This window comes from Phaethon aethereus, assembly GCF_964289735.1.
Source record: "Phaethon aethereus genome assembly, chromosome: 9".
Lineage (NCBI taxonomy): Eukaryota > Metazoa > Chordata > Aves > Phaethontiformes > Phaethontidae > Phaethon > Phaethon aethereus.
Window position 1 is genome coordinate 27,327,211 of NC_138585.1, and position 142,906 is coordinate 27,470,116.

The 142,906-nt window shown below is 47.6% G+C and overlaps 3 protein-coding genes across 4 annotated transcripts; 2 read left to right on the forward strand and 1 right to left on the reverse strand.

Annotated features, from left to right (window-relative positions):
• Positions 1-1,331: 1,331 nt before the first annotated feature.
• Positions 1,332-82,461, forward strand: VEPH1 (ventricular zone expressed PH domain containing 1; the record flags this gene model as incomplete). Of its 2 annotated transcripts, XM_082003794.1 has the most annotated exons (13): positions 1,332-1,908; positions 4,412-4,627; positions 7,883-8,057; positions 21,700-21,866; positions 23,410-23,619; positions 32,051-32,271; positions 39,368-39,577; positions 40,477-40,871; positions 56,123-56,262; positions 60,224-60,358; positions 66,391-66,508; positions 77,337-77,473; positions 82,225-82,461. In XM_082003794.1, exons 1-13 carry the CDS (start codon positions 1,771-1,773, stop codon positions 82,459-82,461), a joined length of 2,499 nt encoding a protein of 832 aa, XP_081859920.1. In that variant the 5' UTR covers positions 1,332-1,770. The 2 variants fall into 2 exon arrangements, with proteins under 2 accessions (XP_081859920.1, XP_081859921.1); XM_082003795.1 differs by lacking the exon at positions 60,224-60,358.
• PTX3 (pentraxin 3) lies at positions 12,499-17,195 on the reverse strand (the record flags this gene model as incomplete). The annotated part of the gene is made up of 3 exons (XM_082003393.1): positions 12,499-13,112; positions 16,112-16,642; positions 17,048-17,195. The coding sequence occupies 3 exons, from the start codon at positions 17,193-17,195 to the stop codon at positions 12,499-12,501; spliced, it is 1,293 nt and encodes a 430-aa protein (XP_081859519.1).
• Positions 82,462-110,824: 28,363 nt separating the features above from the next.
• Positions 110,825-123,873, forward strand: CCNL1 (cyclin L1; the record flags this gene model as incomplete). The annotated part of the gene is made up of 11 exons (XM_082003487.1): positions 110,825-111,100; positions 111,324-111,398; positions 111,607-111,716; positions 117,923-118,043; positions 118,442-118,506; positions 119,839-119,938; positions 120,077-120,181; positions 120,452-120,593; positions 122,134-122,245; positions 122,394-122,492; positions 123,525-123,873. 11 exons carry the CDS (start codon positions 110,825-110,827, stop codon positions 123,871-123,873), a joined length of 1,554 nt encoding a protein of 517 aa, XP_081859613.1.
• Between the last annotated feature and the right edge of the window lie 19,033 nt (positions 123,874-142,906).

Sequence of the window (142,906 nt, forward strand, 5' to 3'; positions counted from 1 at the left end):
TCCTTTACATTTACATATGTTCACTTCAGAAAGCAATTTTTATTCACAAAACAGCAACTAACAGCAGCCTACTTATCAGTTTCTCTGGATGGTGCTGTGTTTATCTCCACACGCTTCATTATGGAGAAAATCTTGATGCTGTGAAAGATGTTGGTGTTGAAGGATTCAGAACATTCACTTTTGTACTAAATGATGGCCAGCAGAGGTTAAAGCTAAAGGGAGTTTGAGGTGACTGCTGTGCAGCAGCTTCCCGGGGCACAGAGGCATTCCCATTTGTAACCTCTCCTTTCATGTGCATCTGAGCTTATTCGGGCCTATGTGCTATGCGTCTTTGTGTCCCCGTTGGCTGGCAGAAGCCCAGTGTGCTTCTGGCCAGCGCGGTTGCTATGAGTGTCAGTGAATGTCCTCTGCGTGGCTCACCCCTTTCTCAGTAGGGTCTCGAACAGCAGGCTCTTCCACTGCCCAGCTTCCCTCATAGCTCTGCCTGAAGTGCTAGCAGCCTATGGAGGGCCCTGCAGTTAGAGGTGCTCTTTGGGCCTGAAAAATTATGGCTTGCTGGGTTTCTTTGTCATCATGAATAGTGTTCGGTGGGAAAGGATGGAAGAAATGCAATGCAGTCAGGAGCTGAGGGAGGAGGGCCTGCCCTTGTCCTGTTCATACTGGTAGGGCCATCATGGAAACCACTGGAAGACTCAGGGACGGACATTTTCTACTTGCACGGATTTGTACCTGCCTTGGTGAAGTCCAAGGAAGGTGTCCAAGCCCCACGGGATATTGTGGGCCTGAAGGATCCTGTGCTATTTGTCCATTCTTCATGTGCACTGAGGTTGGCCATGAAGACCCTTGCTTCAAAGGTGTATGAGCAGAGGGACCCATAGCATGAGGCAAGTCCTGGCAGTCCTGGAATAACAAATAACACTTCTGAAATGCGGAAAAAATAAATTTCTCCTATAATTAAGGCAAATGTCTCCTCTGTGGATGCTTTAAACACCAGAGTTTTGGAGCACAAGTGCAGGACTGTTTTCTTTCACGAGTGTGTGCGTGGTGCTGAGCCCGGCCCCCCTTGGCTCGGCTTCTGTTAAATGCCCCAGCCAAGAAGTGCATAGTTTCAGCTCAGCCAAGTGTTTGTTTTATGTGAGTTGAAAAGACTGCAGGGATCATTTTGGCAACAAAACTGACTGTTTTTCTAAACAAAAATCATTATCTTCTCAATCTTGCTAATAGTGTACTTCTAGACTCAAGACACCACAACCCAGATAACAAACGAAGTGGCTTCACCCGCCTCCTCTAGCTCCATTCTGCTACTGACCACAGAAAGACGGTTTGTAATCTCCATCAGTTAGTCCAGTCACCATCCTGCTCAGGTGATACACGTTGAAAGGACAAAAACTTGTTCTTATTTATTAGAAGTTATGTATTGTTTAGCTAGTTTTAAGCTATTTAGTGTTTGAGGGCAAAAGGTCCTTCAACATGCAGTTTGTGGTACGTCCTTAAAGATGTCCCTGGATCAGGGGATCCTGTATGCTGCTTACATATACCATTTAAAATTCTTTGCTAAATTGGAATATGACAGTCAATGAATTTGCTAATTCCCCCCTTCTTTTTTTTTTTTTTAGATTGGGGCCAAGGAAGTCTTGAAATATGCCCCAGATTTAGTCATTACATTAAATTGATCACTAGTCCACAGGATTGTTTCCATTCTGTCCTCATCTGAGTCATTCATGCACATGGTGCAGGCAGAGGTCTGGCTGAGTGGCAGTGAATGCAGCCATGCATCATCTGTTTGGGCTGGTTTTGACACAAAAGGACCTTTCACGTGCAGGGGATCTCTTCTCCTTAGAGGATGCTGAAATCGAAGGATGCCTCTCAGAAGCTCTTGAACAAATAAGAATAATTAGTTCATCTGTGGTAAGTGAAACACTGTTCCTCAATAATTTTTCATGAGATTGTGTGTTGTATAAATCAAATATTAAAGACAGGGACATACACAGTTTAAGATTCTAAAAAAGCCCTCAAGAATGCTGAGCAACATATAGGATTTGAAAATATGGTAATGAAATCCAGTTCCCACTAGCTTGATTTCCTTTAAAGAGATTTCAAGTTAATCTTTATTGTATTTTTTATCAAATGGTTATTTAAGGCATATTAAAGACTAACGGGAGGTTACAGGTACACTGTACATAGTGTGTATTCTGTTTGCAGCAGGACGTGTTCTGAATGGTGGTAGGCTCACTGATTCTGGTAGACGCTTTAATACTGTTGTCCAAAAAAACCCCACAAAACCCAACTCTTTATCCTTCCTGCTTCCAGTTTGCTGAAGGGAAGGGAAAATCTTTTTTGAGCCTTAGGTTATTCAATTAGCAACATGTACATGTTCTCACAACTGCACTTTTCTGGCACTTCATAATAGCATGTGATTTTTAGAAATCAATTTTGGCAATGTGCAAACCTCCGACTCTCAGAGCATTGATCATGGTGTTGCCAGGTGCGAAAAGAACTGACTCATCCATCAGGACAGCCACTGTACACTGGCTCTTCTTTTGCCATTTCTTTGACAGCAATTACATATGGACAGTCTTTCAGAACATTAATCAAGTTATCTTGGCCATTGCCTCTGCTGTTTGTGACGTACTTCGACTCACCTAACTGTAGGTTATCAGGAATTTTACACAAATTCCCCCTAATATACACTTTTGAGAGAAAATGCCTGAGTTAGCTACAAAATGTTTTCACGAACGCACCAGTCTGCATGAAGCAGCTAGAGCATCCTGCAGAGCCATCCTCTACCTCCCAGCTGCTGAGCGGCCGCTCCCACCAGAGGGCTCCGGAGATCAGGGAATCGCAGGAGGGTTTGGGCTGGCAGGGACCTGCCAAGGCCACCTAGTGCAACCCCGGCCGTGAGCAGGGACATCCCCAACCCGAGCAGGGTGCTCTGAGCCCCGTCCAGCCTGACCTGGGGTGTTCCCAGGGATGGGGCATCCACCATCTCTCTGGGCAACCTGGGCCAGGGGTTCACCAGCCTCGGTTGTCAAAAATTTCTGCCCTCTTTTAGTTTAGAACCGATACCCCTCGTCCTGTCGCTACAGCCCCTGTTACAAAGCCCATCCCCACCTTTCTCCTCAGCCCCGGCAGCTGCAGGAAGGTCTCCCCGGAGCCTTCTCTGCTCCAGGCTGAGTCCCCCCAGCTCTCCCAGCCTGTCCTCCCAGCAGAGCTGTTCCAGCCCTGGAGCATCGCTGGGGCCTCCTCTGATAAGGGAGCTGCTCCAGAGTTGTCCCAGGCCCCTTGCCTGAGCAGTCTGGATTTGACATGTGTTTTTCCCTAAACGTGAGGAGTTTCACAGCAGTGCCGAGAGGACTGCTCTGCTCTCCATGTCCACGCACAGCCACTGACTGCGACTCGCCAGGGGTTTGCTCTTGTGCCGTCCCAGCCGGCGGCTAACTTGTTCACCTCTTTATCAACAGGTAACCTTAAACGTAAGAAAAAGCGTGTTTTCTTTTTTTTAATAAGTGCATGGATTTTTTTCTGTCGTGCCAAGCAAAGCTTGTAGAGGGCTCACTGTGAAGAAAGGCAGAGAATTGTTCTGCGGCAGACCCAACCGTCGTGGTTCTGCCTGTGATATGCTGCCATGCCACACTGAAGCGCGGAGCCCCCGGGGCTAACTCTGGAGCTGCGCTTCTGCAAGCTAGTGCTGACCTTGGCTCCAGCCCTTTAAAAGTGACTATGCTTTATCTAGTAAAAACAATGCCTTTTGATGAATACTTCAGTCTATCTTTTTTCTTTGTTACTTTTTAGGGTGGAAGAGCATAGGTTAGACCAAGGGATGATGGTTGTGTATTCTGAGTCTTTTAAGTTATGGTGAAGTGCTGCTGTTTCACATCCAGATGGCATCTATGTCAGTGACTACAGGGGAATACAGGATTTTGTGATAAAGCCTATTTAATTAACTTTTATTCGTGTTACATTGATACTAATTGAAACTAACTGTGTTTACATCAGGGACATCACATGATGTGAAATACTTGGGACCCTGCATTTGCTGTATATATATTGTGGGTGTAACAATTCCAGTTTCAGTTTTAGGACAGTTATGGGAGGCCTGTGTGAGTGGTTCTAAGCTGTGGTCCTAAGCTGCAATCCCTGGTCAAGAAGGCCATGCTTCAAGACAGACCACTAAAAATAATTTGATAACATAATCCATACCTTTACAATAATGAGGATTAAGACTTAAACCGCTGAATTGTGTATGGGATAACTAATTTCTGTGTTTAATCACGCTAAATGTTCGTTGTAAAGGTGAAAGTGGGAAGATGGACATGGGACAGTTACAAAAACTTCACGTCATCAGGCTAATTTTGTGGGGTCCTTCAAAAGGATGGGCATTCATTGGTAGATGTCTTTGCGTTTGAACCAGGACTACCAGACCAATGACAATGACCAGGCTGTGGTGGAAATCTGCATCACTCGCATCACCACTGCCATCAGAGAGACAGCGTCCATAGAAAAGCACGGGAAAGCCCTCGTGGCTCTCTGGGAGTCATGTCTAGAACACAACCTGAAGCCTTCTGGAAAAGATGAGGACACACCACATGCAAAAATTGCATCCGATATCATGAGCTGTATCTTGCAGGTGAGACTGAGCTGAAAGCAAGGGAGCGTAATGCTCTGGGTTGGAGCATTGGAATAACTTCTTAGAGTATTTTACTAAATGTTAGAGGCAGCAACAACAAGACTGAAAAAGTATTTAGGTCCCCAAAAAATTTGCTAGAACAGCAGCTCAAGTTGGGTCCTATCTGAGCTCAGCAGTCTATGAACTATCGCTCCCTGTGAGTGCAAGACTAGTAAGAAGACATCTTAGTATATGGACATCTTTTGGGGATAGGAATGAGCTATTGCAAGGCTTTCTAAGAAAGTAAGCTGAGGATGAAAAGCCATTTAAAAGGCTGGGGAGGGGAAATCTGGTATTAAATCAGGGTGGTTTGGGGTTTTTTTGGTTTTGTTTGTGGGTTTTTTGGGGTTTTGGTTTGGTTTTGGGTGGTTTTTTAGCCAGGGCTGCAGGCAATACCACTCCCTGTTAGGAAAGCTAAATAATACAATGGAGAGGCCCACAGAGAAACGTATGTGCCCAGTTATCTAACTGGAAGCAGAAATCAGGGTTGCTTCCAGAGTTTCAGCTGTGGGTACAGTTCATGGGGACCAGCTCCATGTCAGGTGGAGAAACACTTGCTATGAAGTGCCTTTCTCTACAGACTACTCTGGGGTGATGTTTGCAGTATGTCTGCTGTTTCATAGGGTTTTTTCTTTGCCTCTGCCTCTTATATCAGATGTGGGGGTGGGTTTTTTGTTCTTTCATTATAAAAATTCAAGCAATAGTAGCACAAGTATGTCACTGACCCATGAAAGGTACTGCTTAGCCCTTTGCAGGGTGTATTTTTCCAAAGACTTACTAGGATTCCTAGATTCCTCATCTAGTTTGGCTGCCAGTGTTTAAAGGCCAAAAGAAACAAAGTTTCAGAAAAAAGAACATCAATGCTGAATTTGCTTCCAGGAAATTTTACTTCACATGGTCCATTCTATTTACCCCCCCGTCTGTCACACTGAAGATGTTCGAAAAAAGTGTATTATAGCAAAATATTAAAAGAAGGAAAAAACCTCCTTTTCTGAAGCCCACCTCGTTCCCAGAGGCGTTGCCTAATCTCCCTTTCTGTCTTGTGTCACTGGAGGTGAGACAGTAACTGGATTTGGATACCAGCAGCAGCACAGCTTACACTTTCCAGATGAGAGACTGTACATTGTAAAATCATATTTTGTCTTTGCAGTACTTTCATGAGGATACTGAAGTATGCAATGGCTAGTCTAAGCTTTCAGTTTGTGCTGTTGGCAACTCTGTGCCTAAATCAAGCTAGCTCATATTCGAATGTTTTAGGGATTGCACTGTGGTAGAGATTATTTCAAGAAAGGAGTTCATTGAAACGAAATGAGAAAGTTATGAAAATACATTTACTGCTCCCTGAAACAGAGCTATTATCAGCAAGTTCCTTTGCATAAAAAAAGAAGGCAGGCATAAAATGAGTTTTTATACAATATGTGAGGGATAGTTGAAGTAGTAATGAATATCTGACAGCTGGGTTGAATCTCACAGCATGTTTCTGTTGATATTAGCAGCAGGGAGGTCCCTTATGTTTGCAAACATCACTGTATCGTATTATTGAAATCTGTTTTCCATTGTCACCTTCACATTTTCATAAGTGTGCATTCATGCCCTGATATTTATAATGGAACAAATGAAACCTTTCTCCTTCCATCTGAATTCAAACCTTTTCTTAATGAAGTATTTTATCTTTATTGTAGGGAAAAAATTAAAATTGTTATTTGTAATTTTCTTAGATCTTTTAAATCCTAATCAGAGGGCCAAACCTTATCTTACCATTTTTTTCTTCATGGAGTCCTAGAGTATAACTTGGAGGCAGAATTTGGCTTCTACTCAGCAGTGCCTCTCAGCCAAATATAATGAGGCATTATGTTGATTTAAACATTTATGAATTTATTTTTTTCAGTGCTGCTCCAGAATGAGCATGTGTTAAGTTTGGACTGCCTTTCTTTGCATTATTTTGTTGCTTTCTGAAACATCTGGGTGCCAGTGGTTGCCTGTGATTTCAGATGCTAATTAAATATAATCATATTGCAGGATTATTTTCAAAAACAATGATGTACTCCTGTTTCAGAGAGATGTTCAAAACCGAGTGAAGATGAGAGAAAAGCCCTGATTAACAAGGCTCCAGAGAGAGAATGTAGGTCCTCAGTTACACACAAACATATCCTGCTAGTTTCAAGGGCAGTTATGCATGGGAACTTAATGGGCAATAGATGTGTATAGTCTGTGCGCACAGTTTCATGTACTCAGATAGTTGCAGGAAAACCTTTTCTGACCCTAATGTCAAAACCAAAGTTTATGTGCAGATACCCCTGAGACCACTGAAGCTTGGTGCCATTTTGAGGACAGAAGTTATCAGTCTTGAAAAAATTCAGTTGACCCCGATGTTCAGAGAAATTGGCTGGACTTTAAGAAAGGAAATCTGAGTTATTATTAGAGGAAAATTGATGATTGATACTAAAGCTATTACCCTGTGAGCAGGTCTCCCTTACTCATGCATACTCATTTCATCATTTCACCAGTTTGCCTTTGATTTAGACCCAGTGGCTTAGCATGAGATCTGTTCTGGGAACAGGAGTCTTTTCTTCACGTGGTCTCTGCCAGCACAAAGAAAGGCCAAAACTCAGCACTTGGGTTTGGATGAAGGAAGCTGTGACATGTGCTGGAGAAGATTTGCCCGTGCTTGAAATTAAGCTTCCCTGAGCCTTAATTCTGTAGCTGCACACTGGGCTGGACTGCTTGGGGCTGGACATGGGAGGGGAGCCGGTCGCTGCGATGCAGGAGCGACAGGCAGCAATGCTTCTCGCTGCAGGGAGCAATATTTACTTGTCGACAGCAGGAGTGACTGCTCTGAGGTGTTTCCTGCGCTTTGGGGTGAAAATGACCTGCTCTGTGTGGGTGATGATACAGCTTCTCCTGTCTTCTCCGAGAGAACCCAACACAAAATGTCGTGTTAGAATTGTTACAGCAGTTAACATTTAACTAGTGCGCTTAATACCCTGCTTTCTTCTCTGGCAGAAGACAAAAATAGGTGTGGTGTTAGCATCTCCTGGTGCCGTGCTTTTAAATTTCCTTACTCGCTCTTTCTTTGAAGCCTGCCTTCAGTGGTGTTACCAAAATACAGCCTTTCTTGACATGTTTTTTGCTTTTTTCCCCATTGTTTCTGATTGCTGTTTTTCTACTCTGATCAGCATGAGACTTTATTTTCAGTGGTTTTTCATGTTTTTACAGAATTACAATCGACCTCCAGTAATGGCCTTAGCTGTCCCAGTGGCAGTGAAATTTCTTCAGAGGGGCAATAAAGAACTGTGCAGAAACATGTCGAGTTATCTATCCTTGGCTGCAATCGCTAAAGCAGATCTGCTGGCTGATCACACAGACACCATTGTCAAAAGCGTCCTTCAAGGTAGGAGCTCGCTGAGATTTTGGATTTGGTCCTGCAGCGTGCCTACTGTTAGATTAGTTAGGCTGTATTAGGCATATATACAAACGCATTATATGTAAAAATGTGTATGAGGCATGTATGTATAAAGCATACATATCTATAAACATGTGATAAAACACGTTAGAAAATCTAATAACAGACTATATCAAGGTAGACCTTTCAAGAATATGTGAATTTACTGAACGTTGTTGACTGTAGAAGTTTCATTGTAGATTGAATGACCGACAGGGCAGGAAATACATCTGTACTTGTTAGTATACTGTACTAATGGATTTAAAATTATAAGCCATGATATGAGACACTAGCTACTGGGCTCTATTCCTTTCTATTAGTGTCATTGACAATACTCCAAAATATAAATGGGGATGAAATGAATCCCATTCTGTGTCAAAATAGTCAGTTGTAAGATATAGAAGCTCTGTAGTGGTTCTTTAATTTTGCCTACTTTATTAGCTTTGCTTGGAATATTGTTGTTAAACTCTGTACATTTTACTTTTGTGGTTTAAAAAGCCAAAAATATTTATACCTCTACAAAAGGAAGTCCAGTTTGGTTGAAGTAGTAAAGTTCACAGTATTTGTTGCAGTACAGTGCTACTGCAGTAATAAAAATCACTGTTTGTTTTTCTTCGAGTATGGGTAATAGCAATATGTAGCAATAGCTGTCTAATTATTCCAAGATCATAGTTATGAAAATGTTAAGTCCTCAAATTAAATGTGTGCATTCTGTCTTTATTAAAAAAAATATAAATGGAGTGTAGTTATTTTTAGGTGTCTTATGGAAGGATAGGGAAGCTAGAAAGTAATTTTGTCGTTAAGATATTATGGTAAGAGTTTGCATATTTGTCTGCTTTGCTTAAGGACAAAAGTGTAATAAGTACGATAAATGCTAAATATGTGTAAGCTATGTGATAATACTAATTGAGTAGAGTCCAAGAACAGAATATTGCTAACAACTTACAAAGCCACATGAATAATTTGTTTAAGACTCGTGACATTAGTATTTATGAGTTAACGTTGTGCATTACTTGTAACGCAGTGCTATTAACAGAAAGAAATAAAGTGAAACAGGTTTTATGGTATAGTCGTAAGTTTAGGAAAAGTGATTAGCAGTCACAACTGAAGGTTTCATTGCGACTGCTTGTTTTTGTGTACATATGTTATTCTACCAGCAGATGTTGCTGTGGACATCGAGATTGGAAATTCCAGACTGGAAGAGGGCACTCTGAATAGGCAAAGTGCTCTGTTTTGCATACTGGCTTAATTGCATTGTACCTAATTTGTATTTCGGGCATGAAAAGGTTGGTTTGCAGCAGGCTAAGAACCGCGCTTAAAGACTGAGTGTTTGCTGAAGGGAGAGGGGAAGCAAGAGGATAAGCTGCTAAGGATGGATTTACAAAGCAGTGGGGAGACAAAGGGCCTTGTTCTGGGGCTGCACAGACGGGGCTCAGCCTAATGGCACCAGTGAGACTGATAGTAGACTTTGGCCCGTTGCCTGTGAGCGTTTGAGAGCTAACTGGATTTTTTGATTACTTGGGGCAACTGTTTGGCTGCATAATCAGTTTCTTATCTTATTAGCTAAAAAAGAGCTCTTTAGAAAGAGTGTTTAAGTACTCTGTTCCAGTTAGTGTGAACTCAGCTTCTAAACATGCAAATGTCTGTACGGTGCCCGCGATGCTGACGGGCCCTGTGCTGACACCTTCCATCAGCGCAAGGGATCAGGCAGATTTATTCCTCTTTCCAGGGGACAGCAGGAACACTACCCTGCAACCGCTGCTGTAACCCGTCCCACGGCTGGCGTACCTTCCAGGGAAGGTCAGGCAAGGGTTGTTGCATTCAGCAGAGGCTCGTTGGGGAGCACAACTGGGCTCAGCAACGTACTCCAGGCACGCGTGTCTTGTGCTTGCTCCTTCATTTCTACGTTAGCAGTGCGGGAGCAGGGTCGCGGTGGCCTTTCCGTATTTGGAGCCCAAACTCCCACAAAATACTATTTACTTGGTGTTTTTCCAAACAGGCAAAGTAACTGATGACAAAGAAAAATACAGTTAAGCTAGGAAAGAAAGGGAGAAGCATGATGATGGAGGCCACTTGTGGTGCTGGGCAGGAAGGGACTAGTCTGTGGGAAAGCTTTGCTAGTCCACAGAGGTGATAAAGGAAGAGCAAAGCAATTGGAAAGAGGAGTTTTCCAGCTGAGTCAGTGAGAATGAAAGAACTGGCTTTGCGTTTGGTCATCTGCCAAACCAGAACAGAGATAGGAAAACGCTACTTCCAAGAGAAAGCATTTCAGGTATGAGGTACAGTAAGAAAAGTAGCCAGGAAGGACTTCTGCTAATCTTTTTGAGGATTTTACTTTTTCTGCTGTGTTTCATGGACATTTGTTTTCATTTAATGGAGGGCACTGTATGGAAAGAGGATTTGAGAGCATTTTTGCCCTTCACAGTGTTGGGACCTCAGGTGTTTTTCTTTGCTCAGAATATCTGTTTTCTGGCTGACGGCAGATGGATGGAGGTAATATTTCATTGTTCTGTAGTTCAGGTTATTTGCAGATATTATTTAGTAGGGGATTTTTATTGTGCTTTTACTTCTAAGCATTTATAATTTAGATACATTTTTATTATAGGGTAATAGGAGAAATTCCAGCAATTGGAGTAGTTATTTTTACCTTAAACAAACAATGTTGCCAAAACTTTGGATCATATAACTTTAGCTATGAAGCACAACCCCCTTGAATGGCATAGTAAAGTGGAAATTACCTTGTCACAGCTTTTTCTTACTACTTTTGTATCGTGGAAGGAAGGATCTGGTCGCTGTGTCATATTCGGGAATAAACATAGCAGCAATATGTCGAGAAACTTTTCAAAGTGCGTTCTTAGGACATCTGTGGAGAATGAGAAAGAGAAACATGTGAATAGAGCAGAAGGGTGGGCTGCTTCCAGCGGAAATAAGAATTGCTCCGAGGATAACATTTTCCACAATAACTTGTTCAGATGCTTCAAGGGATAGCGAAAAATCGTTCTTGTCTTTTGCTGGTTACATATCCAGCAAGTGACTATTCATCAGTGTCTGCTTCTGTTCTGTTTTTCTACACGCAAATCTCCACCAGTGTCTTGGCTCTCTGTATCTGCTGCTTAGGCCCTGTATCCAGCCCTATGTTTTTATTGGATTTTGGATAAGCTTGCAAATGTGAGAGACGAAAGCCGCTGCCATCAGTTCTGCCTCGTACAAACCTCCTGTTAGCATCAAGCGAGTTGGTCACTTTGGATATCTAAGTGTGCCTTAAAACCGAGTATGTCATTCTCGGACGGACAGCATTACGCATGGGGTATGGATTGACTTTTATTTGGGGATATCTCAATTCTTCCTTCAGCCTCCAAGCGCCGTGCCCAGCGCAGCCTCAGGTCAATGCACGTGCATCAGTATGTCAAAGCATCTCTTCTGTACAAGCGACCGTGTCCATGTGGGAGAACTCCTAGAGTGGCAGATCCTTTCACATGGCAGTGTTCGCAAGAGGGATTATCATGACAGGCCTTTAAAGCCATCTCTGGCTAATGCTTGGATTTTGGGTCTCTAAACGTATGAGATGTTGATATTTATGTTCTTTTTCTACTAGCAGTTGAAACTGTGTTGTTCAAAACATGGAAAAAATCCCAACTGGTACTTACTTTCAGAGTTTCAGTTCATGAGAAGCATGGAAAATGTTTAGTTTAGTAAAGTATCTTTATTTACAGAAAACAACTTTACAAAAATAATTTCAATAAAATTAATACAAAGTCCATTTACAATATAATACAGCTGCATTTTCTTGAAATGTAACATCAGATTATGATGGGGAATATTACTTTTATATGTTAGGTCAAATCTGTGGCATAAATAATGATTTAAACAAGGAGCTAGTTTTGTTATAGCCTACAAATTACTAACAATGATTAATAAACAACACATTTCTTGGCTTATGTGGTTCCTCTGTACAATTCACCTTAGCACTAAAAACCAATGACCGGAGGAGCCAGGAAGATGCTCAGCCTTATGTCTGTTATGCAGAGACTGGTCAGCCGGATACCCGATGTGTTTTGTTCAGCAGGGATGCCAGGAGCACCGTTCAGCTCCAAAATGTTCAAGTGGCACTTTTAAACATCAGAAAACACTATGCTAGAGAGACAGCGGTCAGACCTCAAGAATGGTTTTTCTAATGTCACACCTTGATTTGGGTTTTTCAGTGTTTTGCCGAAACAGCAGGCAGAGATCAAGTCCCGTCTCCACAGTACCTCATTTTGTAAAAATGCAATGCTAATCTTCCTTGGGAATTCAAAAGATGGGGGCTCCTACGGCTCTGTTCACTTGTACATATTGGCGTTCGGCTCTTTATGAAATATGTTCTCTGCTTTAGAAACTGCCTTGCCAGAATTTAAGAAATGTACTGGGCTCCCCCGTACGGCAAAACTTCTGTGACTCCCCACCCGATGATGTTGCCCCTGATACTGCATGCATCTTCTCCGCTCTGCACTGCTATCTCTTTGGCACTGAGCACTCTGTCCCACATGTTAAAGCCGGTTAATTTTCCAGAGAAGGCTAAAGCTTCATCAAATCCACCTCCAATGCAGCAGCCGTTCTTTTCTTGACCGATCTGCAAAATCCCTCCATCTGGAATGGTGTGAGCATCGGCCACGTCCGAGGCGGTGGCTGCGAGTTCTCCCTTCACCCACAGAGACGCAGATCCGTTCTCTGAGCTCCAGGCACCGCAGAGATGGATCCACTTCCCAGGAACAACTACATTTTTGACAGTTAACTTGTGTTGGTCACCGCCAACAAGCAGCACTGCAGAGTCCCGGCTGAGATAAAGCTGGATTTCATATGGATTGAACTTGGTTCCATAGGAGAAGACAATAGTTTTGTCTAAAGCCTCGGTCACCTTGATCCAGATGCAAGCAGTAAAGGAGCGAAGGGTCATTCCAGCAGTTGGGTGAACACTCCCAAATATCTTTTTCGAACGCATGGGGAACAGAATTGCTGTTTCACACCCTGAAAAAGTTAGAAAGATTGTTAGGCAGATAAAAACTGGTCTATTTGTACATGCACAGTTAGGACCCTTGACATACGCTTACTCCTGGGCTTCTCAAAGGGAGCCGAGAGCTCAGCTCAGACAGTGGGATGTAGGATGCTTGAAGAAGCTGTCAGATCCAATGGATGAATTTGCCAAACACTGTAGCAATGGGTCTAGGGGATAGTCAGGCTGTAGGAGCAAGGCTTGGCTCTTCCCTCGCCGCAAAAGTAGCGTATTGCATAGTCCTGAGCCCTGCAACGTGACATCTGGGTTTAATGCTGCCTGTCTGCCCTGCTGCTTGCCTTGGGAAGTTGGGCTTCCCTGAGGGTCTGTGCAGGGCAGGTGCCTTCTGCTCTGATGTGCCTCCGAGGAGAGCTTCTCTTTTGCTGGGTTGCCTGGAGAAATTAGCACTTTACGTTAGGTAATTATGTTGGGGAGTCCTCTCTCTGTTTCGTTTAGTCTTGTTTTAGCCTCTGTGTCCTTTTTCAGAATGGAGTGATGAAAACAGCAGCCTTATGGTGAGGGCACGGGTTCAGGGATCTATCGAACGGCCTGTTTAGATACCGTGCCGTTCCTGGGATGATAGCGCGGGCCTGCTGCTGGCTGGGGAAACGGAGCTGCGGGGTAGCTGTGTCACGAGCAGTTATGCGGTGTCCTGCGGCTGTCCCGTGAATAACTGGGCAGCGGAGGAGCAGGGGACGGGGGCTACTGAAAAGCAGGCGCGGGGAGTGTTGGCACAAGCATGCTGAGATGTGTGTGTGTTTATTATAATGACTCCCTTTTCTGACTCTGCCTTTAGGGCTATTGCTCAGTAACTTTTATGTGCTCTGGTTGAGCATGGGAAATGTATAAGATGACCGATATTTTAAAAACAGGTCATCCCTCATCTCCAATTAATCAACATGTTGATAATAGAAATTAGATTAGTTAAAACCACTAACAGAAATTAATGAAACTTGGAAAAGTAACTGATGGTCACTAAATCCAAGCCACTTTTGGTATTCTATGTACTGTTCCCTAGTTGTATATAACTTAATATTCTAGGCGGTGTGGGGGGGAGGCAGCCCCCTTCTACAATTAAGCTGGTTCATTTCCTGTTTAAACAAGCTAGCGGGTCTAAAATGTCTAAACCGTGTGTGGAAATTTCTGCTTCAGTGAATGAAGGACTCTTTGTGTCCTCCAGGATTGCGCTGCTGTGTTATTTCATAGACTGCTTCCTTTCAACTTTGAGCAGATTTTACACTGGCCCTTTTGAGGAGGGGCAGGGTCAGCGAGCAACTGTTGGGGATACTCCTTAAAATGCTACTTGGGAACACTATTGTGAAAAAGCTTTTAATTAGCAAGCTTTCAGGCTTTATTATCAAGGCCTAAACAAAATTAAAAACAGCTTCACTGAAGAACAAAAAGTGTGATTAGAAAATCCCTCAAGAGTATGGCTGGCAGTGATTCAAGATGTGAGAAATTAAAGTCAGTTGCTAAAAATTCCCGTGAAAAAAAATTTCGAGAGAGACTCTGGAAGTACTTAAAATGTATCCTTTAAATTAAAAAATAAGAACATGTAAAATAAAACCATGTAGGAACCAGTGGAAATATCTGGATTCCCACTGATGAGGCTGAGATCCTTAATGCCGATCAGGTTTTTTACTCTCACCTAGCGCAGAGTAACTGACTGTGAGGCTGGCCATGTTACAGGAGAGAGATAAAGAATGAGATCATGCTTTCTGGAAGACAAGATTCATGTGTTCCGGGGGGAAAAAAAGAACATGCTGTAAGATCTACTCCCAATACACAAAGATTACTGAAAGGTTATGATAAATAAAGAAGTAAAAGCAATTTACTTACAAAGCTGAATCCATGCCCTACATGAAAAGATAGATTCATGTTAGGTTGTAAAACACTTCGATGTAAACTATTGTTATGTTGTGTGTGTATTGCAATAGGTTTGTGGAATTTGTTGCCTTTCCTTCAGGAGTTAGACGCAGCGCTCCTTCCTGCTCACCTGTGTAAGAGCTCATGCCGCTAAGGGTCGTGGGCAAGGCTGGTGTAACTGCTTTTAAGCTGCAATAACTTACGTTTGTAGAAAATACGGTCATTAAAGACCTGTCAACATTTAGAAGGCAAGCTGTCTGGTAGGCAGAGTTATATTCAGTGTAGTTATATTTTGCGTGCAGCAATTTTGCATCCACACTTCACATGGATGGGGGTCTGCTCTGCCGTACCCAAGTTGCTGTAGCTGCTTTTTGGGTGTCACAGAACAACTGACATGAAATTTGAGATATGAGCTCATCTTTCTATGGCCACCTCGCTTGCTGACCAAGGCAAACATTTTGGAAGGGAAAAATAAACCAACAAGCCAACAATACCACAGTGTTACTGATTTTTCCATGCTTGAGGAAATACTCTGTCCTGACAGTTGCATGCGGTGAATGTGCCCTCCCTGCTGCGGGAAGCGTGCTTAGCTGGTTGACATCAGCAGCGCGTCCTCGGATCTCGCTCCGCTCTTGGGCAGTTGGAGTTGGTGAGGAGACAACATTTAGTTTAGGAAGAGGAAGGAGTGGGTACATGCATGAAGAGGACAGGAGAGCTCAGTGACTAGTGTGTGTGCATAGGAGTTACCAGCTGGGAAGGCAAAAGGTGAGAGAACATAGTTTGTATGTTGAAAATATGTTTGCTGTGCTCTGGCAACCGTTCTGATCTGGGAGAGCCTGCAGGAGGTGGGATCCTTTGGGCTTCGCCCTCTGTAAGGACTTTGATTAAACCCTTCTTTGATCCCACGTTTGAAAAGCTCAGTGCCTCTTTTTCAAGAACAGTTAATGGGTTTACTCCCTGTATGTATAGGCTGCTGAAAGCTGCTGTGCTGTTCGTAGGATTGCTTTGGAGTCATGTGCAGAGGAACAGAGGGGTGTTTCTAGGATGTCCGTTCGGACAGGCCCACCAAAGGGAGCTCTCTGGTAAAGCATAGCACACATGGACTTACCTGCTGGCAGTAAGCGCTGAGCTGCCCACTTCTGCGATGCCTTCAGTTCAGCTCTGGTTTGCTGTAGCTCTTTCCACAGAGAATTCAAAATGAGGTTGTCTCCTCTGGTGGGACTGAATTTATCCTGCTGAAAAGCGGTCTCCTGAGCCTCTGCCTCAGACCTCCTCAGCCAAGCGCTCTCCAGCTGGCTGAGCCTGCTGGACACGTTGTTCAGCAGCAGAACGTGCTCGAGAACCTTTCCTTGCTCAGACTCGTGGAGCCTCTTGGCTTCTTCAGCTCGGTCACTGTTCCTCGCAAGCGCCTGCTCTACCTGTGACGCGATGTGGGAGGTGACTTTCTCGATTGCGGCGGTGAAGGTGCCTGCGAGGTTGGTGGTGAGCTGGCTCAGCTCTGCTTTCAGGGTCTGCAGGTCCACCTTCAGGATCTCCTCCATTGCCTGCAGCATCATGCTCTCTTTCATCTGAGAGTTCTCCAGCATGATGAAGAGCTTGTCCCACTCGGTGTGCTCTCGCTGGCAGTCGCACGAAACAGCTGGAATGGAAGATACAGATGTTGCTATTCCTTTGTATTTACTTTTTTAAACAGAAGGAGTATTTGACAAAATCTGGCTCCGTGCACGTCTTACATGCTCCAGACTGTCAGTGTGTTTCCCTCTATATCAAAATGGAAAAGTGAAGTAGTGTATTTATAGCAATTCTAAAACTAAGTGTCATTGGCAGTCTTTTGCAGGAAAACTGAATAAAGAGTATAAAGCACATCCCAAGCCATGCCATCCAAGTGCTTTAGCATTTGCCGTCCATAATAATCTGCTGGTACAAGCACATGCTTCTTCCTCTGAAAAAAAAATACTAGATTTGTAATAGTAACTGTTAAAACAGCTAGGCAACAAAGAATGCAATTCTGCTCTTAACATAAATTTAGTTTAAATCTACTTACTTTCCTCAGTACCAAGGACCGGACCTTCAATTTCATTATCCAGATTCACATACATGAGATCGTAGTCATCGTCTTCATCCAGAACGGAAACAGAAGCCCTGAAAACACAGAACAGTGTAAGCAGAGAAAGTATTTCTTGGGGCAGCATTCTCTAGCTGCTTCCTGAAAATAGCTGGGCTGTCTGGAGCTGAAGTCTCCGTCAGAATTCAGCAGAGACAAGACTGCGAGCGAGACGCAGCGAGCCCCTAATAAATGCTCCGCGCGCCTCAGCTTGAATGAATGAGCAATGCTAGTGCCAGTGTTGTAATAAGAGCACTTCTGGCTGTTGGTTTTGGCCGAGAGGAGAAGGGGGCGTGCAGCTTGCTCAATCCCAGCCTTCCAGCTTCGCGCTGGGGGGAGATGTCCTGACTCACGCAGGGGAAGAAACGGGGAGAGCTGCTCTTGCGAGCTGCTGCGTCCCCTCCGAGAGCAGATTGCTGTAATGTGCAGCGATGCGAGGGTGAGCGCGGCGGATGAAATCCCTTGGGAGTTTGCTGCCTACAAGCGCTGGCTGCATCGGTTGTGTTATTTTGTGTTATTTGTGGAAAGGAAAGTGTTCTCTGCAAGCTGATCTTGTAGTTGGTATGTGCCAGGGCTCTGGAGGGGATTGGTAGAAAAATAAACATACCTGGAGTTGGTTTGGATACAAGTCTATGGCTTAACCTAAATATTGTAGCTTTTTTTTTTCCCATAGTTATTTATAAAAACTTCTATTATATACTAACAGTTTACTGCTTTAAGCAATGAAGGGGAACGTATAAAGCAGCTTGTTGGAGTTTTGCTTTTCTAGACCTAATTACCAATAACAACATCGTAACTGTGTGGAGAATACATTCCTGCTAGTATCCTCCATCGGGAGCATGTAGATTAGCAGCTTGCATGATTAGAGTTTTTTCTGTTAACTTTGGGGAAAAAACCAAAACAAGGCACTCTTGGGTTAGAGATTAATCTAGTGCTAAGTAGTATTGTATTGGTGGTAATCTGTTTTAAGTTCTGGAGATCTTATCAGTTCAATGGGCCGTTAATTATTTCTGAGATGCATTGCTTAGGTGAGATATGGGGTAATATGGTATGAATATATATAGTCTATGAAATATTCAGAGAATAGCAAAAACCCTCCTACATAATTGCATCTAACTTACAATCTGTGTTCCCCTTCCATTTGAGTCTCTGGTTTAACCCCTTGTTGCTGTATACGGGAGTGTGTAAAGCTGCAGAAGGCTCGGGAGAGCCCGGTGCTGCTGCACCAGATGCCTCCCAGTACCCAGCCTTGCTTGTGCAAACCTGGGCTACCTGTGTGTTGGGCTGCTGGCCACGGCACTGTGCTATTCCTACGTACCAAAGTGTCTCACTGTTTCACCTTATGCTTATATGGGGTTCCTGCCACTCTGGGACCTCCAGCTGCTCTGCTTGCAAATACAAATAATAAATATTAACATCGAGACAACACATCAGAAACCTCAGAAGTAGAGGTGAGCATTTTTCAGGGAGGTATGTGCCTGACTTCAGTCGTCTTCCCCGGGAAAAAAAATTGGTCTTGGTGCATGGGCTTTTGTCTTTGAATACTCAATTTGGAGGAAGTGTCAAAACACTGCTGTATAGCTTTGAGAGCTCCTTCTGTCCGTGTTACATTTGCAGTGTGCTACCAGGCTCGTTATTTTTTTAACAAGCTCCCTGTGCTGCAGGGTTGGGCAGAGCAGAGACTGAGCGCAAGGCAACCTTTGCTGCTCGTTGTGTGTGCGGGGAGAACAGCCGAAGCGCGCCCGGGGCAGCCGGCGCGGGCTGGCACCATCACAGCACGCGGTTGTGGTTGCTCCGGCTGTACGTGCCTCCTCCCTGCCTGACTCGCAGCCAGGGGTCAAAGCCATCGAGCGTCCCCAACTGTACGTTGGTTTCTGCTTCAATTGCATAATCCCCAGTGTGTGGTCTGCTTGGAAAGTCTGAGAAAATCTCATCTGGAAAAAGTATTAGGGGTAAGGGTGGTAGGGGAAGGAAGAGGGGAAAAAAGGTAATTAAGAAGTTGAGTATAATGTTTTTCCGTTCCCAGACAACAAACATACTTTTCAGGCTCTTAGTTTAGACTGAGACAGATGAAGCGAGATGGAAAAAGGTAAGTTGCTTGGGAATGGGCACAATATCACCTGTGACGGCCCAAGCTCTGAGAATCCAAAGGTTGGTGAGCTGCATGTGCGGAAATCCCTTAGAAACTGAAAAGGTGTGACAAACAAATGGCAGGTTGTACTCGGAGCTAATTCGAAACATGAAAGCACAAGCAAATAGTGAATTGGGTTGTGCTTCATGACCTTTCTTAAGTTATATGAAGAACAGATGCAAACTGTGATGTCTGCTTGGGTTGTTTACAATCTTGTATACACAGGTTACTCAGTTAAAAGCAATTCCATGTCAGTGAGATAATTTAAATATCACTCCAAAGTGATGGGGTTGCTTCTAATTTGCCTTTGATTTTGATTTCTCTCGGTTAGTGCATATAGACCCGGTATGTTTGCTGTATGATAACTGGAGGAAACTGCCCAAATTTGTGTTTGTACAAAGCATTTTTCTCCAGAGAAGTTTCATGGCTGCGATCCATCATGTTGCATCATGTCAAATTGCATCGCTCCTCTAATACATCCAATACTTTAAATACTTCTTTTCTCAGATTGAATAATTAGTCTTACTTTCCAGATATCTTCCTATCCTGTGACATCCCAGTTTAGGCAATAGCATGTCTCAGGTTATTGGCTGTCTTTCTGTGTTTAAAGCTGCTACTTTTGGTTATCTCTCTACACTTTTACAGCTGAGATTAATTTTGCCTGTCCAGGAACATGGGAATTTCATCTTTTGCAATTGTTACCATTGCTGAAATTTGACTGGAGCTTAAGGGCTCTGTTCCATATGGGCATAAAACTTCCAGTGGAAATTAAACCGGTGCAAGTGCAAAGAAAGGACTTATTCCAGTAAGCACTAAATTATCTGGAGAAGAAATAATTTTTAGTGTATTCAGTTAAAAAATTGTTCAAACTCAGGTGTGAGTCTAGTAAAGCTCAGGTAAAAATATCCTCCTCACCGTTTTAGTTCTATCTTTGGGTGATTTGGTACTTTGCATGAGTCCTACGGTACGTTAGTGATGCTCGTAAAAAAAAGTGACGCTTTTTTACAGACTCTCTTCTAACATCAGGAAGCGATTTGCCCAAAGAACGTGGCTAGAAAATGGCCAGAACTGAACAGCCTGGTAATCTGTTTAGGGTAATTCATCAGCAGTTATCTTTCCTTTGCAACTGGCTTTTGTGGTTTACATATAGAACAGAAGAAGACAGAAATTCGCCGTGTCCATGGGAGTAGAGGTGGGGTTTGAACCTTGCCTTTAGCACTGCAGTGGTTGTACAGAGGGCTCAGAGCTGCCTTCGAGGAGAAGCCAACGGTTCTTCAAGCAGAGTAAATGCTTCGGGGTAGGATGCAGAAGCGCGGCTGGCTGAATAGCGTGGAGGCACTCCTCCCAAGTATAAGGACCCCTTAGGGATCCTTACAAGCTGTTCAGCTAAAAGTTGTCTGAACCTGTAATGAATTATACGTTAGCTACTTGGCTCAGAGGTGATGTTGCAAGACCTAACAGTGTCTTGGGGTGCGTTTTCTGTGTCTGGCAAGAGCGCGTGGTCCAGTCTGACCCATATTTCCTTTTTCTACCATCCACGAAGTGACCTGCTTCTCTTCCAAAATTATAAGGCTCAGATTTAAATGGGAGAAAAAGCAGCAGGCCAGAGAGCTAGTTCCTGTTGGAAACCGAATCCAAAGAGACCTTAAGGACTTCCAAGGGTTTACAAAAAGGAGCTACATTGCAATAGGCAGATGTTTTCCATATGTTGTTCAAGTGAAACTTAAATATATTTGAGTCAGGCATGTACAGCAATATGAAGTTATATATTTTGGTATGAGCCTGGGCTTCAAATTGAATTATGCACAGACATCTTAAGAAAATGTGTGAGAGAGGGTTTTGCATATCTTTGTCTGTCTGCAGTTGACTCTCTCTGGCTCCTTTCTATTCCTGGAAATGGCATCCTTAACTATTTATGTTCAAATTTGCTGTCATGCATATTTAGTTCTCTTAACCAACTATTCTTTCCATATGCTGCTTATTTAATTTGAAAGCTTGAATCTCAACACAGGGGAAATATAGCTTTTATGTGCTTTCTAGCCTTCTTTTTTGGTTTTGTTTGGTTTTTTTTTTTGGTGGTTGTTTTGTTTTTTTTGTAAATTTAAATCACGCTTAGTTTGCTCTAGGACTCAACAGAGGATCATCCAAACCTGAAAGCTCATTAAGCAGCCTTCTCATGATATTGTACTTGAGAATGAAAATTATAATTAATAGGATTTTCTTTTTTTTTTTACGCTTATGTTGTTATACCTGTAATAATTCATTCTATTTAAGTTATTTATTTGTCTTCTTGGCCCAGTATGTATTTTTCCATGGTGTGTTTTATGCTTCCCTGGTTTTGTACTCATGATTCTTAAAAACTGGTGTCTCCAGGTTTGTGCTGATTTTCTATGTGTCTCTCTCGTGCTATAGGATGTGGGCATACAGTAAGTCACTGGCCTCTCGCTTTCTCTGTTCTCAGGGAACTCGATGCTGCTGCGTGTCCTGCCTGCTCTGTACGAGAAGCAACCGCAGCTGATAAACCTCCATCTGAGGGAGCTGGTGGCACTGATGGCTCAGCTGGATCAAGCCGAACAACACCACCTCCTCAGGCTCCTCCAGATCGTGGCGAGGAAAAAAGAACTTGGGGTAAAACTGTGTTCGGGAGATCTTACTGCTAAATGCTGCACCTCCGTTTGGAGGGGTTTATTTGTTTCAGATGACTTGGCAAGGTCTGTCTGCTAGCTGATCTCTGAACAGTAACGAGTCCCGTAACATGCATGACAGTGCTTTCCTATGCTAATTCCCTGCAAATTCTTTAATTCTATTCCAAATTCTCTGTCTAATCATAAAAAGAACATAACACTGACTCTGCTGGACCAAAAAGTTTGTTTTAAACCAGAACTGTTTTCATTTTTTTTTGGCTTTTCCTCCATCAGCTGAGTATGAATTCCCATAACTATGTTTCTGCCCATTAGAATATATGAAATATTTAAAATTACTTATCAATGAAAATTAAAATTAATTAGGAATTGATTAGAAGTGAGCTGGGGATTAATTATCTAAGATAAAATAGATCATGCTTTGGAAATTGCATGTCATAGACAGCACTAAGCGCATTAGAACAAGGCACAAAACTACCTGCTTCGTGAATTTATGAAATTCGTAAAACCTTTGGAAAAGAAGAATCAACAACAGACAGTATCTTCCCCCAGGTAGCCAAGGAAATTTGATCATAGTACACAGTCCCAGGTGAAATAGAGCTCCTTTTGGAAGCAAGGGAATTGGCAGCCGGAAGGGACTGGGGTGCACCGCTGGTTATTGCGGGGCTCCACGCTGGAGCCAACGCATCTGAAGTTGCTTTATATTATTATTATAATTTATTACTACTAACAATTTATTCAGCCACCCACTTGTGGTATTTTGCTAGAGCGATAGGTATCGACTTGCTAAAACTGATAATCCTCAAAAAAATAATAGAAGAATGGGTCGCTTCATGCTCCATTTGTGTGTTGAAACATATTTTACACAGATGCAACAGTTTCACTGAATCGGGGTGTATTAGTGTACTTGTGTGTTTATATGAAAAATAGTAATTCAGTAGTTAGTTCTATACACTTCATCCTGTTTGTAAGAAGATTTTAAGGACTGCACGCTCAGGCTCTTGAAAATTGTGTTGTTACAAGAAATGACAACTTGCCTACAGCATTTTTTTGTGCAGTGAGGATCTTGCCTCCTACTTTTTCCTCTGTTCCAGCTATTAACCATGTCATGTTATTTAGTTTCCCGTGGAAACTAAAAATTTCTACTAGTACTTCAATTTACTGTATCATTGGGGAAGGCTAAATCCTATGTTGTTTTAATCAAAAAGGTATAGGACTGGCCCAGAGCAAGGGAAATATTTGGTGAGGAGGGGTTTTTTTGTCTTTTTTAACAGCTGGGCATTTCCTTACTTATATATGCATAACTGCAATATTTCAAGGCTACAGCTTACCCTTATTCCATATGTTGAGCTGAACTTTGATTGACCTCAGCAATAGCTCTGTGCAAAGGTCAGCAAGGGTGGAAAACTCTTTTACTAAATCAAAGTCTAGTGTTTTGTTTTTATCACTCCAATGTACAGTACCTCTTTTGGTTATACGTATTCACAATTAAAAAATATATCCACAATTTGTTTCTGATTTTTTAATAGGCCCTGAAAGAGTGTATTCCATTTCTGTTTGGACTGTTGAGAGACCCTAACCATAGTGACATTATCCTAAACATACTTATAGAAGTATCTGGCTATGAACCAACAGCCTTAGCCACTTTTCTTCCGATGCTGAAAGAAATTGGTGAGAGTTTTCCAAGTTTGATTGGGCAAACAGCAAAGATCTTTGGAGCTGTTGGACATATCGATGAGGTAAGTTTAAAAACAAAAGTAGTTGGTTGGTTGGCTTTAGGGTTGGGTTGTTTGGGGGTCAGTTCTCTAAATCTTGTGTAAATTAATACATCTAAGTATTCTTTTCTTCAGGAGTAACCAGACTGCCCTACCAGAACATATTCCTGGTCATAAGACCACCATAGGTGTGGACTGTAACACCAGTATGGCTAGGAGGGCAAGTACGACAAAAATCAGATGTGGTATATTAGTGATTGAGACTGTCCTATCTAACCAAGGAACAGTCACACAGCAAAGGGTGTCTGCAGAAATGGGGTTTAGGTTAGTGGGAAAGAAAGAAACTTTCTTGAAGAGATTACTGAGTATGAAAAAGATAAATATTTAAATTCTTATAACTATAAATATATAAACTTAGTATTATTGTTGTTGTTATTTACTGTGCATCTGCTCTGTGCACATATACGTTCTGTTTATACAAAATGTCTTTTTATGGAATGGCTAAAACTCGTATTTGATGAAAGCCCATCATTGTCGTGATTCCGGGGGCTTAGCTAAATTATGTTGCAGCGTACCTATATGTGAAATGAAAGGCAGAGAAAAGGAAAAACATATTTTGCACTCCTTTTGTATGATATCATATTTATATACATACAGCCTTCAGGAATGTTGTAATCCTGCAGTGAAATATGAACTTCCTCATATAGTGTAATCCAGATATTTTGGTTTTGTAGCCGTAGTTAATTGGATACTTCTGACAAATGTCTTTGTGATGAAAATGCTCAGTGGTGATGCTGGGCTCAAGCCTCATCACAGCAACATGTTCACAGTTAACTTGGTTTGGGATCTGACCTAATGGGAACATTCTGCCTAAAAGGACAAACTCCTAAAAAATCACGGGAGTTTCATGGCAGTGTAATGAATTTGCACTGAAGTTTTTGCTTTAGTCATAAAAGTGCAATCTGGCTGTGGGAGCCATGCTCACCTAATCCAGGTGCCATGAACAGACTCAAACACAGTGTGTACGTAACCCGTTGGGCAGCTCTCAGTCCCAGAGCTCGCTCCCCTCCCCAGAATGCCAGCTCCAACGAGCAGCTCAAAGATCCCCACGTCCCCAGCAGCGAGGGGTGCTGCTTGTGAAGATCCGATGTTAGCCCTGTCCTGCTGGGACTAGGAAATGCCTTACACCCCGACGAGACGTAGCTTACCCTGCTGCTATCCCCTGCTCCTAAAAATACAGCCTGGAGGAGATCACCACCACGAGCTTGTAAACCACCTGAGTGCTCAAGACCTTGGTTGACCTAAGGACATTGAACTGGTTAGACTTATTTATGACACATCATGATTTTTAATGAGACTTTATTTTCATTCCCAGGTATGAGCTTACGTGTCTTTCACCACTGTTAACAGACAATTTCCTTCCACCTCAAATCATAGTCCTCTAAAGGCAAAAATAATGTTCTGCTGAATTCAAAGAATTTCTGGTGAATAATCCAAATCTTTATGGCTGTGACAAAACTCGATTATATAGCAGAAAATGAATGGTATGTAATAAATCTAACCATTTGCTGAAGTGTGGCATTCATGCCTGCCATACAGCAACCTGAATAATTTATTGCAGTGAAGAGATGAATCCTGCAGTTTCCATGTCTTTTCAGCGATCCTTGAGGCAAAAATGGAGTTTGTCTGCATAAAGGCTAGAGATTTCACTGTAGGTTTTGCCTTTCTGAATCAGGCCTTGTGGTTGTCCTTCCTTTGACTCCACCGGAGGCCGGTGTGGAGGGAGCAGAGGAGAAAAGTGGCATCGTTTTGCTGTGCAGGGGAAAATCCTCCATATATTAGTCTTCTGCCTTTAAGATGACCGTTCTATTTACTTGTTTAGATACAGGTAACGATGTGCTTTCATCAATGATAGTGGTCATTGGAGAATCTCCAGAGAGGCTTTTGCCTCCAGGGAAAATATTTTCTTTTGGCTCTGAATCAAAGTTAGTCTCTTAAATGCGGGGCGTGGGCGTTGTTTGGGGGGTTTGGCTCTGCGCCCCTGTACCGCAGCTCGCCGGCAGCTCTTGGTGCGTTTGGGCAACAGCTCTGCTCGATGACGAAGGACTGGCGGTGCAGCTTGAAGCATATCACTTACCCCGGTGTAGGCACGTGCGGCAACCCCATCGTAGGGCATCAGGGTGTGTTATGCCCTGTTACGTGTCGCTGAAGGTAAAACAAGAAACATGAGAAGTGCGGGGAAGTTAAAGGGGTAATTTTCCTTTGCGCACCCATTTTAATGATTCAGAATTGTCTCAGTCATATTCTTAGATGAGACAGTTGCACTAATTTCAATGGATATTGTGGAGTGGGGAAGCCTGGTGGGAGGCAGGGAGAAGCTGTGTGGGGCAGGAGCGGAGGGTTGGGGTGCAGCCCCTCTGCGTCCCCGTTCGCTGGCACGGGTGGATGTCGTGCAAGTCTTACTTCACTTGTTGCAATAAGTCCGATCCTTTCTCCTTTGGCACTTAGTTTTGAGTTTGTATTGGCTGGGCGACGGGCACCTGATCGCTGTGGGTGCAGCACAGGAAGACACTACACTTGCTGTTTCTGCTGATCTTGAGCTTTATATTCATTTAAAATACAATTTATCTTGTAAGAATCAAAAACAGATTTGGTTTGGCTTTGTAAATCTTATTTCTGGGGGGGAGAGAAGCCAAAATCACATTGAAGACTGTGAGCCAAATGGAGTTTGTTGTTCTCTCCTTGTTTACTTACATCACCCCAGCAAAATTTACCTTAAGAACTGCAGCTGACCCCATTTAGTTCTGTGTTTAGTACTGAAGAGTCAACATCTCATAGAAGCTTTACAGCTTATAACTAGCTAATCCTCAAATGAGCACAGCTGGGATCAAAATTTAAGGATTTAATTCAGATTCTGTATTTCAGCATGTTGGACCAGCTCTTCCCATGCGAGTGTCTGAGGCCCCTTTTCTGCTGTGTTCTGCTGCTTAAAAGGGACTGAATTTATTTTGCCTGTTGTGGTTTTTATTGTTTTATAGCAATACTAAGAATAAGCAAGGAACCAGATATTTCATATGTTGTTGGAAATTATAAACTACAGTCAAGTTTACAAAGAAATGATTTGCAGAGCATTTTCTCCTTAGATTTTTTTAGTCTGTTGATTTGTGCAGATACACGTAGGTACCAGGTGTTACACATGCAGCCTGGGCAAGCCTGCATCAAATAATCTCCAATCTCTCTCTTGTAAGTGTCGAGTAACTGGCGTTATGTCCCGTGTCATAGGTCTTATTTTTCTAAGAAGCTGCGAGCTGCTGACTTAGCAGCAGCCTGCATTCCAGCCCGCTCCGCTGCCACGAGCGCGGCATGTTTGCAGAGATGGCACGCTTTCCGTCTGTTCGTAGTGGGCTCTGGTTTAGTCACACCTGGGAGACCTTTCGCTAGACACTCATGAACATTGATAAAAGCAACACGCAAAGGATGGCAAAGTGAACTTTCCAACGTGAGACAAATGGCTCCTCTCTTGTTTTGCTTTCTAAAAAGATAGAAAGCATGAATAATTCTGAATTATGGAAGATCCGCCCTGGCCGAAATGTCTAAGTAGTTACCAGTGCTCCAGTGGCTTGATTTTGTTTCTGCAACCACCTTTGAGCCATATCAGTCCATATGAGGCTCCTGATGTCCGTGCCAGGCGTGCACAACGCTGTCACCTGGACGCAGGTTACACACCCTGTGAAACCTCACCACTGGATCTTCTCCAGAGGTTGGCCCCACTCCGTCCTGTCTCCTTTGTCCTGGGTAAAGGAGCCGGGGTGGCAGAAAGAGGCTGTCAGCGCTGTGCCTCAAGCCAGGGAGAAGGCCTTGGTGGGAAAATGAAGGCAAGCTTTCCAGGTGAGGAGAGGTCCATGCACAATATAGGGGAGCTTTGGGGCAGCCGGAGGAGCAAGGAGGTCTCAGGTGCTGTCTGCAGTGCCCTGGTGCCCCAGCCCTGCCCGTGAGCAGTCTGGCAGCTGCCTCTGCCTGCGCCGCTGCTGTCTGCTGGAAGACCTGGTGCCTCCTGCCTTTCCTTGGTGGGGCCCACCGTCTGTGCCACTGGTGCTCTCGGAGGGTTTGGATGTGCTTCTGGCAGTGCCACGCTGCCAGTTCAGCTATTCCCTCTGGTATAAATGGTGCAGAAAGAGCCTTAAAATGTGCTTGGGTGATGGCTGGGCGTTGCGTGCTGGAGCCAAGACAAGTCATCTTGGTGACTTTTTTTGCACCTTTGGGTGCAAAACTTCTGCTAGAGTTGCTGGGGGGGGCTTAGTTTCCCATTTTCTCCTCATGGAATACTTCTGTTTCATGGGGCTTTTGCCTATTCTGCGATGTGGGTTGCGGTCTGCTGCCCCACGTCACCTGGGCGTTTTCACATAGCAAGTTTCCTCCTCCTTCACAGGCATTATAACTGAGGGTCTTTCTCTTACCTTCTGCTTGTGAGTTCTGCCTCTTTACCCTAAGGATTTTTCAATTTTATTTCAGGGAACTTGAGTGCTTTGTGGCCCACAGTTTTGCGGGGGTATGAGGAGCTACTTTGGCAGGACGTTTGTTGGTCCACAAATGCCTGGGGTTGCATCAGACCAGACGTGGTGACCAAAGGGTCCTTGTGGCTCTTGTGTGTTTATTAGCAGAGTGGATCTCTCGTAGTCCTCCTTCTCCCTTGTAAAGGTTTTGTTTGCTTTGCTGCGGCAGTTCCTTGTGCAGATGTTGCCCCCACTGTATTGTGAGCCAAGAGGTGGGTTGTGTCTCTGCATCCTCCCATGCAGATCAGGCTTTTTGAAAGAAAAAAAATGCCATGGATTTCTCTGATGTATGGGCATCACTCACTGCAGTACAGACAATCAGCCTGCGATAAAAGAAGCAGAAACACATCTGGCATCATAAAAGCTGGACAGATCTTAAAGGCTCAGCATACAACAATGCACCCACAAGAAAGAATTAAAACAATACTCTGATCTATAAGCGTAAGTGCTAAGTTGCGAGCATGACTGCAGCCGGTCAATTTATTTAAGTCAGGTCCAAGTAGAAACGTGCAAGCAGCGAAACGGTCCCTGCAGACACATGCACTGCTGATGGTCTCGTCTCGCAGCCCACCGTGGCAACGCCTTCCTGAAAGCCTCTCACTTCTCCTCCTCTTCCTTTTCTGTAACGCGGAGCCGTGTTACAGATATGCTGCTGGTTCTTCTAGACGTGAATCGGCATCGGCATCCCCTTCCCGGCCAAGCAAAACAAGCGGGAAATGAAACAGCGGTTGTAGTGTTGGAATTTTATTTATTGATGTTTTATTTTACTGGGAGGCTTACTTGGGGAAAAGAGGTGGCAGGGATTGGGGCTTGGCCCTTTGTGGTGCAGATTGCAGATATGAGCAGCAAATCCCTTGTGCTGGCTTCTAGAAGCAATCTCTTGTGCCTTCGCTGAACTGCTCTCTCCACCTTGGCAGTTCAGACAGACCCCTGGGGAGATGAGAGGTTTGGCTGAAGAGAGATCCCTTTATTTTAGAGGTTGCCCCGTTGTTTATACAGGCCGCTTCTGCTGATGTCAGTGACAGTCTCATGGGTGAAGTTGAAATCGGAACTTGTCCCTTAACCATAAATTTGTGCAAGGCAAAACACTATCCTGGCGCATAGGTCAATGGAATATTTTAATATGTTTTTTCCCAATAACTGTAAGTTTTGAACCAACTAGAAATCGGAGTTACTTCTGAGAGCCTTGTGATCTCCTTTTGTAGTCTTCTGATTTTAAGATAAAGTAAAATACTTTGCCACACCTCATTGCTTGTATTTTAGATCTTCACCTACTGGCAGATGTAATGCCATAAAATGTAAGGGATGATTGTGGAAAAAAAAAAAACATTAATACATAAAATAAGCATCGCTAAAATAGCAGTGGCTTATGTACATCCAAATAGGCTTTCTGAAAAAAAAAAAAAAAAAAAAATTGCGGCAGGGGTAATGACTGCTTTCATGTTGAGCTATTTTGCTGTAATTTTATTTTGTATAACAGTTACATATTCTATTACTCAGTAGAGTTTATTGTTCTTTTACTTCACTCCAGGCGAGTAGCAGCATTTCAGCATGGCTGGAGACACTCCAGCTGGATCAAAGTGACACGAAAATGGTCAAAACTTCTCTTCCAGTTATGTCTGCTGCACAGTTTGTTTAGGAAACAAAAATGCGTTTTAAATGTTAATTGAGCCTGTGTTTATCTCTTGGAGGGAGGATCGACTTCCAAATAAACTAGTGAATATGTACCAAAAAGTCATCCTCCTTCAAGCCATTGAGAAAAAAGCTCATTCCGTCACCCCATCCCAGCCCATCTGAGGATGTAGCTGTAGTTTTTCCCCATATGGCTGAAGGGAAGCAATTTGTCTGATACGCTTTTCTCATTTATCTCTGTCAGGGCATGGTGTAGCAGATCCCCTTTTGTTTGAAATAAGTTGACTTTTTCTTCAAAAAATGTCTTGCTTGTGATGCTCAGGCCATGTTCTGCCAAAGTCCCCCATGTATTTTTATGGCCCAGCTGTATTTGTAATCAAACTTTTAGCAGTTTTTTGCTCGAGTTATGAGGTCCCAGAAGAGAAGAGGTAATAATGCTGTTGCCCCGCAGCGTTTGGAGTATGTGTATGGCACACGACTTCCCCTCCTTTTCTGCTAACCTTGGGAAGAAGAGAATTTTTTATTTTTGCCTTTGCTTGCGTTTCAGCACAGGGTCTAAAAGCAAAATATCTGCAAATTTCTGTAACAATCTGCTGAGTGCCAAGGGGGTTTCACTGGGTACAGCCATACCCGGCTACCCCAGTGGAGGACCTGATATGAGCTCCTGAGTTAATTGCTGCTTTCTCTGCTGCTTTTCCCACTTAAATATTTTTAGGAATGTGGAACCTAATATGCTTAGGACAAAACAGAGGAACCCTAATGCATTTCTTCACCTTTGGGGTTTCTGTTTTAGTATGTGAATTTGTACATGTACATACAGAAATAGTTGGAACTGGAATCGTGTGCCCTTGCCAAGCAGAGATGATAAAGTATCTTTGCTAGAAAATATTTGCATGTTTAATATTATGATCTGAAACATCCCCTTTAATCCTAATTTGTGGGGGATGTGATCTTGCTGATAAATTGGCGAGATCACATCCCTCTGAAAAATTGGCTAGCAAAACTTTGGCTACAGAGGGCATATCAGACTTCAGTGCGTTGGCAGTGATTGATACAGCTGCCAGACGGCGCCTTATCGCGTGTGATGGGATCTTACAACGAAATCTCATTTTAAACTTCTCTTTGTTGCAGCGTTAGTTACGGCTTTAATCTGAGTGTCGCTCCTAAATGAATTGCTATGAAAGGAGAGAACCCCTGTGATTTACGAGATACTTTAACCTCTCGCCATTAGTGAGAAGAGATGCTGGTAGTCCCCCCGCTCCTGCCCGCTGCACCTTGCTCCTCTGCCGATACTGTGCCGGAGGAGTCCCGCTCGGTCTGGGTAGCACTGGTGACGACAGGCTCTTAGGTGACGCTGCTAAATACAGCAATTCAGTGACACCCAGCAGGTCCAGAAGGGGAGTTGTGATTGGGAAGCGTTTTATGTTCTGAAAAATAGATCTTCACTCCTGGCAAAGCGTACGTAACAGCTAATGGCATACGCAGAATTCACGGCAATTGCCTGGCGACCCTTGATTATTTGCAGTTATGAGTGGAGAGTAACATGGACAAAGCACAGTTCTGGACGTTAGCCCATTAATACAAAGAGGCAATAACGAAGACACAAAACTGCAGTCGGTCATGGGTCGTGCAGTGCAGACCTGAGCCGTGGGGTCTGCTCCAGGCTGAGCCGAAGTCTCCCAGCAGGTTGTAACACGTTTGTGTCCGTGCTAATATCTGCGTGAGCTCCATGTGCAACCGGCCAGGTACGGACACGAGGAAAAAGACCCTGGGGGAGAAGACCCTGTGAACTGGAGCAGCATGCGTGAGTGCTTGGCCCCTTGCAAGAGAGTTTGCCTGCCACAAACAGCACAGAATAAAGCAAAAAATGGTATGGAAACTGGGTATAGGGTGGTGGAATAGCTTGGCAAGACTCATCAAAGATGAAAGGGGAGCTAGGTCTGCTGGTGGTGCTCTGATCACTGAACCAGCCTGATCTACCACCCTAGAGCAATGCAGGGCCTTCCAAAGAGTCTCTATGGACTCTAAGTTTGAGGAGGAGACAAGGTGTACTGAAGTTAGGCAACACCAAGAAGAATAAATGTAACATCAATAGTACACAAAAATAAACTCTGTGTTTGAAGCAGTTGCCTTTTTGTTAGTTATTGTGAGGTAGCCACTATTCCCCAATGACGATGTTTTAATAGGCGGCATGCACACAAACTTCCCTTGCACAAGCAAATAATGAAATAATTTGTTTAAAATTGTTTTTATCTCCTTGTGTTCTCCAGGAGCGAGCCAGAATATGCCTGATATATTTGGTGAACCAGCTGGCCAACATGGAGCACTCATTTCACCATATTCTTTTGCTGGAAATTAAGAGTCTCACTGACACCTTCTCGAGCATCTTGGGCACCCAGAGCAGAGATATCTACCGCATGAGCAACAGTTTCACCGCTATAGCCAAGCTCCTTGTCCGACAGCTGGAGAATGACAACGTGTCCGGAGCCAGGTAAAGCTAGTTTTTGTATGACAAAGCCACAGCCATCTCTGTAGCTGTGTGAGGCAGTATAAGTTTATATTAGATGTGTTCAAGTTGTGATGGATGAACAATCACCTGAAAGCAAGATGTACTGCAGTTCCTATAAGTTGCTACATTACAATTTTCAAATCGATCTGGGTATCCCTCTTGTATTGTTCTAGTATATACTCACTCAGACGTTGGATTGTGTAATTTATAGGGTCAGGTAAGTGTAGAAAATAGTTTACAGATTTGTAGAAGTAACTTGAGGTATGCGTTGCAGGTGCAAACGTAAGGGCGATTAACACTACAGCAGAAATCTGTAATTAAAGGGTGGCAGTAAGAGCTGTAGGGGCACTGCAGACACCAGCTTCATGCTAACAGGCAGAATGACCTCTGAACATCATACAACAGAAATTTCGTCATTCGGCACTGAAGAATAAAGAAGCTGTTCAAGTTTTAGCACTTAAAGAATAGGAAGAAAGCCATGTCTCAGATAAGCAGACTAAGGCAATCAAAAAAGCTTCAGTTAAAAATAAATCAGTGAAGTCAGGCTATACAATTATCATTGAGTTTATTCTAGAAGATAACCACTGAAGCTGATGAGAACAACGACTGGCGTAGCTCCCTGATAAAGGTTTGCTAAAAAAGACTGAAAAAAATTTCTCAAGCCTTGTATAAAAAGATGTTCCGCTCAGCTTCTTTTAAATGTGTATCCTAAAGTTAAAGCATTGGGAGCGTTGCTGCATTCGTCACAGTAAGAATATAAGTGTTATTTAAATATATGGTGGTAGTCACTTTTAATTAGGGAGAGACTTATAATTAGCATTGTGTATACTGAATTAGGTCAAGAGGGCACAAATGAAGAGTAATTCTGTGATAAAATTTAACACAGATGTCAGAAAACTCATAACCATGAAGGATAGCCTTGGAGACAGACTTGTCGAGTTGGAGCCAAAACATTGAGGTCATTCGAGAAACAACTAATTGGTATCCTGGAGAGAGTTAAAAATGAAAAAGGAGAGGAATCCTGATGTAGTCCCTCATTTTACAACAAGGCTGTAAGAAGCATCTGAACTTCACCTGGTGGCAGAAACCTCTGCTGAAATTGAGCCCTCGGCACTCGTTTTATGAAAAGTTTCATCGAAGACAGTGAAAAAGCCTAAGTGGAGATAGCAAAGTGAGCACGAAATGATACATGTGTTTTCCAAATTAGTCAAGTTCAATTGTGAAGAAGAGCATGCCAGATGTCACTTAGTGAAGAGGACCAGAAGGATATCATGTATTCTGGGAACTTATAATTAATAACTATAATTCCCCCAGCCCATCATGGTCCCTTGATTTATGGTAGAAAAATTACTTTATTTGCTAAAATGCTTTGATATTCCTATTCCTTATTGTCTTCTGTGCTTAACGTTTATCTCTAGAGTTGATTAAAAAAACAGTAAAAAACAAGAAAAGGTTTTCATTCCAATGTTGTTGCCATGTTTCCCTATTTCTCTCTAAAATTCCCCTTTATTAAGGACTTGCTTTGCTGAGGATTTGAAGATTCTTCATCTGTGTGAGTGTGCTTACAGATGCAAAATACTGTTTGGGTGGAGAGTCTGGGGGAGGAGAAGGGAGGAAACAATGATATTTTTCAGAAAACATCCTTATTTTTCTTCAGGAAAAAACCTCTACTGATTATACTGAGCATGAAAGCAAAGACTTCGGTGGTTTGCTCGTTGAAGTTGCATTTGCTTCTGAGTGGCAAGTTTGAAGGCAGCCGTGCACACGAGCAAATGAAAGTGTACCCGCTGTCTGTGGAATATGAAGGCTGCCGTAGGGTCAGAGGGCCAGCCTCTGAAGGGGAATACATAGGGACAGGCGATGGAAAATGAACCCACCTTATCCCAGGGCTGCAGTGTAGAGGCTCAGAGATTCTGGTTTAAGGAAGGGCACAGTTTGGCTTTATGTCTGCAGTGTGAGGAACTTAAAACAGACATTCCTCCACGCTGGGTTTTTGTTGTTGTTGTTGTTATCAATTTTTAACATTTCTGTGTATAAATTGCTGCTCTTATGAGACAGGACAGTCCCTGTGATACAGCCGCGCTCGCCACAAGGTGGGTGTGAGCGTAGCCAGAAGCGATGGGAATGAAAACCTGTTCCTGGTGTCCCACCGGGTAAGGAACAGTGTCCTGGGACATGTCTGGCTGCCGTGGGGTCTGCCCCGCGCACAGCAGTGGCGAGACCTGGACCCTTTCAAACAAACCTTTCTGAAATTATTCCTTATTCTCCATCTGCTGCTTGATTTTTTTTTTTTTTTTAATTATTATTTTATTTTTTTCCTGCTTCATCTGCCAGCAGTTAAGTTAGCAGCGGTTAAGGCTAAAATGAGAGTTCTCCACTGATTTTAAGTGGATTTTATTCTGACTTGTACTAGTCTAAGCGGGACTAGTCCAGACTTTGACATGGAAATACCCTCCTCGCTCCAGAGCTGCTGCAGTTACTGAACTGCAGTGTTTTTTAAAAAGCGGCAATCCAGAGTATTTATGCTGTGAAAGAAAAACAGAATTTTAAAATGTGTGGCTGGATTATAACCATTCCTTCCAGAATCATGTGTTTATATAAGAAGAAACTGATTTCTTCAGAGCAATAGCTGGCTTGGAGTTGTTTGACACAGGGAATTTTACATGCAGTTAGTGGAGGGTATAATTAAAACCATGCGATGCTCTGTTGCCCCATACTGTCACAAAATTGCAAGTTAGTCAGTCTCAGAGGTGCTTTATAAGAACACATAAAGAGTTTTAATGGACTGATCCAACATAGAAGTATAGCATGGTCAATCAAAAGAAGGCAAGAAAGGAAAGAAGGAAAGCAAATTTAATGGGCAAGGACTGAGCATAACAGGCTATACAGTGCTAGTCATGTCAGTGTAGTGGCTGGATGAAATTCTCTTTTCTCCTCAAAGGAGAGGATAGGTCTACCACATGGCATCATTGAGCATTCATTTACTTTTCATTTTCTACACTATTTGTCCTTCTTTAAATCAGCACTTGTAGTGGTGAAGAGGGCATCTAAGACTTTCCTACATTGGTAAGGGCCTATGGTGCGATTTATTTCAGTGCAGGAGAAGCCTGTCCGCATGAAGCGTGCACTCCCCTTGCCGCTCCATGTCCTGCCTGGCCTCCGGGAGCAGCAGCCCCGCAGGCAGGCCAGGCAGCACGACCCGCTGCCTGCTGCCTGCATCCACCAGCATCAGCTATCAAAACGTCCTGGCCTCGCCCATCAGTACCTGCGAGCGTGGAGGCTGGGAGCGGCACCGCGTGTGAAGTGCCGGAGGATGCAGCCACAGGGAGCTGGAGGCACCTCTGCCTTGAACGTTATCTGGCTGATGAAGTTTCTGTAGTCGGTTACTAGCGATATTTGGAAGCTCTTGATGAGCTTCCCAACCGTGAGCTGGAGGTTTTGAGATCCCCATCGCTCTCTACCGCTTGCCTTCTTCAAACCTGCCCGTCCATCATATTTGAGGAGGTGATTACATCTGTACATTGATGAACCACAAGGACCCGCACTTGATCCATTTGTGTTGCCTCCATCCACACAGAGTTGAAGCCCTGGAAGCAATCCCATCTTGAGAGTATTTTTAGCAATTTCTATTTGTGTATGCTCTTTTTCCCAATTTAAGCACCTGACTGGTGATGTTGATAATGGTGCTGGTGGTCTGGAGAAATGCTCTTCAAATTCATGTATCACTCTTGACTTGCTGACTTGTATATTTAGATCTCTTTCTACAGAGAATTGAAAAGCAGTGAACTGGTGAGTAGCATAGCACTGTCTTTGCAAGCAAGGTCCTTACGATTTCTCGATAGTGCATCCTTTTCCTCTCAAAAACAGCCTGAGCTTTGGTGTAAGCTGATCCTGCTCCAGCAACCTCAGCAATGTACCGAATGTCTCTTGCCAAGATTTCAAACAATAGCTTATTTTACTGTTGCTGGAAGGGGAGGCCAGCGGGAAGGCCTGCCAGGCGTCCCGTTGGGCGTGGGGTGGAGGCTTCATTGAACATTTCATTTGGGGTATGTGCTTTTGGCTTCCTGGGAATTGATGCGAGCGCAAAGCAGGTACATGTGAGAGCAAGTGGTCCGTGGGGGCATGCCCAGGGCCGAGCGCCATGCCTCCCTCCCGTGGCACGTGCAGTCACTCCGAAATCCCGGGCACCCGCAGGGTCAGAACCGAGGTGGTGGTCTCAGGAGCACCGGGCAGCGATGAGCCCTGTATGCACTAACTTACTGCTGCTTCACGTATGCCAAATAGGATTCGTTAATGTATTTCTTTAGCAGAAGCATTTGCTTTTATTTCCTTCACAAAGCCATCAGAGCTCAAGAGGAGAATGCTGGACAAAAAGGTGCTGTTATAAAAGGACGTTTTTATTTCCAAACATGATTGAGGCTTTCTGATTTAGGTCTGTCATTCATAAACCCCATCGGTCCATCAATCCCCGCTCTGTAGCCAGAGGGCTTTATAGCTATATACGTATGGAACAGACGTTTTTCTTGGTGCTTAGCTCCCACAATGGGAGCAGTGTTGATAGTTATGCTGGAGTGACAGCTTTCTAATAAATTAAATCTTGTCCCACATCTCCAGAAAGATTTGTTAGTAAAGGTCATGCCAAGGTTCTTTATTACAGAAGAATATTCTTTTTCCTAAGTGTTCTGCAGTGTTAATATATTATGAGATCTTGCTTAAATTTAAAACAAAACAAGACAAAACTTGCCAACTCCCCTGAGAAATATCCAGAACTGCCTTTATCAAAACACATGAAAAAGTGCATTTTTGTGATGCAGTATTTGTGGGGACTTTTTTAAACATGCTTTGTTTCCACAATTGGTAATTTGCAGTATTTGGGAGTTTTTAATAGGCTTCCCGACTGTGAGCATGACTTGTTGAGAGTCTGCTGCTTTGAAAGTACTGTGTTAAAACTCTTGTTTGTGGCTTTCCATATCCATATTTTACAGATTTAGATATTCAGATATTTGCTCATCAGGGGAAAAAAAAAAAACAACAGCAAAAAAATGCTCAGAAGCAAAATGATCTTGTTTTAGAGCTGTGGGTAGAGTTTAAAAAGAAAATTTTGTCAAATACCGCTTAATTCTCCAAGAGATTTCTGATTGGGTTTGTACTGCCTTCATGATTTTTTGGGTCCAGTTACTCCATAGTTGCAGGATTAAGATGAGAACGTATAAATCCCCAGCAGAAGGCACGTCCCTGAAGAAGAGGGGAAGGAGCAACAGTGCTTTTGCCACAGCACGCTGTTGATCCCCGGGGAAATTCAGTCCTGCTGCTGCATAAGGGCCAAGCAGCATCTCCAAGGGAGCGTGCGGATATCCAAGGTTTAGGCTTCTGGTGAATCACAGAATCATTACGGTTGGAAATGACCTTTAAGGTCATCAAGTCCAACCAGCAACCCAACACCACCAAGCCCACTAAACCATGTCCTGAAGTGCCACGTCCACACGTTTTTTGAACACCTCCAGTGATGGTGACTCCACCACCTCCCTGGGCAGCCTGTGCCAATGCCTGACCACCCTCTCGGTGAAGAAATTTTTCCTAATATCCAATCTAAACCTCCTCTGGCGCAACTTCAGGCCATTTCCTCTCGTCCTATCGCTGGTTACTTGGGAGAAGAGGCCAACCCCCACCTCGCCACAACCCCCTTTCAGGTAGTTGTAGAGAGCGATGAGGGCTCCCCTCAGCCTCCTCTTCTCCAGACTGAACAACCCCAGTTCCCTCAGCCGCTCCTCATCAGACTTGTGCTCCAAACCCCTCCCCAGCTCCGTTGCCCTTCTCTGGACACACTCCAGCACCTCAACGTCCTTCTTGTAGTGAGGGGCCCAAAACTGAACACAGGATTGGAGGTGCCAGTGCCACCAGGGCCGAGCACAGGGCACGATCCCTGCCCTGCTCCTGCTGGCCACACTAGTGCTGATACAGGCCAGAAATGGCCCAATATTCAGAGGAGCCAAGTCTCACTGCGGGCTGAGCGCTGTGTAGGAACCCAGTGAACTCTGTTGTCAGGAGCCCTGTTTTGGGGAATCCAGCAGTTGGACTAAAAACCTTAATCTAGGAAACCTGGTGTTGGGTAGGAAAAGGGCTGCGCTGGAGTAGGGTGTGACACCGGTGTGCCGGACCTTGCCCGGGGCTGGGGTGGTGGATCTTTCATCCTGGGACCCTTCCGCAGAGGGTTCCGCTGTGCCGTAGAGCTTTGGCTGGTAGCGACTGCTGCCCCCGCGGCAGCACTGCCGGGCCTCTGTGAAGACAAGGTTTTTCGCTGGTCAGAGGATAGAAAGCTTACTAGAAAGCAAATTTTTACTAGTGGTATATCTGACAGCAGATTTCTCTTTGTCCTTTAAGATTAACAGCTTCCCTCCAATTTCGTTTAAAGTTATCTTTCAATTTTGCGTGAAAAGATTACATATGCTAAGGGTAATGTGACAATCACATTTAAAATAAAACAGGTTACCCTGAAGTCCTACAAGTTTATTTTAACTCTTAATTTTCTATTTCTTTTTTTGCTGAACTTTAGTCATGTTGCTTAGAACTTTTTCTGAGCCTGTTTCTGTCCATGTACTGACATTTAAAAGATATTTTTCTTACCCAGAGTACAATAATTTGGAAGGAACTGCATATACTTTTGTCAAACTTTTAAAACCACAAATTTCTATAAACTCTGCAATTAGCTCTACTTTTGGTTTATGAAAATAATGTAATAAGTCACTGTTTAGCAAGCTTGAGAGAATGGTTTAAGTTCAGTTGAAAAAATTTTTGCTATGGGACTATTGGGGAAAGAGTTGGGTTTTGCTTATGCAGATAGAGCACATGCAGTTTCTAATCCCATGTTGTCAGAGATGTTCAATGTTTTTTGAATGTCTGACAGAGATGTTGATCTAGAAGATGTTTCTGAAAACGATTAACCCACCTCTAAGAGAATCTCAGCTGAAACGTAATTATTTTACCAGATACATAACACAGGTCACAGGCAAAAAGGCAGCGTCAGCATGGCTATGAACACAGTGTGCCAGAGTTAAATCTCTGCTTTCTACTTCCTTAGGATGGAAAATGATACTGAAACAGAATCTCCTGTACCACTGGATGATTTAAAATCTGTCATGAATGGAAATGAAGAAGATGAAAAACTTCAAGTTAAAATACAGGCTTTTGAAGAGAAAATAAATGTCGACAACAGTACTCCTGGCTCAGTGCGGAGATACAGTTTAGGCCAGGTTTCTAAAGAAGAAAGGAAGGATATGAGATTTAACAGGTATGGCTCTGTAAAATGTGTGAGTGGTTTTCATGAATATCAGTTTTGTAGTAAAACTTTATCCAAACACTGAGAAATTGGTCCGCTTGCCTGATACCTACTATGGGCATCATAAGTCTAATTTTAACCAACTCTCATATCTGTGAATTTAAAGGCTGGATAAAATCTTTCAAAATTATTTCTTTAATCTCTCTGTGCCCTAAAACAGCACAAAGGATAGGAAAACATTTGCATACAGATATTACTAGAAAGGAAGATACAGAGACCTCTCCTGGGTATTACTGCTAACAATAGATACCAAATGTTTGAATCAAATTTTGCCCATCGGCTGTGTGAGGGGAGCACGACTCTCCCGGGACCCTGGGTGAGATAAGGGCTGAGACAGCCACGGTGTCCTTAGGCTGCCTGTGCACAGCAGAGCTTTTCTCTTCCTACTCCAGTATTTGCCCTTTCAGTCGCTTCGTTTCTACCCTCCTTACTCTTACGGAGGCTTAACTCCATCCTCAGCATGTAGGTATGGGGTGGTGAAGGACCGGAGGCTGAATCTTGGTTCAGTCACATGGCTGCTGGGTGGCATTTTTACGATGTGATCAATAAACATATACTCCAGTGCTGGGGTTATAAGTTTCTTGTGGATAGGTTGACCAGCACCATCCGTGGCATGCAGATGTTGTGATACATGGATATTATTTAGTTTCGTTTGCTTATTAAAGCCATGGTTTGAGTTTTGCTTTTGAAATGCATATTTATCAAAAGATATTTGCCTCTGCCGAAATGAACCCCGTGCGCAGCTCTCTGAACCAGCTGCACAGGGGTAGCTTGGGAGAGCACATGTTCAGAAGATTTTTGTGTCTTGCCTCTATTCCGAAACACTTTTCCTTTCCTTAATCACCTTCCAGGTCTAAAAGCCTCGCTTTGCATGCAGTCCGCATGAAGGGGGTAAACTCAGAGAGTGGACAGGATGAGGAGAACGGGGAGATAACTGCTGGTATCTCCTTGACTGAAATCTACGTTAGCCAAGAAAATGACAAATTGCCTTTTAGCGTTGAGACTGAAGCAACACAACTGGGAAATTCTTTGGTTTCACACCAAAGCATCGATTACATGGAATCAGCAAATTTGCCAGGGTCTGCTAAAGAAAAGGCCAACAAAGGAAGCACAGAGGCTGTGACGAGCCGTGTGGAATACCAGGACAAGCTCTACTTGCACTTGAAGGAAAACCTGGGTAAAGTGAAAGCATATGTCATGGAGATGGGGAGGAAAATTCCCATTCCCGATCAGTGTGTAATTGAAGGTAAGAGGTCTGAGCCTTTCCGATTACGAGAACTTTAATACTATACTGAAAGTCATCATGGGGTTCAGGCAGACGGGCAGCAAAGATCATCTAGCACAGAGCTCATGGATGGGGAGGAACATTTTATAAGCTGATGTCATTCACAACTTGCAGTGATTTGAAACCTTCCAGGACTGTTGTTGTTCTCCTTCAGGGATATAGCGCAACCCTCACCCACCCCAGACTTCCGTGAAGATTAACGTGAGGATTGCCTTTCGGCTGCGGTAAGGAGCAAACCCAGAGCTCTCTGGAAAAGGGCATGACCTGTCATACTGAGCTGAAGAGCTGTGGCTGTTGGCTAGGGCTGGCAATACCTCTGGGCACATCTGCAGGGTAGGCATGCAAGGGGAATGTGCCTCTGCCTTTCTCCTCCTGACTGTCACCCAGCTCCAGGCGGTAGGTTATGGAGCTCTGTTATGGAGCATGGAGAGTTGAGTGCGACGGAATGCACGTGCCATGGGTCAGACTTGGCAGGCTTGGCAGACTTGGCCTCCTGGGTTGGTCTAGAGCAAATCTGGGTATCCTTCCTCATTAATATCAAATCAGTTGCCTTACAAGATACATCAGAAATGAAGCAGGTCAGGACCCTCAGGTTAGCACATTCTAGCCCAGACACAAAGCTCCTTGAAGGCACAACAGGATGAGTTCCCCTGTGCTTCGGGTTGGGTTGGATCCTATCTCACCACTTCCCTGGGGTTGTTTAACGTTTCTTGCTTTCATCAAGGGTGGGTATTTGTTTTCAAGTGCGAGAAAGCTGGTTTTGTGAGACTGCGGGGGAGATGGGCGAAACGCTGCAAGATGGGTCTTTGATACTCCTCTTTGAAGTAAATTCTTTAGGTTGGGTTGTGAGACTCTTGCTTATGCTAAGCAGCAGTCGCTCCTTTAATGTGAATTTCTGTGCATCTAACCGCTTGCTGGTGGTCATGAGCAATTTACAGCTCAACCCTTCAATGGGCTGTTTTGATTCCAAAGAGTAGCTGACTCAATAAATTAAAATTAATTTGCAGTCACTTAAAATGTCATCTTCTAATATTACGTAACTTCAGATCCATCAAATATCAACTCTGGTTGATAAAATATTTATTTGTTTACTTTTTCAGTGGTCGGGAAGTTGAAAAGCAGTTTCTATTCCTCAAAGGGATATAACTATATAAATTTAAAAACTTATGTTTCTGAAAAATTTCCTAAATATCTTAAATTCCAGGCTTAATGTTTGAAACGGTTATTTGGTAGAATTAATGATAAAACTTTTGTTTCATAAAATTGCAGTGGAAACATCAGAGTGAACAATCTGGCTTGAAGTGCTGAATGCTATGACCTTGCATTAATCAAATACAAAAGTTGAATATTTTTAAAGGTATTGCTCAGTTTCCTTTCTGAAGTACCTATTATGATATGTTTCAAGTATGTGACTACTTCTAAATTCACTCAAACTATTGTAATTTCCTGAAAATCCTCAACTAACATTCTTAGGGAAATTCTTTGAGTAAGGACACATGTGCAGAACAGGAGATTTATGTGACTCATTCTAAATACGTTGAAGAAATGCAGTCTGGCTCATTACGCAGGGGACAGCTTCATTAATATTTCAGATATTACATAAACCGCTCCATCAAAACTCTTGCAGTTACTGGACTTCTGTGATTCCCGCACACTATAAAGGCCCATTCAAATGTATCTGTTTTACTTTTTAAATGAGATGTTTAGAAAAGAGTAAGAAAACGTTAGAAAATATTAATATACGTAGCTGGCTAATTTTATATTGGTTATGTAGGAGTTTGTTGAGCTGGAAATTTAATATGTACACCAGGGAAAATGTGAAAAGATAGGCACTTCGGGGCATCTCCCATGAAACAGAATACTTGAAGGAAATAGTGGCAAAATGTGTTGCAAAATAGCACTGCAGTTTGCTAATAATGGAGAGTGCATATTTCCCCACACGCCTCTTCGTTAGTCATGCCTTTCCTGGGCTTTCAAGTGGCAGCTCACACACAGGTCAGCAGAGCGTGAATTGCAGTTGTAAGAATTTCTAAGTAACGATGGGCCAAACTCCGTTCACTTGAACAGAGTTCAAACCCCGCTTGCACTTCTGACGGTGGTGATGATGTCTCACCTTTGGGCAGGCTGCCTGTGAACATGCCGAATTCCTTATTGCTTAAAACGGAGACGGGGTGGCATCCCCAAAAGGATGCCGCGAGGACAGAAGCAGCTCGCGTGCCTTTGGATGCATCCAGATCCCGGGGCACGAGTACCGAGAGCGGCAGGAATGAAAGCAGGAGGCTGCTGAGGGCTTCCCAGTGCGGAGCCACTGCTCGCAGAACGGCAGAGGACACTCAGGTCAGTGCTCAGCAGCTGACAAAAAGCAAACGGGCAAGAGAAGAATTATTAAGGAAAATAGATACATCAAATGACATCGTTATGTCGTTGTGTTAATTGGAGCCTGAATCTTGAAGGACAAAGGAGACCGGTAGCAGGAGTATGAGGATAATCAGAGACTGGGAGTCCACGGTCCAGAAAAGAGAGAGCTGATAGAGATTTGCGATATCGTGAGCGACTGAGATAAGCGGGAGTGGTGGCTCGCTCTCTGTCCTAATACCGGTACTAGAGAACACGGAACGAAGTTGTCAGGAAGCAAATTCGAAATACGCAACGTAAGCGCCTCTTAGCACGTCATTAGACACATGTAATTAAATGGCAGAACTGATTGCTGCAGTAGCTTAAGTATGCTGAAAGGGTACCTGGTTTCAAAAGTGATTAGGTGAATTCACAGCTTAGAGCCATTCAGGATTATCAAAATGTCACCTCTGAGTCTGGAAATGCCTGAGCCACAGAGGGAGGTACCAGGAGAGTAGGAGGGAAATTACTGCTGTGTGCTTGTCCTCTTCTTACAAGCAAGTCCTTTGCGAGCCAATACCAGTATAAGGTACTGGTGGGACTTTCTGCCTCGAATCAGAATTGTGACTCCAACATTCCTTGAAAGGACAAAAATTGAGAAAATTTGATTTCTTAACCAAAATAGGAGCAAACTGAAGTAGGACTTGATAACAATTTTCAGCTATGTGCAAATCAGTTAAGGGAACAGCCAAGGCAAGAAATAATGAGATTAAATACCAATAAAAAAGATTCAGCTTAAACAGTAGAAAAAGCTCTCTGCTTGCACAGGCAGAGGAGGTTAAGAGGAGGTTAAAGAAACCTGCAAAGCTGGCCTAGGCAAGGCTGCGAGGTTTGACAGAGCTGAAGACGGGCTGGCGCTCCCTAAAACGTTTCGGTTTTTTCCATATCCATCAGTTGATTGAACAGAAGTTGTTATTTTTTCTGAAGCGTGCCTTACATCATCCGCCAGCTGTACTGCTACTACAGCTCCAATGCCATAGGCACTCTGGACTCTGACTGGGGGCAAGGAGGCAGATCCGATGGCCACTCCAGGTCCCCTGCGTGTCTTTGATCGCATCCTCTGCTCTGTAACTTTGTGATATGCAAACTTTCTTTTTTGCTATTGATTCAGACGTTTGCTGTGTAGGTCTTAGCCCTCACAAAGTATTTTTGCTTTTACAGGGTGTGGGTTTTTTCAGTCTCCTCATTGACTTATAAGCTCATTTGAATTATACTATATATCAAAATATATGTAATATTGACTTAAGTGTCAGATTTTACAGCTGTGAAGGGATACCGGTTAAGAACTGTAAGGGCGGATCCATGCTCTGTTGGTGACAGTTTGAAGATGCCTCCTGTACACATTGAAAAATTGATGTGTCCTCAGCTCTGTTATCTCATTTACTATTTTTGGCTGCACAAGCAGAGGAGAGTTGTGAATTGGGTGATGATCCTACAGCAGAAGCAGGGTTAAGACTGGGCTGTTGGCCAGAATGTCTTAGAAAATGGTCAAGTTGAGGGTGTTTTGGAGAACAGACAAGCTACAACAGCTTACCAGACGCATGTGTGTATAAGTGAATCTTTTGGAACTAACACTGCAGTCTGAGAGGGGATTTAAACTAGGGCAGAAAGAAGGCATCTGAAACCACAAAACCACATTTATTTTAGCTCGTTTCAGTTTGGGGCTGGCAGTGTGGTTCAGTTCCTGCTTAGTTTGAACCACTTTACCTAGATTCACATCTCTGCCACACCTTAAGCAATTTGAGGCATTCTTTTATGTCATGTTCATCACTTTAATCCTCCTAATCCTTTTCCTAACAAAAACTGATCTTTTTCTAACAAAAAATAAATAAAATGACACCATATTTTTCAGGCACTTTAGCTTTCATGGAGCTAAGCAAAGTAGTTTTCATCAGCCCATATTTTTCCAGGTGGTTTGTGATCTTATCGCAACCTCCAGGATCTTGCAGATGGCAGTGGCCCAGACTTGTGCATCTACAATTTCCTGAATGTTTTCAGTGTGTGCTGGGCAGAATTTCTGCTGCCTCGGTGTGGCTGGGGTCCCAGTGATGAAGAACAAGAGCCCGTGTTCAAGATCCCTGTGTTGCATTTGCAGTTTCTCCACTGGCTGCAGTAGGTGCTCTCTGAAGCCTTTCTGCTTTTCTATGTCTCATGTGCCCACCTGGGGAGACAGGGCAATGGTTTGAGTAGGTTGCTTTGAAAGGCTTAGGTGAAAGACGACATTCCTGTTTTACCTGGTTTAGCCCCGATTACCCCCGCACGTAAGCACAGGGTTCTTGAGCAGCTGGCAGGTTCCACCTGCTCTAGTCTTGTGGGCTCGCACCTTGAACTCTGCGTGTTGGGTGATTTGTGACTTACTCTTCTTGTCTCCCAGTTGCGTAGAGATGGTGGGCCAAATGCATGGCCATGTGTATCCCGCCTCTGGGAGTGGCTGGTGTCAGATGGTTCCCAGACACAAGCCTCTACGGCTGCTGGATTTGGTTATAACTTGAGGGCAGGTCCTTGCTTTCCACTCCAGTTCTACCTGCTCTTTTGATAATCAGGATAAAAATGCCACTATTAATGCCTATAGCTCAGAGCACTGAGTGTCAAGTGAGCTGTTGGAAAGAAAGCATTTGATAATGTATGTGTGCAGAGGGTACTGAAGCATTGGCACATCTGCAGCCTGCCTAGCCTCCTTTTTAAAAGGATAGAGCCCAGGGAGATCTAGTGCATCATTCAGTCCCTGGTCACTGAAGCCACATTCAAAATGCAATACCATCCACTGAAAAATATTATACCCATTTTATAAGTAAGTCACTTCTGGCTCCTTGGTGCCCTACAGGAGGAAATACAAACAAACATTTTTGGGGATTAATGACAGGATGCTGAAAAGGGAGGAGGCGGCAGGGAAACAGGTTGCAGTACACTGGCCCTAAATCTGGTTGTTATTATGTTTTTATGCTGTACTGAGAGATAATTGGTACCATATGATGCTGTAGATGGAAAAGCTCGCTGCTCCCCTGCAGTGCTCGCCCCTGCACCAGTCTGATAAATTCCAGCATTCCATAAGCCAAACGTTGATTTGGAACAGATGGACCTCTGCTCCTTCAGTGGGACCACAAAGTTGCATAGGCTCAGGCCAGCGTTTCCAGAGATCAACTGTGCCGTTGCTAGGCCAAAAAAAGAAATATTAGTTGGCATTTTACTCTACAGGACTGGTATTTCAGATACATCCCAAATGTGAGGGCTGGAGGTGAGAATGGAAGTGCTAACTCGCAGGACGGCCATCGCGGTGATCTGCGTCGTCAGGCTGCGGAGAAACTCCCAGCGCAACAGGGAGCGTAATAGGAACATGAACACGCTCAAAACTTGCTGCCCTCACACACGTGATAACAGCAAATCATGTGCACTTACCCCTAGTCTGGAAGCGTCAGTTTAAACAGGCTGGTCTCCAGATGCACTTTACCTGGTAGCCGGGAGACTCCCGGTGGGCTGGCGTTATCGCCCTCCTGGGGGAAAAGCCAAAGCAGAGGACTTGGACTTCTGAGCATCTGGGTTGGACAGGGGTGGACCTAAGGGTTCCTCCAGGAGCTGCCTGTGCCCGCTGCGCGGGCAGGGTGAGGCAGCAGCCCTCTGCCAGGCTGGGGCTCCGGGCAGAGGCGGCCGAGGGATGCGGCTGGCGCACAGAGCGCCGGGCAGCGCGGGAGCGGGGCGTTTGCCCGGGACCCCGCTCTCCTGCGCACGCCTTGTGGGCTCGTGGCGCTTCAGTCATCGGTACAGGCAGCGGAAACCAGAATGCGCTTTTGCTTCGAAGATGGGACAACGTGGCAGAGATGTTTTGCTGTTGTACCTTCCCAAATGACCTAGGCTGTTCATTACCCTGACGGCAAAGGGGTTTATAAAGTTAAGCTGATCTCTACGTTCTCAAATGTGGCTTCTGCCACTCAGGTTTGGAGGCGGTTGTACTGAGTGCATCGCAGTGGCCGTCCAGACCCCGTTATAGTCGTGCCGCCTTCATGAATTCTTGTGTAACTTGCTGGAGGTGAGATCTATTGGGCTGTGTTATGGCACGGATGCAAAGCTAGTGCTGTTTAAAGAGATAGATAAATCGGCATTTCTTGAAGCTGATTGCTTTAAAAAGTGCCCTTTTCTCCTGTAAATATATTTATTGTTTGCATCCTTATTTGTAATCCAAGCTCAAGAGATCAGGAAGAATAAACTGAGGAAGATGAAAAAGGATTAAAAGTGAAATTTTTTAAGTTCTATACTTTTCTTATTCTTTGGTTTCATGTTTATGGGTGGGTTCTATCCTATTTGTGAAATTTATGAGTATACTTTTACTCCTATTAACAGATTTTATTTAATAGTAAAGGATTACCAATGTAAATCAAATAATGCATTAATTGTTCCCAGAACCAGTGACTCTGTACCTACTTGCCTATGTCCCTCCTGGTTTAACACAGCATGTTAAGCTGGAATAAACAACAATTACCAACTGTACTGACATTCTTCTGTTTATATTTTGTTCTTTTTCCCCAGGCACACCCACTTGGTAGTGAACTTTAAAATTGCAACATATATTTTCTTGTTTCCTGCAGGAAAAACATGTTGTTGCTTATTTTCTTGCTAGAAGTTTGAGACTGGCCAACAGATGTGATGAGAAATGTTTCTTGACTTGGAGGAGCATTTCCTTGGGATCTTGATCAGTCTCTGCCATCTGGGGCATTTGGTGATGCCGTGGGGTCATTTTGTGCCTCGCATTGCATTTTGCACATTCTTCACGTTTTAAAATCCTTTCCTTGTGCTACTCGGACTCTCCTTCTAAGCCAAGCCACAGCCAAGCTGAGGAAGGAGGAGAACTCAGGCTTGGGGAGGAGCGGCTGGAGAGCTGCCTGGCAGAAAGGGACCTGGGGGTGCTGGCTGACAGCCGGCTGGACATGAGCCGGCAGTGTGCCCAGGTGGCCAAGAAGGCCAACAGCGTCCTGGCCTGTATCAGGAATAGTGTGGCCAGCAGGAGCGGGGCAGGGATCGTGCCCCTGTACTCGGCACTGGTGAGGCTGCACCTCGAATCCTGTGTTCAGTTTTGGGCCCCTCACTACAAGAAAGACGTTGAGGTGCTGGAGCGTGCCCAGAGAAAGGGAACAAAGCTGGTGAGGGGTCTGGAGCACAAGTCTGATGAGGAGCGGCTGAGGGAACTGGGGTTGTTCAGTCTGGAGAAGAGGAGGCTGAGGGGAGACCTCATCGCTCTCTACCTGAAAGGGGGTTGTGGTGAGGTGGGTGCTGGTCTTTTCTCCCAAGTAAGCAGCGATAGGACGAGAGGAAATGGCCTCAAGTTGCACCAGGGGAGGTTTAGATCGGATATTAGGAAAAATTTCTTCACTGAGAGGGTGGTCAGGCATTGGCACAGGCTGCCCAGGGAGGTGGTGGAGTCACCATGTCTGGAAGTGTTCAAAAAACGTGTGGATGTGGCGCTTCAGGCATGGTTTAGGGGACACGGTGGCGCTGGATTAATGGTTGGACTTGATGATCTTGAAGGTCCTTTCCAACCTAGTGATTCTGTGATTCTCTATGCAGAAGATGTGCCCAAGCGTCACCAGCTGCTGCTGCCAGCGATGCAGGAGAGCAGGACATGGGCGCAGCCGGGTACGATGCCCAGGGGAGGCTGCGATGAGGAGCTTCTTGAGTGGAGGGATGCACAGAGCTCTAAAATGTCTTGGCTTAGGTTTGCTCTTAGGTGCTCATCAGCAGGGATAATTCATAGGAACTGGATAAAACAAGCAATTGTTCCGTCTGTTCGGTGTGTTACCCCAGATACTCAGCAGCAGTAGGTATTGCTTTGCTGCTAATGAGATGAAGCAGAGCTATGAACTTTTCTCCTTTTCTGAGTTAACTGAGCCAGTGCTTAGCCTAAACAAAACTCTCATCAACATACACAGGCTTCTCACCTAATAAACCTGCGTTGCACCAGAGCTCGCTGGCCTCTCCCTGAGTGTGGGGTAGATCCACGCTGCCCATCTTTCTACCTGGGTGTCGGGGCACAGCCTGAGGTCCCAAGTGCTGAGAAATTGGTTTCTCTGCCGTTACCAAAGGGAGTGCTGACAAGATGTACAAAATGTGCTGTAATTCTCTCTGAGAAATTCAGAGTGTGGCTCCGCCGACAGCAGCTCACGGGTGCATGAGAAGTTCGTTGTTCACGCAAGCCCTACAGCAGCAGCGCGGATGTGGGGTGACTGGCGTTCAGACCAAGGCTGCCTGTCGCTGCCTGTACTAAGTCACTACCACAATGAAGACGTACCTGGAGTTGTATCGTCTTGTCCCTGAAATGTCCCTTTCCTCCTCGTGCAGTATCTTTTGACGTGTTGACGTGTACAAGGGTTTTTCCTGGTCCAGGCGAAACCATCGTACCCATCCTCCATCTCCAAGAACTGGCACTCTTAAATAGGCGTAAGACAAGTCTCTCTCTGGGTTTTTTTCTTTTCTTTTTCCACAGTCAAAGCCTCTATGAGCCCATTCAGTATAGAAGTGCTATTGGAGTCACAGGTCTAGTGGTTGAAATGGTGTTTCCATAAATCCTAATTTAGATCAGATGGGACAGGTTACTCAGTGAAATAGAAGTTGGCATAAACACCCTGCTTCAAATTTGCTTTCCACATTTAGAAGTGACAGTGGTTTTTAAAGTACAAAACTAGTTCTAGAGTCTGTAAATATGTAGCTTAAATGTGACCAATATAATAGGCTTAATGTCCTCAGGGAAATCAGTTAATTTTTGCCTTCCTCTCTCCTTTACATACTTTTGACCAATTATTTTAAAGAGTTGCAGATCTATCTTAGCCATAATTTGGACTTCATTGCTTTAAATCACATCAAAAGGACCTTTAGTCAACGTTGGATTGCCAGCATCTGCCAAGGTGTGCCATGTGCTGGGGGAGCTGTTGCAGAGCCGGTTGACAGGCATCTCCTGTGTGTTGTATCTTACTGATATCTGGAAAGTTTCTTCGGAGCTAAATTCATCTTTCCTTACCAGGCAAAGTCAGGGTGAGTGGTTACATATTTCCACACAGCGAATTACACAGATTCAGGGAACTGAGTTGTCTCCACCTTTGTAGATTGAGACTGGTTTCTTTTCACCTTCAAAGCTTTTTTGCTAACTCAAGCCTGCAAGTGATTTATTTTTGTTCTTCCCAGCAAAAATTTTTGTATGCTCCCCTTTCCTAGCTAAACCTACAGACCTGATCGCTGCTCAGTCATCAGATTTCCCTTTGTCAGCTGCTGTGCATTGCCAAGTGCAAATGCAAAGAGTTGTTTTCCCTAGAAGTGACTGCCTTCAAGTCTTGCTGTGTTGTATTATCTCTGCTTTAACTCCTCTGAAATCAGGTGGGATTACCCAAGGTTGATATTTGGTTCATAGTATTTTATATAGCATTGCAATGATGGGCTGGGAAAAGTCTGCAACAGAGCTTACCTAAAGCTCAGCCAATTCATATGCATGTGTTTTAGGAAAGCCTAAAATGTATCTTCTTAAGCTGCATGTCATACCAAGTACATAAGTACCTGCAATTTGTAAATACTACAAAAATTTTAAAAGCACCTTTTTAATTCTTGGTTAGAGTGTGTCTGAGCACAAGTATGAACATGGATGTGTTAACACGCTTCGCTCCTGAATGATCCTGCCACACTTAAACTTATCCACAAGGTACAGAAAAAATGACGTACTATGATGGACATTTTGAGGTTTAAATCATAGTTCTTTTGGATCCTTGAGTAAGATACTATAAAAGTGCAGTATGATACTTGAAATATCAAAACCCATAGTGAATGTTATTACTCTGCTGCAGTGGAATATGGTGCATAGACTGAATTGAAATTGCTACACAAGCGGGGAAAAACTTGTAAAGAGCAATATTTTCACTTCTAGAAACATTCAATGCTTTCAATTGGCAGCTTAAAAATGAAAATGTAGCATGCAAAGTTAGCGTCTAACAACAAGTGGGTGTTAGGATAACACTTGCCTTGTACAATACAGACAAACTTTTTGCTCAGGCAGCATGGACTCCAGTGCTTGAGCTGACAGTTATTTTGGTATGTATGATCAGCCTCAGTATTCTTCTCGGTGTCGTCCACAAGGTCTTGCTAAGCAATTTGTTAGGTTTTTGTGTCTCTCCATATAACCTTTGCAGGTTTTTTCTGCAGCATTTAAGAGACTCCTTCACAGTCCCATCAAACACAATCCCACCTAGCACTGGGCACCCTTTCTTCATTGCTGGTGTTCTGGAGCTCTGCCTCCTTCTGCTCGCAGCTGCAGTGATTTCTGTGGGAGGCTGCCCAGGTGGGGTTTAATCAGCTTGATGTGGGCTTCCCAGGGGTGACAAGAAATCTAGCTCTGGACTTTATTGCCTTGCATGGTTGTTTAATGCACCCCAGTGTTTGCCTGCAGCTGTTAAATGCCTCCCGGGTTTCTTGTCAATTCGTACATTTGTCACTGAAAAAATAACCGCCGTGCTCACTGGAGAGGAAGGCATTGACTGACGCTCCCTTTTTGCAGTGGCATTACATGGTTTATGGTCACTTTTAGCTAAGAGTGATTTCCCCTAATGAAGCATTAAACTTTTCACGCATATGGACCAAGGCCAACCCTCTACTTCTTGTTGAGTGTATTGAAGTTAAGGTTTTGTTAGCATCTGTGCTGCATAAACCAGGGGTCTTTAGTTTAGACCGTGCTGTTGGCAGAGCATTCTGTCAACAGCCTCCTTGGAGACGTCATTTAGTTTTGTGCTTTAATACGTCTCAGGACTTAGGATCGCGCTAATTAACTCCTTTTTCTTTTTAAAGAAGGAGTTTCTCAAACTCCTCCTTTATATTGCACATGAACACCAGCAGGTTACTGGTTTGGGTAGTTAGATTAAACGCAAATTTTCCCCATAGCTACTAACCCAAGAGTAGTGGACTTTATGCCCTATCTTTTTCCTGCGAACATGGGCTTGTTGCTTACAGGCGTGATGTATCTGTGATCTGCAGCTACATTAGGGTTTTTTTCTGAATTGTTATCTCAATCGGGCAGCGTTTGCATCTTTGTTAGTGTAACTTTAAGCCCTGGCTTTCTACTGCTGAAAGCTTACAGTCGTGTGCTTCTAATGTTGTCCCACTGTAGATCTTAGAGTATGTTTGTGTTCAGGTGATTGACGTGACCCAAACAGCACTTCCACATGCCACAGGATTTAGTCAATGTGCACAAATCAATATTGTCATCTTCAAGGAGCAGCCTACAAATGCCCAGTGCTTGGCATCAAGCCACCACCTCATGCAGATTCTTTCCTTCCTCAAGGCAACTTTCTCCCGTAATAAATCCATTTTTTCAGGCCTACACAAGAGGAAAGAGTGCAGTATTCCTAACACCAATGAGCATGCCTCTTTTTTTGGTACGTTCAGCGAAGCCGTGAACAGTGGCCCACTTCAGCTCCTCTTTCCATTGCTGTCTCGGAGCAAAGGAGATAGCTTCAAAGTTGTCTTCTACTAAATGTACTCTCCAGCGACAAATAGAGACAGGTTTTCTGGTTGCCTCGCCCATGGTTTAGGGGAGCCAGGGCTGGTCTGGGTCCTTCCCCCTGTGTCTTTGGAGGGGTGTGATCCAGATGATGTTTGTAGTCCTGTCCAGCTCTATATCATTTTGACACGGTTCATGTACTCCCTCCCCGGGAGGAAAGCTCACCGCCTGGTCTGACCCTCCGACCTCCTCGTGCCTGTGGCTTTTCTTCTGCTTTCACTATCGCTCCTGCTGGCCCCATATTGGCTTATGCACCTGCCTATGATTAAAGATTAATGAACACCCCGTTGGTTTCCAGCTAAGCCAAGCTTCATCTGCTGTAATGTTGCTGATTACACCACGTGTTCCTCGGAGGAAGGGGTGCTGTTATCATACCTTTCTCTACATACAATCTGGTTTGGTTCTTGTGCTCACTTCCAAATATTATGCGTTGCCTTGGCTTGTGTGTGCTTCCCCACAGTGTGCGCAGTGACTCCACTGCTTTTTGTGGAGTCTAACTTTAATCGTCCCGTGCCTTTACATCTCAGGTCTCTTCCTCTGTGCTACAGCAGAGTCTCAATAAGCTCTGCAGTCCCAGTTTGCAACTGGTAGCTTCCTTTTCTTGGCAAATTCAAACAGCTTTGTCAAAGGATAATAAAGTGGTTTCCACTTGCCAGCCTCTGAATTTTTTTCTCCCAGCCTAACAGCCATCTGGCCTCTTTGTAGCATCTTCAGCAGGTTCCAACATCCCAGCTTTGAATTTTCTGCATTTTTAGTAACAGCCTGATCCATTGATACTTTTGCTCAAGGGACCCATCCTTTTGTACCTCTGGCAAACTCATTCCTCATACGTAGTGTTTTTATGTGAAATGCAGAATTTATTTAATTTCTCTCCTATGCTTTCACATCTTGATTGAATGAAAAATGTTAAAACCAACAAGTATTTCAAGGCTGCCTTCTGACATCATGTTTCCTTGTTGCTGGCACTCATAGTCAGTAATCTATAAGGCTGTGCTACTTAAACTGTCTTCCGTTAGCCACATTTTCTAAAAAGTTAGAACTCATTTTTCCAGTTAGGGTATTTTCTTACAGCTTTCTATTCCTACACCTTCGCCGCACGGTGACTCACCAGGATAGCATGAGGCTCTGAGTAATGCTCCCGGCAGAGCTGGCCCCGTCAGCCTTCTCGGCTGCGTGATTCATGTTGTGGACGCTGCGCGGCGAGACCTGGCTGGCCGCCTCCGCAGGAGCCCACGCTGCGCGCGGTTCTCCTTGACCCTGCTTTGGCTCTGACCCTGCAGGTGCCGGCAGGCCAGGGCCTCGGGAGAGGTGAGCGACGGCGGCTTTGTGCGCGGTCAGGCTAGCGGGCTCATCAGCCGCGGCACGGCAGCTCGTCTGTCTGTCCGTCCTTTCTGCCTTCAGCTAGGAAACAAGTGCGGCGGCAGCAGCTGGTGGGACCGGGCGATCCCCTCCCCTTCTAAGTTCAACTCTCCAGCTGGGTGAAGAGAGTGCAGCTCTCCCCTGTGTTTGCATCAGGGTCATTGTCTAAGGATCTCCATCTTTTGTTTTCCACGCCTTTTTGACTTGGATAGCCGCTTGTTCCTGTTCAAAGGGGCTATAAAATGATACCACTATTTTAAGTCGATAGAGAAGCCTGATTAGGTTATGCCTAACATGCTGTTATCATTATGAGGAGTCATCCAAAGACAGAAAAGGAGCGTCCAAGGTCAATATTTTGCAAAAGCAGGATCGTACATCTCAAGGACTTCATTTCCAGTTAAAGCCAGCATGGGAAGTTCAGAGTCAGGTAACATTACGTAGCATACAGCTTTTGCACTGAGCAGTTGATCCCAAAGGACGATTCCAGATTGCAGGTAACCACTGGGGGATATTTATCGACAGATGACATGATCACAGGTGGCATAAATGGTTGGGATTTGGCAGAGCAGTGAGAACTGGAGACGCTTTCTCTGTAGTGCCCCAGAGCTGGGACTGTGAGTCAAAGTGCACTTTTGGAGAAAACCTACGTGTTGAGTGGGTGACACTGAGTCACGACTGTGAACGTACATATCCCACCTTTCCCGGTGCGTAACTGTGAATGCGTTGGCAGTCTTGTCCAGTTGGCCCTGGAGCTCCATGCCTTTTCCATGTGTTTTTTCACCACGAAGTCTGGGGCTGTGCTGGCAGTCGTGGCCCGTGAGCTCCGCCAGCAGCTGCCCTGGCGCTGGCTTGCCAATTTGAACAGGTCGCCGTGTCACGTTGTCCCTTGCAGCATGGCGGGAGCAATGATTCCTGTCCCTTGTGTGTCGTGCCTCTTGGAGAACAGCTGCAAAACTGCGGCTCCCTGGCTTAGTGGGTAAAAATCAGGTGTGACCAGCAGACTTAGGTAGGCTTGGTAAGAAGCAGATTCTGTAGAAGCTGGAGCCCCCGGCAGCCAGGCGGTAGCCAGAGCATCTCAGAAGCAGAGCAGGTTCAGGCAGACCTGAGCCCGGGCTGGGGTTCCTGGGTGGACGGGGAGAGGGGCTGTGGCCGGGAGCCCTCACGGAGCGGGGCAAGAGCTGGCACATCGGCTCCCTGCCGTGGCGCAGGGCTCAGGGAATACTCCCTAACGCTCTGAAACGGTGGTATTTCTGGTGGCGAATTAATAAGATGGCCCGTACAGCAAACACGCTACGTGCGCAGCGGTGTTGTAAATCGATTTATGCATCTTTTGGCTCCTGGAGGATCCATTGCAAAGAGGGGAAGTGCTGTGGCTTCTGCCAGCGGCTGAATGAGCCCGTTCCCGGCTGGGAGCCGCGCGCTGCACTCCTCCATCCCTACAGACACCGGCTTTCAGCTGCACAAAGTCTTGGCAAGGAGCCCACAGGTGTCAGGCCCCCATATGCCCGTTTCCCAAGATGGGACGTTTTCTCCGACAAACTCTTTAAATAAGAGTAAGCGATGCACAGTTTTGGCAGATCTGTCTGCTCTGCAAGCTCAACGACGGGACCGAATGCATAAGGAGGCGTGCAGAGGATCAACAGCCTGACTGTGCGCCGTCTTGCACCTTCTGCATTTGGGAGTAAATGATTGCTACATTAGATTTAAAGCGCTGGGGACAACATTTCTCCAGTACTGGCAGATGGCTTGTGTTTAAATTAAGGGCACAGACACAGTAATATCCTTCTGAACGCTGCAGGAGCTGACCCAGACGGAGATGCCCCCGAAGCGGACACGTATGCCCAGGCACTGCATGACTGGATGTACACTGGTAATGGACAGTTAGGTTTCTGTCTTTTATGTAGTTGATTTTAATATTCTGTGTATTTATTTCTAGATACTCTTAGAAGTTGTGTAGCAAAGCTGTTCTTCAGCTGTTCCCTGAAGGGCCATTACTGCTTGTACAGTAAATCCAGTTTTACCCTCATCAGCCGGCAGCCTCCGCTGTGGATCCATATCATGTTCCTCTTTCAGCAGGTGTGTGCAAGACAAATTAGTGGCACCTCTATATTGTTAATGTTGTACTTGGAAAAAAATGTTTAATCTTCAAATACGCTTCTAATCTACAGTGCTGTGTGACACTTGTGTTCTCTCAGAAAGTCATTATAGTAGGTTGAAGTTTGTAAGTTTTTATATTTCTATTAAATACAACAAATTCAAACTGTCTGGAGATAAAAAAGTGGGACTAAACCTTATTGTCCTCATTCAGGCAAAACTCCCAGTAAGTCCCAGGTGCTTTGCAAACGAGCAGGAGCATTGCAGTGGATTTGCAGGGGAGCAGAATCAACCCCGAGGATGCAGGTGGAGGTTAGAGGTGCAGCACCACTGGGATTTTTTACTGCAGAAGTTTTGACTGAGCAGGATTTGCAAATCTGATCAGTGCTGTTCTCCTACCAACCCTAAGCTATTTTCTCATGTTTAATACCATTTCCAAATACAGCCCGCTATTTGGACATACGTGGACTTTCCTAATAGGTTACAAATAGTATGAAATTGAAAGAGAAAACCCTACATTCACACTTCAAGATGAAACAGATGGGTCTTGTGTTAAAATAGTAAAGTTCAGTTTCTTAACCTATGCAGAGTCGTTCACCACACCTCATCCCACCCTAATGCAACCGTAGAAATACAAAGGATTTATCGGAAATTTAAAAGACGCATGGCGAGTTATGCTGTGAATTTAACAGCTCAAATCACTCTTCCCTCTGTCTGCTCCTAGAAATAGATACCAAAAAATGCTTTTCGAATATGCGGTCAGTAGGAGTATTGGGGTGCTTCAGTACAAGAGGTGGGTTCTCTGGATCCAGAGGTGCCCGTGTGAGCTGTTTGTGGGGACGGGGCTTTGCTGTAGATGAGGAAGGAGGATGGTCAGGAGGTGGTCAAGCTGAGAGGTGGTCAGGGAAGGAGAGGACAGTGCCAGAGCAGAGCAAAGGAAGCAAAGAAGAGCAGAGGCAGAAACAGGGGTGAGAAGACAATATGAAACGCTGAAAATAGAGGAGGTGAATTACTATGTCAATGAAAACCTGAAGAAAGAGGTTGAATGTTAAACAGGACCTAGAGAGCATAAATGCATTATGTTATGAATGTACCATTTCATTCCTGATGAGAGGAAAACAGATGTTGGAAAATACAGACAGAAGACCTAAAACGCACAGAAACGAGAACGGGTGCGCAGAAGCGGAGGATTCGGGCGGCAGAGCTGGCGCGCCTCGCCCCCGCGCCGCAGCCCCCGCGCCGCAGCCCCCGCGCCGCAGCCCCCGCGCCGCAGCCCCCGCGCCGCAGCCCCCGCGCCGCAGCCCCCGCGCCTCGCCCCCGCCGCCCCCTCTGCTCGCTCTGGGGTTCAGGCTTTGAAGCGGTCGCGCTGACAATTTAGCCCCTGATCCACCTTTAGCCCCTGGTGCCCCGCCTCTTCCCGATACGTTTTTCACTGGAAAACCTCTCCCTTTAGCCCCTTCCCAGATTACCTGGGATTTGGCCCTGCCAGCTCCGCCTTGCAGCAGGAGCACCGAGCCTGGCGCAGCTCCCAGCTCGCGGGGGCGATACTGCTTCCCTGCCCCGTTCCTCTGCGCTCGGGTGCCCGTCGCCCCCCCTTCCCCTTCCCCATCCCCACGCTGGGCCCTGCGCTGCCCCCAAACGCCGGTCCCCCCGTTTCCCGGGGCTCCCCCCGCGCCGGGCTGGGTAACCGCCCGCGTCCCGCCGCGGCTCCTTTTCCCCAAGCTCTGCTCTTTTTCCCCGCAGCCTTCCCAGCTTGCTCCGGCTGTGCCGGTGCCGCCCCCGGCCCCCAGCGGAACCCCCCGCGCTGCCGGGGCCGCGCGCGAAGCGGCGCGAGTGGGTTCCGTGGGGTTGCGCACACGTGACGGGCTTTTTTTAATGGCAAATAGTGGCTCCCCTTGAGTTGCGCAGAGCAGCCGAGCCTGCTGTGTATCGGGAGGGGGTTTAACGTCGGATAATTTGTTTTTCCTGTGTTCGAAATCCTAAAGCTTTTAAGTACTGGATATATCGCTATTATTAAATTAAATACAGGGCGCTAACTTCAGCCCTGGGATAATGTTATTTAAGCTGCGAAATTGTACGAGGGAAAATGTGACGTAAAATGTATTTATAGTGTGTTAATAACGAGTTAAATGAAACGCTGGTGATAAAAACATAGTTTTCAGCAGATCTGTCATAGATTCACAGACAGACGACTAATATATGGTTTCTGAAGATTTCAATACCAGTTACCGTATTTTTATTCCTTTTTTGTCAGTCGCTCCATATTCTGTTTGACGTTGTATTCTGCAAAAGAAAAAGCAAGAAGAGAACTTTTTCTCTCAGGTCTCCAGAATAGATCCTTAGTTGCGTGACCCTGCTTTCTATTAAATTTTTAAAATATTAGGGAATATCTATGTCATGTTTTGAAACCCTTGGATGGAAGCTGTGAAACAGCAAATTATTAGTACGGGGCAGTAGGAAGAGAAGCGTATGTCAGCGGAGATCTGAGAAATTGTCTTACAGTTAAATGATGATCAACAAAAGGAACAAAATTAGAATAAGGGGTGATGTCAGAGAGGTTAGTCGATAGACGGGGTGCTTAGTTTCACAGATTCATTAAAATCATCCTTTAGTGCCACATGATTCATGGTTTAATTTCCCCCATCAGGCAGGACAGTGCCAGGCCACCGCGGCAGCACCAGCGAGCGAGGGGCTGCCTGGCGTGTCCCTTTCTAACACCTTCCCCACAGTCGCTCTGAAATTTGCCGAACGCAAAGTAGCTGGGCTGCCATTTTCTCGAGCCAGGTGGCTGCCTGGAGGCGACCGCTTCTGCCTTTTAATTTGGACAAAATGATCCGGCTGTTTCTGAGAGCTTAGCTGGAAAAAATGCATGGCCTCAGCCACGATAAAATTCCTGGTTTAAGTCTTACTGGAGTGTGTCTGTGTCAGTTGGATGCCAGACAGTGTGATTAGGATTGTTGGGTTTCTGTTTAGAAACAGAAGAAGGAATGTCCATCCAGGAAACCTACATTAAAAGGACATGGTTCATATTGCGAAATCAAATACTTGAAATATGGAAAATCAGATTTGCTTGTGCACTCTTAACTTGGCTCCTAGACGCAAATGCATTTTTTAATTACAAGATCATGTAGAAGATAGAGTGGAGGCAGAAGTGCTAAGCTCTCTCAGCTGCAGTGGTGTTCTTGTAACATTGACTTTCTGTGCAGTTTATACAATGAAGAACTTAATGCTGTTGAAAGAATAATTCAAGGCAGTATAAGGTTGTCTCCTTGCTGTCCTTTGAAACAGGGAGCTTTGGAGGTGAGAGCACCCAACCCAACACAGGTTTCATCTTGTTTTGTGAATGTTCAGGGGCTGAAAATTCCTGTACTCTGCCAGCAAAATCTGGGTTGGACGCGTTCTGTGGAGTTTTTTTCTCTTGCGTTTCACCCGGCTGCCTGTTCAGTGCCGGCGCAAACGTTGCACTGTTACTCTTCCCAGCACAAGGTCCAAGAGCTGCAGTCAGGTCCAAATAAACATATACAAGCCTGCAGCGCTGCTAAGCATCTCTTCGCGTTAACGGGTAAATGACCTGTCTTTTCCAAAAAACGCGCGTCGCTGCGATCTGCGCCTGGCTCGCAGAGGCCAGCGCTGCCAACAGCTTGATAAACGCTTTCAATACAAAAACAACACGCGAGTTGCTATGCGTAGTGGTAGTTGATAGATAATCTTTGGTGAGCCACAGACCTTAAAGACATGTAATGTACAATAAAAAAATCCCCAAAGGAAATGAAATATTTGAGGATTTATCTAATCGTGTGCATATTGATCCATCGTAACTCCTTACAGAGAAGTGAACTAATCCCTAGCTATTCGCATGGCTGTCCCACTGTAAGAACAAGATGCTCTTTGTTAATGGACAAATAAAAAACGCTTTAAATCCTGTTGTCAACATTTTCTTCAGAGCTTGTTTGCAGAACCTTTGTCCATACAGAGTAATGCTGTGCAAGTACTTAAGGCCCTGTGGGAGAAGACACAGCTCAAGGGGATGCACAGTTTTGAAACTGCCATGATTCAGTCTACATTTCCACACCAAAAGGTAAGCTTTTTTTTTTCTCATGTAAAAAAATAGTAGAAGAACTTTGCCCTGACTTTTAGAACAGCTGCACAAAAATCTTTACAACAGCTACAGCAAGTCTTTGCTGTGCTCAAATAGTGAAAAACAAAACCCCTTTCCCTGCCCCTTCCTCTTCTTCACCTTAGCTCCGTCATCTTCTGAGCACTTGCACTTATGCCATGCCAAGTCCTCTTCTCCTGGATGGCCGTACGGCAACCCATAGTGCGTGCCCCTGACCTCCTTTTTATAGGAAGCATCCAGCTCGTGGGGATGTTGAAAAATGTTCACCAGCCATTACATTTTCAACCTCCGCAGAGGGTCCAGGGTGTTGTTTTGTACTGTGCTTTGAAAGGTCTCCAGGCTTGTCCTCCACCCATTCCTACATGCTTCATGTGGATTGTGATGAGAACTAGTGGTGCTACCTGTGGAGTTTTTCCTGCTCGCCGTTTCAAACTCTAGATTCACATTAGCTGCCACGGTGGACTGTTTGGCAGCCACTTGGAAATTCACCTAGTTAAACACAGGCTTGGATTTTATGGAAACGATCATTTTCACATGCGCCATTAGTTACCCCCGTCAGTTTAAAAGATTACTCTTTCAAATCTGTTTACTGTCTCCAGGATTTCAGCGAATGCTATTTCAAAGCTATTAATCAGGCTTCTTGGAACAGGATGCTGTAGGATTGTAAAACAAATACCTATTTATTCCTGAACATCTCCATGCAGCTCAATTGGATGAAGTGAATTGTCAAACATGATTTTAAAATACTCTCTCAGAATATTGTAAGCATGAAGATGTCTGACTGAATAAGATTAATTTACTAAGGTTATGGCTGATTTAAAAACAGGAGGTTTGTTAGAAAGACCTTCTGAAACTTCTGAACCCCCAAGAGAATGTTGCATTGAAGTGGGAACGGCTGCTGTGGCTTGTAAGAGGAGTAGGGGATCCCCACATCTGAGACCCAGCTTATGGGCCAGTTTTACTTAGACACAGTGGAGCTTGCACTAAGTATTTTAGCTGCTATTGAAATCCTAGGCTGACTCATCTGAAGGCATTAGAACTGCTTTTCTGTTCAATACTGGCTTAACTTGCGTGCATGCCAAGATCTACTAGTCAAAAGTTGGAGCCGGTGGAGTGTGAAGGAGTTTGGGGTCAGTAAAGAGCTTAGGAAAGAGCATGTCTTCATGGGTAGGATTAGATGTAGTGCATCATGCACACGAAGTCTACAAAACATGTCCAACACCCTAGAAATGAGATTAGTCTCCAGCGCATCGGTTGCATAATCCTCCTACGGCTCAGATACTAGCATTTGGCCTATTTTGGGAATTTTCATCGCTCCATGACAGTAACAGTATCTCTGAGTTCCCAAAATAGCAGAGCTGGAAAATGAGATACCGATCTTCACTGATTTAATGAATTAAGCACGGAACTGAAGTTCGGAAACCCTGGGAGCTGCAGATTGCCTAAGAGCCTTCGGAGGCTGAAGACAGTCAGGCAGATGTAATACGTCTGAAATGGTAAAAGACTTTATCGTTCAGTCTTGGTCTCCACAATATGCTGCTGGATTTACTTTCTCGGTTTTGGTTTTGCTTATTAATACAGAACCCGAGTTTGTTTCTAGTGCAATTTCCATTCAGTTCACTGAGAAAAGTCCCACCGAGTTTTCTGGGAGCGAGACCTGCCGTAAGGAGGGTTTCCTTTAGCTTTTACATTCCCAAAAAATCTAGCTGGAGTATTCCCAGCATGACCTGGTCCTTACTTTGCTTGACAGACTAAGCTTCTGCAGTAATCTGGAATTTTTGTTTCAGAAGTTCTTCCCATTGTTAATAGATCTTCAAATATTGTGAATGATTTGACAAAATTATTGTAGTTGTTAAGATTATTCCTCTGCCAGTAGCGCAGAATGAAGCAAAATGATGGGTGTGTGGTTGTTTCAATGTGTAGCACTTTCAATTTAAAATACTTCGAAATCTGTTGGTATAAATGCAGCGTCAGCATCCTGTATTGCATTTTATATTAAGTTCTATGCATCGTGTGACAGCAACGTCTGAATGCTTTATCAGGACTGAGGAGTTCCTCTGCTGTGAGCATATGGAGAAGGTCTGACCCCCCGCAGCCAACAGGAACCGCCGCGAGTCAGTGCTGCAGCACTGCTCCGCAACTGCTCCGCTTCTGCCCCGTGGCTGGCACAGGCTGCCCAGGGCGGTGGTGGAGTCACCATCCCTGGAGGTGTTCAAAACACGTGTGGACGTGGCGCTTCGGAACATGGTTTAGTGGGCTTGGGGGTGTTGGGTTGGTGGTTGGACTTGTTGACCTTAAAGGTCTCTTACAACCTGAATGATTCTGTGATTCTGTGGCTAATGCAGAGAAAATGAATGTAGACTTTTTTTCAATATGTATTCTAAAGCATTTTGCAAACCTGGAGAAAAATCTATTACATCAGCGATTTTTTCCAGGGTATATTCTGAGAAATAGTTTCAGATTTACATCACTGTAAGCGATTTCTGAATTTGGCCCAGCATGCATGTGCAAGGAATTGCAGCAAATACCTGGCTTACAGAAAGCATGTCGTGTTTCACTGGGCAGCCTGTTCATGCCACTAAAAATATTTATACAACACAGCTTAAGATGTGCCAGAAGTAAAACGTTTCCAGATGCACATCCTTACAGATTTCCGTTCGGTTGCTTCACAGTTCTTTATCAAAGTACACACAGGCCACATTACAAAAACTAAGCTGGTTTTGAGCTCGTTGCTGAATTCTTTGTGTTGACTCATGCTGTGTCAGAAGAGTGAGATGGCGACTACTTTACAAGCCGCATGTGGTGCCTTGGGAGAGTCTTTTGTTGAGCAGCCTTGCAAGAGAATAATTAACATTTTTAAGCCATCGTTAGTTCTGTTCTTCCCTTTCTTTTGTTTGCTATCTCAGTTTACACAGCAGAAAGAAGCGCGTTTTCACAATGGAGTCACTGAAGTTTTCAAGATGATGGAGGACGGGGATGAGATAAATCTCTCCTCTCCAATTAGGCTTTTCCCCCCGTGCTTCCCCTCCTGAAATAAGTGGCTTATTGCAGATTATTTCAAGAGTATGGAGTGGAAAAGAAAGATTGCTGCATTGATATTTCAGTGATATTTGTTCTCTTTCAGTCTAGAGTTGGCTCATTGCAGCCACTAAAAGATTTTTTCACAGGGTGGAGAAGCTCCTAGGCTTTCTGCTCAGTGTCATCCACGTGCCCTTGTAATGTCCTGCACAGACCCACCCAGAGCAGAACTATCGCTGTTTTGCCCATCTTGTGCCACAAGCGAGAGGAGGATCGGGGCACGTCAGGGCTGGGCGCATTGCTGGCCGTGCTCTGCTCTACCATCCCCTGCTCACAGGGACATCTTGGCCCCTCACTACAAGAAGGACGTTGAGGTGCTGGAGCGTGCCCAGAGAAGGGCAGCGGAGCTGGGGAGGGGTCTGGAGCACAAGTCTGATGAGGAGCGGCTGAGGGAACCGGGGATGTTCAGTCTGGAGAAGAGGAGGCTGAGGGGAGCCCTCATCGCTCTCTACAACTACCTGAAAGGGGGTTGTGGTGAGGTGGGGGTTGGTCTCTTCTCCCAAGTAACTAGTGATAGGACGAGAGGAAATGGCCTCAAGTTGCGCCAGGCGCGGTTTAGGTTGGATATTAGGAAAAATTTCTTCACCGAGAGGGTGGTCAGGCATTGGCACAGGCTGCCCAGGGAGGTGGTGGAGTCACCATCTCTGGAGGTGTTCAAAAAACGTGTGGATGTGGCGCTTCAGGGCATGGTTTAGTGGGCTTGGTGGTGTTGGGTTGGTGGTTGGACTTGATGGTCTGAGAGATTTTTTCCAACTTTAATGATTCTGTGATTCCATCGGGAGCCCGCAGCAGAGAGGAGACCCCGGGGGGCTGGTGTGGTCTGTCCCTCCTGAGGACTCAGTTCTCCTGCCCAGGGATGATCTGCTCGGGATCCCACACTGTGCCCAAAGTATCTGAAGGGCGGCAGGGAGCCTCAGACTGTCAGATCCCCTACCCACGGACCGGCGGGAGAAATACGGAGAGAAGCTGCACAGCGTTCCTGCTGTACAGCACAGCAGCCAGCTAAATTCCTCGAATGTACAGAATTCCTCTTCGGAGGGAAATAAGAACTTCATCAATGTATAAAGAGCAGTTACAGAACAAAATAATCAAGTTTTGCCCGCGATCCCCAGTAGAAGCCAGTTTGAGCGTGCTGGGGCAGGGCAGCCCAGCAGCCGGCTGCGCAGAGCTACGGCTGCAGCCCCGACCCCGGTAACGGGCACACGAGGCGTAAGGGATCGCACAGCCGGGCGTGCGAGGGAGCCCACCAAGGCAGCCGGGGAGTGCGGGGGACCCCTCTGCTGCAGCCCGGCCGCCCATCTCCCACGCGAGGACGGGGAGAAGAGCCGGACTGTGGGGCTGCTGCCCTCCAGCACCCTCTTGCAAACAAAGCCAACGTGTGTCCAAGACCTTCGTCGTGCGGTCATCGTCTTCCCGTGTGTTGGGAAGCCCATTTCTCTGCACGTTCCTGCTGGAAAGGGAAGAAAACCTTTGTCATTTGGAGCTTCTCGGGTGATGCGAGTTGTGCTTCCCGTTCTGCCTTGCCATCCTTCCTTCAGACAGCCTAAAATCCGTCAGGAGATGGCCTCCATCGGGCAGAGCGTGGGGGCACCCGAGAGCCCCCGTTAAGTTCAACCTTGGCATTTGGCTCAGCCGAGCTTGTTGTCGGAGGCGATGGCCGGCGGCGTGAAGTTGTCCCGGGCGTTTCGGTTCTTGTGCAAACGCCGTTTCCCGGGTTGAGAGAGGCTGGGGAGGAGAGACGCCGTGCTGCCGCGCTCCCCGAGCCGGCCGCGCTTCTGCTCCCTCTCCTTGGCGAACGCTTCTCTGAAAAGGCCCGAATCGGACAACCGCGTCCCTTGCACAGCCTCGTTCGGTGTGATGAACTAACGTCCCTGGCAAGGGAGGGTAGTTTCGCCACCGCTGCGTAAATCCGTGTTTTCTTTGGGCTGCAGCGCGTGGTTGCAGACCTGCGAAGCCCCCACGCAAATGAACAGGAGGGGTTTCTGAGCGGTCCTGGCAGTTCCCTTTGTGTTGGCAGTGAGTAACTTGGTTGCTGTTATTTAACACCGACGCTTGTTTAAGTGTGAGATCACAATCTGTTTTAAAATTAAATAACGGGCTTTAAAACACATTGAATTATACAGTGTTATTAATTGCCTCAAAAGGAATATCCTCTGGCTTTTCCCATACTTGAAGCTGCAAGTATGCTTTCTGTAGGTTTCTCTGACCAGGTCGAACGTTCGGTTTACATTGCAGATACACAACCCGTACTTCCCTGGCTTGTCACGGGCAGAATAACATCGCGTTTACCTGGGTATGTTTTGTGTGAGCTACATCAGTCCTGTTGTCGCTGTGGTTTTTGGAAATGCTCATATTAATGTTCATATTAAACATTTGTATTAGTGCTTCTCACAGGGGGCTGAGTTCAGAGCCTCTATTCTTTCTTTAAAAAAAAAATAAAAAAAAAAAAAAACAAAGCGGTCCCCAGCCACTAACTCCTGCTCTGCTGAGGGACCCAGCTGGTCCGCAGCGCTGGAGCGTGTTAGCAGAGACCAGTACCTTCTGGATCACTGAAAAAACCCTGAGGGAGGGCTGGAGGTAATACAAGGGGTTCAGCTGCTGGGAAACGTGCCGGGCAGGACTGCTGAGCGCATTGCTGGCCAAAAAAAAAGGCGACAAAGAAAATCCCAAAGCAGTCCCCTGCCGCCTGCAGATTAATGTATAATTAATCTATTAGCTGCTGATGATGATAGAGGGAGAGAGACGTCCTGCTCAGCACGTTTGCCCCAGCAGGCTGCTTGTCCGCAGGAGACGTATGGAACAGGACACTCGCCGGCGGCCCGCGGTGCGTCCCGCTGCGATTTCGGGTTACGAGCTGTTAACCGTGCGGTGGTTCCCCTCATGAGTGAGTTTGCTTTTTCTCGTTATCGGCCTAGGACCTGGACCACCTGCAGATGCACCTGGAAGAAGTGAGGTTCTTCGATTTATTTGGCTACAGCGAGGAAGCGGGAACCTGGCAGTGTTTCATGTGCAATAACCCTGAAAGGGCGACAGGTAAGCGGTCTGCGTCCCTCGCTGGTGGGCCGCGCGGTGGTGGAGCTGCGGCGCGTGGAGGACGGAGCGAGGCTCCCGGATAACTCTGGGATGGTGGCAGAGGCTGGGGAAAAGGGAAAGCAAACTTTCCAGCATGGCATAGGCAGTGTCTCTTTTAATTGGAATTCGCCATTAAACTCCTCTCGTCTCAGCATCTCTGACGAGAGACTCAGCCAAGCACAAGCCTTAAGTGGTGTGTGCTTAGAGGGACACGATCCAAAATTAACGCAGACTCATAAATCTGCATAACTACTAGCCCCTGGGGAGCAGGAGGGATCTGCACCCATCCTGCAGTGTCCAGATAAGAGAGTTGCATCTGGGGGACCACGTCCCAGGTCCTCTGGTGTCTGCGCAGGTGCCGCGTGTCAGGGCACGATGGCATGGGTACTGCATCCGATTCATGTCTTCGTTCTCAAAAGTATTTGCTTTAGCATAATTCAGTCCATAGTATGCATCTGCTTAGGAACAAGGGCAATACTCAAGAACAGCCATAATACTTCAGCTATATTAGAAAACAGGGTGAGTGGAAAATACATTTTTTCCCAGATAAAAGATCCTGGTGGCCTTCTTTTTTTCAAAGCTTTCTGATACCCATGTGTTTTAGATCACTGAAATTCAGAGGAAGGGCCTTTTTCTTAGACGTTTTTTGCCACTTTGTAAAAGCCTGCACAATTCTGGCCAAGAATTTTGAATATTTTGGCCAAGCCTTTGAATAATTGGCTGTTTCAGCTATTTCTTTTAACAGCTACCATCTTTTTATATCTCATCAACCCTGAATTTAGTAAGTCTTGCAAGAGTGGCACAGACTCTGCTGCAGGCCGAGCTGTCCGTGCTCATTTCGCGGGTGTTTGACCATCTTCCTCCTTCTACACCTCTCACGGGGCTCAATGACCATAAAAGAAATCATGCTTTGAGCTGAAATTTCATCTCGGTACCGTGTTCTTACTGTGGTTTGTCCAGCGCATCAGTGATAGACGTACGTCAAGCTGCAAGGAAAATGAGTCTGTCTTGCTTAAAACTTCAAAGCTTAATAAAATAACTTTGTTTTGAGTTTTCAAAGACATTTAGCTAGCGCAAAAAGGGGAGTGTTTGTAACGAGCTATTGATTATGCTGGTAGGGCAGCTGTCTTAGAGTTAACAGCCCAGATGAAGGTGGCAAAGGCAATCCTTGGGGGTGACGTGAGGCACCGTTTCCCTGTTGACGCCATGGGTTTTGCTGATGACGCAAATCTGGAGACATCAAAGGACAGCTGACACCTTGCTTCCTTGTTGCCCTTCTGCCAAAGTGCCGTGTCCTCCAAGGAGAGGTCTGCGAAGGGCTGGAAGCAGGATGCGGTGCAGGGAGGTCCGTGTGACACACCGCCGTGGCTCTGCTGCCAGGAGCGCGGTGTTGGGGCTGGGATCCAGACCCCACCGCTACGACCAGTATAGAGCCGGTATTTTCAAATGGATCTGGACTTAAGGCAAAGGGCAATAAAAGAGTGCAACAGCAGGCAGCAGTTCCCAGTGAGCTCTTCAGTGCTCTTTGGTTAGCACAAGAGCTTACGGAAGCGGGGGCCGTCTCCGTACCACTGACAAGAGGCTCTTGAGTCTGTTTGCAGAGCCCTCGAAGGCACGTCTCGAGTAGGGTAAACTGTATACTCTGCCTGACGCTGAAGGTGCTCGGGAAGCGGGAGCCTAACGCCTGCCGTGGAGTGCCTGCGGCGGGGGGCTGGCACGCCGCCTCCCGCCTGCTCATCGTCGTCTCGGTCTGGTGAAAAATCGCGTCGCAGTGCTGTAGGTTGTAGGTTTGGTGTCGCAATATCCCACAGAGACGAGGGAGGAGGTCACATCTCTTCTAAGGGTTCCCCGTTTCCCCGAGCTGCTGTGAAAAGGCTGCAAGGAAATGCACGTACGGTTTTCCGTTTACACGCTTGGGTCGACAGAAAGGTTGAATGTGTTCAAACCTCTGCCCTCCGGCCGGAGCCGTGTCCACCCGGCAGCGGAGCAGTGCCGTCCTTCCCAAGGAGTGCCAAAATCCGCCCTGCGTGGAGACGTGCGAGCGCAGGAGCGCGGGGGCTCTGCCCACATCGAGCTCGCCCGGCAGCTCCGGGCACGAGTTGGACTTTCATTCCTATATTCTGGGTCTTGCACAGGCCCTTGTGAATTATATTGCCTCTTCTAGGAGTGGAAACACAAATAATTTTTCTTAGAGATACCTTTGTCTAGCTTGTATCCGTATGATGCCAACTAAAGCCCCATGGGGAAAAAAAAGCAAATACAGCATTAAGGCTTTAAGTGAAATGCCACCTTCTCAGCAGAGGCAATAACTTGAGATGGTGCTTTCTTTTTCATAAAAAAGTTTGGGTGTAGGAAAGGAATGTGGAAGATGGTGCTCAATGGAATAAAAATCTGCAGGGGAATGACAAATTCACCTTTAGTGTTGGTGACGTAGAGCTGTGGCAGCTGGGAAAAGTCGTACCGAAGTGGGAGACGCTCCAGGGTCTTTTTGGGTTTATAAGATCTGAGACAAGAGAATTCAGAGATCTTCTTGAATTGTTAAGAAATGTAAAGGCTGTAAATAAAACACCTTTTCTTTTCACGTCACAGTGGGACAGACCCTTTGAAATCTCAAATACTTTTGAAAGGCAAGAAAGTAATTTCTCCCTCTCAGCAATGCTGTTTAGCAACAAAATTCTTCTTAAAGAAGGAATTCAGAGGCAAATTCTTGTTCTGTTATTGTCTTTTGTTTTGTGTTAATGTTGGGTTTTGTTGCATTTTTTGGATGCCGTGTTGCAAGATGCCATTTATCCTCCAGACTTAGGAAAGCATTATGCCTTAAAGCCTCGATCTTGCCTTAGGATGCCAGATCAATGATGTTTTTTTTCAGACGTAGCTGGGAGGATTTTTAGAGCCAGACTACACTTGGAGGCTGAGTTTGTGAGGAAAGAGGCAGTTATGCTTAAGCAACGTGATGGATGTACTCAAAGTGGCAATTAATCCTGAGAAAGTTTGACTATTTCTCATGCATTCTTCTCATTGAAAAGCATTTCTTATACAACCTCACTTTTCCAGAATTGCTGTTAAATCATCCCAAATTGCTTTTTCCTGCCACCCAGGAAGAGCATTCCCACAAATCCTACTCATCTCTCAAATACAGGTATGTGCCCTGACTGCAGCTGGTCTCAGAGCTAGGAAAACCAGGTTGCACTTTTTTTTTTTTTTTTTTTTTAAATTATGACCATTCGAGCACAGATACAAGGCATTGAAATTTTGGTAAATGCAGTGTGTGCCTCTTGTTAGGAAAAGCTGGCCTTTAAGAGCCTCATTTCAACATAACCTTTTCTATTGACAGTTGGCTTCACGAGCCCTTGTGCAAAAAAATTCAGTAAAACCACTTGATAGCCGGAGAGGGAATCGCAGTGCATTCCCTATTCTGGAAGCTTACAAAGAAATTGCAGTAATCCCTGCGGGCTGCAGAAGAGACATTGTGCCCATGGGCAATGGTTCGGGTAAAACTCAGGGGTTTTTTATGAATTCCTCTTTAAAAAAGCAATTCGCTCAGAATAGCCTACACCATATTAACTTCTGAATACATTTATCTTTTGCTAGCGGTGGTGATTATCTAGTGAACTGAAATATCCCAGCTATAACGCTTGCTTGAAAATTATAAAAAGTGGCATTCAGTAGTGTGTCCTTTCCAGGTTTCCAACAAAACCAAGTGTGATGATTAATGAGAGAGACTGAATCCATATTCCCTTAGGTTAATTGCATTTATCTTCATCTGCCTGCCACCCACACATTCCATTCCTTCAAGTTAATAGGAGTTTATTATCATTGAGATCATTCATGATTGGACTGAATTTTTGTGGATGATTTTATGTTTCATCAAATGCAAGATTTAATCCTTTGGTTTTTATCTGTCTTGAGTTCATCTTGGAAGAGTTTGGAGTTTTTACTTTTTATTCAGTACCCAAACTGCTTAAAGCTTGATGCACTGTCGTTCTGCAAAGAAAGCAAGGTACAATTAATAGACAATAATCTAAATGGTCACTTATATCAATGGCTGCTATTCAGGGTTAAATTTATTTTGGAGTTAGTGTCTCTATATTAAGATGGTTTAAGAAGCAATGGATATTATAGTAAATAATTTTTCATTTTGAGTTTGGGTAGTATTTTTAGCTTTATTGTGTGTTCTGCAGGAAAAAAAGTAATGACAAATAAGTAGTAAATATAACCTTTTGAATCCTTTAACTCCTTTTTTCAAGCTAAAGATCTCATTATACATGCCAGCATACCACCTCACAGAGTGATTTCAAACCCAGAGATTATGTGATCACTTAGTTTGACCCTCTATAAAACAACAGTCGAAGAATATAGTCCAATAATGCTTATATCAAAGAAATGTTTTCTCTTTGATCTGTATTACTTTTGCATATTTTTCTAAAGATGTCTAAACCTGATTTTTAAAATTCAAGTGAAGGAGAACTCATGGCATGCCTAAGCTGTTGCTCAGGTAATTTAATCACACTGTTAAAATGTGGGTTTATGTCTAGTCTATCTCTAAACACTGCATCACATTATGCCCTTCCCTGCTATGCAGAAAATCTCTCTTTGTAGACTTTCTCATGTCACATCTTGAGCTTTGCTTGGGCAAATTAAGGAGAATACACTTCTTTAGTTTCCCGTGGTATGAATAATCACATGAAAGATCAGTCTTAAATCATTCTTGTCTCGCTTTTCTGAAGTCTTTTAATTTGTCCTTATTCATGCAAGGTGAAGGAATCGAAACTAGACATAATTTCCCAATAAATAATATGTGTATAAGGAACGTACATGCTCCAATTTGCAGTTGATTGTAAAAAAAAAATCTTCTAACTGTATTAGAAGTGCAGAAGCTTCTTTCATATAACCCTGCTCTGCCATGGAAAGAAGAGGGGGTCACCAGCTACTGGATTTAGTTTGGGGGAGAGTTCAGACAGAAGAGTAAAGCTCTGCGTTTCTGAGGCAGCGTGGATTTACTCATGATGTCTCTTGCTAACATAGCTCCATGCACTTACTCCTACTCTGCGCACAGCCGGTATTGAACGGCTACAGTGGTGACTGAATAAAATTCCAATGAAGACTGGGACAGGCTCCGCCGGGATGTTTGGGGGCTGAAGCTCTTGCCCTGTGAGGAGGAGCTGAGGGACAAGGGCTGGTGCAGGCAGAGCTGAAGGGGGACTTCATAGTAGTCTGTCCATAACTACAAGGAGGTCATCAAGAAGATAGAACCAAGCTCTTTTCAGTGGTGTGTGGTGGGAGGGCAAGAGACAACAGGCATAAATTGGAGCAGGAGAGGTTTAGACTACCTACAGGGGAAAACTTTCCCACCGTGAGGACGATCAGGCATTGGAACAGCTTGCCTAGAGATGTTGCTGAAATTTCCGAGTCCCGGATGGATAAATTCATGAGCAACCTAGGCTGACCCCAGCGGTGACCTTGCTTTGAGCAGGAGGTTGGATGAGAGACCCCTTGCGCTCCCTTCCAGCTGAATTATTCTGTGATTCTGTGAGGTTAACCGCAATGAAAATAAGCAAAGGGACTTAGAAAAATATTGAAAAAGAGCTTCATTCTTATCTTTCGTGAATCTTTTTCTTCTAATCAGACCCTCAGACATACTGGCATCAGATTCATTACAACGGCTTTGGAAGCTGACATCAGAATTCCCCATGGGCTTCTTTGTGGACATACACTAGAAGTGCTCTGTTAGCATTGCTTCCAGCCACCGGGTGCTTAAAGAGAGATCAACGTTTCTTTTGTAAATCCTGTTTTTGAAAGATTTGGGCCATAAAAATCCACTTTAGGCCAAAATTGCAATTTTCACTTCCTTTCTCATGTTGCATTCCTGACCACCAACCATCTCAGTGTCTTCCGGTCCTCAAACTTTTTGTGCTTTACATCTTCTTAGTTTGGGTTAAAGCATGTTCCTACTGCACTGGAATCGGTATCAAAGCCATTCCCATGGGACCAGGAGCCAGGTAGATGCACAAGACCCAGGCACTGTGCAACTGTCTTTTCTCATCAAGTCCTTCTTTTGCCATATCTAGATGTTTATAGAGTTGTCATCATGCTCTGAAAGTTACTGTGCACGTTATTAATTCTTTAGAGTTACCGTGTAGGAGTAAAAAAACTTCTCCTGTCCTATCTTTGTCATTTTTTATTAACGTGAAGTTCTCTCCTCTTTCTTTCATGCACACTCCAGGAAAGCTTGCCACTCGGTGCTGCTGGTTTGAGTTTCTCAGATTCACAGCTTTTTGCTGCGTCTCTCTCACTGGGTTGACTTTGTCATAGCGGTTCTGACACTTCATCTTGGGAGACGATATGGAGCCAAGCCCTGTTATTATCACCCACATGCTACTGAGATGGTAATTTCCTGACACCAAACTGCATATTCTCATTGTGAGAAAACATCCTCCACCAAGATATTGTGCATGTGAATGGCAAATTATGGGAATGACAGGGATATTACCCTGTACATCACTAAGTTAGAAATCTGATGAGGCATTTGCACAATAAGCAAAATATCAGCTTGGTTGCTGTTTAAAACTAATGAAAAAAATTAAAACTTTTTATCTGTTCTCACAAATCTGACAAATTATAATGCTGATTTTATAAAAGGGGAACAAAATCCCCAGAAGCCGAAGCGGTACGAGAGCAGGAGGACTCGTACTCAGACCTGTTAGCTGCCAGTCCTGTGAGCCCTTTTGCTCAGCTCCCAAAGAGGAATGACTCTTAAGGGTGACCTTTATGGGTATCCCAGCAAATCTCAGCTGCAGAAATGCCAGGTAATACCTGATACAGCCTTAGAAAGCTGTTTACAAAGAAAAACCGCCCTTTTGTTCCCAGTAGGTGTTTCCCCCCAAAGCCGCTGCGGTGTCCCCCGCAACGGGACGTCCGCGCAGCCGCAGGCAGAAATGACCGCACGGTCCTGCCAAGGCTCACCTCGAGTCCGACAGTTCGTTTGCAGAAACGAATTTATCTGAAAAAAACCCGACCCAAACCAGCTTTTTCCCTGTTTAAAATGGATTATTGTTTTCTCCAGCACTTTTTTGTTCAGTGGCATTTGACGATGCCTTGTGTGCACCTTGTTACCGGCTTGGCTGGATTTCAGCTCCTCTTTCTGCTCTGTGTGAACTGGGTTAATTGTTACTGTGGAGCTTTGCCACAGGATGCTCCTTCTCTTGTCTAGAAAATGGGGACTGTGCCTATGCAGGTTTTTTCCCCGTCGACTCATCGGCGGTTAACCCTACGTGTTCCGTATGAGTGTGTATTCAGCACAGACCCCATGGCACGAGGCTCCTTCACAAAGGCACCTGCCCTGGACCGATGCTTCCGAAACCCACGCCAGGGAGGCGGGGGGATGTCTGGGGGTTTTGGTCTGCCCTGATTTGGGTTTTCCTGCAGGGAGAGATTCCCCGTGGCCTTTTCCATCCCCCTCTGCACAGGCTGTTCAGCCGAGGGTTTAAAAAGCTGCAGCCCAGATGCAACATCCAGCCCCAGAGGCACCACTTCGGGTGTTGCTCCTGTGCACGTCCCCCGCAGCAGACCAGGGTGCGGAGGCAGGACGGAGGCTGCCGGCAGCCGCCCTCAGCGAAGAGGTATTGCAGAAGCGCCACGTCGCCGCACGTCGTGACATCCTCATGGCCGAGGAATACTTTAAATCCCCTCAGCTTTGCCTTTTCTTGGTCCCGTTTCCGAGGATTTTCATGTAAACTGAATATTTATTTTGAAGCTGCCTCCACCCCAGCCAGGCTTCTCTGAAAGGCTGGGGAGAAAAGATTCCCAGTTGAGGAAATCTCTAAAACGAGTGAAAACACGTATCTCTAGTAGTTCTGAAGACAGTATTTAACAGAATTGCAAAGGGACGCATTGTAAAATGTGGCTTTGTCCCGCTGAAGAGCGTGTTGCGAAACGGGCGCAGCCCCAAACCAGCGTCCCTGTAGATTTGTGCCGTTTTGCAGCGACAGAAGCGATGCAGGGAGGAAAGCAAGCCCCTGTTCTACTTCGTCCCGCCTCAGGTGGGGTGGCGTGGCGCGTCGGTGCTGGCCTGCGAAGGTACGGACGAGAGCTGCTGCGTCGAGCTCGGGATGCGGCGGGCCGCGGGGAGCCGCGCGCGACCCGTGTTCGCCACGGCAGTCACAGCTGCCGCTCCCCATCGAACTGAAACCGGCCACCCCCCTTTTCGTGCAGCCCATCTGCTGCCAAAAACTCCCTATCTACAGCGACAGAAATATTTATAGTCTTTCAGGAGGAAATTGCTATGGTACACGCCGAAGACCCCCAAAGCCTGCCTCCCTGCCAAGATAAGCAACGCTGGGGAAAAGATACATTCTTCACCTAAATCTGACGCACTGTGTTTGCCTCGTTTGTTTTTCCTCCGCCAGACGGGAGGTAGCGAAGAGAGGTATGTGCCCAAAAAAGCTGTAAAGCCTTTGAAAGCCCAGGTGCTACCTTTGGCGGCTGCGCTTGGCCGCCCCGCTCGCCTCGCGTCCTCAGCCTCGCGCCATCCTGCTGCATTTCGGGCTCCGAAAGGCTCGTGCGCCGACGATAGCAAACACTTTCAAGAAAAAGCTTTACTGGATGAACTTTAATGCTAAGGTATGCAAGTACGGCCAGCCAGAGGATAACTGACCATCTGACAGACGTTGGGAAGGGCTCCAAGTCAAACATCACATCAAAAAACATCCGTTCTCAGACTGCTTATGCCTCGGACTGCTCTTCAGTCTATCTGATCCATCGTGTCCCGTGTATCGGTGTAAAAATAGAAAAGAAAAGAAAAAGAAAGCCAGCCATGGTATCAGAGAATTTTTAAATCGTTTGCTCCACACGTGAAGGGCAGTGGCTCGAGGTTGCTCTGCGGTCATGGCGAAAAGCCCAGGGTGATCCCCTTGGTTGCTGGGCTTTTCTTGTGCTGGAATATTCCTTTTCGCGTGCAAGGTTTGGGAACGCTCTTCCAGCTCCTGAAACCTCGCACGCTGCCAGCCGAGGTAAGTGCCAGTGCCTATGGATCACAGGTGAGCACCACGCTCGCAGGGCTGGTGTCCTTATGAACACGCCGTAAATGAAAGTGCAAGGCTTCCCAGTATTCACCCAGTGCTCTGAATTCTGAAAGTAATTTTAAATATAGCGATAATTTTGCAATAAGGGGAAAAAAGGCTCTCCTTTCCTAGAGGCTTTATTTGGTTTTTATTTGTAAGGGAATGGATTGAAGGAAAAACTATAGTGACAAACACAAGCTATTTTTCTAAAGCAAATCGAAGCCACTTTTCAGACCAGTATAGAAGATGAACGGGCTGGAAGGTAGCTGAGCTGAAGGTAAGGCAGCTGCGTGTGCCCATACTTCTACTTCCATGTTGGTTATTGACCTCCATACTGTACACTATGTATTTTTAAGTACATTTTAGATTATTCTTGGGTAGCGTGCTGATCATCGAGAGGGGACGGAAGCTTTTGCGTCTCTCCTCCTCTTCGTTCCTCATCTCTGGCTTGAGCAGAGTTACTCGTCTTGTATTTAAAGCACGCTCTGTAAGGACGGCATTTATGCACGTGTGCGGCGGAAAAGCTGGTTTAGCTCTCGCCACCCAGGGCGTGGGCGAGGCAGTGTTATTGGCCAGTGACGTGCTAATAGTTTGTAAGGTAACTTTGCCACGAGATGGTAAAAACATCGGTGTCCTCAATGGGTAACATGTTGAAAAGACCCTGACTGTTCCGGAGGGAGCAGGGCAGACCCCGGGTCCCTTGGGCGCTGAGCCATGAGTTGTTCTGGCCTTTGGCAGTCCAGATGTCAAAATAAATTGTGTTATTTTAGGAATGCAAAAGTGATAGAAAACATCACGTTTCCAACCGGTCAGTGCTGTGAGATTTACAGGACGTAAATAACTCTGCGTTTGTTGTAAGGATTACTTTTTTTAAAATGGATTGCTAAGGTTAAATGACTTTTGAAATATTCCAGAAGAAAGAACTAGAAAATATAATAAAGATGTAACAGGGAGTGACCTCTACAAAATGCAGGGCTAGGTTATGGCTCAAACACTGGATAAGGGAGGGCTGGTAATAAAAACATCGCTTTCCCAAGGGAAGAAGGAGTTGTGTCTCATGAGGGTGAGGAAGGGAAGGGTCATGTCGGGGAGAAAAAGCCCTTGGACTCACCAACCCCTTTCTCAGCAAAAAGTCACATTTCTGGGCTGGAACTACCTACGAGAGGTTGGCAATCGTTCCAGTGGGATGGCACCTGACCCTTCAACCCCACGCGGACACCCCACTTCTGGCTCTTCACTCCTTCTCCGTAGGGCTGCTGCTTCATTAAGCAAGCTACTGCAGTTAATGGAGAGTGATACCCTCAAAATATTCCTATCCAGAGTACTCCACAGCAGGAATATAACTGTACTGAACTCTGTAGTGGGGATTAAAGCCTCAGAGACAACATAAATGCATGAAACGATAAATTGTTATTGCGGGGCTGAGGAACAACTGGGAGGCGTAATGGTGGGGCGAAGTACGCGAGGGCTAAGGGACTGGACAGAGTGATGGACGGAGGAGTCCCGAGCTGCCGGCTCCGTCTGCTAAGCCTCCCAAGCAAAACACGAGTAGGGGCTGAAATGTCTCTCTGAAGTGACAGCCGACTGCTTGAGGTCGGGAGGAACGCGGTCTTGGAGCTGACACAGCTCAACTGCAAAAAACCTTTACTGCGTCGCGGCAAAAGCCCGGCTGTCAGCTGGGGCACAGGGAGGACAGAAATAACCCCCTCGCTCTGTGTTCACCTCCCCAGGTGTAAATCAGGACGGCCAGCCTCTGATTGAAGGCAAGCTTAAAGAGAAGCAAGTCCGGTGGAAGTTTATCAAAAGGTGGAAGACCCGCTACTTCACCCTGGCTGGCAACCAGCTGCTTTTTCGGAAAGGAAAATCCGTAAGTCAGAAGTCTGTCAGTTTGATTTCTCTCTTTCCCTCCTCCCCAACACCATTTCCCAGAGGTTTTTGCCACTTGGCTTTGCCCGTGGTCTCTGTACGCCACGTGGCTGACTTCAGCCAAGGGGTTGCTCACTGGCTTCAGTTATATTTTTCTCTCCGGATGAAAAGCGTGAGATTTCCGCGCATGCTCAGTGTCAGACTGGCGCTGCTCTCCTTCAGCCAACAAATGCCCAGGGCTCGGCACTGCCACGCTCATGCCCCAGTAATTTATACCTACTGGTGATCTCCGCCTGAGCATCGTCCCCTCTGCCTCCAGGCGTCCCAGGGTCACCTCTCGGACATGGCAAAGGCTTCTGTTCCTGAAGGAATTACAGTGGGTTAAAAAATAGTTTCCAGTCTCGACCAGCAATTCTTTATTTCCTTGAATAAACACAAATTCAATAGATTCGGCTCAGGCAAGTCTGTTTTTTCCACTTGCAAAGTGTACGACATGGGACAGCAAGGTAAGCAGCAGCCACAGCAAGTGAGCTGTGATTTCTGGGTCCCCAGTTTTCAGGGGACCAGCAGTGTTCGGCCGGGAGACGGTTACGTTCAGCGCGCCTGGAGAGTCAGGCCCTTCTAAGTATCTCAGAGCAGTCTCCAAAATAAGCAACTGTTCACCTTTTTTAAAAGTCTTGCCTGCTTTTGTACATTAATAACTGTTCTCGAGATGGCAGCGTTATAACTGGTGTTATTTGTGCAGGAAATAGGAATGTGTTTTAAGCAAGGTGATGCTAACATGCTTTTCTCACAAAGGAGCAGAGGCTTTTTGCTTTCACTTCTGCCCTCATCTAAATTCAGAGAAATGCTGCTGAAATTTCTGTGCAATTGTTTGAAATTTATACCAATAGGACTCGGGGACAAACGTGTCCGAGGGCATGAGTGTCCGAGGGCATGAATGTCCGAGGGCATGAAAGAGCGGATAATTGAATCCAGTCCTCATTAGTTATTATTTATCAGTTATTAGAAACTAGTTTTCTTTAGCTTTTCACAATGAGAATTATCAAACGTTGTGCAAAATAGTCTTTTTATTTTTGTTACAAGACCTCTTAGGTAATGCAAAATTAGCAACTATAGACAAACCTTACTATTTCTCATAAATAATCTTTATTATTTATTATTGGAAGCCTGGTAGAGCTCTTTGAGCTTCTTAAATGGCTTCCTGATCCCCTTCCTATAAGAAATACAACAGGGTGTCCTGCCTAGGTGGAAGACGTGCCTTTCGTGGGACAACACAATCCTTCTGAAAGCAAGTGGTTCATGAAACTGCCTTTTCCTCACTCTCTGGTGCCGTTTTCTGGTGTTTCGGGTGAGATTCCGCAGGCAGTTTCATCCGTCTGTGTACCACAGCTGCAGCCCGCTCCTGGCTGATGTTCACTGTTGAAAGAGTGTCAGAATAATTGTCGGTTTTTAGCAAGTCGATTGGCTTTTAGAAATGTTTTTAATGGAATGGTTTTAATTAGCTCTCCAAGCAAGCCAGGCGTACGGCGTATCAGAATACCTTGATTACTCCTGGGATGCGATTAGCACGCAGAAATGGCCGCCTCGGCTTTGCGCTGCCGGTGCTCCCCAGGCGGGGAAGGTGCCACACGGCGCAGGCGGGTGAAGCTGGCAGGTTAGAGTGTTGCACAGCGGATTTGGCTCAGCAGCGTCATCCGTGTAGATCAACGTCCCCTTTTTAACTGGCAAGCTCAAGGCTGCTTCGCTTTTTTCCGAGTTGAACGCTGGCTCGTCAGCGCGACAGGCCGGCGTCTAGCCGCGCCGGGGGCGGCAGCCGGCGGGTATTGCGCCTGGGTGATCGGTCCTTCAGGCTGGTGCGTTAGATCCTGTTACTTCTACGATTTGGCCTAAACTCGAGAGTCAAGTCGTGCCCTTAACCGGTGCTCGGGGTGCAGCCCGGGGCGACCCCGAGCCCGCCGGTTTAGGTTGCACGCGTGCCCGGGGATGACTATTGCAGACACCAAACACGAAGTTTTAAGCCCCCTGAGCAGGGCTGGGGCTCCGAAGCCTCCCCGAAGCAGTTTGGACAATAAAAGTGTGGTTTTCAGACCCCGCAGGAGGTCCGCTCCCACGCACCTCCGGCAGCCGGCGGGAGGACCAGCCCCGCACGCCGCTGGCCGGGTGCCGGTGCCGAAAGCGCTGCAGGACGCGGGGCTACAGGCTGCGGCCGGAGGAAGCGGCGCCGGAGGCTCCTGCCCAGCCGCGCCTGGTGCTGCTTCCAGCCTTCGAGGACGGACGGTGCTCGCCTGGCTGAGCACCACGGCTCTGCCCCGTCATCTCTGGCGTTGCGGCGCGGCGCTGGGTGCCGCGTGGGTGTTTGGACTGTAGATGCTGCTCGCTTAAAAATACAAACCTAACACAGAGGAGGCATTGTGAGATGGCCAGCTGGCTGTGCCTGCTTGTTCCTGGAGGCCCACCATGAACCCTCCCTTTGTCAGAGTAACCGTGTGGACAATATTCGCTCTGTGTAAGCCACTGTATGGCCAGTGGGTAAAGGGGAGGCAGGCGAAAGCCAAAATATAAGAGGTCTGAAAGCCAGCCACATCCTAAACTCCTGGAAAATTGTGGTAAACTCCTTCACAGAAGCGTGCCTAGGGTACAATCAACTTTCTTTAGCAGCTTGAGGTCAAACACTGTGCGGTAATGAAAGGAATTCATTATTTTTGTTAGATCGGCTTCTAAGTCTAAGGGTCTGGCTCCTGGGGTGCAAAGTTTTGGTTCTCGAGTCTAACGTTGCTTTGCATTTTCTGTGATAAAATTTTCGTAACGTTTATCCCAGGTGAGATTTCAGTGCAGAGCCAGCTTAATACTGTTGCTAAAGCCTTAATCGGTGTTTGTGGAAGCAGGGGAGGGTGGGCCGCTGCCGTGGGCCCGTGGTCGTGCATGGGGAATCAGTGATGGCTCTGGAAACATTTGTTCCCCGGTGAAGTTGCCGACGAACTTCATTGTTCATGGGAAGTCATTTGGTCAGAACTGAATGTTTTAGTGGGGAAATCATCCATTTAAAAAAAACTTCTCGGGTCTGGAATGGGTTCCCTGATAAAAAATGTACAAGGCGGACGACCAAACGCCCCATCCCAGAACGCGCAGAAGCAATGCCGGGAGATGGAGGTGCGCTGGGAAGGTGACGGTCCTGTGCTGTGGCTGCCGTTCGCAGCCCAGGGACCCCCCGCGTCCCGGAGGGGTCTGTCTGCTCGCCCAGCCGCTGGCCCCGCCGAGGGCTTCTACCAGCCTCTCCTGCGGGAGAGCTGCTCGGGTCAAGGGACGGACTTACGTGCTGTTTCGAGTCAGAGAGGAGGGCATTGCCCAGGGATTACGGCACTTCAGGGATGCAGGAGACCTTGGCTGCAAATAACACGTATGTATGCAACACAGAACTCCAAAAGTTGGGAAACGCATCCTGGGTAATCACTGGATGTGAAAAAAGGGCAGATCGGTGGTGGTGGTAGGGGACTACCAAATCCCAGAGAGGAATCGTAGCCGCTGGGCCTGGGACTTCTTTTGGATGGTCTTTTCAGATGAGCTTTTCTTTAGAAGAGTGAAATGTTCCTGGTTCTTTCCCAGAAGGACTGAGACTGAGACTGAAATAATATTTCAGGAGAAGTCTCCCTGCCCAGTTCTGGTCCTGCATTTCAGACCTGGGCTGCTGGGAGAGCCGACAAAGCTGGGGCAGGCAGAGCAGCTCTGGAGAGAGCAGTTAGAATCATGGAATCATTTAGGTTGGAAAAGACCTTTAAGAGTCCAACCGTAAACCTAACACTGCCAAGTCTACCGCTCCCACGCCGCAGTCTCCTCCAAGCTGTGCTCAGCTCCTGCAAAATAATTAACTGCTAATTCTCATTCAGATCAACCCTTACTTCTTGGTAAGAAGTATAAGAACCTCAATAGCAGAAACATAAATATACTTGAGGGATCAGGGACTTGGGCTTAAGCTTCTCACTTGGAGACACAATTCGTACGTTTTTTATGAGCTCACAAATCTCTTCTCTCACAGGAAACTTCCACGACTTTTCACAACTCTCATATGCTCCCTGCATCATATTTCTTACAATGATGCTAAGATTTCCTAGATGTACCTACTTTATATGTTTTCAAACAAAATTGCAACGGAGCTGTCCCGTATTCTCCATTGGCCATAGAGAAATGCCATCATTTCCCTCACGTTCCCAGGTCAGACTCAAGGTATCTCTTCTGCTTTCAAAACCAACAAAAGGCGTTGCTGCTTCCATTTTTGAGTGAGCCTGAGAAGGGGAACAGCTTGTCACTGCTTAAGAGAAGAGAGCTTTCTTCAGTCCCCGAGGACTGGCTGATTTTTGTACCTAGGAAGCGTTTGCCATCGGCACTGTGCGTGCCATCGTTAACAGAGGTCACCGTTATTAAAAGCCAGAGAAAGGAAAATCTGAGCCCGTTTAATAGCTGAAGCTGGAACTAAAACGTGCAGATGCTGGGGAGGAAGGCCTCATGGGCACTCACTTGGCTGCTGAGTGCATGAGTGATCATGACACCCCATGAAACCCGATGAGGTTCAGCCTGGCACTGCGTGGGAGGGGGGTTCTGACTCCTCTAAGGCTCTTCTAGGAAGTCCCCATCGGTCGTTTGCCCGCAGGAGCAATGTTGACAAGCCCAGCTCTAGAGACTTCAACTGTTATATTAAGACGGTGGAAGCTCTACCAGCTGAACTTGGCTCTGTTTGTCTTCCCTGTGTTTCAGAAAGACGACCCCGATGACTGCCCCATCGAGCTCAGCAAGGTACAGAGTGTTAAAGTGGTGGCAAAGAAGCGCCGGGACCGCAGCCTGCCCCGGGCCTTTGAGATCTTCACTGACAGCAAGACCTATGTTTTCAAGGCCAAAGACGAGAAGAACGCCGAGGAGTGGCTTCAGTGCATCAACGTTGCCGTTGCGCAGGCTAGAGAGCGGGAGAGCCAAGAGGCCACCACCTACCTGTAGAGCTGCTGGCACCCCCGTGGCACAGAGCATCCCCCCACTATACCGTGGACCTCTTTTTACCTCCGCAACAGGGCTGTGGGGGGCTGTGGGGAGACCGTGTGTTGACATGGGCCAGGGAGAGCTTTGTGCAGCACGAGAGGTCTAACGCCTCGATGACGCTACCAGGTGATGGAGTGCCACCGTGCGGGAGCGATCCCTGGCACTGGGACGTTTGCTGGTGTAGAAGCAGCTTCCACGTCCAGGTGTGAAATGCAGGGGTTTTGTTTAGTGGGCTGCAAGCCAGGAGACAGAAACAAAGCTGGACCCCAACCCCTCAGCCTTCGCTTCTGAGGCACAAGGTCTTGGTGGCTTTAGACGCTGCCGAGAGCGTTCAGGCGCGTAAGGGCTTTCTGCTTTCCTCAATCGCTTTCTGTCTGTAAAAAGATAATTTTCCTTCTTATTTAATCTCAGTGGACTTTACCCTTTTACTGTTTATATAACACTGTGAAGAAATCAAATTTGCTGCTTCTTTCAGGTTTGAAACGGAGCAATTTAAAAAAATTAATAGCGCTGAAAATTAATTTTAATTATTTAACTGTTTTGATTTTCCATACTTTTTCTCCCCTTTGTAACAGAATGTAATTTTTAACATTTATTTTCCTTTCTTTTTTTTAATTATTTGTCTTCTCTATTCTGTAACTTTTCAAAATTTCTCCAAAATGGGAAAATTCCCAGTTTGTTTGATTTTCTTTGTCACTCTCAAACAATTCCAAAACGGAGGAAGTATCGTAGAAAAGACTGAAGGCAAAAAAGGAAAAGAGGGGAAAAAAATGATTGAGAAGTCTGCAAGTGAAGAAATTAACTCAGAGATCATTCAAGGCTGAGCAGAAATAAAATTTGAAATTTTCCAACCTAGAAAAATGTACCTTTTGCAAAAAGTTGTTGCCAAAAAGGGGGACTTAAGAGGGAAAAAAATAAACTGTAATCCTTTTTACTGTAATTAATTTACTGTAATTTTTTACTAAAGCCCCTTGCGGAGCCGGGCGATACAATCCGCTTTCCGAACCGTTCTCGTGTCGGCTTTCCGTGGCGCGTGCTGGGCGCGGTCCGGCTTCGGCCGCGCGGGCGGGCGGGCGGCAGGGCTGGCGAGGCCGCGGTGGCGGGTGAGCGCTGCGCGGGCGGCCGCGGCGGCGGGGGACCGGGGGCGGGAGGAGCGACCTGGGAAATAAATTCAGATTAAAGCCTATTGAGTAAAGCCAGCGCCGCTGCCGCCGCGTCGCGCCTGTTCTCGGCCGTCAGCGCGAGGTTTGCGCCCCGTAGCGCAGTTCGCCGTTGGGGTGCAGCTTGAGCGACTGCCCACCGCTGAGTTCACAGCCTGATTTTTCCCCCACCCGAAACTTTCCCAACTCTTGATTTCGCCGGGGCTGCCGCTGGTCAGCGGCTCTGAGAACGGGGCCCAGGACAGCTCAGAAACGTTATTCCGCCTGCGCCGATCTCCTCCCCTTCTGGGAGAACGGGGCCACGAGAGCGGCCGGGGCAGCGCCGGCACCGCGGCTGGTTTCACGTGGCGGCTTGGTGCCCGCTTCCTTGACGCGGTGGTTCAGCGGGGTTTGTGGCTCGAGGCTTGGAGCCTCGCGGCATGCTATATAAATATTTATCCTCGGAGCTTGATAACTTGCAAGTACTGAGTGTTGCTGGTGTTTGTCCCTCTGGCCGCCAGAGCTCTGTAATTTGTCACGCTGGCAGGTAAGATGCTGAAGTTTGGCAACGGGCATTTACTCCAGTTAGAAGGAGAAAAAATCGGTTTATGGTACCGTAGGAGGGCCTGAGTTCCGCTGCCAGGTCAGAGCGAAGGGCTGCCCGGTCCCTCGCAGCAGCCGGAGCTGGCGGCCCCAGGGAGGTATTTCTCAACCTGATCCATCAAAGCACCACCAGACCCCTTGGGGGGAAACGCCCTGGACCCTGGAGCAGTACCAGTGCAATGAATTCCCATGTACGGCAAAACGAAAATCAGCCTAAACTTTGAAAGGCCGTTGGCTATTTCTGTGTCCCCTTTCTTAGTCGCCTGCACTCGTGGGGATGTCCGTGTTTCTTTACTGGTTTTTTTTCTCCAGTTATTTTTAATCATTTCCCAGAGCCGAGCAGGGTGTTTATGGAGGCCCCAGGGCGCTGGCAGAAAGGTGCTGAGCCCTTGTGTGCTGCGGCTCTGCCGTAGCCACGCACGGGCAGGGTGCCGTGAGAGCGGGGCGCGAAATAAGAGCAAGCAAGCTCAAAATTGGTTTGGGGTGGGATTAATCTGAGGTGACCAGGCTCTGATGGTGACCTTCTGGTGGCAGGGATGATGTACCTGCCTGCTGCCACCACGCTGCCCACCCATAGCCCTGATACCACCTTTCCAAGCCACCCCTCCAGCCCGGAGAGGTCCCCGTCTCCCCGCCTGGGCCGCCCAACTGTGCTCCCCGGCCACCAAGCACCAGCTGGACCGATCCCAAATCATGTCTTTTCCAACTCTACATCTTTTTCCCAAATCATGTCTTTTCCAACTCTTCAACGTTTTCCCCAAATCCTCTCTCAGACAGTGAAACAAAACCAGTAATTCCTTCCTTATGCCCTCATGCTCCTTCCCCGGCTCCTGCGGGGGTTCATGGATGTTTGCTTTGCTTTGCTCAAGGGTCTCCAGTGTTTCCTGAGACCTGGTTCCTCCCAGCACTGATGGGCTGGAGCCCTCCCCCAGCCCCGGGGACCTCCAGCCCCAGGGAGCTCAGCAGCGCCCAGGCCAGCGCTCCAGCCCGGGCTCCTAACGCGTGTCAAACCAGCGACCTGGCACCCGTGCCCTGGAAGGTCAGCAAGCCCCGGTCTGGAAAGACAATATTTTATTTCCAGCATGCCCGTGCTGACTGGAGAAGGACGTGCCGATAGATCGCGCCACGCGGCCAGCGGCTGAGAACAAAGCGGTTGCTGAAGCATTCCTGGATGGTGGAAAATCAGGGAGGGCTATAAAGCCGGCCGTAGGTTTGCGGATCTAGAAGATAAATTTGCGTTGACACTAACGATGTCAGAGGGGAAAGAGAAGACCTCTGCCAATGGCCCATGCAATGCCTTAACCAGCTCCAGACTTCCTGATGCTCCCGGTGCTCCGGAGAGACACCGAAATGTTCAAAGACCTGAAAATTCTTGTTACAACTAAAATGTGGAGATGAGCGTTGGATCATAAAATGTAGCCGAGTGATCAGAACAGCTTTGTTAAAGCTAAATTTAGTCACAGAAAATACTGAAAATATCTGGGATCGGTCTATCCACGCAGGTCTACGAACATCTGCATAGGTCACCCGGCCGGGCAGAGTCCAGCTCCCCGGGACAGAGCTCCGTCCCGCTCCCTGCCGCTTCATGGAATCGGGCAACGTGTGCCTTGTGCCGATATTGTACTACTTACAACTTGTGTTACACTTCATGCCTCTAAAACACATGAAGTCAAGCCCAAGCCTGATGCTGAAGACCAAAAGCGGGGTTTTTTGGGGGAAGACGCACCCTTTTCGTACGAAGCAGGTTTGATGCAGACAGCCTGTGCTCCAGGGCACCACACAGCACGTAAGGAACGGGGAAGAAGTCTACAGTAAATGGTGTGCTACGTTCACACAGATAGCGCAGCTCTGCAGACCGGACCACCACCGCCTCCGCTGCCTCTGGATGTAAATGGAGCCCTGGAGCCAGACCTTGATTTAAGGGCAGCACTGCAAGGGTGAGAAAAGACATAGGATGGGAAATTTCCACGGCCTCTCTGGCAGATGAGGAAAGGAGATTTCAGTCATTTAAATACCAAGACCAATAAATCCTTACTTTACCCACAGGACACACCGCTGAGTCTCACGGGAGTGGAGTTAATGCATAGGTGTGAACTTGGGGATTTATGGACTCAAGTTCCAGAATTACATCCTATACTAAACGCTGAGTTCACCCACCGAGGTGTGTCACGAGAGTTCAATGGTACAGTAAGTCGGCTGTTAAAAACCCTTTTTACAGACAAAATAGTCTGTATTTCTTAACCTTGACGCCAAGTTTCAGTCTGCCACCCATGCATTACATCACCAGTTTAACGCACCTGACTATCCGTGGGTGCGGATGTACAAATGCATATTGTCACCGCGCTGACAGAGTAGCGGGTGTGCAAACGGGGGCTGAGCACCCACTTCACCACCAAGTGAGTTCCAGGTCCGTGTGCGAGACCTGCGTTCGGGGCAAACGCGGCTCTGCTTCACCTGCTGCCTCGGGCTTTGTCATCGGCACTTGGCCGTCAGCAGTCGCTCGCATCCTTCCTTCCAGTCTCAACGCGATTGAAACAATATGGAACGCATAGCTATGCAGTTAGAGAGAACCCGGGTGCTGTGCCAAAAAATAATTGCATAAAGTAAGAAGTTTAGCCACACTTCTCCTGTCTTAAATTAAAACTTGGAATAAAATAAAAGAGAAATTCAGCTGGCAACTTATTCTAGTCATCCCGCTAAAAGCAGAAACACAGAAATCATCAATCTAGTTACGATGAGAGCGGGGAGATTAAAAAAGAAATAAATAAAAAATCCCACTGTTGCAAATCTCCTTCTCGAGCAAATATATAAATAGTTTTTATCGGTTCTTTTTAAAATAACATGTATCGAAACACTCTAAATTTAAATAGCTGCTGCCCTCCGAACAGGGAACATGTTGGCAGTTCCTGCTGCGCTGCGTTTTCTCGGTTTGTTCGCTCGTCCCTTGTAGCAGCCAGCTCGGCCCCCGCAAAGGCGACGCGAGAGCTCCCCGCGCCTCGGCCGCGGGTCCCCGGGCACCCGAGGCTGCGCGGCAGCGCCCTCGGAAAAAGGGCCGCGAAGGTGCTCCGCGGCTGCGGCGCCGGGACTCTGCCGAGCGGCCGCTCCCCTCTGCCCGGACCCAACCCGCCTTCCGCCTCGCACGGCTTTGGGCACAGAAGATGCCGTCGTCTCTCTGCCGGGGCTGAGCTCACCTTTGCTGAAGAATCCTGCTATTCGGCCGGCGTTTGGCGGAGGAACGGAGCCTCGCTCCGACGGAGAGAGGGACAAATCCCACCCTGGCCGGGCGGGACACTAAGCCCGGCTGCTCTGTCGGGTGCCGCGCTCCCTCCCGCTCCCCGGGGGCGGCAGCGGGGCCGCTTACACGGGGTCGCTGAAAGCCGGCAAGCCGTGGGGGGGTCCTGGCTGCGGTGTGGGGCTCAGCCAGCCGGTCCCCCCATTACGGCGAGGCATCTCCTCCCAGAGCCGTGGCATGAGGCGGCCCAGAGCCCCGGCTGCCGGCGCGGAGAGCTGCCAGCACAAACCAACGCCCTCCAGCCCTCTCTGCGTACGGGGGGACAGACCGAGGGTTAGGATCTGAACCCGAGCCCTCAGCCAGGAAAACAGACCAAAATCTGGACCTGAACGCTCCTGAATATGAGCCGTTCCCAAACCTAAACCGAGCTGTACAGATCAGCATGATTTCTCTAGGAAACACAATTCTTCAAAATATTGGCTCCAGCTTACATGAACATTTTTATGTAAGGAAAACAATCCACTTTTCCCTGGAAAAGTTGACAACCATCGTGATTTCTGTGCCACATCATATGTATCTTTGAGGAATCCAAGTCTGTGCGAGTGTGTGGCCTCACGTTACACTCAACAACAACTGGTACTTCAGCATCACTTCTTCACCCATCTGGCGATACGACGACAAAGGGGAACCGCCCGATGGTCTTGGCACAGAAGAGCTGGCTCGCACCTCGCGGGCTATAGACCAGCCTCGTCACGTCGCACTTCTGTGCCGAGGACAGGAGCGTGGGCCCTGACCGCCCGCTAACGCAACGCGGGGAGCGACTCTCCCACTCGCAGGGTGGGAGCTGGCGAAGTCGGAGTGGAGCGGGCTGTCCAGCGGCGGGATGAGCTTGCTTCCAGCTGTGTGCAATGGCAGCCGTCTGCAGTCACCTCAAGCGCTGCCGGGTGCCACCCACAGGCGATCTACTGGACTGAAGCCCTGCTGGGAATGGGAGTCAGAGTGGATGACCTCCCAAGGACGGGATGACCTCCCAAGGACTGGATGACCTCCCAAGGATGGGATGACCTCCCAAGGACGGGATGACCTCCCAAGGACTGGATGACCTCCCAAGGATGGGATGACCTCCCAAGGATGGGATGACCTCCCAAGGTGCCTTCCAGCACAAATTATTATGATCTACAGCGGGGCAAGAGGATTGCCAAAGAGGTATCGGCAGCTACCATAGGTTTTTCTAAGCAATGCTGCGGCGCTGCGTAGCCCCTGGAGCCTCGCTACGCTGTGTGGGTGCAGCTGCATGCATTTGTCCTCTCGTGATGGCTGCTAAGAGAAGAGCAAACAAAGAATAGACTTCTCTGTAAGCAGCGTGGCTAGTGATGAGCTGCTGTGGAAAACTTTCTCATGGGGAAAATCTCTTCCCTCTCCTTCCTTCAAAACTGTGCTGTCATGACCATCTTCCTTCCTGTGCTTGTTTTGGTTCTGGCTGTTTGCATCTCTGTAAGCCTGAGACGAGTTTCTCCTGTGCAGACCCCTGCCCCTGTGAGGACTCCCATCATCGAGACGTCCATCTGATATAGCACATAGATACAGATTCCTTACCTTCCCATTTTCCACTCGTGTCTCGCATGGTTTGACTGCCCGTGGCTGCAGGGAGAGGAGCAGCGAGGACCGGCTTCTCCCGGCTCATCTCGGCGGCATCCAGCCCTGGCCAGGGGCAGCTGGCGGCACCGCCAGCGGAAGAAGAGCAGCTCACGCTGGCGCTTACGGCTGCCGCCCGGGCTGAGTTACATCCAGGGCAGCGCCACTGGTTTCCACAGCTCAGGGGAGCATAAAGAACGAGGTAGTTCCGTGGTAAAAGGTTTGTAAGATAATGAAGATTAATGATATTTAGCCAGGCAAATAAGAAGTGATCATTGCTTCCTCTGACAAATTTAACTACTTCATCTGTTTTTCTGTTGCTCACGAGCAAGTCATTCTTTGTTTCAAATGTATTTGTTCTATCATTCCCTGAAAAATTCTTGTATTCAGCTCGTGAAGTTTTTGCAAACGGCTGTTTCTGATCACTTGAGACCTACGCTGCGCTGGTCAGTTTTTACTGCCCAAACAGGTATTTCTGTGCCCAGACCGCAGGATCGTACCTGCTGGAGTCAGATGGTAAATAACAGTGGTCTCCCACAAACCTCCTTATTAAATTGCTGTTTCCTCCCCAGTGCTAAACTGCCTGTGCTTGAAAATTCAAATTAAAATTTTGGACATTTTTGCTGTGTTTGCTAAGTCTCCGCTGGATCACATTCTCAAAACCAAGCGAGCCACGATTTCCAGGAAAGCGCTGCGGGAGCGCGCCGGCAGGGCTGGCGGGGCTGTAAGCTCTCCAAGCCGCGTGCGCTTCCACGGGGGCGTTGGTAGCTCCGCTTGACAGTATTTCCTAGAAATATGAACCATAGGTTGTACACCGAAACTGCCTTCCCAGGGCTTGTTTACGAGAGCTGAGCCCAGCTCTGGGAAGTTTTCCAAGGAAATTTTACCCTACAATTCCCTCCCGCCTCCCTGAACAAAGCGTTCCCCAACGTGTTTGACAGGAACAGAATAAAACAGGCGATAAATGCTTAGGTATTGCATACAAGCATCGCATGCGTTGTGGGTATAAATGGAATAAGCTGGACATTATTTTTCCAGCTTTTCCGATTCCGAGCTCAGCAGCCCATGGGAATAACCTTGCCTGCTTCTTGCTGACAAGTCGTCTAATTCATCTTGATGCTGATGACTAATACTCCTCGGGTAAAATCCTTGGCCCCTCTGAGGTCAAACGCAAAACTCCTATTAACTCTAATAGGGCCAGAATTTTACTCCGCTCACCGCCTGTGGTAGCGGCACCTTTAGAGCTTCCTGCGGTCACCGGGCTTGTCCAGTGCAGAACCACAACCCCCCCTCCCTGCTGACAAGCCTCGGGCACCGGCTTTGCGGGGACGAGCATTTTGGTCAGAAAGCTTCTCTCGTCCCCACCAGCTCCGAGCGTCGCCCGTGGCGTGAGCGACGTGCGCCGGGGCTGCCTCAGGCGGCGGCCGCCCCGTGGGATGGGGCCACCCCGCGACGTCGCTTCTCGTGCCTTGGGGCAGGGGCTCTGCTCCAGCCGGCTCTTCATGCTGAAACCGTAGGAGGAAGCAGGAAAAAACCGAATTTTACGGGCGTTGGTTGGTTGGTTTCTTTAATAGAAACATGCCTGCACCAGGGAGGAAGTATTTATATCGCAGAGGAACTGGACATCGATTAATTAGATGTCAAATTACAGAAACATTGAGTTGGCTCAATTATACCACGAATCTCCCCGTTGTCTAATTAGGTGAAGAAAGAGGCAAAATTAGACTTGATTCATTCGACTGCTTCACTGAAATGACCTGGAGCTTTCTAAATTGTTTGTCTTGGGGTTGGTCGTGTCAGGACCTGGATGTCCCTGGCCAGCCCCACCTGGGACCCCCACCTCTGCCCCGCCCAGGACCCCAGCCCGGGCCCTCCGTCCTGCCCCAGTGATGCTGTAGGAGCCGGTCCCAGCCCCACCGGGGGATCCCCCGGCCCCAGGGAGCCCTGACAGGCTTCACACAACCTCAGAACATCAAAAGATTTAGAATTATTTGCTTCTGCAGATGCGGATACTCTAATATAAGTGCCCTGCTCATCTTCTGTGGATATAAAGCATTCAAAAGGTAATCCCGGCATTTAATTAACTGCAATTTTCAGTACATACTGAAATCACTGGGCTTTTTTAGGACAGAAGTACCGATATGTCTAAGCAATAGCTATTGTTCAAGAGCCAAGTTTTGCCCGACGACTTCTACCCTCCGCCCCTGCCCTCCACTTCTTCTGGCTCCTCCTCAACAGGGAAAGCAACCTGGACATGCAATTTCTGTCCATCTTGCAGAAAAAGCATGGGGAAATTGGGATCTGAGGGGGTCCCTACAAACCAGGCAATGCTTTTGCTGGCAGTAAGCCTCAGAGAAGGTCACCCATTGAGGTGGGTGGCATTGCAGCCCCCGGGGTGGTGCTGAGCGACTGCCTCTTCCCCGATTTCGCCGTGCAGTGAGTGGTTAAAGATCATTAAAAAAACCAACATGATCACAGAAGGGACAGCAACGCCTCCAGGTTAGTAGGAAAAACCCGTTTTCTATTTACTGGCAATTATTCATGGAAAATATGTGTGTCTGTAAGAGGGTCCTTTGTTTTTATGTGTTTTTTGTAAAAGGTAACTTTGCGTTACCACAAAACACTCTTGTCAATGGCTACAAATGTGGAATGTCAGTGGAATGACTCTTTATTTAAGAGTAAACAACAGTAGAAGGCCATGTGTCACAAGGTGCAAAACAGATCTGCAACCAAAGGTCTCTGTCTAGTTGGGGCTTGGGGCTTCCAGCCCAAGGGAAAACATTCGTGGCAAGCGGTTTTGTTTTTCCTTTGAAGAATGCAAGTGTGAAGGTCCTTCACTTCAGTGCAGGTGGTATTTAGGCAACAGCAGAGTATGTTTTTACAGCTGTCCATGACCGTGCCTCAGTTTTGAGATGGAGAAGCCACGCCAGGTTTCAGAGGGCCCAGCACCGTGCCGAGGGCAGCGCAGAATGCCGGCTGGGCGCCCGCGCAGCCTGCCAGGCTCCGCTTTCCCATTTGATGGAGCATGAGTGTTTTCCCCTCGACGTGGTCTCGATTCTGCTCTCTCACCTTTGTTAGACCTTAGTGGTGTCTCGTTGCTGAAACATTCACAGTTTTCTGTTGGGTTTAATATGTAGGGATCTGCCTGTTTGATTTTCTGCGACCTGTTAAGTTTCATGAAGACCCGCAGTGCTCTCCGAGTGTTGGTGCTACGGGTGTTCAGTCACCACACGCAGCAGGGCGGGCAGGGTTGTATCAGTGCCCTGCTCTCATGCTGCTCCTCAGCAGTCCAGCCCAGCCGCTCTCCTCTTCTGAAGGGAAGAAGAAAATCTAAAATCGGTCAGGAATTCAGAAGGAAAGGAAAAAACAGGGCCTCTTTCACTCCGGCCGTGCTTTAGCTAACGTGCCGTGGTCACTGGCTGGATGAAGTCCCTCGCCATCCACTGCCAACCAGCAAGTGATCAGGACCAACATCAGAGAAATGGTGGAAGCACGTTGCCCACTAATAGCTACAAGGTATGTCTTTAAAGCATTGACTACAACCCAAACTACAAAAAATCAAAGGCGCCTTCTAAACACACCCCATGTGTGTACGGGACCGCGACTGCTACGTTGGCTTTCCGCCGGAGGTTGTACAGCATTGGGTTCGCTGTGTTTTCCCCATATGCCTTGCAGATCTGGACCCAGCACGGTATGTCTCTGGGATAATAGGGCCCAGCCAGTTTGAGATTTCCATCAGTAGGACAAACAGGACTTCAGAGGAGCTCCACAGTACTCCTGCTCCACAGCTGGGGGTCCAGAGACTAGACCTGGTGGCACTGCACCAGTCAGATGCCTTACGTTAATAAAAGAGGTAAATTACTTGTCTAAAATACCACAAGACCTCTGACAAACATAATTTCTATCCCCAAGGCCTTGGGTACTCTGGAAGACGCGTGTCCATAACCTAAGCACTGGCTTAGCTGTTGTCCTCTGTCTCTCCTGTCTGCCACGCCACCGAGATACTGCCCCAAACAGGGCTGAATCCCGAGCCCCCCGCAGAGCTCACCGACGCACCACCGGGGTCTCCTGCTGGGTTCATACCCAGGCGAGAGCCGTCTGAGCCCGGCCACGCTCCCACAGATTTGGGAGGACCTTTCTTCCTGCTACATGGGTGCAGCAAGAAGAGGCCACAGGAACCACCTTCATCTCATTGCATCAGCCAAAGTCATTTGGACGCTACGAGCGTGGGTGGGTGGCAGAACTGCTTAGAGCTGGCGCAGGGCACCTGCAACTACCTTGAGCGTGTCTTCTAATTTTAGGGGACAAATCATTTTACACTCTTCACTTTGCCAAACATACTACTGGCCACTTGCTGTTGCTTCTGCTTCCTGACAGAATGGATGATGCTGACGGACAGGGAGGAAAAAAAAAAGATAGTAAATGCTGGATAGGGAGAAACATTTGTCCAGCACAAAGTTATTCCGGCTAGAATTCATCAATAGCTTGGTAACACCTTGCAGCCCTCCAGATACTTTTGTGGATAAACAAAAAGCAGCAAATTGAATAGAAGCTGAGTATTCAAAACTATTTTTTGCAAACTGTTTCAGCTCTGTCGAGCACTTCACATCTGGCCGTATCCCGGTCCATTTAATTGCTAAAGGGAATGCATGTGAAAAGCAGTTGCTCTCTTCAAAAAGCTTGTTTCTGCTTTTGGGCTTCCCGTTCTGCTATCTATTAGCTCTCCGCATCCACAGCAGCTCACTTTCTCACTCGCAGCCTCCTGCTGCTCTGATTGTCTTTGACAAGGGTAATGCAATGGGGGTGGGGAAGGATGATGGAAAACATTACGATTTTATCAGCAGCCTGTTGTACATACTATTATGAAACGAGAAATAAAACCCATGTGTAAAATATCAGTATTGGTACTAAACTGTAAAGCCCATAAGCCTGTAAACTGCAGGGAAGGCTGTGATGGGGTGGATCAATGGTCTCAGACGAAAGCCAGCTGCCCGGCATCGTGCCTCTGACAGCAACCAGTAGCAGATGCTTAAGGAGAACGTAGGAGAAGACAAATATCAAGTCCCCCCGCCCTCTGCACCGTCCTCTTTGCTGTCACCAGAAGATGCTTCAGGGACCTCTAACACCAGATGCTTCTTCCCGATCATTGCCTTTAATAGCAGGATTTTGCCCGATCCTTTTCAAAGCCATCCACGCTCTTGGCCTCCACAACATCCTGTGGCTACGAGTTCCACTGTTTAATTATGTGTTCCTTGATCGTTTCAATGTCCTCATCTGCAAATCTTCTAATGGCAGCAGGAAGGCACTGGAAAGCACGTAAGTAGTTCAGCTGCCCAGCACTGGGGTTTCCTGCCTCCTTTTCCTTGCACACGAGCCCAGCAGGCACCGTGGAAGCGTCCTGAGGCGTGCACAGCAAGTGTGGCAGGCAAATGGGAGCTGGTATGTGAGCTCCTTGACCGACCGCAGAAGAGTCAAAGGGAAGATGACTCAAGATCATGAGGTTTATCTGAAATCTGAAGTTGTATCTAAGCACTTAAATGCAACAGGATCTTCAGGATGTTTCTGTTGTTTATTTCTTCTGACCCTTTCAGTCAGAAGGAGCAGCACAGAGTCTCATACCATCCACTGCGATAGCAAACTAGACCACAAGTCCATTGAAATATGAGCAAAATAGGTCTTTTTTCCCCCCAAAGCAGCTAATGGGCCTTCTAAACTTTCACAGCTCCTGAAGAATTCGCCATGTACATCCATCTCAGTTAAAACACTGTCAGCTGCAGACCTGTAAACCTGGCCCTACCCAAAGAGTCTCAACCAGATGAACATCTGTGAGGGGCATTCGAGGGCTTTGTGTATACTGTATTTTGCCTCTTCCTTTCAATCTTCCTTTCTTTAAATCTACGGCTCTAATATCAGTATAGCAAGACCTTTCTTTCCACTTCAGCATCTATATCAGTCACTTTCTCCAGTCCACTCCTCTTTTCATTTTTCTTTGGAAAAGTTAACCTCTCTTCTTTCCATCTAAAAGACTGGATTGTGATTAATGGAGGCAATGGGAAAGTGAGCACCTGAACACGTGGGATCAAAGTGCGACGTAGCGGTCACCTGTTTGTTTCAGGAAAGATCAGGCTTGCAAGAACAAATCCGTTGGCAGAGATGCCTGTTTATATGCAGATGTTGTCTTTTTATTCGGTAGGGAGGACCTTTAGGACAGATCTTAAAGAAGTCGTTGCCATGTAGCTTTTCAGAAGGTACCACCAAGAGGTAGATGATGGCAAGGGCCCCGGCAACAAGTGTCTGCAGTGTGGCATCTTCATCTGAAGTGTTGATGGCACTTTGTGTGATCCAGCAGCCTGGGAGGAGTTCACACTATAACAGTGGTTTGAACTTTCCACTTCCTCTCTGCCAACTTTATGGTCTCCATGGAATAAAGTGTCCCCATGGAAGAGGTCCCCTGCTTCTAGGACCTGGGTTATTCCCAGGTGTCCCCCAGAACAGCACTGTGACAGGTATGAAGCGGTAGGAGGTAAGTGAGATGAAAGAGAGAGAAAAGAAGGAAGGGAGAAGTATCATGGACCTTCATGTAATTCTGAGTAAGGAAACGATGCGCAAAGTCTCAGCGGGATATGACTAGATGGAGTGTGTCTCTGTGTACGTCGTAAATCATCGAGGAGGCATAGGCACCGCTAAGTTATTTACTGCGCACCCGGGGCTGCTGGTGTAACGAGTTGCCTCCTGCAGAGCATGTCAACATGCTGTGGATTCACTGCATTTCCCACTGGGCCTGGTAAATTTTAGGAAAGGTCTAGATATATGCATCTTGTTTTGATCATTACATTTCGGGTTAACAAATACAGCTTGACATGGAGTTCAAAAATGCCAGAAATGCCTCTTGTCCACCAGTGGATTTCAGCAGCTTGTTAAATTTTTACAGATTGTTAGACGGGCTAAAATCTGACGGGCCGCGAGATGCCCCATTGGAGACGTCCTTCATTTGTTTGGCCTGATGCATGAGCTTACGCAGCACACTCTCACTTAATCACAGCTGCATCCCCAAGTGTGACTTGGGAGAAAATGGCACTGCAAAGCACTAGGCTGGACTTCGCCAAAACTGTCTGGGAAGTTCTCATTAATGATTGAGCAAACCAGGTTTATCTCACCTCCTAAGGAGCAGCTGAACTTGAGGTGGGTATACAGAGGTGAGTGCCGGGGCTGCAGAGCTAACAGAGAACCAGCTGCTGGGGTTTAGGTAATGAGATGCAGGTTGTGGAGAGCTATAAAGTGGGTGGTCGTGGCAGCTGGGGGTGTGGGGATTTGGGGGTTCTGGCTGCTTTGGCACATAGCATGCTGGATGGTGAAATTTTGTGCAGGGTCACAGGCTGGAAATGCTCAGCAGGAAGAGTGCACCCAAGAGTACAGGGCTATCAGCTCTAGTCCACAAAGCTCCTGAATTTGCTGGAAGCTGGGTGATCATTGGGAGAAAGCTGTTGTGTGGCCTGCTTTGGTCTTGGACTCTTCAGAAAGGGTCTTGCCACCGCCGGGAGCAGGATGCTGAGCAGCATGGATGTTTGCTCTGATCTGGTACAGCCGTTCTGGAGTTACAGAGGTGATGCCACAGCTGACCCTGCTGCACGGTGGGTTATTTGGTTATTTCAAAGGAGCAGAGACCTTTAGGAGGGGCTGTGTTCTCCTCTGGAGTTGCTAGAGGGAAGGAGCAAATATCTGGGGGAGCACAGCCTGTGAAATAAATCTCATGTGAAATCATGTCTTGGTTATCTTGATGTGGTGTGGACATGGAAGAATCAGAACTGTCCAGGTAAGTGGTTGAGATTCTGATGCTTTCAGCTGGTTGAGTTATTTAGGTCTTCTATTAAGCTCCAGTGCAGTAAAAATTATAATGGTAGTAAACTGTGAATTTTCTTTTTATAATGATATATGTGAATAGGTTTAAAAGGGAGCAATTGAATTGGGCTGATCACTTCTGTGGGTTACACTGTAACACCAAAGCAGGCGTCTGGCATTTTTTTTTGAGAGAGCATAGAGTCAGCATGGGTCTTGTTCTGCTTCTCAATAAAGTCAAAAAGTTTTTCTTCCAACTCTGCTGGCAATACTTGCATACCTGAACTTACGTACACACGCCTTCCAAAACTTCTCAGACAGGCCATGCGATGTGCAAAACAGCGATGTCGTCTTGTCATCATCCTTGCTGCATAATGCTGCCCTGAAATCATGTTTGCATTGCAGAGCCCTTGCTTGGAGATGCCTCCCCAGAACAGCATTTCTCCCCTGCTCTCTACAGTGTATCCCCAGGGACAAAAGGGCCCCAAAATCAAAACTAACAAATTTTTGATCGGATGTAATCCATTATTATGCAGCCCTATTTGCAAATAATGCAGGATAAATGTGGGACTTCTAAAGATCTCTGAGCTTCCCACCCTCTCCACGTAGCTGGCTCAGCACCTCCTGCCACCCTGCTCTGCTGAGGTGGAGGATTGGTGCTGCAGGGTCCGCTTGTAACTTCTGTACAAGCCTCTCTCGAAGCTACTGGAGACAGGCTTAGGACGATGGGTGTTGTTTTGATTTTTCAGTTCAAGGCACTTCAAAATCTGGTTTTGCCCGAGGTCAAACATGTGTTCCCAAGTTGTGGTTGGTTTTGTAGTGAAGTGCTGCCTCCTGCTGGGTAGAAACCCCTATAGTAAAGTCTTTCTTCAGCGATCTACTGTAAAGCATTTCCTTCATCTGAAGTCTGGGAAAGGGCTTTGCAGGGGTTGCTCTGTTGGCAGTGGAACGGGATACCCATTTTGCAAGCTGTCTAGCACAGAAGAAACCAAACTGCCTGTGGACACTAGGGCTGCACAAGAAAATAGCCTGATATTTCAAGGCAGTGTCTTTATCCCTCTGGAAGGAGGGATGCTGTCAGTGGGCCACCGACACTGGGGTAGAGAGCCAGGCGGCTGCTCTTCTGCCCTACACCCGTTACAACAAACGGTTATGGCTCAAGCCAAACCTTTCCATGTGCACCAAACTGGGCATGAGCAGAAAGATGAGTTCCTTAGGGAAGGAACGAGGAGTGCTCACTTCTCCTGCTGGAGCTCTCCATGTCAAGCTGCTTCTGAGGTGGTCACTGGAGAACATAGCGGACAAGATGTGCTTAGGAGCAAGTACAGGGTTGTTCCCCCCACTCCTCCAGCCTTTCTGACCCGGTGATGCCATACATCTCTGCCTGTCTGCATTAGCAAGCATGTAATGCTTGTAATGGGGAGCAGGTGCTGAGGGCTGATGTTCTCAGTACACTTGCTGAGGGGGTACTCTGGACCTACTCCAGGTGGTATGCCGGGCTGGATGTCCCCTACCAGGACAGCGGGCTCCCGGAGGGCTGCCTCTGGCGCAGCTCCGTCCGAGAGGAACGAAGGTGAAGACGGAGCCTGCCCTGAGCACCTTCTCTTAGTGGTGGATCCCAAAGAGGCACCCAAACCTCTGGGTGCGTGGCTGCTGGAGAGCGAGCCCTGCTCGCTACGGGGGGAAGCAAGGGCGTGTGGGGCTGTCGGAGCGGTCAGGGCTGGGAGGATGCGCGAGAGCGGCTGTGAACGCGTCGCAAAGAGGAAGGGGCCTGGGACTCGCCCGCATGCCACGGGCTTCTTGCTGGCAAGATGCAGGGTACTGCGTCCTAGCCGGGTGTGCCCACCGGCTGCGGGTGCCTGAGCCCCCTTCCCACGCTCTGCATGGGGTGCTCTGGGGGCCGGCGCTGGGCTGCAGTCCCCTTGGCGAGCGCCAGCCCCCCAGACCAGCTCCGGGCTCCCTCGCACAGCGTGCCTTACAACGCACGCGGAATCCTTGCTGCTGCATCTAAACATGCCTAGATTTTTAAAAACCTTGAAAAGGGGGGAGAGATGAAGGGGTTTACACACTTGTAGTTGATACCCAAGTATCAAATTACATATACTTACCAAAACCTTTTTTTTTTTTTTTTTAATTTAGGGAGATATTACCAAATGATACTGTGGGTCTTCACAGAACCTGGATAAGGTTTAGAGCATTTTACTGAATGTCCTAGTTTAAACTGTGATCTGTTACAAAAATAAGTGACAAAATTATTTGTTTACGTTGGCTAAAAGGAGGGCTATATTAAACATAAATCTAATTTATGGTATGAGGGAGCTTTGACTGTAACAACAGCAATCCCTATTTGTGTCAATTCTTGAACGAGATATGTCCACCTACACTCTCAAATGATCTGCTAACATCAATTTTCAAGTCTTCCCTTGTTTCTAATTAACTGGTACTGAAAATATTCTGGAATATCGGTATCCCAAATGTATACTCTGTCTACGCTTATAGCTATAACTAATTATTTCAAACTACCAGCTGCTTTTATTTGCAAACGACTTGTGGTCTATCAGTGGCAATATCTGCGCGTGTTTAATATTGCTGTTGGTTCTATCAGTAAGGAAAATCTTGCCCATATATTAGCAATTTAATTTCCTCTCTTTGCTAGCGAGGCTCTTGGTATCTCGGTATCCCTCCTCTGCCCCTCCTACCGTGTGTGATCCAGGATGATACAAAAATAACCATCATAACGCTTTTCTGCAAAATCGCATCATCCCACTAGATGGCAAACAGCCACTTACAAAAGCCCACAGACGCGGTTGTCTCGTGTAAACACAGCCACATCAAATTCGCCGCTGGTGAATAGCTACGGGAATTCAATTTCTGCTTCTAGTTATCCTCGTGGAGCATTGTGAAGCTTGCCCAACAACCACTAGCAAGATAAGATATATTACTAATACCTCTTTCTCGTACTCGGATCGTGGGCTATGCTACGAGCTTGTGCACAGCTCGGCTGCGAGCTGTGGTGAAGGGCAGCGTGTTGAGCACCATCTCTTCTGTCAGGAGTGCTGCAGGCGTCTTTCCAACAAGTTTCCACTTTACCCAGTGAGTTACTTCTGGCAGGGTGATGTATAAACCCCAAGAGATCATGCTATTCTTCGGTCTAAGCTGCCCTCCTCTGTCCGTAAGGACAGAATCAGGCTTTATTGCAATCGGTGGGAAATTTGCCACTGACTCAGAGCTCAGCAGAGATTTATCTTAGATGCTGTAGGAGAAATAGTGTCCCTGACAAAGGAGCAGAGATGAAGAGGCAAGGACTTGATGGATCTGATCTTTCTGCCTTGAATCGTTCTCTGTGGAGGAAAAAAATAGAATAAAAGACCTCCTGAGGTTAATAAGACACTTGAAAATGCTTTAAAGGCAGAAAAAGCTTGCAAAACCGTGAAGAAATGCTTGAACAGCTCGCAGGCCATTACAGTAATTCCTACAGTGAAAGAAGTCCAGCTGACACGTTTAACCCTCCCCCAGCACTGCTGCGCTCTGCTCTCTGCCCTCCTCTGTTTGCCAGCCACTATTTTAACACTTGGAGGTTAGTGGTAACAACAATTTGTTCAATATTGAAGGCAGCTTTCTGTATTATATACGTAAAGGACTCCTCCTCAGGCTAACGGACCAGTGGAAGGTCTTGCTTGCAAAAAAAGCAGCAGGAAAGCGTGCGCGGCCCCTCAGGGAACCCTCGCGCGCCTTTGGGAGAAGGTTTGAGCGGCCCGAGAGCCCTTTCTGGCAACCCCTGCGTGCACCCAGGCCCGGCGTGCGGGTCGCGCTGCTGTCGCTAGCCCTGCCGCGCGCTCATTTTGCACTGCTGCGCAACTCGGTCAATACGAATATGCAAATGGATAAAGCGGTGAAAGATTTGCTCGGTATTTACAGGAGATGAAGCACTTCTGTACCGGCTGTATCTTTGCAGGGGAAGCACCTGGTGAAACTGCCGGCTGACTGCAGCTCGATGTTTTCTAGGCTGCGCGGCCGCTCCTGCAGTCTATCAGATAACGTTTCGGGAGATGGCCGCCCCCCAGCCCCGTCCCCCGCGGCAGGATGTGGCCCCGCGGCCTCGGCGCGCTCGCCGCTGTAGCGCGGAGCCTCTCTCGGGCTTGTCAGCACGCCGCAGAGCCTCGCCGTGCCCGGGCAGCCCGGCCGGGCTGACGGCGACGCTGCGGTCGGGCTGGGACGGTCACCTCTGCCTCCCACCGTGGAGCAAGGCGGCTGTCGGACCGACGCGTCCCGCTGCGGCCGGAGCCGGGCTGCTCGCGCAGTCTGGGTGGGCGGCAAACAGGACAAGGCTCCGATGCCCTGAGCCTGTCCAGCAAGCCTCCGTCAGGCAGCTCCCAGGTGAAGCCGTTCAACCTTAAACTGATTCTACTAGGAAGTGCTTGCTCGGGCTCAGCCCGCTGGCTGTGCTGCTGCTGGCGCGGCGCAGGATGAGGGCGGCCGGCGTGGTGCTGGGGTTTGCAGACTACGAGCGTCACGGCTCGTCACGATAAAACCAGGCGCTGCGCTTGCAGCAGCACGCGGTGGCCTGTACGTACCGTCACACGCTCCTCGGCTTCCCAGGGCTGCGTGCGCTCCGCTCCACGGCAGCGGGGTAAGCCCTCGCTGGACAAGCCAGCCTCACCTTTCTTCTTCTGTCTTTTAAAGCTGCAGACTCGTGATGCAACCCCCAAAACTGATCCAGGCCTCTCCCCATAGTGACAGATACGAACCAGAGCGACGTCCGTCTCTGACGTGTGCCTTTCGGGTTACAGCCTGTTCTTTCCCGTCCCGCCTGTGCTTGCCGCTGTTCACGCTCTGCGCTAGCGGCTCTGCTGGGACTTATTCTGGGTTCACACCTTGACCTTGTACCTCCTGTTACACGCCTGCGGCCACCAGCCCGTTCAGCTGGGATGTACCTGTGAGGGCCACGTCCGCGCAGCAGGAGGGTCAGTGCCGGAGGACGGCGCGCGAAGGACAAACTCGGGCGCGTTCCCGGTTCAGGTCTTTCACCGTCACGATGACGTGGGGTGCAAGAGCCTCTCGCCGAAGCGAGGGGCTGCGCTGTGAGTTTGGGGAACCTGTCTCATGCTCAGTGTCATGCTCTCCCATTTGCTTTGTTTTCCCAGTTTTCTTACCTCCAGATGGAAATACTAGCAGATCCTTGGTAACTTCCCCGGGACAGATCTGAGGCAGATGTTTGTGCGGGCATGCATGCAGAGAGTGTCACTTCCTTAAGGTGTGTGTGGACCAGCCGGTGGGTGTCCACCAAGCCTGGTAGTGTGTTTCCCTCCCATTCCCAAAGCTGACCGGCAGTGTTACTGACCCTCCAGACAGGTTTACTCTTCACTGGGTGAGGAACTGGCTGGATGGCCGAGCCCAGAGAGTTGTGGTGAATGGCGTTAAATCCAGCTGGTGGCCGGATCTGGGCTCGGTTCTGGGGCCGGTCTTGTTCAGTATCTTTATTGATGGTCTGGATGAGGGGATCGAGTGCTCCCTCAGTAAGTTTGCAGATGACACCAAGTTGGGTGGGAGTGTTGATCTGCTGGAGGGCAGGAGGGCTCTGCAGAGGGATCTGGACAGGCTGGATCGATGGGCCGAGGTCAACTGTATGAGGTTTAACAAGGCCAAGTGCAGGGTCCTGCACTTGGGTCACAACAACCCCAGGCAACGCTACAGCCTTGGGGAGGAGTGGCTGGAGAGCAGCCCGGCAGAAAGGGACCTGGGGGTGCTGGTTGACAGCCGGCTGGACATGAGCCGGCAGTGTGCCCAGGTGGCCAAGAAGGCCAACAGCGTCCTGGCCTGTATCAGCACTAGTGTGGCCAGCAGGAGCGGGGCAGGGATCGTGCTCCTGGACTCGGCACTGGTGAGGCCGCACCTCAAATCCTGTGTTCAGTGTTGGGCCCCTCACTACAAGAAGGATGCCGAGGTGCTGGAGCGTGTCCAGAGAAGGGCAATGGAGCTGGGGAGGGGTCTGGAGCACAAGTCTGATGAGGAGCGGCTGAGGGAACTGGGGTTGTTCAGTCTGGAGAAGAGGAGGCTGAGGGGAGCCCTCATCGCTCTCTACAACTACCTGAAAGGGGGTTGTGGTGAGGTGGGTGCTGGTCTCTTCTCTCAAGTAACCAGCAATAGAATGAGAGGAAACGACCTCAAGTTGTGCCAGGGGAGGTTTAGATTGGATATTAGGAAAAATTTCTTTACTGAGAGAGTGGTCAAGCATTGAACAGGCTGCCCATGGAGGTGGTGGAGTCACCATCACTGGAGGTGTTCAAAAAACCTGTGGACGTCGCACTTCGGGACATGGTTTAGTGGACATGGTGGTGTTGGGTTGATGGTTGAACTTGATGACCTTAAAGGTCTTTTCCAACCATAATGATTCTGTGGTTCCAGGGACAGGCTGCTCCGAGGGATGGGGAGAGCAGAGCTCGCTGCCGCTCCTGCGGTGTTGGCTCTGCCTGGAGCAGCTGACTGTAAGCTGCAGCACACCTCAGGCACATGAAATAGCTGGTTTTTTCATTAATACTCCTCCATGGTTTGGGGTATTACCCAATAGTGCTGAGTCAAATCTGAGGTACAGCAGAAACCACCTGCTTCTCGGAACCCCTTGGCAGCAGAGAAATCATATCGCTATCACACATTTTGGGTAATTATCTACACTAGTGCAAAGCAATTCTTATACCCTCTGAGCTGCCTGCCTGCATTTTACATGTAACTCCAGCTGCTCGTGACCACACAAGGTCCATGCTGTAAACGCGTATGACTCGTGGAAGACCTAAGCCTGCTAAGCTTACTGCATCCAGCCTCACAAGATGCTGAACCACAGGGGTCTAGACTTCAAGGTCATTATCTTCACATTTTGGCCATTGGGACATTTAGAGACACAGACCAGCATGTGTTAAAGCATAAAGTTGCCGTGGTTTAAGGTATCACTGTCTGGTCAGGTGCTGTCTCCATCCCTCTGACAGGGTTTGGCACTCCCAGAGTCAGAGCTGTTGGACCAAACGCACATGACCTCTCCCACCTCGAGGTGCTACTGAACAGGTTAGGGTTCATCTGCCTCCTGCTTACGGGAACAGCAACCTTGACCCGGAGGAGGAAGGACTGGCCTGTCCTTGCGGTGACAGTACTGCTGCTGCCAGCCCTGCCCTTGCTCAGAAGCTGCCTACCACAGTTCCCAGGCCGGTGCATTAACTTCAAGTGTCGGTTGTAGCTGGACACGTTCACCATTTTGCACTTCTCAAACCAGTTTACTTAAGGCATGTAACTTGTGTGCAGATGAAATGGGCTCTCGCTGATCTGCATCTGAATATGACTGCTGCTGCCTGTATCATTGTCTGACAATGATAAAGTCTGATAAATCAAATTCCACCCGCTTTTTCTTGAATACCAATGTGTCTCAATGAGAAAAGCAGGTTTGAGTTTTAAATGTGATGGGAAACAGATTTGAACTAGAAGGACTTTAGATATGAAGTTCAATTTGCAAATGCATCAAACTACTGGTTGCAAACAGGTGAGCTGGTGAACATCAGTCCGTAGGAAAGGCTTACTGATTTTAATACACAGTGACCATTCTTTATTTACTTATTTTCCAAATGCCTTATACTTCTTTGATGGAAGGCTCAGCAATTAGTGTGTATTGTGATGGGAAACCTGAAGTCCCAGGTCCATAAGCTCAAAAAATGAGACACACACGCAGGCTTCAATTGGCATCCAAATGCTGCAGAGCCTGTAAAACACTTACAGAAATGCGGCTTTACTGAGAAAGCAAAAGGCAACCAAAATTGTATCTTGAGTACCAGGTTTGAAGAACACAAATATTCCAGTTCAGCAGCATATTTTTGTGTTCTAGATGACAGCACCCTTGAAAAACAAGGTTTTTCACACGGGAACAATTTTTTAATCTTTTCTTGATAAAGACTTTAAGCCAGCCACCAGCATTAGCTTTACTGGAGTAAGCAAGAAATGAGTAATGCCAGGAGGAATGCCACTGAAACCAACTGAGTGAGAGATTTAGGGAGTGAAAGGTGGAGCATCAGTTAATGTGAAACAGAGAAACACTTATATAAAAGGCTGTATTCATAATTACACTTCTGGTTTCACACCAAGCTATTCATGGTAAAAACTGCAGGATGTAACTTAATGCTACTGAATCCCTCTTTTCTCTTTCAAAACCAGCAAGAGTTTAAAGAAATCGCCCTCTGGGAACGATCTCAAATAATCTTCATTGTTCCTCAGCGTTAATTTAGGGTCCAAAATTGGAGTCTCTACAAATGTCTTACAGAAGTACCTAACTAATTCCTCTTAAAGTCATAATTTGGCAGAGTAAAACACCATTTCTCCAGCCTGAGTAAATTTTACTGCCAAGTCTTTTGGTGCCAAACTCTTTTATATCAATGCAAACCCAGTATTTGACCCGTGCTGGAAGTGTACTTGCAATCAGAAGTCCTGTTAGAGCTGATAACGCATATTTTTACCAATGAGATGGCAGATAATTCTAAATTCTCAGTTAATTTATTAGATTCAGTATGAAGAATTGAAGTCAGTCCCCTAAATCATCCAATTAAAAAAAAAAAACTTTCCAAAATCTCCAAAGTAAAAAATTATTTGAATGCAGAGAGTGAATTGATTTAATGATAGTTTCTTCTCTGAGTCTGGTCTGCTTGATATGACAGCAGAACTTTTCAGATATCAGCTCATGTCAAAGTGTTTTACTGACTAATTTCCTATTGTATTGTTTTCTTACAGTTGACATCTATCATTGTTTAAGGAAATTGGATTTTTCTGTCATCGCAGATTCTTACTGTTCCAAATAAATCCTTTCTATTCTGTTAAGGTAACTGCATGTTGCAATTTGCAGTTCTTTGCCAAGAACCTGTTCTTGTCTTATCTTTTGTGAAACGTTTGCTGACAAACCTGTAAAATCCTCAGGGGATGTTAGGCACTGAGGCGGTCTAATTGCCCACTCGGAGAGAGGTTTGAGGATATCCTACAACTCCCTCCCCACGAGGCTCACTCGGGAGCTGGTGCTACCTTCTTTTCAGCTCAGCCATCCTCTGCCAACGCAGTACATCGCTCCGCTTTGGGGTCTGTAACTGCACTCGGAAGCCTGGAAGAACAAAACAGCGTTGCCAGATGATGCAGAAATGTGCAAAGGTATGGGTGCAGGGCAGACACCACAGATGCAGAAGACGTGATACGCTGCTATATCCCAGTCCCAAGTGCCTGCGCTTGCCTGGGCATGCTGGGGACTTGTTCCCTCCCAAAGAGCCAGCAGCGGGGCTCGTGCTCCGGCGGTGCCTCCCGGCGGCCCCGTGCCACGAGCGTCTTCGCAGCTGCAGGTGCTACGGAAGGTGAGGAAGAAAGATCAAGAAGGGCTGGAGGCAACATGGCATTGATGCCAAATCCGCTGGGACACCAGCACTGCAAATGCTGTACATGATTGCAGGCTGCTATGTGTGAACATGACGCCAAACACACGTATTTCAGTACCTATTTTAATGCCAGGAGTTACCTGTGTACAATTGGCTTAAAGAAAGAGCTTCCATGAACTGTACAGTTCCAGGCCAAAGGGCACAAGAGAATTTAGGCTCGTTAATCCACTCACATTCATGATTCAACTAGCAATTATTGATTGCCATTGTTTTCTGGCAGTGTACTTTGTCCTGGCAACAAAGCATGAACTTATTATGCTGCTTCGTTAACAGGTTTAAGTTGTCTGCTGTGCACACACCTGGGTACCCTTCTACAGCAATGGGACCACTCATGTGGACGCCACCTCCTGTAGATTGTGTTGCAAAATAAAACATTAATGTAACTCTGTGTTTACCGGTTTGGAGACATCGGGTACCAACTCACCAGCTGCGGCAGGCAGTTTGCACTCTTTATTTTTAAACACACAAAACCTTCCGGCATAGTTAAGGCTTCCAGTTGCGTAACAGCTGAGGGGACAACACATTGCTCAACTTTATTGAATTTAAAAATACACACACAAAAAACATCAAGAGTTGTTAAGAATGGTATAGGCAGCTTGGGCTACCTAAGGAAAGCAATTTCTCTTCAGGTTTTTAAAACATCAGAGTGTAACCTGAAAAACAGAAGCAAATTGAAAGGAATACACAATGGGCGTGTGCATGGAAAAAAAAAAGGTGGGCAAATTCCCCCGCAATGAGCATCACCTGCTGCTTGCATGACTCTGGTTTTTCCTTCTTTCCAGCCCTTTGGCACATGTTGCCAACCACTATGAAAACGGAACGAGCTGTTTGCCTTCTGCAAATACCAAGGAGCCTGGTATTTCCACCTTCAGAACAATTTGAGGGTTAGAGAACTGGAACAGCCATGGCAATTTTTTCCCAGCCCCCCCTTTTTATTACTATTTCTTTATTCTTCAGTACCTTCAATGGACTGTAAATTGCTTTTGCCATTGCCGAGATGCTCAGCTAGTGCTGTGGGTTTGCTGGACTCTTCTTGGCTGCGTTGATGCAACACAGAAGACTGTGCAGGTTTCTAAAAGGCCAGTGATGTTCTGGGTTGGTGGTGGGATTTTTTAGATCTATGTAAAATTGTTTTTAAAATCTCAGTGACTGTACAGCACATGGCTAAAGGGAGGGAGCTTGTGAAAGGACCAGGAAAATAGGGTGAGCGCACTAACCCTTCAAACTAACTAGAATCTCTGTTGAGTCATGAACCTCCAAGTACAGCACCTCCCAATTAAATGCTCTATTTTTATAAAAAGCACTATTTCAGTGATAGTTACAGACTGGCTCTCGAACCCCAAACTATAAATGGAAAGGAAGGCTAAAAGGCTAAAAAGCCAACATTGTGTACTGTGGACTTGGTGATCTTTCTGAAAGACTTGCTTGTAAAACTAGGAAAGCTTGACTAATCATTGTACCTATGACACAAAATAAGGTGCCGCACCCAGCTACTCTGCATCCTGTGCTGGTGGCTCTGAGGAAGAGCAGACCAGGCCACCTGCATCACAGCCTCCTTCAGCAAGGCCATTCTTGTTAAAGCCTGGCAGAACAGGCTTCTGCACCGATTCTTCTTGTCCCCGATTAAAAATCTTGGATTTGCATCTCTCTACAAAGCTTTTATCTTAGGCTTGCTTAGTACAATAAACCCTGGCAGCAGTGAAGTACTCTGATCCCCAATTAATGATTATACTGCAACGTGGCCCTGTTCCATAGGGCTTAGGCAACCTTACGCCCTGTGAGCCCTCTGCTCCTATCAGGTTTGCTCATCCTCGACAACCAATGGAAAAAAAAATAAATCTTTCCTGTGCCCTCTGCAGTACTGCAACCTTACCCTCCCTGCAGAGCACTCTGCCTGTCCTACAAGGTCAAAACTGCACTGATGAGCCCATCTGGCTGACAAGGCATCCCACGCACAAGCATGAAATCATCGCGGATGGCTAACAGCGAGCATGTCCCCTCCAGCAGGTCCTGTGGGCCCTGGGCTTTCCCCTTCAAGATCATAGAACAGTTTGGGCTGGAAGGGACCTTTAAAGGTCATCCTGTCCAACCCCCCTGCAGTGAGCAGGGACATCTTCAACTAGAGCAGGGTGCTCTGAGCCCCGTCCAACCTGACCTGGGATGTTTCCAGGGATGGGGAATCCACCACCTCTCTGGGCAACCTGGGCCAGGGGTTCACCACCCTCAGCATGAAAAATTTCTTCCTTAGATCCAGTCTAAATTTGCCCTCTTTTATTACCTCTTATCCTATTGCTACAGGCCCTGCTAAAAAGTCTGTCCCCATCTTTCTCCTCAGCCCCTTTCACTCCTGGCCATCTGCAACAAGGTCTCCCCGAAGCCTTCTCTTCTCCAGGCTGAGCCCCCCCAGCTCTCCCAGCCTGTCCTCACAGCAGAGCTGTTCCAGCCCTTGGGAGCATTGCTGTGGCCTCCTCTAGCCCCGCTCCAACAGGTCCGTGTCTCTCCTCTGATGAGGGCTCCAGAGCTGGATGCAGCACTTGCACCAGAGCAGAAGGGCAGAATCTCCTCCCTCGAGCTGGTGCAGTACAGCCACGGTCTCTTTTCTTGCTTTGCTGTCCTATAGCTGTTTAGGGAGTTGCTGCTGGATTACAGATCATCCCAGTCAGCTATCCAGCACTTTGGCTCATGAGCGAGCGGTTACAACACATTGCTCTGAATGTGCAAGGCACTGGGCCCTTCTAGGCTGGGAGAGTAGAAAGCAGCGGACTGTGCCCAGGCAGAGGAGGAGAGCTGGCCCCTGCTCCAGACGAGGCCTGCACCAGCCGGCCCAACCTATCTCCCTCTCCAGACACAAGCGCCGTGTGGAGGCGGCGACAGGGCCGCGCTGCCAGCAGGAAGAGGCGCCAGATCTCCACAGGAAATCACCCACCCCCGCCCCGACCTATCCGCCGGGGCGACACCGGCCGGCTTCGCCCGCCCACGGAGCCAGCTCAAACCCGCGGCTGAGGGGAGCGGCTGCCGCCAGGTCCCCCGGCGTGCCAGGCAGCGGTGTGCCCGGCAGGGACACGCGAGGGCACAGCACCCTCTTCCCCACACAACATGGCGGACGGCTGCCGAGAGGGGGCTCTGCCACTCAGGCCGAGCGAGCCAATCAGACTCCGAAGCTGCCGCCGGGGCGGGATTTGCCTTCCAGTTCGCGTGCGGTTACGGCCGCGGGGAGTTAGTCCCGGCCAGGGCACGCGGCCGCGGAGGGATACGGCCAGCGGGGCGTGTGCCGGCTGTTCCCAGAAGTGATGCAAGCGGCGGGAATTTCCCGGTCGCCGCGTTCCGGGGTGGTTGCGACAGCCGGGCGGGAATTGCAGTTGCTGTGGGGCCTCCGGCGCCGCCGCGGCGGTGTTCCGGCGAGCGGTGCTCGGAGGCAGCGGCGGCTGTCGCGGGCACGGCCGGTGCCCGTCCCCCTCCGCCCGCTCTTCCTTTGAGGTGATGGTGGCCGCCGCACCGGCCGCAAGGCGAAGGGTCGTGGCAGGGTAGGCACCGCCGCCTCGCCGGTCTCTTCAGCGGGGGACGGTTAGGGCACCCCCGTGCTGTCCCGGCCCGCAGAGGGACCGTTTGCAGCCACTCTCTCAGGAACAAGGCCAGCCGCGCTGCCGCTGCCAGAAGACGCTGGTGGCTTTTCTTCCAGATCGGTGGGGAGGGTGGTTGAGCGCTACGAAATCCTGGTGTTGTGTTTATGCAGTTTGCAGGACTGTAAGCAAATGACCCGCGTTTTGTCAGAATAATCTTTCTCGGGCAGCGCGTTAAGTGTAACTGCGAACTGGTAGCAGTTTAAAATAAATTTCTAGCAAGTAAAACTCAGGACAGCGAATGTGGATCACGGCCCCAGTAGCCCCTAATCCCCTGCGTTGTAATGGGCTGGTTACGCCGTGAGCAGCTAAGTGAGGGAAAAGCTCCCAGTGTGGAGCCCACCTTCTGTCAGTCCTGCAGCGCAACCATCACGTTTAATTATTTTTACTCAATTTTATGGCTTTTTTTCCCCGTGTGACATACTGCAAGCGCCAAAACCCCTGCCACTGCTCCAGCCTGAGCTTGCACCCAGGGGACAAACCAGTGAACCTATACGGTCTTTAAAACATGGTTTAACGAGCGGAATCCTCTTGTCCCCTGCCTGCGAAGCGTACGCTGCGGGTAGTTATTTTTCACCGTTTACAATTTTTTGCAGAGGCCCCAGCGTTCAAGACGTGTCGTTCACGTTTTGTCGGCGAAGGGCAGCACTGTACGCAGCCGTCTTCCGCCGCCATCGCTAGCGCCCGGGGCGAGGCGGGCGGACTTTTTTTTCCCGGCGTGCCGCGCGCGGGCGCCGCTGTGTGCTGCGTCACAGCGCCGGGCCGCGCTAGTCTGTGCGTGGCCGGCTCCGGGTGCGGATGAGCTCCGCCATCATGGCCTCCGCCGCCACACACCCGGCCCCCCCCGCTGCTGCCGCTGCTCCTACCGCTGTTGCCGCCCCGCCGGCTCCCGCCGCCCCGGGCATCCTTATCGGTGACCGACTCTACTCGGAGGTGTCGCTCACCATCGACCACTCGCTCATCCCCGAGGAGCGCCTCTCGCCAACTCCCTCCATGCAGGACGGCCTGGACCTGCAGTGCGAGACCGACCTGCGCATCCTGGGCTGCGAGCTCATCCAGGCGGCCGGCATCCTCCTCCGCCTGCCGCAGGTAGGTGCGCGCCCCGGCGCCTTCCCGGGGCGGCCGGGCCGGGAGGGAAGGAGGAAGGGCGGGCGGGCGCCGCCATTGTGGCGCGGCGGGAAGGGCGTGTGAGGCGGCTCCGCGGGGGGGGCGGCGGCGCCAGCTGGTGCCTGACACAAAATGGCGGCGGTGGCCGGGCCCGGTGACTGACTCCCGCTCCTTCTTCCTCCTCCTCCCCCTGATGCGTTCCTAGGTGGCGATGGCGACGGGGCAGGTGCTGTTTCATCGGTTCTTCTACTCGAAGTCCTTCGTCAAGCACAGCTTCGAGGTGAGCGCGGCACGGCCTGGCGGGGATGGGGAGGAGGAGCGCACTAGGCGCTGTTCTGGGTGACCGGTGAATTTGGCCAGCCACACGCCAAGCAGGCTGCTTTCTTCGAGCCTTTAGGCTGGGGTTTTGTGTTTATTTTTCAGTCGTGTAATTCTAGTCTTACTGGGATTAAAAACCATTTTCTTATGGAAACGGGGCTTCCTTTCAGATTGTTGCTATGGCCTGCATCAATCTCGCATCCAAAATCGAAGAGGCACCTCGACGTATAAGGGACGTGATCAATGTGTTTCATCATTTGCGTCAGTTAAGAGCAAAAAGGTAAGATTAGCTTCGTTATGAACATAAGCATCTGTTGTCACTAATGTACACTGCAGTTTTCGATTCACAGTACTTTTCCAGGCTAAGTTCAACGACCTAAAATTGAGAAGGGAATGCTCGTTGGCTGCTGTGTAGGCAGTACAGTTCAATGCTGACTTCTTCTACTGTTACTTTTGCTTATTTAGTAGACCCGTTTTCATTACTTACATAGCTACAAGTCCTGAGTATTGGTTCCAGTTCTAGGTCCATGGTTGTAGTTTTAGGTATATTGCTAATTGATTTTTGATGTCTTGTAGTTCCTGAAAGGTAGTCTTAGGCACGAGTAGCAAATTAGTGGGTTGCTGTATAATCTCCAGACTTTTAACCATGTTCAGTAGTCTTAATGCTTTTTCTCTTGTTAGTATGTAGCTGTTCAAATGCAGTTATGGTGCCAATAAAGTATCAGTTAACAAAAGATGAAAGCCAAACTTTTCCCAGAGATGGTAGTATTACCTTTCAGAAAAAGCAATTTTAGAAAGTATCTGAAAAAGTCTGGCTTGGCCTACAGTATTTGCAGCTTTAATGACATCGCTTCAACAAGGAATGTGTAATTGATTCTTGGAAGCTGAAGGCATCTTTAATTGCAAAAAGTGAGACTTGTTTTTCATGGTACCGTGTGCTTGTGACAGTGAAGTTGGAGTGAAAGCTTACCTGATCTGTGTTCAGATCTGGATAATTGTCTGCTGAGTTGTAGAGCTGTTCTCAGTTGTGAGTGCCTAATACTGCTTTTTTTGTGTGTAAAGCGATGTATGTTTTCATGTGTAAAGCAAATTAACTTGACGTATTGGAAGGAACCAGGAATGGTTGAAGGGAAGGAGTTTTCTAAGTTGCTATTAAATGCAAAATTTCTTTACATCTGTCATGCAGCAGTATTATAGTCTGAGACTGGAGATGTCAGCTGTGAAGTAGCTTTACTTTTAGTGACTGATTGCATAAAGTGTAAGGTAATCCATAGTTACAAAAGGATTTCATTTTCAGCTAGATTCTTAAATTCACACTTCCATTTCTCTGTTCTGTATCACCAGGTTACAGCAGGAATTTAAACTTCAGTGTTGTGTAACGTTTTTTGAGAAGTAGAGTAGAAATCCCTTAGGGAAACTAGCTGTTTCTCGGTGTCTTTATCCTGGTTATGCTTCTGTTGAATCTAAACCTTTTGCTGCCTTGTGTTCATGTCTTCATAGTTAGTTTTAGATAAAAGAAGAATGATTGGGTGTCACACTTGGGAACTTAGCTTTGTTCTTGTTTTTTTTTTTCAAAGTTGTTATCCGTGGCGTCCCTGAGAGAATTTTGTGAAGTTATGCCGAATGTGAATTCGGTGGTATTGTTCCTTACCACAGTTATGATAAGGGAGTCTAGTTACTGGAATTATTGAAGCTGTTTCAGTGATTCGTAATGTTTTGGCCTTGATCCAGTCAGTGAAGGTTAATTAATCATACGAAATGCTTTTCTTTGCAACGAGAATACAAATTAGTTGTTTCTTTGTGCCGTGCAAAGGATCAGAGAAACTGAACTTAACCTGTGAACTTAAATCTTTCCAGCTAGCCTGTTCCAAATCAGAATGTCACTTGTGCATGTTACATGGTGTCTAAAATGCATCATGTAGAGAGAAATCGTGCACTTCTACCCATTATTTTCTGGAGAAATGGGTATTGTTGCTCTGAGATTCTGAGTGAATCTGCATGAAATTAATCTTAAAAATGCTGAAGTCTGACATTCAGACTTGCCTTTTTTTTTTTTAACAAGCAGGATGTAAACGTTTTTCTGTACTTTTTACAAGATTACAGTTACATAATCTGTACACGTTATTAACTTCAACTCTTTTTTCCCTTGCAACCGACTATACAGCGACCAGCTACATTTACCAAAGCCTGGGTGATGTGGAGTGGTACATAAAGATGAAGCTGTCGTCATGGCAACAGTGAGTGAAGTATCGAAAATCCCCAAGGAGAAGCCAGTGCTCTGAGAATAGGTCACTGGAATCGGGGGACTAACAGGTTGGCCGCTGGTGAACCATTTGGAAGAACTCCTGTATCTTGTTATAAGCTTTTTTCTTTGCTGTCCAGGTTTTTAGAATACTAGCTTAATCTCTTTTTTTTTTTTAATCTGAAGCTAACACTTAGGCCGTAGTTAGTTTCTCACACACAACCCAGAACTGAAACAATCAGGCTGCTGTACTTTCTCTGCACATCTAGTCTAGTATTTCTGTTAACTGAAGCTCTTAACCTGCACATGAAGTTTGAGTAGTTTGAGTAGGCTTGCTTTCTTTCTTAAACAGTTTTGGGTTCTTAGTTCCACTTTCTGGCTCTGTATAATTGCAGTTTGAATTCATAGTAAAATATGCCTTCACAAGGATATGGAAGTCTTGAATTTGTAAAGCTATTTATATAAATTACTGTGTAAGCAGTCCCTTATATGTACGTGTTTGCAGAACTGGGAATTGCATTGGAATTTTCTTTTTGTAAGACTTGTAGTCAACTGAGTTACTGCTAGGTGGTATTTCTAATACTGAGAAGTAAGACAAAGCTAAAAAAGTGTTTTGGACAAGCATATTTTCTTTTGGATCTTTCACGAGCATATGTCATGTAGTACTGCATGTAAAAATGTTTGTGTGCATGGAGAAAAGCTCGTATTATGAAAATACTGCTTTAAAAAAAAACTGTGTGCCAAAACATCTGTGTTCTGAGCAAAGTGCAACTGTTTAATATGTAGAATGTAGTTTGAAGTTGATATTATTTATCTTAAATATGCCCGAAAGCTGCAGAAGGTCCTTAAGAGACTGGAACCAAATGTGACTCCTGTCATGATGTAATCTCGCAAATGTTGGTTTGAGATGCTCAGTCAGCTATTGTTTACTTGTTTTGCAGCAAACAAGTTCATGCAGTTGTGTTGGAAGTGGCCTGTATTAATAATCCACACTACTTAGTGTTCAAACTGTTCTATAAAAATCTACAGTGCTTGTATTTACAATGTTGGAGACAAACATAGAACTCTCCTTATTCTCTCGTATTGACTGGCATAAGAGAGATCTGGTCTTTGAAATGAGATTCTTCTGATGTTATGCTGTACTTGTCAGAAGTACTTTTTGCATTATGAACAAGACTACATGCAGGGCACTTTTCCTCCAAAGTGTTAGACATTCTGAAGGCATCAGATTTTAATATTACATCAAATGAAGTTGTAGCTCTGTTGAGAACTTAGGTTTCATTTGTCAGAGGGATTTTAAAAAGGGTATTTGTAATTTAATTGTGGTAATCTTTTGGGTTGTTATGCAATCTCTAAATACCGATGAAGTTTTGCGACTAAGTGTTGGGTCAACTTCACAGAGAGCACACAGTGCCCATTCTGGTCTTAAGTCTAAAGTCTGGCCTGGAGCACTAGTGCTGATCTGTAAAAACAGATTCAAAGGAAGAATTTGTAATACTACTTGGCTGTATAGGGTTTGGAGCTTATATTTTATATATAAGCTTATAAATTACTTTTCTGTTTTGTTACTTGGACCTAAAATGATTACTTCTTGGACTGAACTAAGTGCAGCAAATGCAGTAGCAAAGTTCCTCTCTTTTCTTTTCTTGGTAGGAAAGCTAAGAAGTTTTCCAGAGGGAAATCTCTGAAGTTTCCAACTTCTAAATAATTATGCATGCCAATACTTGGGAGTTTATGGCAAAAGTACTAACTTAGTAAATCTTAATACAGCGGGGAACCTGACTTTTGCCAGTATTAAGATGCAGTAAAGTCTTCTGCAGATTTTTTTTTTTTTTTGCATAAGTGGATAAAAGGCTGCATTTGTCTTTCTATTTCTGGAAATACTGTCTGGATAAACTGATGGTTTTCATGGCTTCCTTAGATCTCTAGATCTCTAGAACTTGTGTGTCATAACCAGAGTAACGTGGGACAACAGAGTAAAGCACGCTTTTGATGTCTTAATTCTGAGTTTACTATCACTTTGCTGTTGAACGTGTACAACCAAATTACGAACTGCTTGTGCTGATCCTATGGCCCTGTAGAAGGACAGTGAAAACTTAAAATGCAGTAAGGCTTATACTCTTTCCTGTTGCACTTCTGGCTACCTTACTGTGTTTTCATAATACTGTCTGCTTGCATAGCTTTCAAAGACTGCAAAGACATGGGGAAGAGAGTAGTCCTACGGCAGGTTGTTGGATGATCCTACGCAGTCATATCATCCCAGTGGGATTTACTGTTTTTTTTAGACGGGAAGTCATAGCTGCCCTAACTCTTTCATCCAAGATTTGTCATCTCTGATGAAGTGTTCTGCTAACAAGCTGAGCCTGGACACCTAAGCTCACTCTGAATGATTTCTAGATAAAATGGTGTAAAGCAGTTACTGGAAGAAATGTTGTTATAAACCCCAGTGTAGTTAGTTGAAATCAATGGGAAGTGAATCGGTTTCACTGATTTGAAGAACTTCAGCATGGTTCTTCCAGTGTCCCACTCCAGAGCATTGTGTTCAGACAGCCTTTGTAGTGTTTCAGTGTTCAGATAAAATCACAGCCTCTCTACTGAAGTAGTTACCTTAAAGAAGCTTTAAGTGTTTTGTTTCTAGTTAATTAAAAAAAAAACAACCAACAAACAAAAACCCAACCAAACATACTCTTGACTGGGTTATATTTAGAGTAGCTGAAATCACAAACTTTGTAAACTCACTCTGAGTTAACACTTAACTAGAGAAGTACTTCTATGTAACATGGAAAAAGTTGCATTTTTTTAGAAGACAGTAGTAAGGCTTGTACTTGAGTTGTAGCTCCTTCATGGCACCACGAAACTGCAGTAGTTTGTTTCAGACCTCCTGGGAGCTGTTTCTCAGTCCTTTGGAAAGAGCAGGGGGAGTTCACGCTTCAAGGGCATGGTTGTACAACATGATGCTTTTATTAGTGAAGGGGGTGGCTTGTATCCTTTGACCAATGGTAATAAGCATCCTTCCAGGCGACTGCAGAAGTCTTAGCATAAATTGTGGATTAATGAAGTTGGGAAGCCCTTCTGCTAGTCTTGTAATTAAATTAACTCTTTGTTCCTGGGCTGGAAACCTAGGTTTTTTGAGTGTTTTTCTGCTCTGTGACCTATCAGGGCAGAGAACTGTGGTCCAGTTGTGGAACTTGCACAGAATCAATAAATGCAAGTTAGTGAAATATTCTGTCTGATAAAACAGAAGCTGATGCAAAATTTGTCACCAGTGCTTGGGGCATACTAGGTTTATCATGGAAACAGACTGTGGTTTATCAGAGCGTAACAAGTTGTAAGACCATTATTCTGCATTGAAAAGCATGTGGAATATGTGAGGCATATTACAAACAGGGAAAAAGCTGGTCTGTCTTTAGGAGGAAGTGGATTAAAATACATAATGTGGAATGTTGAAAGGTCAAGTCTAAGCACGGACAAAGAAAAGAGTACAAAATGGAGTATGACACATGTATAAAGCATACAGCAAGTTATTTTAGTTAAAATGCTTTGGAGAGCTCAGGTGTTGGATTTGGAAGGAATTAGGACTTGCTAGTGCTAGATATGGGAACCTTTGTGAAATGAACTCTTGTTTTGCAAATGCAAATAGCAGAAGTGACAGGATACCCACTGAGTAGTGGGTGCAGTGTTCAGAACAACAGGCAGATCTTTCACCATTTCAGAGGTTAAGTTCTTTGCTTTGCTAGGCTTTTTGTATATCACAGTATCAGGGCTGTCTTTTCCTCTGAAGAGCTGAATAATCTTGTCTTCCCGTGCATAGTAAACTGCAAGTTATAAAGCACAAGCTTGCTGCTTTAATATTAGTAAAAAAACCTGTTCTAGCTTATTTTGCTTTGAAGTCCTACCTAGCAAAGGTAGTTGTATCGCACTCTTTGCCCCACCTCTGTCATGAAGTGTAAAGGTTCTTTGAGATACTGTAAAGTGGTCTTTCGTTCCAGCAGCTGGACTAGTATAGTTTAAATACACAGTAGCAAATTTTTTTTTTTTATCTTGGCCATCTAATCTGTAGCTAGGAAAGAGCAGAAACTAAACTAGTTTATCTAAACTTGGACAGCACAAGATTAATGCTTAAACTTGCTTGCAGGAGTTAAAAACAGGTTTCTGTTGCCATTAGTTGGTTGGAAGGGAAAACAGAGATGCCGCTATTTTTGGATATGCAAAACAGTTTTGATTTTATTTCTTGCAAACTATAGGACTCCAAGCCCCCTGATACTTGATCAGAACTACATAAACACCAAAAATCAAGTAATCAAAGCAGAAAGAAGGGTACTGAAGGAGTTGGGATTTTGTGTTCATGTCAAGCATCCACATAAGGTGAGTTATCAAAAATAATATAATCGCAAATATTACGCTACCTCGATGGCATCACTGTGAGCTGTGGGACAAGAAACACAGGTGTAAAAATGACTGGATTTCTTTTTATTCCTTAGTTACAATGAATACTTTTGCCAGAGTTCTTGGGCAGATAGTCATACTGACTTTGGTAGAAGTTGCTTCCTTGGGAAATGTTAAAGGTGACTTGTTTTGAAAAATCACAGAATAGTAGTAAAGAATTGTCTGAACACGACTGGATGACATGTGAGCTTACAGTGCATGCTTAGAAAAGGAGGAGAGACCTTTGTTTTGGAATACTGTGTGGTTATACGTAGTTGCTCCGTTACTGTTGCTTTAGATGTTAAAACCGAGTCTCTTTTCTTCTCCTTATTCCTCAGATCATTGTTATGTATTTACAAGTCTTAGAATGTGAACGTAATCAAACCCTGGTACAGACAGCCTGGTAAGTTGTTATTTTCCATTCTTTCCCTAGCCAGGAAAATAGTAGCAGAAATAACAAGCCTGATGATCCATATACAAAGCAATGAGATGTAAGTTATTACACAAATACATGCTTTTAAAATATTTTAGTGCTTGTTTCTGCTTACTATTTTCATGGCTTGATTCCAATATAGTAATGGAGAACTCAATTTAACTTTGTTCTTTTTTCTACTCTTTAATTAAAGGGTAGTCCCTGATGGTAAGTCATAGAGCTCTGCCCTCTGCACCTCAGCCCATGACCTGGGGATGGCCTGTTTGGCTGCCCTTCTCTCCAGCCAACCCAGTGCAAGCTCTCATCCGAGATTCACTGAAGTGGTCCATATCCATCGGGCAGCATCTTCTAGTTCTGTCTGGGTGTCAAAAGGATTTGTATATTTGCTTTTAGAAGTAACTGTTAAAAATGTTTCTGAATGTATTTGTTGCCTAGCTGCTGTATACTGTAGTATATTTAAAGGACACATGGGGCAGACTTTCTGCCAACATTTATTTAGTTGATTTAGCATTTGGCTAAACTTGAGTTTAAAAAAAAAAATTACAGTGCATGCAGCATGTTGACTTAGAAGCCATATTGGGCATGGTTTTCTGTAGAGTCAATACTTACTGACTGCTGTTCGTTTCTTTCCTATAGCTCAGTAACTTAGAAATGGATGGAGGTCTCTGCTGTTTAAATGTATCTCTTGGCATGTATTGCTTGGCAGTGCCACCGTGGTGAAAGAACAGTAGCTTAGTGAAGTGGGAGACCCATTACTAACTTGCAGGTCTTTTTCCAACACCCAGTGAGCAAATTGGATGCTTCTCTCTCTGGATGAAGTTAATGTGACTCAAGGCATACGTAGGATTTAAATGCAATGTTTTATGAACTTTATAGGTTGCATCTAGCCTCTGGAAAATGGTAGGTTAAAAATACACCATGCTTTCATGCTTGCATTTGAGTTTTATGCATACTGATTTTTTTTAATACAAGAACACTGGTGTTTTAAAGCAAACAGCTAGACAGATGAACAGTACTTGTTAGCTTGTTAACTTCATGGACACTTCACAGTATAACTTAAGGTAGCTACTTAGGAAGTAGCCGTTACATACTGTTACCTGCATTGGGTTTTCAAAACAATGGCAACGGTGCAAACTTTGTTACAGAAGTAACAAATGTAAACATCAAATACAATAATGCAGAAGAAACCAAGTGTTTAATAACAGAAAAAATAATAAAGTCAATTGAGTCTCCAGTATTGTTATCCTCTACATAAAAAGATGTTAACAGAAGATCATATCTTTCCTAAACTTTTTTTTTTAGGAATTACATGAATGACAGCCTTCGAACAAACGTGTTTGTTCGCTTTCAGCCAGAGACTATAGCATGCGCTTGCATTTATCTTGCTGCTAGAGCTCTGCAGGTGAGTATTCATCTCTCTTTAGTTAGCATTGCCTTTTATTGCTAGTAATCTGGTTTCAAGAAAATAAATGAAAGTATTTATAAACGAAAGCCTGGTCTGTAATCTCCATTATTATGCTTTTGGTTGTTTTATTTTCAGATTCCACTACCTACCCGTCCTCACTGGTTCTTGCTCTTTGGCACCACAGAAGAGGAGATTCAGGAGATATGCTTAACAACTCTTAAGCTCTACACCAGAAAGAAGGTAACTTTGAGATGTTTGTTCTTCCTATTCAATGTTCGGTGCAGCTTGAGCTGTCTCATGGTTGTCTAAGTGTGTTTGGGAACACCTGCATACAAATCTACTAATTGGAAAGGCTCTGCTGTGTGGCGGCTGCTCTAAGGGTAGTGTGAGAACAAAATACGGAAGTTAGTCACATTACTGGTCAGATAAGATAATTGTGTATTTTTCAGAAATGAGATGAAAACACAATTTGCATTAGTTCAGCTTCTTACCACATTGTTACTTTAACAGCCCAATTATGAATTCCTGGATAAAGAAGTAGAAAAGAGGAAAATGGCACTACAGGAAGCTAAACTGAAGGCAAAAGGTTTAAATCCGGATGGAACTCCAGCACTGTCAACACTGGGTGGCTTCTCTCCTGCATCCAAACCATGTAAGTTTGCTTTCTGAACAGAAACTTGCATAATACTGTTTGGTAAGTCTTCTAAATCTGTGTCCCAAAGTGTTAAAAAAAAGGCAGGTTGCCTTCTTGAGCTGTTAGTCAATTTAGGCTTTCTCACAGAATTAAGAAGCAAGACAAATCTTTCTGCTTTTTTTTTTTAACACAAATTTTTAAAGCATTTTCAATACCTTGAAATAGCAGATTAGAGGGGAAAGGAAGGCTTTACGCCATGCTCCCACAGATGGGAGAGTGATACATTTGTAATATGCACCCTGAAGATAATTATGTTATGAAAATGTCTAGCCACAGGAGTTTGCTGTATATTACTGGGTTGTGAAGAGAGGCTTCCTGGATTTAATTTGGGGAGGTGGGATGTCACAGTGGCCTTTGTGACTCCTTTTGCAGCAGGTATCTGAAAATTGCTTTCTCTGCTTATTCTTAATGTACTTGTCCACTGTTCAAGTGTGGTGAAGGAAGACAGCTTTTGGTCAGGAAATGCAGAAGGGAAGGTCACAGTGCTGTCTTTGCATTAGAGTGAATAGATTGTTGTAATGCATATCTTGAACCGGCCTGTAAATCTGTCTGCACTCTAATGATGCAAAAAACAGTTAGTTCTGTCTTGGTGCTTTTAGCTCTTAATGCTGCTATTGATCTGTAAACTACCAACAATGTAAAGAGTATCATGAGCATTGGTCCAGCAGCGGCAGGTAAAGTGGAAGGCACAGGCCATTGTTTGTTACATGGCCTCTTCAGGAACCTGAGAACATATATGAAGAAAGCAATACTTGTAGTGCTTATTTCTCCTTAAGAGCAAGACATCTTGAGTTTCCACAGGTTACTAGTTGGCAAACTGAGGGAAAGCTGCTGATAGCATTCTGCCTTTCTGTATTTTTACGTTAAACCTCTGAACCCTATTGAGTGAGGAGGCTGCAGTGTAAGTCATAACGCAGCACCTCTGCCTTACTTTGAGCAGGCCGGATAGAAATGCGTCTTTCTTGCATAGTAGCCCTTCGTGAAAAGGTGAATCCATTTCTGGGCTGTATCAGCTGTCTGTAGAGATAAATCGACTTCTAAGGTTTTTGTTATTCAAATTTTATATTTGTACCACTAATATAAAAACGAATTCTGTAATTTTGTTGTTCAGTCTTAATTCTTTCTATAGTACTGGAAATTAACTGTCAAGGTAACAAGTTAGGTATTTGTGGGCCATAACGGCAGCTTTTCTTTTGTACCACTTGGGCCCTGGTGGACAAAATCTCAAATGAGGCTGGCTGCTTGGCTTGAAGGTCACAGTGTTCTCCCCCTGCTGCCGGCAGTTGGCTTTAAACTACTGTGTGTCTCCCCATGGGCATCTCACTCCAGTGCTCTCTTCTGGAAGTGCACTATAAATGGAAAGATGGAATGAAATAGTAGCTATTGAGTTCATACTTACATTTTGTGCATATACTGGGGAAGGTATAAAGGATACAATATCTTTATTACAAAATCTGTGAATAAAATGCCTATTTTTTGATTTAAATTTAATTCTTAGCTTCTCCGAGAGAAGCGAAAACTGAAGAGAAGTCTCCGGTATCTCTGAATACCAAAACCATTAAAAAAGAGCCAGAAGAGAGGCAGCAAGCTTCAAAGAGTCCTTACAATGGGTAGGTAAAAATTTCTTCCTGATGAAGAGAAGACTTCTGTAAAAGTGGTTTCTTCAGCTGAAGTACAATGAACCGCTTTTGAGCTACTTCATGGAAGTAACAAGTACCTCAGAAGTGTAACCCTGTTTTTTTTATATCTCCCCCCCAGCATGAGAAAAGAAAGCAAGAGAAGTAGAAGCAGCAGAAGTGCTAGTCGATCTAGGTCAAGAACAAAGTCAAGGTCTCGATCTCACACTCCTAGGCGGCAGTAAGTAGCAGATTTTTGGTTGGTTGGTGGGGGGTTGTGGGGAAGGGGCGGGGTTTTTCCAGGGTGTTGTCTTTTTCATCATAATTAGTTCACTGGGATATTTCAGCAGGGTTTTTCACTTCTAAGAAGTGAGGCTACTCCAAGTAGCTTGTAAGTGCTTAGCACAAGCTTCTGACTGCTGGCCAGCAAAAAAAGTGTGAGACTTGGGTCTGGCTTTAGGCTCTCAGTGCTTGCCATGAAGCAGTTCTGTTGGTAACTGTGCTGTTAGTAATTCAAGTTGTAAAAGCTTTGCTATAAAATGAAAGCTTACAACTACCCCAACTGTACACACACCTGATGAGTCTATGATTGTGAGTGAGTGTAAGGTAGTCTTACCCTGTTCAGTGGTCTTAACAAGGTATCTGTTACAACTGTGAGCAGTCTCTCTGAACTCATACTTTGAAGTAGTGAGAAGTGCCACAGAACCAAGTTTCATGTGTTGCAGCTTGCTTCCAAATGCATGGGAGAATGTATCTTCTGTCAGCGTTGCCTGATGCCCTGTCTGGCTCTTCAGTACTCTGCCTCCCTTCTCTGACTGGAGAAGAGGAGGAACTGCATGGGGTGATGCAGTGATAGCTGCTGGCATTATCTATCTGTATTTTTAAAGAATCTTCAGACTGACATTTCAGTTAGAAGAAACTGCCAGCTTAGATCTCAATGAAGTATTCCCCTAAGTATTGCTGACTGTCAAATCACTGAAGGAAAAAAGGCAATCACCAATCTGCAATCTGATGTTGAGGGGAAGATTCTTGACAAGGCCAAACAATTGGGGAAGACACTGCATTCTGGGTTTGGGTTTGGTTTGGGCTTTTTGTTTTCAACTCAGGCATGTTCTGGGATGGTCACTGTCAGTCATCAGTTATCCCTGTGGGAGTAGTGTCTGATTTCTTCCAGCAACTTGAGAGTTCCTAAGCATTTATACATTGGTGGTGGTTTTCAAAATTTCCTTCTGTGTGGAAGACATGTTTTAACTTCTTAACACTTTTCTGTAAGCTACAACAATAGGCGGAGCCTGTCTGGGACATACAGCTCAAGATCGAGAAGCAGGTCCCGCAGCCACAGTGGCAGCCCTCGCAGACACCACAATCACGGCTCGCCACACCTGAAGACCAAGCATAGCAGGGAAGAGCTGAAGAGTGTGAATAGACACGGTCACAAAAGGAAAAAGTCTCGTTCACGTTCGCAGAGCAAATCCAGGGATCATTCCGAGGCTGCCAAGAAGCACAGGCACGAGCGGGGACACCACAGAGACAGGCGTGAGAGATCCCGTTCCTTCGAGAGATCGCACAAGGGCAAACACCATGGTAGCGGCCGCTCAGGACACAGCAGGCACAGGCGCTGAGGTTTGCACCTGCACCGCATTCTAGTTAAGCCTGTATATAATACAGTAAATGGACTCTTTATGTGAGAACAAAGGAACCGATTAGGATTTGATTAATTTAAACCCAATATCTAATTTTCTAAAACATGTAGAAGATTTTTCTTTTGGAAGAAGAAACTGTTATCAACTTTTGCACATAATACCTTAGCAGTATCAGATTGGTGGAAAACAAGGATCAGGTTAAATTGTATGTATTAGAGTTGTGTATTGTTTATTGATATGAGAACTGGAGAATGGATTTCTGTAAAAAAAGCAAAATGTACCTTATTTTTATACAAGTCAATTGCAGACACTTATATTTAAGTATAGTTATTTGTTTAAACGATGGTGGATACTTTCTTACACTGGTTTTAGTCTGCATGTGTTAAAAGATTTTTACAAGAAATAAAATACAAAGCTTTTTTTTTTTTACTGCCTGTTGGATATCAAGTATATTGAAACTAAACTTAATTTTCTTAAATGCCTTCACTTGACCATTGCAGATTAATGACACATTTGGGGATATTGGTATGCTGCTATGGCAAATGAAAGATTCAGAAGGCTTTGGACGTTTGTGTCTGTCCTAGGGCAGGCAGCTGGGAAGCCAGGTCCTCTTCTGTCATGCATGCAACGTTGGAATAAATGAGCCTGGACTGCCCTGTAAAGCTTCGCTTTTGTGAAAGGGCCACAGCTGGGCTACTCGAGTCCCAGCCCTCCTGCCAGCTGCCCCTGGGGAGGTGGGGACTTCTCTCTTGCCCATCTCCTCCAGCTGCTTCTGGCAGTAGTCAGTGAAGGATCAAGTTTTGGGATTTTTATTTCCCTCTTTCTGTTACTGGTGGCAGGATGATGGCAGTAGGAGGACGGATCCCATTGCAAGTGTAATGCTTACGCAGCTCTTAGCTGAGCTCCCTGGGGCACATCTGCCAGCAGTGTCTGAGCACCTCGGTGTGAGACGTTCCCCCACGCCTGCCGTGCTGCTGCGGTTGGGTGGAGGGTCGTGCTGACTCAGCCTGGGCAGACTTGTCTGCTTTAAACCCATGGGGGTGCTGCAGTGCAAAATACAGATCAGTTTGCTGCAAGAAGCTTGCCTGTGTGCTGGGGGGAGCATTTCTCGTCTAGCTGCTGGAACTGTATCCCATGCCACTGTACAACCCAAAGCTGTCGGCATGCATGGGACAGCTCTGGGTGTAGTAGCAGGTAAGAGAGAGATTAAATGGGTGAGGAGGAATTTGATTCTTTTCAGTTGCTTCTCTGGCAGTAATGAAATCTTAAATCACAATTTAGCTGCCCTGGCTGAAGGTGACCTGGCTGGGTGCGCTCACCTGCAGCATGGCAGAGGGCAAAGCCTGAGGCCAAACAAGGTGGGAGCAGACTGAAACGCTGGTCTGGCATACTGTGCTACTGCAGGAGCAGGTGCCAGTTCCTGTTTGGCCACAGGTTCTGCAGCCCTCGGAAAGGAAAGGAAAAAAAAAATGTGGTTGAGCAAAAGCTTCACTGAGCTGGTATGTTCTCATAAGCAGTTACTCAGCATCCTGCCAGGCCTGATCTGCAACTGTTCACTAGAAATACAAGTGAGTACTTTTTTTTTTAAAGAGGGAAAAGAAAAATGTCTTCCTCTGTTCCTTGGTTACCTCTGTGTGTGTTGTTTTGATCTGCAGTATTTTGTATGTTTGTTGCTTTCAGGAAAAATTACTTGTTGCTATGGAAATTAAGGTGGTGTTTTCCCCAGGTACAAGTATTTAGATAGTCTAGGGCAGTGATAAAAACATGGTTTTGAAGTAGCAGCAAAATGGCTCAAGCTCTGTTGGAACATTGGAGTTTGTGTATCGGAGTGAAACATGGAGAGAGCTCAGCCTCTGTGTGTGTTTGTGCGTTAAGTACCCGTTACCCTTCTGTGCTTCCAGTGCCCCTTGCTCCAGAGCAGAAGAGCAGAAGTGAACTGCCCTGTAAAGCTGGAACATCTGGCGATGTTGAACGTCTAGATGCCATCTGCTGCAGATTGCTTATGCGGTGAGCTTGCAGTCAGCCAGCAAGAAGTTCAGTGTTTGTTCTTCCACGGGGGAAAGAAAAAGATGGCTTCAGCTAGCTTTATGGATGGTGGCCGTAACCCTGACACGTCTTTGCCAAGGGCAGGCCATAAAAGAAATGGGTTTGGTTACTGAAACAAAAGGAGAACTTTCTCGAAGCCCAAGTGTATCAGGTCAGTGCCGTAAAGAAAAGGAGATATGCTGGGGGTCTGAGCGAGAACGACAAACCGTGGCGCAGGTTGTTTGCTTAATAGTTAAATATGTGACAGCATGGTTACAGCTGGAGCTGGGGCTGCACCCAGGAGCCAGCTGTGCACACAGCTGGGGCACCCAGGGTGTGTGTCCTGGCTCTGGCTCAGCCGCACCTGAGCAAGAGCTCCTGGCTCCTTTGCCTTACCCTGTGGCCACGCTGCAAGTGCCTGAGTCTCTTCGCCTGGATCAGACAGGAAGAAAGCTGCTCCCCCAAACTTACGGCACCATCGGCCGGCGGGGGACAAAAGCGGTGACAGAGTGAACATGCCAGCTTGCTCGCGGCAGTCCATGCATGGGCAATGCAGGTTGTGCTGGGAGGTGATGTGACGTGCCAGGAGCGGATTGGCATCGGGGCCTCGCTCTGCTGTGTCGCGCTGCAGCGCAGCAACCATCAATGGACCCATGAAGCATCAGCCAAAGCCTGTTTTAAGGGAGGTCTTGCATTATTTTTACAACTAAATCTCGTATGTCTTTCCCAAGACTTTGAAGTGTCCTTAATGTGTTCATTAACCTCTAAATCACAAAAACTAATCATTTGAGAGCACTGTTTGACCTTTAAGCATCCGTATCAACCCCCAGGAGTCACTTGAGGCTGCACTGACAAACCTCCGTAGCTGAGATGTATTTTTCTTTAATGCTTGTTATTTTTAAATTCTTCAGTGTCTTCCGTGTGCTTGAGTCACTAATGGGAGCCCTTCATCAGCTGAAACTTACCTCTGAAGGATGTGGTGGCTCTGGTGACCCACCACTGACATCCGAATGTAGAAGCACCCAAGGCCGCAGTACCTCGCTGCAGCTCCTGCCCAGAGTCCACGGCTCTGCCCCCGCTGCGGACCCAGGCAGCCGCGCTGTACCACAGCACCCATTTCCCTCTGCCCCACCCTTTCATGCTTGATTTACCGTGCTTGTTCTCTCATAGCACCGGTGGAAATACCAGGACGCCAAGGAAACCAGTGCTGGAACGTGCAGATGAAGCACAATGAAAGATATTTTGGTCCTTCCTCTCCATCCCTCCGGCGATGGCTGTGGCCCAGGCACAGCCTGCTGCTGCCAGCACGGCAGGCAGGAAGGTCGCTCGGGCTGCGCCGTCAAACCCAGATGGCCACAGGCAAATGTTTGCTTAACGCCGGTAGAGCGGACACCGTCCTGGTGAAGTGGCAGATGGCAACCGGGGTGAAGCAGGAACCAGAGCCACGCACCGTGCCGAGCCACAGGCCCCCGGCTTGGACGCGTCCGAGAAGAGCTTGGCCTAACAGCAAGGGGCTGTGAAAGCCTCGAGATGCCCAGTCTGATCTGCAACCTGAAGTGAAAGGAGACTCCGGGAGGTCTGTCGGTAAACAAAGTGGGGTGTTAAGAGGAGCTTGGCAGGTTGGAAAGAAAAAAAAATTGTGAAAATCTGAGGATATTCTTGATGCAAATTGGCCCAACAAGTACTCATCAGGGCTTTATCTGCCCCCAAAACCCACAGGGTAGTGGCAGCGGGCGCAGTGTGCCTTGCGTGCCGCTGTTAATGACAGCGATGAGGGTCCCTTTTCCGGGAAATCGTTCCCTGGTCGCTCCTGCTGCCAGGAATGTTCGTGAAATCTGTCATTTCACAGCAGCCCCATCTGCAAGCCACCAAGTCCACGGCTCTCCTCTCACCAAAGCATAAGCTTATTGCTTGCAAGCTCTGGGGCAGGAACTGAACCTGCTATGGCCATCCTGTGCCCCATGCTCCCCTCTACCGTGGGGCCGGTGTGCGCTTGAGTGTCGTCGCAGCGGAGCACTGGCAACTACACCCTGCTTAGGAAAAAACACTTCTGTAAAGGAAACAGCTTTCCATTCCCATCTCCTGCCTGGCCACAGACCAGCGGGGCATTTTGAGAAAAAAAGTGGTTAAAATTAGAAAAGCTGGCCTGAAAAGAATGTCTTTATATTCCAGTAGAAGGAAAAAAATTGCAGAAATTACCATTTTTGTCCCAGGAAGAGAAGCCCTCTTCAGAGGTTTGCTGGAGAGTACAAGGGGCTCACCAGCCCCTCTGCAGATGTCCTCTGGTTTACCCCAGTCCCCCAAAGCAGCCCCCCGGCCCAGCTGGGCCCCCCGGGATGCTGTGCACCCCTCGGCTCCCTGGGCTGCTGCTGGCTGCTCCCGCTGCCGTTCTGGGTTTTATTCTGTAGGTGGAAGTATTGCAAAGCGGACACGAGCATCCCCCTGTGTGCATGCATGCACGCACACGCGTGCACATGCAGACACGCACGCCCGGGCTCTGTGGGAAGAGCAACCCTCAGCAGGATGGGCTTCCCTGCCCCACGCAGGGGGTCCCGCCGGCCCCACCGTCTGTCTGCTCTCCAGCCGTGTCGCTGTTTGCGGACGCTGCCGCCCACCCAGGTGCACAGCCCGTGGCCACCCTGCGTGGCGTCTGCCCGCGGGTGCACCACCGCCTGCCTGCAAACGGGCTCGTGCTGCAGCACCGCCGAACCCACCAAAACGGACCGGGAGGAAAGGAGGGGACGGTGCCCTGCTCCGGGCCGGGGCAGCTGCGGGCGATGCGGGCAGAGCAGCCCCATCATTTGGGGTCAAACACTCCCGTGAGCTCCGTCTTCGAGCTGCCGGGAGCAGCGGGGCCGTTGGGCAGCCTTGAGGGGGGGCATCAACCACCAGAGGTGTGAGACACCCCAGGGTCAACCAGGTTAAAATCGGCACAGAAGCATCCGCTCGCAGCTCTGCAGCAGGGGCCCCCTTGAATTACCCGTGAAAGGCCAATTGCAACCGCAGCCACAGAGAGTCAGTACGTTAAGACGGGGTTTACGTGCCGCAGCCCAAGCTCACTCGGGCTGCGGTACGTGAGGAAACCTCCACAGGAAGCTGATGAGTATCTACTTAATTGCGCTGGTGGGCATCTCTCAGGTGAAGCTTTGTGCTGGAAACACCGACAGCCTCAGCCAGCGGGTAAAGCGGGGAGCGAGGGGTGGGCGACGCGCGCTCTCCCCCAACGCCGGTACCCAGCCAGCACGGTGCGACCTCCCTCCCGGCGAGCACCGCTCCCAGTGGAGCAGGCTGAGTGCGGCCGGGAGCCACGCCGCTCTGCCGGTGCTGGATGAGAGCAGCGTCTCATTTACGATCACCGTTGCGCGAGGGCAACCCAGGTATATTCAGAAAGTGTCCAGGTTTCATCTGAAGCACGTTGCAGAGCACAGTTCACCTTGGATGCAGCAGACGAAGTCCAGTGGGAATTACAGGCGTGCCACGATTGGAGCAGACACCCCCCAAGGGAAGGGATTTCAGATCGGCTTTACCAAGTCACACCTTCAATTTTTCTGCTTCTGGCGAGAGGAGGGCCACGGCTAAGCGCCCGGCTGGGGACCACGCGGACCCCCCCCTCGCCCTCGGCGGGGGCTGCACGAGGGGGGCCGTGCGGGGCTGTGTGTGGCTGTGCTCGCCACACTCCTGTTTCAACAATAATCAATTTGTCATCAAGTTTTCAATTTGAAGTCGCACAGCAAACATCGCTGCTCCATTCAGGCATCCTCCAAAATCACATCACGAACGCGGGCACATGCATAGCGATCCCTGAGGCTGATGAGTCGCTGCAGCCAGAATTAATTACTGTACAAACACAGAGCGAGCGATACAATAAGAGGCTCTCTGTGAGATCTGATTAACATATTAGTACCAAATATCAGAGGAAAACATTGATTGTTTAAGCCGCGACGTGTCCCACGGCTGCGCTCACCTTGCCTGTGCTGTGCCGTGGGGCAGCTGCCCACGCCGGTGCCCGTGGGGTTCCAGCCTTCCCGCAGCTTGAAGGTTTGTGCACACAAGTCCTGCTCACCCCAGGCAAAATTTTTCCCCCCAGACATTCAGGTGAGACTGGGGGCTTGGGGTGCAAGCTGGTGGCAATGGAGCATGCAGCGGAGCACGAGGAGCAAGCCTTGATGTTAAAAAAAAAATCGTATGCCCGTGCTTTGCTGAGTACTTGTGAAAACAAAATACATCTGCAGGAGTGGGTAATCAGTGAGCAAGGCAAATGGTCTGAACTTGTCAGCTAACTGGAAGGCAAAATTCATACCCATTTTAACTGTGTGCAACCTGGGAGGGCTCTGCCTGCTCTATAAACTGTGCCGCTTAGCTATGCCTAGCTTTAAGCCTACTTTTCTTTTAATCTGTTAGGAAAAAAACATATACAACTGCAGTTTGAGACTTTTCCTCAAATTGTTCACTTAGCCGACCAAGCGCTCTGGCTTGGAGGGAGCCAGACAACCCAAGAGCGCTTGCACGGTGGGAGCTGAGGGTAGGGGGAAGGCGGCGCGGCGGCGATGTCGACCTGCGCATCCTTCCTCAAACAGCAGTGCGGAATGGCTCCGAAGTGCCGTAAGCGAGCATCGACCAAAGAAATTATATTTACCCACCAACTACTGCACAGCCGCTGGGTAAATAAGGGCTTGACCGAGGCAGAATCATTAGGCTGATACCGCTGTTCCCCTCTGAGAGCAGTGATATCCAAGTGAAAAACAATCATGTAGAGAGTAATAAAGTTCTCCTGGCTCCTGCGCATTGCTGTGGTCTTACAAACCCCGCTGCTAAAGGGTTTCTCTGCTGCGGCAAACGTCCACGTGAGCGGAGCAGAGGCTGCGCCCGTTTGCCAAAGCAGAGGGTTGATCCCGTCAAGGTAGGGCAGGTCCGGGGCAGCCGAGTGGCACGTTCCCTGTGCTGATAAGGAGTCAAGAGGGGAAATCAACGGCAAAATGATCTTAAACCAAGTGCATCTACTTAAGGGCTTGCAGAGATTCAAATACATCCATTCAGTCAAGCGGCGCAGCTCTTGAAAATACCTACGTGACTTAGGATCCTCGGGTTTGTATTGATTTAACCAGGAGTTAGGTACCCAGATGCCTTTCACAGCCAGTCTTAGGTCCCATTTTAAAGTGGTTTAGAGGCTGAGAAGCTGTTTGTTCAAAGCCTATAGGCTTTTATATGCTACAATACCTCTGGAAAAAAACCCCACCCTTAAGCATCTTATTTGGACTGGCCATGTTTCAAAATGTACCCCCTGAGCTGAGAAGACACCTGACCTGACAGCACACCTAAGGCTGATAGATAACGAAAGAGAACAAACTGGAGGGGAGCGGGCTGGAGCTGTCACGGGTGTGTCTTTCAAGAGAATAAAATACGTGCTCTCCGGGCGAAGAGCATCCTCCTGCCTCCCTCGGGGTACTGGTATTGCGTACTTTCATCCACAGCAATTTTATAACCGAGTTGGACACTGAAGGATTACAGCACAGTAGTTTGCCATCAAGGAAACCGCAAGCAACAAACAAAGATGTTATCTCTAACATATGGTTCTTATTTGAGGAAATATGTCTGGTTACATTAATTGACACAATATGGCTCGGGGCTGGTTTTTGGTTTACAGCTACTCATGGGTTCCCCCGGCAACAGCAACGCCAGCGACACACGCGGGGAGCGGAGCCGAAAAGACAAAGGCTGGACCCAACACCCCTCCCCTCCGCCCCGTACCCGTCCTCGACGGCCACGTACCAGCGCTGGCCGCCGATGCCGGCCGGCGTTGACCTTGCAGCCGCGCTTTGCAGCCCTCGAGCCGTGTTGGGGAACGCGATCCCCATCCACCCTTTTAAAAAAAAAACCCCGTATCTGAGAGCTTTGAAGAAGCTGTGCTGGGGGCTGCCTGGGATAACCGCCCCGACGCCCAGCCGGACACCCCGGTCTCAAGCCCGGCCGGCGGGACGCTGCGCATCCCCTGGAAGCGGAGCCGGGCGCGGCCACAAACTCGGCACGAGTTCTCGGTGGCCTCGGTCCGCCCCGGCACGCTCGCGGGCACGCGGTACAGACGAGCGAGGTCCCTTTTTCAAGGGAGTTTAGGAAGCTGCCGCGTCTTCCGAAAGGTTGGCAAAAAAGGGTTGGGTACGGAAATATCGTTTGGGATCTGTGCCAGAAGCGATGTATTCCTTTGCGTTTAAGCCCCGTTGGCTGGCAAGGGTTGGGGCCCGGCCCCCGCACGGACATCCTCCTCCGCCGATGACTTCCCGAACGCGGCAGCTGTCCGGGAGCAGCACGACGCTCCCAGCACCGCGGCTTTGCGGGGCCTGCGGACCACGGCAGCGATCGCTCGCGGGACGCGTTCGGGGGTCAGCTGCAGCCTGAAAACTGACCTGCAGTCAGGTCTGTTCGGGAAAGTGCCCGGAGCGGGGCTGGAGAACGTGCTGCGGCCAGTTATACGCAGAGACGTGCCCGCAGCGCTGCGGTGTCTGAAGAGAAAGTGGGAGCCGCCGCGACCTGGGCAGACCTTCGGGCTTGGCTGGCTGCAGTCAGGGCTTCTTAATCCACATTTAGATATCGAAATAAAGCAGCCTGATCTTCAGAAAAAACAAGCAGCCGCCGTTTCCAGCGATTTCACTGAGCTCCGTAAAGAATATATTTCTGAAAACCAATTCCTTCCACGCAGGTACCCAAACAAGGGTCTGGGACCCTGGCTTTGGGAGTCAGACCCAAACATTTCTGGTTCACGTGTTGCAAAGGAAGGGAGGGTTACTAATAACTACCCTGATGTTAAGAGAATGATTTCTCACCTGAACCCTGACCCTGGCTCTGCTGCAAGCAGAGGTGGGCATAAGGGGCTGGGATGCCCTTCTCCGTAAGGAGGGTGGCCCAAAAGAGGACGAGGGTGACACAGCGACGGGGGGAGTAGGGCCGGGGTGTTTGTAAGTAAAATTCTCGACGTAGAAAAAGATGAAATGGAAGGAGCCGTTAACAGTGACGTAAGCAAAGTAGATGATGTGAGCAACTCCGTGGCAACAAAATGAAAACAAAGGTAAAGGGTGAGAAAGCATCTTCTGGGCTTCCCGACCCAAGGACGATCCAGGCTCAGCAAATGCTGAAATGCTCGTCTTGAGGGGGGACGGGAGCGGGGCAGCAGGGAGGGCTCTTCAGCTCACCCCGCGTGGAGAGCAGGCAGGTTCCCAGGGCTTCCAGCTTTTCGAGTGGAAATTTCTATTTCCTCACCCTCCAACCTGGGTTGTATGAAATGAAACGGTGTGGAGCGAGCAGCTTCAGAGGCTCTTCTAAGGAAAGATGACCCCTCCAAGAGCACTCTCCTTTCTTGAGCCTCCGAGGGAACTACTTGAGAAATACACTTTTTTCCTCAGATCAGATGTTTTTTGCTTACTCCTTGCCTCATCCTCACCTACATTTCTGGGGAAGTAATGTGGACCTTCAACCTTTATATTGAATGATTTCATCTTGTAAGCCCAAAACCAGGTTGCAGACTCCGAGCGCCTCCCGAGCTCCAAGATTTATGAGTTCATCAGGATAATGCTGGGAGGTGGAAAAGCACCAGCATTTTGCTAGCCAGCAATCCCTGTGACCCGCATGATTGCAAGGGCTGTCACGACAGCTTCATGACATCTTCTCCAGCTTCCTCACATTTTCTCATACGTCCCTCACCACGTTGCACCAGGAGGCTGGTAAATGATGCCAAGGTATCCGATTGCCCTTCAGGCTCTCCTTCCACATGTGGAGGCTTCTTAGACACAAAGATACAGTCCGGTGGAAAGGGGAGAAAAAAACCCTCATTTGAATTGGGGGATGCTGTTTTCCAGGCCCGGACTCATCTTTTTAAACTCATATTCATGCATCCCCGGGGCTGAAAAACTCATAGGTAATTGATGAGAATTACAGCAAACGAGCTCCCTTTGCACGACGTCCCGAAGGCTGCCCAGCCGAAGCGACGGCAGATGAAGAGCAGGGTGTCCTTTCAACGGCAGAGCCCCTCGGCTGGGAAACCCGCCGTCGCTCCCGGGCTCAGCCCCTGGAAGTGACCGGGGATACGCAGCACCACAGCACACGCGGACGGGGACCAAGCGCGTAGCTCAGCCTCGGTTTCACCAAAACAATAAAAAAATGTGGCATAAAATAGTACTTGGGCCATCCAACAAGGAGGTGCATGTATGTCTGAGGGCATGTTTGAACATCCTTTCTGTTGCAGGTGAATTGGGTGAAAATGAAAATTATCTAATGCCACACTAAGTCCTACGGAGCCCAATTTTCAAAGCGACCTGATGTCAGACTCCTTTTTTATATCGTTAGCAGGCGATCTGCATCCCGGATTGGCCTAAGACGGGGTTTGGAAGGTTTGAAGTAGGGACTGTGTAACGAGGAAGGTGCAACGCTGGTGCTGGAAATGTGACTGGAGCCTTCTCCGCATCCCCGTCGTCTATGGGGGAAAGGGAGAGGGTGTGGAAAAGGCGATGTGACCACGGCTGACTCGAGTGGTTTACACCTTGGGTAATCACGCTTTTGCTGGTTACCGCAGGCCGGGGACGAATTTTCACACCCATTACTCTAAACGGGGTCCCCAGACCAGACTCTGAGGTCGTGCACAGCTCGAGACAGGGCTTCGGGTGAGACGTGCCAGCCTGAGCCCTGTGCGTCCCGCTCACGCTCTCAGGGTTACGGCGACCATGAGGCTTCAGGTCCGGCCGTCATTTTCCCTGGGTCAGGATAAGAGGGATTGCTGGAGACTTTTGCCTTGCAGGATCTGTGCTCTGGTCTGGTTCTTTCTGCTCTGCCGCGTCTCCTTAGTGCAACCTCTTCTGTTTCGGGAGCCTGCCAAGGCTTTTGCTCTCCCCTGTTATTTACAGCGCTGGCTTTTCAGCCGTTGCTGCGGACTTGGTGCTCACTCGGTAGCACGCGAGCTGTGCCGTGACGGCGGCGAGAGGACGCTCGGCGGACAGCCCGCGTGGCACGACCCACCCGCGAATTCCCGTGTGCCCGTTGCTGCAGCCGACGCACGGGCAGGGCTCCCTGGGGGTCGGGCGGCATCCGCGCGGCTCTTCCGCCACATCCTGCTTCCCTGTAAGGCGGATGCACAGCACGTTTGTAACAGCCCTGCCCGAAGGTCGCCAGAGGAAGGTATTCCTATGAAGTTCCACGCACGCTAATTCACAGAACAGCCTGGTCGTCAGAAGCACATTTTATCCTTTCGTTCTACAGCACAGGAATGAGATGCCGAAACGCTCCCTGGATGCAGCTTTAGCAGATGAATTGCCGCCTCTCTCCAGCTCCGGTGGCTGCTCCCGTTGCCCTCGAAGGAGGTGCTATTGTTACTCTTAGAAGGAATCTACAAAAACAAAACCCAAAAAAGACATTGGCAAATATAATGAAGTTGGCGACGGCTGATCTATGAAAGCACCGAGGCAATATTGCGACTCGGTGACACCCACAGCACCCATAAATCGTTCTCCACGTCTGACCTCTTTCTGGACACTTTTCAGCTGCTGCTGCTGATCCCTTTTTGGGGACTTTTCCCCGGGCACACATGTGGTTCTTCATTCAGAACTTCACGATGATGAAAACGACCGCTCGGTCCCGCTAACTGAAAACAAATACCGCAGCTGGCCCGGTGCTTCCCGCGCACGGGGAGCAGCTGGACGGGTGAACGGATGCCGAAACGGGTTGCCGTAAAAGCCGGCGATTCATCAGAACCGGCGCTCCGCAAGCGGGGCCAGCTGCAGGTCCCTGAGGAGCTCCCCAGCCGGAGCCAGGCTCCGCCGCCCCGTCCGCCGCGCTGCGCGTCGTTGCCCTGACGCCCGCCCTCGGCATCACGTGCGATTTCAGCGGAACAGCAGCAGTTTACGATATACAGTGTCGGGCGTGGTTCGTCTACATTTCCTGCTGCCGGTTAAATGCTTCTCAGCTGACCTGGATGTGGATAAAAAGCGTCCTCGCAAGCCAAGAGAGGGTTAATCCACGTGTCATTAATGCTTTCGGTTGTTTTATTTCTCGGGGGCCGGTACATTGACGAGGACCGGTACACGGCCCTCAAACCAGCCCCGCCAGCAAGGGCTGCACTTGCGCTGGGCATGAGGCTCCTCTTTCAGTGCCTCTGTGACCACCAGATCTCCTAAAGGACTCTTTACCCGGAGTTCAAAGCAGGTACGTGCCGGCTGGGTATTATTCATTGTAGTGAAGCGGTGGTAGGCCAAAATAAATCTCTTTCCATGTCACATAAAGTGGGAGACGGAAAATACCATTCAGGTCATAACGGTTCACCGGCTCCCGCCCGCGCAGGGCCGGTCCTGACGGTACATTTTCCACAGCCTTTTTCCTGCCCGCTTGGAACGGCTCGAGCACGGGGGCTCCACCGCTCCCCCGGACACCTTCCGCGGCTAACGGCTCCACGTGAGCGCCTTTTCCTCCGTGTCACACCGAAACTTTCCTTTGCTAAATGTCATCCCGTTACTCCCATGACGGACCACCCCGAATTATTCCACCCTTTCGCCGGTGTTTACCACCCTCGGTTTTAATTCTGTGCCTGTCACCGCAGTGCCCGGCTACTGCCGACCTGCAGCGAGAACCCGCCGTGGGTAGCAGAGCTCCAGCGACCGGCGGAGTACGGCTGTTGTACAAGCGTTCAAACGCTTGATACCCGCCTCAATTCAGCAAAAAGAAAATCAGTAGCCTGGAGCGCAATAAATGAGGAGGAAACCGTGGGAGCGGTCTTCGTCACACTTAGAAGCGTGGTGGGACTCGGGGGACGTGTTTTCTGGTTGCATGTAGATCAAGTGAAGATGTCACCGCACAGAGCCGACTTCCAGCTACCCGTCCTAACTAAACTGCCGGTGTTTGAAAATCTTCACGTTTGTAACAGAAAGGCGCGGGCTGGGGTGCTGTGAAAAACTCGGGCAGCAGCTGGATGCGCGGCCCCGAAGGAACAATTAGCGTTACATGAAAAACATCAGAGACTTGGCCTCAAAGGCCTTCTTCTGGCGCGACATCATGCGCTTTTCACGGAAACGGGTTACTCACAAACGTGCCCACACCGGGCCCGATCCACAGCGCGGTTGCGGGGTTGAGCAGGGTCCCAGCGAGTCTGAAAAAGTGCTGAGAGCGGAACGGATGGTCTGCGCGTGGAGCAGCGGCCCGCGTTTGTTCGTTAGCGTCGGCGCGTTGGGGTGAGAGGCGTTACGGCTCTGCTGCCGCCGCTGTAGCCCGGGCCGGCGAGGAGGCACAGCTACCCCAGCCCCATCACACCTTCCTGCCAGCCCCTAAAATGAATGAGAGTCCGTCTTCCGCAGCCTGCTTTAAAAAAAAAAAAGTTAACAGTTATCCGTGCTTTTTCGGGCAAGAAACAGCGCCGGTATTTTTCTGCAACGTGGCGACTCCTTGGCCACGGTCGGGGAAAAAGGCGCAGGGCCGCATCGCGGCAGGCGGGGCCGGGCCGGGCCGGGCCAGGACTGAAGAAGCCCGCAGCACCCACCGGCCTCGCGTACCTCGTACGTTCAATTATTTCGGAAGGGAGCGACCCCGGCGTTACAAACCGCCCTGGAGGTCGCGGCAGAGGGGCAGCACGGGGACGGCCCAGCAGCACCGGCACCCGGCCACGCTGCACCCCGGGGGCTACCAAACGCCCCCGGCCATGAGTCACGTCTCCTGAGGGCGCGTTGGAATGGCAACGAAGTTTTGTGTATGTCTGCCTCATTCAGTAAGTCCGACCCCGCCGGGAGAGCCGCGGGAAGGGGCGTCAGGGCAGGCGGGAGGCGGTGGCTCGGGGCGGACGGATGGGGAGGGGAGGAAACAGCTGGTGTCTGGGCGAGGGGCGAGGGGTGCCCTGTTTGCATTGCTCCCCCGCGCGGTGCTGCCCGTGCTGGCTGGAGGAAAAAGGGGGAAAGAAACAACGCTGGTGGAAGACACGAGCTTCCCAATTTCAGTACCCGGCCACAGGTAAGCCGGCGTCCTGCACCTCGCAGACCTCCGTGTCTCGCTCCGGCTACGCACGTGACTGACCGAGCTGCCGCGGCCGTTTGGCCACTGGGATTTGTTCTGCTTAGCCGACAGCGGAGGTGCCCACGTACAAAATATTTACCTGTAGCCATAGCCGCAGTAAGCAACGCAGCTACAACAACTTTTCAGCGCCAGCGGCAGAGAGCTGGCGAGCCTCAGCCCACCTCACCCACCGCCTGCTGGCCCCGGGGCCGGGACGAGGGGAACGTGGCTCGGACGGGTCGACAGCGGCGCTCAGGCCGCCCCAAGGCCCCCGGCAAAGCCCGACACGGGCCGGCAGAGCCAGATTCTGCCGCCCGCAAACAGCGCTCGCCAGGGTCTTCCTCGCTGAAGGCACAGGTTGAATGAGGACGTGCAGCCAGAGCCAAGACGCTGGGCAAAACACAGGGGACGAGGCATCCTCTCGAGGCGTCAAGCCCCGTCTCACGGCCGGGGGAAGGCAGAGGTGCGGCGTCGGGGTCGTGCCCCGCCTGCTGCCGGGGCTCCTCGCTCATGCCTGGACCAGCCACCGCGGCACCGGTCCTGGTGCGGAGCCGCTCTGAGCTGCCACACCAGCAGCTGCTGCCCAAAACCCGAAGAAAGGCCGAACGCCTCCGGCCACGGCTGCGCAGCAGGGCACGACATGCACAGCCAGGCTTTCCCTGCCGTGCGCAGCTGCCAAGCCAAAGCAAATCCAGCTGTTTTCCCTCGCCCCGCTATGTTTTCTTTACTTGTAATTTCTGTATATCCCGCGGTGTTGAGACAAAGAGGAGAGGAGGTTGTAGACCCGTCCCTTTCGGGGTGCGTGCACCCGCCAGCCTGGCCCTGCCCCTCACCAGCAGCAACCGCCCAGGGCCGGGGGACGTGACGCTGCGGCTCGCCGCGCCATCGTGCTTACCCAGCGGGTGCCCCGACCCAGGAGGAGACCTGCGGGCGCGCTGGCTGCGGAGCACCCAGCTGGGCGCCCAGCTGGGTACTGAGCTGGCACCCAGTTGGCACCGAGCGGGGCACCCAGCTGGGCACCCAACTGGCACCGAGCTGGGCACCGAGCTGCCACTGAGCTGGCACTGAGCTGGGCATCGAGCTGGCACCGAGCTGGGCACTGAGCTGGCACCGAGCTGGCACCGAGCTGGGCACCAATCTGGGCACCGAGCTGGGCACCGAGCTGGGCATGCAGCTGGCACCCAGCTGGGCACCGAGCTGGGCACCCAACTGGCACCAAGCTGGGCACCCAACTGGCACCGAGCGGGCACCCAACTGGCACCGAGCTGGCACCCAGCTGGGCACTGAGCTGGCACCAAGCTGGCACCAAGCTGGGCACCCAACTGGCACCGAGCTGGCACCCAGCTGGCACCAAGCTGGCACCGAGCTGGGCATCGAGCTGGCACCGAGCTGGGCGCCGAGCTGGCATACAGCTGGCACCAAGCTGGCACCCAGATGGGCGCTGAGCTGGCACCGAGGTGGGTGCCGAGCTGGGCCCATCCGGCACGGACTCAGCACCTCCGGCATCGCCAGACCAGCAACGGCTCCCTGTCGGCATCCGAGTCCGGGCAGATCTGGCACCAGCACCTTCCACGCTGAAGCAGGGCTTGGCTGCATGTTGGAAGAGCTGGCCGCTCTCACCCGCGCCAGAACGCCGCTGCCGCGGCCCCTTGCTGGCTGTTTCTCCCAGCAGAGTGACGGTGGAGCGAAGCGGATCCCGGCGCGTTCCTGTTTGGTTACAAAAAGCAAATCTAAGGTCCCTCTTTCTGCAGGGGGAAGCAAAAGCGGCAGGACCGATTCCGTTGATTGTCTTTCCAAGCCGTGTTCAGCCCCGAAGTCCTCCTAGGCGCCTCTCGGGGCCATGCGGAACGCACAGGGAGACGCAGCTCTGACTCAAACAGGGCTGGGACCGGCGAGCCGCCACGCTTCTGACAAGGCAGGACGAGCAGGAGAAGCCCGAGAGGATGAAGGGCGGGAGGAGGGACGCTGCCTCATCACCTCCCTCCTGCGCGAACCTCCTCTGCATCATTTCGGGGTTCCCTTTTGCTCGCCCTGCCGCTCCCGCCCTTGCCCGCGTCCACCCCCGTTTGCATCCGGCCCCCACTCAGAGCCCGCACTCCCACCCGGAATTTCACAGCACCTCCCTTTCAGACGATGGCTCCAATTTTTCTCACCTTTTCCATAAAGGACTTTCCCAGATTTACCAGGAACAGGCAACGCCAGGACCGCTGGAAGCGGGAGAAGGGGCCGCCGCGTTTCCCGGGCTGTTTTCCCTCGTCCCCCGCCAGTGCAGCGTTCAGAGGGGAGGTGGCCCGGGCCAGCTCGTGAAGGAGAAGGACAGATTTAGCCATTTCTGTGTGTGCAAAACTGCAGAACCGAGACTCTACACCTTCAGTGCGCACTGACCGTACACACAACAGATGGGGCAGGTACAGGACAGACACCCAGCTTTTAAAAATCAGGCTCCGAGAAAGAACATTTTGCACATGAAATCCAGCGCTAAAGATAATAATTAGATGATAATCAACTAAGGCCAATCGCATCAACTTTGGGAATGACTGCTCCCCGCCCCGAGACTTGCAGAGGATTAATTTCAACAGCAGTCGGCTCGGGGATGCTCGGATGAAGTGAGCAGGGCTGAACCCTGCAGAGAAATGCCTTCAAGGTACCAGCTGCTGAGGGTGCTGGGCTCGTCCCTGTGCTGTCCTGGTGCACGCACCGGTCCCTGCGGTGGGCTGATCCCCACCTGGGCGGGGAAGGGTGCCTCCCGTCAGAAACCAGCCCAGCCTCCCTCGTTAGGCACAGGGTGCCCACACCCGCGGCTCAAGAAGGAAACACGGAATAAAGTGGCTCCCACGGGCATTCCTGCCAAGCAAGGTCACCCAGAGCTCTTGGCTCGCTCTCCTTTTCAGACTCTCAGAATCATCGGGCTGTGTTGACAAGACACCGTGCTGTTACAATGGAGACATCGGTTCTTGTCAGCCCCTGCAGATGTGGCCTCAGGAGCTGCCGTTCCGCAGTGAAAGCTTCGTGCTGAGGCGTCACTGGGGGAGACGTGACCGGGTCAGGACATCGGGTTTCGCTTTAAATGGTGTTTAAGGCCAGCCCTGTCCAAGCTGGTCTGAAAAAAAAAGAATCACAGAATCATTAAGGTTGGAAAAGACCTTTAAGATCATCAAGTCCAACCACCAACCCAACACCCCCATGGCCACTAGACCACGTCCCGAAGCACCACGTCCACAGGTTTTTCGAACGCCTCCAGTGATGGTGACTCCACCTCTGCCCTGGGCAGCCTGTTCCAACGCCTGACCACGCTCTCAGTAAAAAAATTTTTCCTAATATCCAATCTAAACCTCCCCTGGGGCAACTTGAGGCCATTTCCTCTCATCCTATCGCTGGTTACTTGGGAGAAGAGACCAGCAAAGAAGAAGTTCCCTTTGAAACCCACAACCTCACATAACCTGGGCTTTTCACCGCGTCTACATTTAAACTCGGCAGGGATGTTAGCGTGGCATCCCGGCCCAGTTACAGGCTGAGCAATAACACATACAAAGCCCGTGTGACATGTACAAAACACGCACTCGTACCCCTTTTGTTCCCATTTCGGCTTTGCTTTGGTTTTCATAATGGGTATGAAAAAGAGCTGGACCTGAAGTTGTCTACACGTTTGTTCCTAGAGCAAACTGCTTCCAGAGCAGAGCGTGAAAGGACCTCTTACAAACGCACGCCTGCCACGCTTCCTGACCTGCCTGCTTAATTACCTGCTTTTGTACTTTGTCCAAAAGTAGTTTGCATCATTAAAGACCCTTTACCCACCGCTGACCGGGGCGGGCTTTCTTCACATGCACAGCGGCCAACTTCTCATTTATACAAAATTGTTCTTTAACCCTGACGTCGCTGAATTCGGCAGCTCTGAAGCGTTTGCAGCCGTAGCCAGCGTCCGCCGCAGCATCGGCACGCGCGCACGTGCCTGAAGCAGGCTCCGTCCGCATCGGCGGTCCGCGCCGCGCCGAGCACGGGGGTTGAGCAGGGAGTCACGCGGGATGTCGATCGTCTTCCTGCCCCGGGAGAGCTTCAGATTTCCACAAATAAGAAAACGAAAAGTGAAACTTCCCGGGGTTGCTGAAGTGAAATCCTGTCTGTGTCGGCTTTCGAATGCTGACGTCTTTTGTTTTTACCGTAATCGGATTCTACCGTAATTAAGTCACTAATTGAATTCCAAACCGAATAAAATATAAATTTAACATTCAGTAGTGGCAAAACAGGATATTCTATCAATCAACTTGAAAAACATTAAATGTCTTTTCGGAAACAGGAGGCTCCCCAAAACAAACTATTTCCTGTAAATTTGTGGGTTTGAGGACAGGCTGTATAGGCTAAAACAGCTCTGTGCCACCACTTGTGTGTTCCTGACGTTTAGAAATCAATTGATTTTTAGAAGATATAAAAAAAATCTACACCGCTTTCGGAGCAGCCAGCATCTTATTAAGTGAATAGGATATTTATTTATGTCTTCATATAGAAATATTATTCATACGTTCGATAAATCCTCCACACCCTATTAAAGGAACAAGCGTGGGTAACGGGAGAGTAAGAAGGAGATGGCACCCGCAGCGTGGCTCGGGACTGCTCTTCCATTCCCCATAAGACAGGTTTCGGCTCACACCGAGAGACGACAGTTTGATCCGGTTTCTGAAGAGGCTGGTGCAGCGCTCGGACCCGAGACAGCGACATTTGCTGCTGCGACGAGACAAGCTTCGCGACCGAAACGGCTTCTGTGTTAGCACATCCGTTTTTTCCCTCATTTTGTTTAGCGCGTGACAGCGAATAGAGGATAAATTAAAACACCGACACGTAGGCTACCTGTCCGCTCGTGACCTGTGGGCGTGGGGACACGCTGGCGTTTCGCACGCAGGCGATGGGTTGCGTAGGGACGACAATGAGCCGCTTCCCTCTGTCTCCGCGTGCCGCCTGTGCGCGGGCCCGTGGGAAACCT